The following is a 137,188-nucleotide window of genomic DNA, read 5'->3' as shown; positions in this document are numbered from 1 at the left end:
TAAATATGTATTGCCTGGGTTATGTTTTAATGAAAAATGTCTTTGAGAACGTGCCAATTACCAGGTTATAGGGTATCTTCATAAATGAAATTAAAATAAATGTTTTCGAATATAACAGGAAACATTAAAAAGAAAGAAATACACAAATGCGCAAGTCATAATGATACAATTAAGTTTTATATCGTAGGGCATTATTTTTATTTATAAACGAAAGAATAATTAATTTAATAATAGTTTAAACATAATATGCCATATTAGTATAAATGGAATAGGCAATGAAATCATTAACGGATTTTTATTGTTATTAATGCTATCGGTGGGCGAACACACTAGGAAAAAATTAAAATATTTTATTGATCATAAATGAGTTTTAATAAAGTCGCCAAAAATTGTATGAGATACGTTTTTAAAATTTCTCTAGATTTGCCAAAAATTTTACGAAAATATCTCATTTTTCCTTTAGCAATTAAAATATTCTAGATCTAGAGACAAATTCCTAAACCTGGAACTCTGCCCTGTAACACAAGTGTCTACAGAACCGAACGGCTCGTGACGGGATGCGAAGTTTCTTTTTTTATACAACCAATATAAGTAAAAGCATCGTCAGTTCGCGCTGCGATTCGGTAAAAAGAAAGCTGATACCATTGAAACGTTTACAATTTTTTAAATATGAGTTTTATAAAAAAATTTTATATACTGTATATACAGTGAAAACTGCTTAGGAAACCACCTGCATTCAACGGGCACCTATCAAAACGGGCAAAAATTTCTGGCACGGAATAGTTTATACATAGAGTCTTTGTATAAGTTACCTGTATTAAACGACCACCTGTGTAACTCGACCGCGGGCATCGATTTTTGGTCCGAAACAACATACAACAACTATAATAAGCGACCACTTCCGCGAATATATCCGGCCTAAACTATTGTTCGAACCCATCTCAACAACGTTTTCCCCTCCTAATATAATGAATTAGTCTAAACTCTGGTTCGAAACCACCTCGGGCACTTCTCCCACCCTTGAAATTAGGTGCAAGTGTTAATGAATTAAGTCTAGCAACAAAAGAAATTCATTTCAGTTTGTTCGAAATTGTCCGAAAACGAAAGAAATTGTCCGAAAACGAAATGCAAAGTGCTGACGTTAGAAGTTCGTGTTAAAGTTATCAAAGTGAAAATGATTTATCACAACCGCAATTAGTGGCAAAGTTTAACTGTGGGAAAACGAAATTTATTTTACCGTAGACCTGAGTATTTTGCTTAGGGGTATAAAATATTTAACACGATCCAATTAATCAGCTGATCTCATCGTTTGATAAAATTTATTTTATTTATTTTTTTACGCTCATACACAGTACATGTGCGATAAACAGTTTCTGTTATCAACCTACCTTATTTCCACGATATTTTTAGAAAAATATTAACCAAGTAATCTTCGCACACAAAATATTCAAAAAAAAAAAAAACAATCAACACATTAATGCAAAAATCAGTTTTACATACAACCTTCCTTTTTTGATTCCGCCGTTGTCATTGGACAATCGCGGAATGTAATGAAATCGTATTATGAGAAAAAATAATAAAATTGTTTTATTATTAATTAATAATTTTTCTTATTGTACTTAAAAAATATTAAATATTTAAAAAATACAGTATTTTTAAAGTTAAAATAAGATTAAACTAACGAAAGCCAAGCTGATGGAGAGATGCCACGCGCTTGTATATTGATGACGTAATACACGTAACTGAGGAGCGAACGAAAAGAACAGAGTTGAATTAATTAAGTCGGGAAAAAGAAAGTGTGCATTATAATCAAGAAATGCGAGTATTGTATTAATCGTTAAAATATTGGTATTCAGTGGCGTGCAGTGAAATTTGATGCTAGGGAAGCGGTGTTTCTGTGAGAAGCCGACTTCCAGGGTCAATCAGTTAATTGCGCGTCAGTGATGATCTTGGTTCCATTCGCATTGTTGTTCGATAAGCCAGTAAAAACCGTAGACTTCTCTAAATGTATTTTTAATATTACAATTACATTCTGAATCGCTAGCCACGATATAAAGGCCAAAATTATAAATAAAATAATAAAAACTTACTTGGTGAAATAAAATGTGTGGTGGATGTACAATACAATACATACTCGTACCTGGTACAAAATATTCTTCAATTGTATGAATATACTTTTAAAGAAAATTATAATTAAATATAGCTTTGTAAAGAAACGTAATAAAAATAACATAAAATCTTTACTTTTTAAATCTTAAAACAATCCACTTTTGTCAAATAGCTCCCTACGAGTGACTAATGGATGGAATCAAAGACGGTCCCGGTAGGTGCATGCACGCGAGCTGCCAAATTCCGAGGGTGCCGATACCGGTCAATGTCAAATGCCTCTTTTGTATACATCAAAGGAGGCGACAAGGTTGTTGTACATTTTAAACGTTTCTCGCCATAACTATAAAAATCTAAATATGTTAAACTTAATAGATTGTCCGTCATTTGTTTTCTAATCAATTCGTTTTAGGACCAGGGTCCTCGGAAATTTTCAAAATTTACAACTTTTCGGTCACTCTCATTGAACTGGAAAAATTTCTGTTTTTATTATCTAATATTACGAAGAAATCAGTCCCCACTGTACTCTGCTAGAGATTGGTTGGGTTAAGCTTTTGTTTAAAATTCCGACTCTTTCAGCAGGGTTATATTTATGTCCCCAATTCCCTAATCTCTTAATTATTTAATTACTTCTTAAGTAGAAATAAGTCGAAACCGGTTACTTTGTACTTGAATATTTGTAGTCTTGAAAAAAGTGGAAAGACAAATTTTTATGACAACGGATACATAAATCGTAAATTTAAGAAAAATAAATTCTAGAGCTTTTTTGTACCTCATGCATCTTTCATTAAATTTAGTTGCAAATGATGCTGCCAAAGTAATAGTTAATTTTTTTTAACATTACAAGATTTGTACACGTTTTTTTCTACATTTTCTTATAGATGGGACATACGAAATCGTAATATCACTGGTATAACATTGAAATCCGTAAGTAATATAAGATGTGAGAGCAGAATAAAAATATCAAATATTTTAATGGATTTTTTAAAACTCCTGTCAACTATACAGAACTATCATAAAAACATCATACCAGTAAATTCTTATTGGTTGGGTTAAGTTATAAATCTACTCATGATTCACGTAATCGGACGATGGCGGCCAAATATCTAATAGGCAAGCGGCTAACAGCCTAGGACCGGTCCTAGATAGAATTGGAAAGCGTTATATGCGTGTAGCTTCCACCAGCTAAACCGGGTGAGGTTGATGCTCTGTAAAGCGCATGCGCGAATGAGTATAATCTGGCTGTTTGGAATTGGAAGCTGACAATATAGCGCTTCCATTCCGCCACTAATATTCGAATATACCACACATGGGCAAATGCGGCTCTTGCTAAAAGTGTTAATTTCTGTTTTTTTTTAATTATTTTTACAATTTTATTTTTATAATTTTCTGAAAATATGTTTATTTAAAAAATTTAATATTTGTTTTATATTATATATAATAAAAATCGCGCGCCTTACCATACTATCCGCCACGACAGTGCAGAACTGCGGCTCCCATGCATTTTGTAAAACCTACATTTTGGCTCCCACTGAACTCTTGTTTGCCCACCCCTGGAATACACAATAGCAATCTTATCGTTTTTTCACATGTAGTATAGAAATTTGTAATAAGATACATAACGCAGTTATAATAAAATATTAATTTTAATTATATGAAAATAATCGCACAATATGTATTTATTGTTTAAAAAATACAAGGGAAGCTGCGCTTCCAATGACGGCACGCCACTGCTACATAGAGACTAATAGGGCTTAAGCCCTGGGCCCCAAAAATCGAATTATAATTTTTAATATTCTATTTCTGATTTTTTTTATATAAGATATAAAGTTTGTCATTCAACACCATTTCATAAATAAATATATGTCAACTCTGATTTTGATGTTATTAAAAATGAATTTAAACCCCGATTTAGGTTCTTAATCTAACAAAAAATGGGGCCCTATAGGACTTCAATAAGCCCTAGGCCCCGAAAAACCTAATCCGCTCCTGCCCACATGCACTAACATACGTACTGAACATACAGAAATTACCCCAATTTTTTGCATTTCTCGTCATTTCAAGGTGTCTACTTCAAAAATGTAAAAATATGGAAGGGGAATCATTTTTCTCCTGATCGCCATACTTTTCTTCTGTATAACAGCCGAAAAAGTAATAGTCCATAACATCAAGGTTTTGCACACTAACAACGTCAGCTGCCTGATCAAATCTTTAGTGCAGAAACTTTTGATAATACGGACAATTTTGGATTTATTAAAGCACAGATCTGTAGTCAACTAAAATTTATATAAAAATAATCAGCTTACTGTATTTATTGTAAGAATGATCAAATGTAGAATTTGAATGTAAACAAACTTTAAATGTAGAATATTAAATTTAAAATATTACAATACTAGTGCAATATTTGCATATTTCATAAATACTGTATATTTCTTTGGCAGATACATTGTGCCTAATGGATAAGACACCGCTGTAAGCACTGTGCCTAATGGACCTACGAAATTAAAAATTGAGAAAATAAAGTTTATTTTCTCAATTTAAATGAGAATTTAAATAAATTATTAAAGTTTTGCTAGTCAGTTTATCAGTGGCGTGCCGTGACATTTGATGATAGGGAAGTTGTGTTTCTGTAAGAAGCCGACTTTCAGGGGCAATCAATTAATTGCGCGTCAGGGCCCGTTCGTATTCGTTTGTTCGATAAGCCAGTAAAAACCGTATACTTCTTTAAATGTATTTTTAATAGATTATCTGACGTACTTAATAAATAAGAAAGTTCAATATAATTACCTCCGTTATTAGATTCAATAAATTCCCTATGCCCTCTAAATGCCAATTCTCGCTTTGAGAAAAAACATATAACATCTATTAATTTAGATATATCTATTAATTGTAATTATCTTGTTATAATTTTCAATATTTATTTTATATTGTCTACCAATGTTAAATTCTATTTCTTTGATTTTCAAATTGCTTCAATTTTACGAAAGAATCGTCATTCGTCATAAATTTTATCGTCAAAATGTCGAAACTTTTTGTTGACGTATTTATATTTAATTTAGGCATTGGTCTTTCTCTTTTAATAATGTTTTCTTTTTCATTATACGGTCTTGAGCCAAAACTTTTTTAAAATAAATTTTTGAATCACTAGCCACGATATAAGGGCTAAAATTAAAATTATAAAAAAAAAACTTACTTGGTAAAACAAAATGTGTGACGAATATACATACCTAGTACAAAAAATTCTTCAATTGTATGAATATACTTTTAAAGAAACTTATAATTAAATATAACTTTGTGAAGAAACGTACATAAAAATAACAAAATATTCTTTACTTTTTAAATCTTAAAACAATCCACTTAGTGAAATACTGTAGCTCCCTACGAGTGGCTAATGAATGGAATCAGAGACGGTCCAGGTAGGTGTGTCCGTGCCAAATCCCGAGGGTGCCGATACCGGTCAATGTCAAATGCCTCTTTTGTCGCGTCACTAGTATATATCAAAGAACGCGACGGGGTTGTTGTAGATTTTAAACGTTTCTCACCATAGCTGTAAAAATCTAAATATGTTAAACTTAACAGATTGTCCGTCGTTCGTTTTCTAACTAATTCGTTTTAGGATCGAGTGTTCACGGAAATTTCCAAAATTTACAACTTTTCGGTCACTCTCATTGAACTGGAGAAATTTCTGTCTTTATTACATCTAATATTACGAAGAGATCAGACCCCACTGTACTCGGCAAGAGATTGGTTCGGTTAAGCTTCTGTTTAAGTAAAATTTCGGCTCTTTCATCGGGGTTTTATTTATGTTTCTAATTCCCTAATCGCTTAATTATTTAACTACTTAAATAGAAATAAGTCGAAACCGGTTACTTTGTACTCGAATATCTGTAGTCTTGGGAAAGAAGTGGAAAGAAATTTTTATGACAACGGATACATAAATCGTAAATTTAAGGAAAATAAATTCTAGAGCTTTTTTTGTACCATTGTACGTCTCATTCATTAAATTTTGTTGTAAATGACGCAGCCAAAGTAACAGTTAATTTTTTAACACTGTACTAGAATTGTACACATTTTTTCTGCATTCCCTTACAGATGGGACATACTAAATCGTAAAATCACGGTTTAACATTGAAATCCGTAAGTAATATAAAATGGGAGAGCGGAATAAACGTATCAAATATTTTAATGGATTTTTTTAAAACTCCTGTCAACTATACAGAACTATCATAAAAACATGCCAGTAAACTTCTATTGGTTGGGTTAAGTTATAAATCTAGTCTAGGGTGGGCAACCTTTTTTATAACATGGGCCAGAATAAATTTTACGTTTTTTTCAGCGGGCCGTAGTAGTTAATTGACGCCTTCTTGTGACTTGTAATTTTTTTAGTCTGCAAATATGAAATAAAGAAATAAAAAGTTAATTACTACATTTATTTCTCTTATCGTTTTCGAAAATTACAAAGAATTGGAAAAATAACTATTAATTAGTTATTTTTCCAATTTAATAATCTGTTAAAGATCTCGCAGGCCGGATAGAAACTTTTCGCCAGCCGTAGCTGGCCCGCGGGCCGGGGGTTGTCCGCCGTTGATCTAGTCTGCTCATGATTCACATAATCAGGCGAGGGTGGCCGAATATCTAGCAGGTGGCTAACAGCCCATAACCGCTCCGGGATATAAAGTAGGACTCTTTACGCGTGTGTCGCTTCTACCAGCTAAACCGGGTGAGGTTGGTGCTCTGTAAACCGCATGTGACAATGCCTATATAATCTGGCTGATTGGAAACTGACCCGGTTTCGACACTCCTTCCGCCACCGAATCATTCGAATATACAATAGCAATCTTATCGTTTTTTTCACATGTAGTATAGAAATTTGTAAAAGATACATAATGCAGTTATAATAAAATATTAATTTTAATTAATGCAAAGTACGTTAAAATATGAAAATTTATATTTTATAAAATACAAGGGAAGGTCATTGGAAGGTGGAATCGGCGCTTCCATCGCTTCCAATGACGGCACGCCACTGCAGTTTATATTATGTACACTTTTCTTCACGTTTTGCTTGCCAAATCTTTAATAATTTCAACTGGCAACTGTTTTAATATTTCATTTTCTATGGAAAATACAGAAAAAATGTGATAATTTTGTTTGAGACAAATTAGATCTTAAATGATTTTTAATGCGATTTAATGTTGAAAAAGATCGTTTACCTTCATAATTTGATCCCAAAATTAACATGTACAGTACGCCGTTCAGAGGGATCCTACCTTTCTCTACTGTATCTCCTCTCCCTCCTTCTTCCCCTTACCCTCTTTTCTGCCGACTAAACACTTCGTGTACGGCCGATGTCTTTCTTGTATGTATGTATGTACTACTAAAGCCCCTTTACCATATCTCTTGGTCAGAGGCGATGTAGAGATATAAATTTTTATTTTATTCTACTGATTACCTCTACACAACCTTACATTCAAAAACAAAATAATAACGAGCAATTATTTATTATGACATCGTCACAATGCCGGGCTGAAATTTTTAATCATATTTTAAAATATACGCTCTCCACCTCAAATTAGTAGTGTCTTGCCTCTGTACATCATACTTTTCCTTTACCAATAGTCGTACCGGTCATCTAAGTCCAATCTTGTCGACCAATAGTCGTACACCTTTCGGGGGAAAATTTCTGAATTACAACATGAGTTCCGGTTTGCATCAGAAATTCGTATATAATTGATCGGGGCCTCCTGTCCCTAAGGTTTCCATATCTGGTCTCGTCTTTCCTCTAACTGCGTTCTCGAGATTAAGGAAAGACAGTCGGACGAGTAGGAATTTATAGGTCTACAAATTTTTTGAAATTGCAGCACAAAAAGTCGAAAACAAAGTGTCGTACGCCTAGCGAATAGCTAGCTCGGCGTACGATACTGTTGTGACGAATACAGACGGTTCACAAACGTCTAGATCCTGAGCGAGCATTAATGTCAATTTCTTCCGCATCGTGGCGCATATGCAACGTCAGCCTTTTCGTCCGATTCGGAAAAACTAGCGCGTTTATCATTGATTATCATACTGTCAACATCGAGGAACTCGTTAAACGTTAAGTAAACTGGAATGTAGTGTGGGTTAAAATATTGTCGTAGACAAAGATTAAACAGGTGTAATAAGGCAAGCAAGCCCATAAAGGATGACAACCGCAGAGAAAAATATTGAAATATTTAATTTGTAGAAAATAATACAAAACGAGTTCCGGCTATTTGCGCTGTTTTTCGCAGCGGCAAAATTTAGAACTAATGCTCACTCAGGGTGTAGAACAGTGATTTTCATCAGGTGTGCCGCGAAAAATTTTGAAGGTTATTAAATAAATTATTTTAGAAAGACCAAAGAACAATGAGTGTACAATACATGCAAAAATTAAAACGCCTTTAAACTGATTACAGTTTTTTACTGTTATAAACGTATAGTAAAATATATATATTATTCATAAGAAAATTATACGTGCATAACATCGGATTATTTCATTTAAAATGAAATTTTCTTTAAATCAAAAATGTATAATTGCCCATATTTAGTTCAGAATTTTAATTTAGAAATAACAGGACATACAGCAAGTTTCTAAAAGCAATTATCGTGTCACTTTTAAAGGCAATTAAGACAATGTTAATTGCTTTTATTGTGGAAATAAAAATTATTAATTTAAATAACTATTGTTGTAACCTGCTGCTATTTTAAGGAACAATATTGTTTTATTTAATTCACAAAAAATATAGACAAAAAGAATTAGGTTAAGTGGCAAGTAATATGACGATGGAATGCTTACAAACAACTTTGACACACACACCTTACTCTTCTGAGAACCAATATTTATTTTCTTACAAACGTTTTCAACCTGATCTACAGGTCATCGTCAGGTACTTTGAATTTTTCTGGAACGTTTTTTTGTATTGGTTTCAGGTTCGAACGATTATGTGAAAAGAAATTCAAATTTTCATATCCGTTCGAACAATTCGTTTAAATAACAAATATATATATATATGTTAAATTGAATTAATTAAAATACATGTATTCAATTAAAGTAAAATAAAATAAATAAAATACAAATATATCAACACAATATACTTAATTATATTGACCGAGTGCGTGCTATATACAGTCCGTATAGAAATTATAAACTCGAGTGAAAATTTTCTGTGTTTTAATTTCTTTTCATCCACAGTCAATTGTTGCTATATGAGATGATTTTAATTAGTCTTAAGAATATATAATGAAATAAACAAGTCTTTGTATTGTATCATTTTAATAAACAATCAAAAATATGAATTGTTATAATTTTTTGTTGTAAACAATTTATAAACTCAAGGGTGATTTAGTAAGTTTTTAATACTTTGTGGACCCTCCCTTGTTTTCAATTACCTCCACAGCTCGTATTGAATCAAGCAGGTTTTGAATGTCATGTAGTTTAATTTTGTCCCAGGCATTATACAATGCAACTGTAAGCTCATCGAATGCGTTGTATTGTTTTCCATGGCCATAAACTAATGCCACAAGTTGACTCCAAAGGTTTTCAATGGGATTAAGGTCTAGACTATGTGCTGGCCAAACCATCACTTCAATTTTTTCACTTGAAAACCACTTTGTAGTACTGGCTGACTTGTGAACAGATGCATTGTCCTGTTGATAGATCCAGTCTTGACCACCAATGAGAGAACCAAATGGGATTAAATGTTCATATAACATAGCTTGGTCTCAGAATACATTCGCCCATTAATAAATGCCAAATCTGTTTTCCCTTCATATCCGATTGCTGCCCAGATCATTACTGAACCTCCACCTTGTTGTCTACCGGATTTGACCCTGGGATTCTTTCTTGTATCATGCCAATAATATGCTTGGCCATCTGGGCCATCCAGGTTAAACTTTTTCTCATCTGAGAAAACTATTTTTCTCCATTCAGTTGTCCAGGTAACATGATCTTTTGCCCATTGCAGCCTTGTTGACTGATGTAACTCTGTTAGCTTTGGTTTGGACTTCACTTTCATAAAGTTTATTGTTTTTTCTTTCTCAAGCTTTTCCACACAGTTTGGTGGGACACTGGAGTTGTTAAAACTGCACCTATCTCACGAGTAGACAATGATTCATTTGTTGCAAGACTAGCAATGCAGCGATGATCACGAGGCTGCAGACTTGGTTTTTGTCCTGTACATTTAATTTTGCTATAATTATCACCCTTTTCAGTACGTTTTGTACTGCAGTTTGAGATCTTCCAAGTTTTGAAGCAATTTTACGAGTTGGCCATCTTTTTCCCTTAAAGAAATAGATTTTTCGTATTTCACTCTCAGTTAAGGTTACTCCCCTTGGCATTTTTGTCACTTTTTTAATTTGAATTCTTAGACTCACCCAAAATGTTACACATACTAATTTACATAAATACATGCATAGTGGATTGTTTCATTCAACAGTAATAATCAGTTTTCACCCTTGAGTTTATAAATTGTTTACAACAAAAAATATACAAGTCAAACCTGTTTTTATGCGCTCTTTTTATGTGCGATTTTTATTTGTGCGATTTTTTTAATGCGAATTTTTAATTTATGCGGTTTTTTTTGTGCGAATTTTTTATTTGTGCGGTATAGTTGGCGACTAGTCTCGTGCGATTCGTCATGTCTCACGTTGACTTATTATAGCTAAATAAACTTATTATAGCATAAATGCACTTATTATAGTAATATTATTGCATGAATATGCGAAAAATGAAATAATTTACTTTTTAAGTCAACAAAACACCACCTGGACAAAAATATGTAAAACAGACGATAGACCAGACGATGCAGTCAAGTGCTGACATCTGTTGTCAATAAATTCTATTTCGTACGGTTTTGAGTTATTTTCTATGTGAGACTTTTTTTATGCGGTCCCTGTTGACCGCATAAAAAAAATATTTTTAAAATTGTGTTGCGAAAACTATTTTTTACAGTCATTCGTGAAGTTTCGTTCGATTTTTTTTAATGCGTCTTTTTTAATGCGGTCCCTATCCCCCGCATAAAAACAGGTTTGACTGTAATAACAATTCAAATTTTTGATTGTTTATTAAAATGATACAATACTAAGACTTGTTTATTTCATTATATATTCTTAAGACTAATTAAAATCATCTCATATAGTAACAATTGACTGTAGATGAAAAGAAATTAAAACACAGAAAATTTTCACTTGAGTTTATAATTTCTTTACGGACTGTATTATGAATATATTATACTGTGTTATTATTGATCATATATTTCCATGCTGATAGTAAACTTGTGGCATCTTTGTGGTTCAAACATTTGACAGTAAGCTGGATCTATATATTTCAAATTTTTCTACAGTCATTGTTAAAGACGGTGAGCGCACCTGTCTAACAATCCTACCCTCATTCCATTCAAACAACCGAACCTTCTGTTTGTGCTACTCTGGATAGTGCCCTTTATTTATATCGTATACATGCTCTTCAAGCCTTTTGCTCAAATTCCTGGTGGTGACACCTATATATTCTTTGTTTATGTCTAGTTGATCATTATTATATGGTATCTTGTACACACCATATTGTTCCTCCTTGATCTTATCCTTGTTGTTTCTTAGACTATAAACAGTGGGAGCCCGTTTTTATATTATTCTTGTCTTCTTGTAGTTGGCAATTTCTTTCATGATATTGGACATTCCTCTGTTGTACGTGAATTTAGTAAGTTCTTTGTTCATGTTCTCCTTTGTCTTCTATTTGTTAGGATCCGAGTATGATCTTATTAACTCCTAAATGATTTTTGTTCTAAATCCCAAGAATCTAGCAACGGTTCTGACCCTATTTAATTCTTGCCACCTGCCGTACAAGTTGGAGCAATAATTAGATGCCCTTTTAATAAGAGCTCTACATGCCGACAGCTTATATGTGTGAAAATCAAATTGGATGAGGTAGGAATGTATAGTGGGTCGTGGGTGGGCTTGATATATACTTTTGTGCTTAAGGAACTGTTTTCAAATGTAATGTCTAAAAAAATGCACTTCTGTTGCACTAAGTTGCTCTAATTTTAGTTCTAAACCATCTTTGTTAAAATTTATCTCATTCAAAAAATGTACTTCTGTCATTCCTCCATAAAATGAATACATCATCCACATATCTTTTGTATAAGATAATATCGTCTCTAAAACTCCTAATAGTACTTTGTTCTAATTTATGTAGAACCAACTCACAGAGTAAGCCTAACATTGGGCTGCCCATAGGCATGGCACTCCTTTCCTTTGTTTATATATCTTGCCTTCAAAGCTGGAGAATGATTGGAAACATATCAAGTCTGCAAGCAGCTCCATATCCTCAGGGAAGGCTGTCACTTCTGGGTTTAATATGCGTAAGGTGTCAATTAACGCATGATAACATGAATTCCAGTTTTAAGGACGAATATAGATTTTCAAAGTCCATGATTGAACCAATCTCTTCATCCATTAAAGGTATGGTTTGGAGTTCATTTACTAAGTTTAGCGGGTTCCTCGTAATAAAATGGTTATTCTCCATCTGCTCAATAAATATCTACACAGGCGCTTCTCTAGTTTATCCTTTACACTTTTCAATTACCGGTCTGATCTCCTTGTTATTTTTATATGTTTTTGCGAAGCCGAATAGTCTGGGTACACCTGGGCCTGTGATATGGGATCCTTTGAGGAAAGGTAAGTGCGCTGTAATGGGTGATCTCTCTAACTTCTTGACTGTCCAATTTATCAACTATGTTGTGATTTGTTTTCCATCTGAAGTAATCTTTGTTTACTTCTTCCAGACCTCAGAGGCCTCTTTCTTTTTCTGCTTTGGTGTTCTGCCAGTCTGCAGTGTTATCCAGAGCAGGCCTGGCCAACCCAAATTGTTTCGCAGGCCACTTTTAAAAGCACAAACATGCTTTTAAAAAAGTAAAACAAATACCGTACAAAATGAATAAGATTTTATTGTTATACCAAGAGTTCGTACTCGCACTTGCGCATTATAACATAGACACACGCAAATTTTCATTTATTTAATTGTTTTGGTATACACATAATGGGAAACAAAAGTTTTAATAGATATATAATATCGCTTAGCGGACCACACAATTTAACATGACGGGCCGCGGATTGGCCAGGCCTGATCCAGAGGATAATTAGAGCCTTTTTCTAGGATTCTTTCAATAGCTGGTAAAAGATGGATCTGGTCCCAAACTATATACGGGACTGGCTTTACGTTTCTAATTTTATTTATTTGCTTGGTATATACTCTAGCTTCCTCTTGTACTTCTTCTTTAAATTCAGTTTCATATTCATAGATTCATATTCAAAGATTCTGAGCGTATAGTCAACTTTAAGTAATTTTTTCCGCGGAAATTTAATTATACGTTCAAGTGTGCCATGAGATAAAAAAGGTTGAAAAACACTGGTCTAGGCGTTTGTGGACGCTTCAGATTCGTGTACAAATATACATTTAAAATCATGGGTTGCTGCAAGCAAGCGTAGTTTACAGTCTGGTGGACGGATTTAAAGTGATATTAAACATCAAAATGTTCCTAAAAATAGTTAAAAAGCGAGTGTTTTTCGCCTTTCATAAGACATTTTTTCGTTAACAGATTCGAACATAAATTCAAAATAATTAATTAAAATATGAAAATTAATTTCAACATAACACAAGTTAAAAGAAAGATTTTTATAGTAAGCATAGCAAAAACCAATGAACCCAAGATATCAATCAAATAAAAAGTGGGCTGCTTTACTGGATTCAATGTTAAAATAGCAACAGTAAATCGGCCTACATGTCATTTGACCGTTTTGAGTTCATTGGTGGTTATTTTTTTTAAATAAAGCTATTATGAAAATTCAAATTTTTAAATGTTATTGTTTTTTAAACAAATTACAAAAAAAGGATTAACACATTTACAAAGGCTTTTAAATTATAGTAATATGTATAAATTTATTGCATTAAGTAAAAAAAAAAGTGGTCATAGAAAAACTGATACTGATTATAGCATTTGACCTACATATTGTAACTATCTTAAATAAAACAATAATGTAAATAAAAAATAAGTTGTTATCTGTTAAATCATCAATATAGGATATATATATATATATACATATATATAATAGTGTGTGCATTATAGTCATATATTTAGTTAACAATTATTCTATTCTAAAATACTCATAATTTTCTGTGGAATCTGTTATAACCTGAACGTATTTTCACACTTTAAATAAAAGCAAAAGAACTAGCGTTTCTTTATAAATTTTTGTATCTAACATAATTTTAATGTAATTTCCATTTTATCATTTTTTATATTTCTCTTCTCACTGCAACTGAAATATAAAAACAAATTACATCTCAATCTAGAACATAAAATTGTGTTTCTTAAATAAAATGCAAAATAGGTATTAAAAAACTTTTCATATTGTGCACAAGGATTAAATGTGCAATTCATAAAACAATATTCTGATCATAACAAATACATTTTTGTTCATAACAAATTTTTACACAAATATTTGATAATGTTGATAGTTAACAAACTCACTTTTATGAAGACTCAAACTAAAAATGTGAAAGCAATAAACAAACAGAAGTGAAAACTTTTTATTTTTTATTCATTTAATTATACAAGGTTTTAACATTATAACAATATTCATAGGTGTATAGTTCAATTTAACCAGAATAAAAAAATAATATAAAATTAATAATACAGTAAACCCTCTATATTTGCAAAGTTAGTTTATGAATTTGGTTATAGAATTTCTAATAATTTATTCAAAATTCATGAATTGAAATTCACTTATTTACTATACATGGCTTTTTTAAAATCTTTTCCTCTTTTGATGTCATAATGAATTACCATTTCATCTTGATGTCACTAAATGACATCAAGATGAAATGGTAATTCATTATGGCCTCAATGTGTTATTAAAGTTTGTGTGTTAATTTTTTAAAAATTGATATCTACAAGATTATTTTTCCAAATATTTTAAAATGTGATAAAAAGACAAAAATCAAAAACAAATTATATTTCATCAATTTCTGTAGGAAATTCTGAAAAAGTAACAATAAATTCAATTATCATTTGATTTTCAGTAACTAGCAAATGTTTTAAATTCTAATAAACCAATATATACTACTGTAATACTATTCAAATAGTTAAATTTTTAGCTCATTTTAAAACATTTTTTTTGAATCAACTTCAATGCTAACTTCAGCAATAAAACATTTTTATTATGAAATTCCAATTTTTAGTTTAATATGGTTACTAGATTGACATAAAAATGTTTTCATAATTAGTTAGAATGTTAACTTCTTAAATGAAATTTATGTACTGTTAGAAGACATTACAATATATTATGTTAAATTAAAATTTTTATGGCAGTTTTATTCAAGACAATCATTTTTGTAATATCTCAATTTGTGGAAAGTTATATTGATTTTGTATTAAAACAGATATTGTTGTATTTTAAAACAAGTGCAGTTGAAGTGCTGATAGTGTTCAAATTTTAAATTCCATCAGATGAGAAAATTAAGCTAAGAGATAATTAAAGACATATTTGAGTACTGCATATTCTTAGTTGTGATTTATTGTTTAGTTAATCAAATTTGAATTATAAATGTGAATTTATCAAGAATTTTGAAACAAAGGCAATGAGAAGAAAGGAAAAGTATTGTTTATCATACAGAAATGAGTTATTAGCGAGGTTGAGGCCAAAGTTTAAAACGTGAAAATGTATATGTCGGACGTTCAGTGCCACTTTCCTGTTTGAAGTTTGACAATGGTGTTTGGAGCGTCGAGCATGATTCCACTGTCTTTCCAAACACCATTGTCAAACTTCTAGGCTTACAGGAAAGCGGCGCTGAACGTCCGTTGTACATGTTTTCACATTTAAAACTTCGGTCCCAACCTTGCTATTAAATAAAGTTAACAGGAAAAAAGACAAATTTAATATAGATGAGGAAACAATTAACTGTTTAATATTAAAGATAAAATAGCAATACTTACCAAATATAATCACTTATAACCACTGAAGAGGAGTTTTGGATAAATATAACAAATTTGTTTTATTCACCCAAATGGTCATCATTTTGATAACCCTTTCAGTGATTATCAAATTAGAAACTTAAAGTTTAGATTTAAATTGAATAGCTTCATTTCTTTTAAGTTTAGATTTATGATCAAAAAGTCAGTATATACTCCCTTTACTGTATATTATTTGTAATGTAGGTGCACAATGAGTTTTTGATCTCCCTGCAGTTGTTGTTAGTTAAAGGCTAGTCCATAATGACCCAGTAACAATAATTTTGACTCACAATACTGATTTAAAAGAAAAATTTCAGTATGTTTTAACAGATGTTTTGTTTGAAATCCTTCTAGATGTAGAGAGAAATGTTTGAAGGCTTGTAACTTTAAAATTTTTTTACTCTAATAAAGCATTGGACACTTTTTGTATGCTGATTTATTAATCTGCATTACAAAACAGTATGTAATACAAATTAATAATTTTTATATTTCAATTCAAACATTAGAAAGTAATACTTTTGATGTTTAAGAACCTATTTTTCCTATAAGTGATTAAGTTCAATATTTACAAATTCAGCATTCAAAATGTTTTTAAAAATTACAATATCACAAACATAGAAGGGATTACTGTATTTAAATTTTTATGCAAATGACTGAAATAATCATTTTAAATGCTTGATAATTACAATTACAATTGCTGTACAATTTTAAAAGGAAACTGAAAAAATCTCTAACGTATATTTTTACTAAAGTGCATCATTATAGATAAATTACTTGCATTTTCAAAAATTACACAAGCTGCAATATGACAAACATAACAATATGTAGCTAATTATAAATATGTAAATTTCACTATGTTTTAAATATATCAAAAGTGGCTCAACATCTTGAAGAACTACTTTGAAAATACTTTTCATATTATTTTTTTAAATATAACCAATATTTTATTTTAGTTTAAGATAAAACATTATAAAAAGAAATCATACATCATAATCATTCATTAAAAATTGTCTTACTCAAAATAATACATATTTTAAAAGTGACAGCAACATACTATAATTAGTTTAATCTCTGGACAAATAAATCATATAAAACAAAAACATTTGAAATATAGCTATTAATTAGTGAAGGGTACTATCTAATGAAATGAGCTATCGAATAAGTTTATTCATTACTAAAAGCTGAAGAAAGCAATATAAACTATTGTGTTTATTAATTAAAACTCATTCACATTGTATACAAATGCATAATTTTGTTTTTTGCACTGAGAATTAATGATTTGGCTATTAATTACTTATATTTGTTTTCCACTCACTGACCCAATATTTAGTACCAACAATTGTAAGACATTTTAAATCTATAAAAACAATTGTGATTAAACTTTGAAGTTAAAAGCATTCCCATTTCAAACATTTTACATACAAGAATTTTATAAACTATTCTTTTTTATAAAACATACATATAATTTAAATTGCACTAATATATGACATACAGACAGACATGAAACAAATGCAACTGTTTCATTTTTTCATATCTATCATATATTTGTGCAATTTAAACTACTATCTTCCAAATATTAATGGAAAGTATGTGTCTATCCACATACAATACATTTCATATAAAATTATTTCAAGCATATATGAACCTAAATATAACCAGAATTTTTGAATAACTCTTCTATATAATTAAAATAATAATAATAAATAATAAAAATAAAATAATCAAAAACATTAAGGATTGAAATTGGAATAGGAATAGCATTCTTTAACTCCCATATGGATATGCAACTTGTTGAATCCCAAATATTATATAGTATATAATTTTGTTTCCTCAATTATTTTGATTATTAAATTACTATTTTCAACAGTGTTCTTTCTGTTTAATTCATAAATCAATAATTTGATATAAATGGTAAAAGTAATATTGTAAAATTTATTTAGCTATAAATAAACAATAATATCAAAAAATACAGAAATTTATTAATTTAGCATAAACATGTTTCAAGTTAATATTTCAATTATATGATTGTTGAAAAATTAATCATCAATTATTAAATAATTCGATAGTTTTTATTTGATAGTGCCCATCACTAATATTAAAAATTGTTGCTGCAGGTTAACATATAGACTGTAAGACAAATAAGTTAGAAATAAATCTGATAGGAAATGAACATATTTAATAAAAATATTTATTAAACAATGCCTTAGGCATTTTAGATTTTCAAAAGAAAATCATTGCATAAAATCTTGAATGCTAATACAACCTTCATTTTGTGAAGAGATGTATTTCTATACAATTTAATCACATTTATTCTTAAGTACATTAGCCAAATATTACACATGCATAAGCCACATATTACGTCAAAAACATTTAAATAGTCAATCATCATTACATACTAGCCATAAAAAATTCTTTTGAATTAAATTTACATCTTTTCTCATGCACTAGTTAAGCCATACATCTAATGCTACTTGTAAAATATTTTTGTTTCCAACAAATTGTCCATACCCAAACAAAGTTTATTTTTTATTTTATTTTATTTTTGAATTTATGTTTACTATGCTTGACATCTAATTATATATATATGAATTTCAATCAGTGATTATCAATTGGTATCTGTAATTGATTTTATGAAATAAATATGTTTATGTATTGGTCACTGAGAAATTAAGTTCTGCATATAAAAAGTAAATATTTCTCTAATGTAAAAAAGAGTAGTGAATATGCCACAAAAATGTCTAAATGGCATAGCTGTTCTAACACTGTTGTTATCATACAAGGGAGAAATGAAAAATCTTGTTCTTCCATTAGAAAAATTATGAATTCAGAACCCAATTTCTTGGCACCAAGCCAATTGCAGAAAAACCAAACTGAAAAAACAAAACAACATATCAGAAATACACATCTCTTGAACACAATAAATGATTAAATACATGAAACATTAACTTTACAACTTCGGTACAACTTTACATGAAACATTAACTTTACAACTTCATTTGTCCGACATCAAGCACTTATAAAAGTTAAAAATCTATAAGGCTTGCAGGAATGATTTGGCTATTAATTACAAAGATAACAACGTGTCGTCATGAGCCTGGAGAGCTTTATATGCGATCGAATAAAAACAGCTGTTAGTTTTTGTGACATCACCACCACCACCACCACCACCACAGTCCAATCATAGGCAGACATTTGTAACTTAAAATATTCTATTCGATTGTGCCTTCAACTTTCGAATGTTCCATTTAACCTGATGATGGTTGTTTAATACTGCTGAATACGTTCACTTTAAAGTTACTTTTTACGTTTTTTCCTGGCTTTTTTGGTTTTTTTGTTTTTGTTGGGTATCTATACATGAAACATTATTAACAGAAATAAGTTTTGTTTCTTTTTCCTTTATTAGAAAAGCTAATTTAAAAGCATATTATAGTATTATCAAATATATATAAAAAGACTAATTTGTTGTTATTATAAGCCTGTATTTGTTTGAAGTTTTAATTTAAAACTCTCAAAAATTATAGAAAAATAAGTATGTTTATTTACTTTTCTCAATTAATTAATTCATATATATACACATACACAGTCAAATCTACTTAACAAAGCATCAGATAAGGGAGTAGTTTGCTTAAGAGAGCACTCTTCCATGCTCCTGATTTTTCTCCCATTTTATTTATATTAGCAGGACTTCCATTAACAGAGTATCAGACAGTAAAATAGTTGGTTTAAATGAGTATAGTGTCAGCAGCATTCCTTGTAAGAAAGCATTATTCAAAAAAATATTTTACCAGAGTCTATTTTACTCTTACAGTGCATAACTGGCTAGGATGCAGAGACAGGACTTCCTATACTAATATTTTTTTAAGATTTGTTGAAATTTTCCATTGGTCAGTTTTCTAATAAACAATCAAAAGATTTCTCACAGAATCATAATGAACACACACATGAGAAGCAATTACATACTAAAAAAAGTATCATGAAATATAAAATATATGAACAAACAGTGCAGATCACACGTATGTCCTCATCTTGAAGGGGTAGGGAATGAAGTGATTAGTGACCAGATTTCGGAGGTCACGACTTTACTTTAAGCTAGTACTTACTTGTTTTATACTGGATGTCCCATTAGAGAACAACAGTAATTTTGCAGCAAGGATGTTCACATCTTTTTAGCTAGGCTACCTACCACATCTCTTGGAAGTGAAAGTAATATGACTAGTAAATATACTATATTTACCAATTATTTGATAAAATGACAATTAATATAAGAATGGAATCTAATATGTAAATTATGGTAAAATTATGTGATAATAAATTTTAATATTTTCAAGTGTGTTATAAGTTAGAGCTCCTAAGACAAAAAAGTGGAGAGAATTGAATACCAATGGGCAATCCTTTGGATGCTCTCTTAAGCAGACTCAACTGTATAAACTATATGTATTTAACTATAATAAAGTATTTAATTAAGATATAATTAAATATATCTCTAATAATAATAATACATCTTAATTAATAATGATAGTTAATTTGTAATAAGAAATCACTACTAAAAGGGTCAACCTATGCACTTTTCCAGCAGTGGAAAAGTGAATAACTAAGCATTGATTTAATTTCCAGCTTTCAAAATTTGTAAGAAATCACTATTTTTGCCAAATACTGTTTAGTTTAAATTACCATTCACTTACTGCACTAGTAATACAAATGTTTTTAAATTTTGTAATCTATGTTTTCAATATATCTATAGTATTTCCAATTATGTAAATGAAACTGTTTAAAATATGAATCAGGTAATCAATGAGTAAAAATTTCTTCTGTAATAGATTTTTACAAAATTTATTATTTTCTTTCTCATTATGTCAAAATCTATTATGTATTTTTTGAATTGTGTATTTTTTTTAAAATGATGAATTTGTCAATTCTAATCTGAGCTTTAACAACTGTTACTTTATTCTTAGATGCATAAAGATTTTATCAAGGAACAGTTAGAAAAGGATTCACAAAAGTTATTTTTAATCCCAAATTAGTAAATGTTGGCAATGTCAAGATTGATGCTACTACTACTTCTGTATTGTAAAAGTTTATCAGCTGACTATATTTGTCTATTTAGGGTGCACAACAATATTTGACTTTAAATGTAATTTTCAGACCATACAATACATATTACCAGGTAAGTAAAATTCTTGTTAATTCACACTATGCTCTTTCTCAATTAATCTTAATTATTGGGATTCTATTGTATTTCAAAAAACTGGTATAAATATCAAATCACAGAAATCACCTAAGAAACTAGTAAAAAAAAACAAAAATATTTTATGTTATGAATGTTTTCTTTCTTTCATGTACAATGATAATCAGGTATTCTCAAATATAAACTGACAGACATCCATTGCTGGGTCTTATTAAGTCTTTGGTGTAACAACAAAATACTCCCAAGGACGTGTAATTTGCACGAAAGTAACTTTGTGGTGCTTTGCTATCTAACATATATAGAAAAGTTGCTAGAAGGATCCAAGGTTAGGATTGTTTATAGAACCTCCTAATATCTTTTCAGTCATAAGAAATGATAGAAATGGTTGATAAGTTCCAGCCAGTGTTTACTCTATCCCGTCATTTGGCCAAAGGGTAGACAGATCACTTGTTTATATTGGCACCATGACCAGTAGGCTAGCCATGACAATTAAAGAACACCAATATAACATCAAAAAAGAAAATGGCCAACACAGGCCCAGTTGCATATGTGGGGGAGGGAGGAATGTTATCTTTTGGGACGATAATATATTACATCACACGATGGACTGGGTACAATTGAAACATAGAAGCCTTTGAGATTTATAAGGCAATTAAGAAAGGCAAAGCAATTAATTTTAAAGAGAATGACTCGCTCTCTATAGCATGGCATGCATTGGTTGAACTTATGTAGAACTTCCATGATTTTGCATATAAGGTGAAATGTTAGTATAACAAGCACCAGTTTAATGGAATTTTTGGTATAACAAATATATCTTGAATCCCCCTGCCAATTTCCTATTTGGCTCAATGCAAAAATGTTTCAGTTTAACAAATACCATTATAATGAAAATTTCAAAATTTAATGTAATAAAAATTCTGTCCATTATGAAGAATAGTTTCATTATAATGAAATCTATAAATGAATAAATTCTGCATAAAATTTCATTCATTCATTATTAGTAAATTATGAATATTATGTCAGTCTGGCAACATTAATTTTAATATCTAGTTCTAATGACCTAAGTAATAGACTGGCAAAGATACCGATTACAGCATCACCATTTGAAGCCAATAGCCTCCATTCTGTGAAAGACAAAAAGTGCATTCTTATCATTAGAGTCATGTGTTTTTGTTAAGCAGATTGTGTATTTGTCAGCATTTACCTTAGAAATTACTCTCATATTTTATAGGGGAGTTTCACTAGACACTATAGAAACAGTTTTAAGACATCAAATAATTCACTAAACTGCACTGGAGAACACCGGAATGTGTAAAATACTGCACTCTTAGAACCTACAACCGGTGTGATATAAAAAAAATAAAATTAAAGGATGCTAATCACCACAAACGTTTTCGAACTGCTGGGAGTTCTTCTTCAGGTGTGAGACTGAATTACTAATGGAACGGAGCGAACCATTAAAGGAAAAAGAGAAACAATAAACAATTAACGGTTCGCTCTGTCCCATTAGTAATTCAGTCTCATACCTGAAGAAGAACTCCCAGCAGTTTGAAAATATTTGTGGTGATTAGCATCCTTTAATTTAATTTCTTTTTTGGTATCACACTGGTTATAGGTTCTAAGAGTGCAGTATCAAATATTTCATTTGCTTTGTTTTGCTGTGTTATATTGGTTTCCATTTACAATGGAGAGTTGACAAAGAATTGGGTTATTGCAATGAGAAAAGATGTATGAATGCATGTAGCTAGAAGCTACATTTGTTCAGTTCATTTTCAAGAAACTGACTTTAAATATATAAATAGAGGTTTATTTATTTACTGTTACTGAATTTCATGCATAAGGATATAAGCATATTTTTTTTTTTTTTTTTTTTTTTTTTTTTTTTTTTTTTTTTTTTTTTTTTTTTTTTTGTAACTCTTTCCGCCCAGTGGGCACTAAGAGGGCCTCTCAAAGCAAGCCCATTATGGGTTCGGCCAGACCCACAATGGGGCGGCCGGGTGGTGAGGGACGAGGACATATCCGGACGAACCACCCCTGAAAAATTCCTGGGGATTTTTCGACCTGTCCGGATTCGATCCCGGGTCCCCCAGGGCGGCAGGCTGCTAACCTTGACCGCTCGGCCATCCGGCCGCTTGCATAAGCATATTATTCTTTATTAGGTAAGTTCATTTTACAGTAAATTTCTTAGCACAAATAAATGATGTATGTCACTTATACTCTTCACAGCATAGAGGTAATGCTGTAAGACAGATTCATACAAAACAGATTTAACTTAAAAGCCAAAGAAAATTAAATTCTTATATTATTTTCTTATATTGTGCAGAGATTGCTACTGTATTTAACTACATGTATTTGTGTTTCAATGTATTGTTGCCATTATGATTTATATTACTGAAAGCTGTTTATGTCAAATTGTCAGAATGGTTTGTTAATGTCTGTCACAAGGATTTTTCTTCCTTTTTTAAATCCCTGTTTTCTGCTAAAAGAAATAATAATTCAAATTGTTTGCTGTAATGTATTTCTTACAATGATTACATTGCATGAAACTTTCAAGGTCTTTTATTTACACTCTCTTATTTAATAGTGTTTAATTTTATTTTGTTTATTTAGTTCATTACCAGAGACTGTTTATCATTTTATAATTCATTTAGCAATAAACTACTAAATTAAGAAAGAACAACACAACAGAGTGTATTAAAGCACAGCTATAGCTTTATCAAAACTGTGCTTTAATATATATTATATATTATTTCTTAGTTGCAGCTTATTTCTTTAAAGTCTTTCAACTAAAAAAGTATCACAGATTATGTTGTCTCAAAAACACTTGAAAATCTTCTTTATTAATCAATATTGATATTAATCTAATCTATGTTTGTGTGTTTAGTGGAAAGATTTTAAAGAAATAAATTCTTCTCATGGTAATGATGTGTTGTTCTATACTTTTTAAAGTATTTTTAACTGTTTAAATTATAATATTAAGTATTCATGCAGTTTTGGAACAAAAAAAAAAACAAATAAATTGGTCAGTTGATATAAATGAAACATGCAGCTTTTTGCCTGTCATAGTAATAGTTGCCAAGGATAGTGGTAACTTCAGGAAACTACAGAATTTTGCCAGTCTATTACTTATAAGTTGTTGTCTAGTTCAACTGGCAACACTAATTTTAATCCATAGTTAAGGTTTCGTTTTGATGTTATTACTCTACAGTTTATTTCTTTTTTAGTTTACAAGAAAAAATGGAGAAAAACAAAAAATGAAAGCAGTTTTCTTTAGAAGAAAATAATAAAAATATTAGATAGCATGCAAAAAAGAATTAAACAGAAAGATGTACTGTACCTGATGGCCTACTGGAATACTGTGTCACAGTACTGGAGTTTATTGAAAAAACTTTGATTAAAGAAACAACATACACAAAAATTAGACTTTTTTCACCAGAAAATAACAGTTTCAAGCAGAAATAACAATTAAAGAGGCAGGATCAAACTAATCAGTGCTACTATATCATTATTTTAATTATTCGCTCATATTTTTTGATAATTTTTTTTATTACAGATCAACTTTTATTCTAATTGGACTTCAATTTGAAAAAATTGTAGACCTATAACTTCCTACTGTCATCCATCCATCTCCTTAATCTCAAGAACAGAGTTAGATAGATGAAAAACAAGACCAGTTATGGAAATCTTAGGGGTAGGAAGCCCTTATTAACTATACAAATATCTGATGCAAACTGGAAGTCACATTATTTTGATTCAAAACTTCCCCCTGAAAGCAGTTAATAGATGACTGGCACAACTCTATTGGTAAAGAAAAAGTATGATGTATAGAGGCAAGACACTAATTTGCAGTGGAGAGCATATATTTCAAATTAAATAAATTAAAAATATGATTAAAAATTGCAGCTCAGCATTGTGACCATATAACAATAAATAATTGCTTGTTTAATATAAATTACATTCTGAAAATGTGAAATTTGGTTCCATATAAATACTAATAGACAAATTGCATTTTTAAAAACTTACTTCAAAATGTATGCAATATTTTTAACCTTAATAAATTTCTTTTATCCTTGCATTTTTTGACAGTATTTCAATATAATAAAATTTCAGTATAATGAAAATATTCTGATGGTCTCCTCAATTTTATATTGACCTTTCACTGAATCTACTTTTAATTTTGGATGTATTTTATTCATTTAAAAAAATATGTTCTGTCAGTTTATATTTGAGAATACCTGATGATGTTCATTGTAAACAAAATATGTTTGTTTTTTACTGGTTTCTTAAATGATTGTGTTATTTGTTGCATATACAACCAGTTTGAGTTATGGTTAATACTTTAAATATCAAATCAATGGTAGCTTCTGTTTTGGTTCCAATAAATGAAAATTTTGATCCAAATTCAAATCAAATGAGCAACTAAAATAAGAATTAATATACAATTCCTGACTTATTATTATAAAAATTTAACAATGTGAAAAGCCAAAAACAAATAAATACACATAATTACAAGAAAATTAAGTTTTACTGTTTAATACAATTTAAAAAATAATCTGTCATATTTTTGCTGAAGAATTTCTTCTTGAATTATTTTTTTTCTTGTATTTATCTGATTCTACAAGAGCCTTTATATCAGCACAGGTTTATTTTTAATAGTAATATTGCAAGACTGGAACACTTGTTTATAACACTACTTTCTATTTATCACAATCATGTAAGGAATATGGAAATTTTATCCTCAATTTTTCATTGATTTATATTCCTTTTTAACATCACTTTTTCTCTTTTGTCACATGTAAGATACTTATTAATAATATGAGTGAAATAACAGAGCTGAATAATCAAAAGTTTCTGATAAAATGTAAAAGCAGTCATCAATAAAATATAAAATTGATTCGTACTAACAATAGACTAAATTATCTATGATGACATTTCTTTAAAATACTTGTTGAAATTTTTTTAAACTACATTTTTCCAAATATTTTTAACTAAATCAATCACTTAAAACAAGAAAGGCTAAGTGATTAACACACACTAAAATTTCTTTTGAATCAATAACTGCATGACAGATTTTTTATTAATAAATTTAAAAACTCTTTAAAGGAACAATAATACAAAAATAATTAAAATTATGCATATTTATCTATTGTAATATAAAATCATCATCAAAAGAGAAAGTGTAGGATATATTAACAAGTTTCGGAATAATTTAAAGCCAAAGAAAAGAAAAAAACAAGGAGAGAACAATAGTCTGAAAAATATCATCTTTGTTGGTATTAATTTCCAAAATGATTTAAGTTATTTAATTATCATTAAAAAGTGCAGAAGTCTTTCTATGAAAACAGTAAACAAAAATTTCTCAAAATATAATACAGTTTTGGAACAATTCTGGCCAATCTCACATTCAATTAAGCATGGTTTTAAATTTATTTTAATTATTATATACAATATAATCTGAGATTGGAATATATTTACAGACCATTAAAAGTTAAAATGGCAGATTCTTACTAATTTGGCCATTTCTTGCAAACACAGGTGCAGATTAGCAAGAGTGATGGATTACTTAGCACTTTCAATAATCCAGTACTTTGCCTGAAGACAATGAATAATGTGATCTATTGCCCTTTTGTACTTTCTTTTTGGAGACAGACAGTCAAATTATATGGCATGCTGAAATGCAATACTAAAACAGCAACAAATTCTAAGTAAACAGGAAAACATGATGTGTGATATAACTAACATTTTCATGGAAACTGAAGTGCATAGGCACTGAAAGATCATAGGGTACTGGAGGATATGCCAAATAAGTGAGAACAGCATTAATGGGAGTCTGCTGTAGTTTCTTTTCTGACTACAGTAAAAACCATTTAAGAAGTTTCCACATAAGTCATCCAAATTTTCCATTCCCAGCAATTACACCATAAGAAAATTTAATGTTTATGAAGAGAGAATGAAAATTTAAAATTTAATGTTAAAATTTCCTGCATAACAAGTTTTCCTGTGTAATAAATTCCAAAATATTGGTCCCATCAATATCATCTTACCCACTCAAGAAGTTTCCATCAGAGACAAATTGTAATATTTTTCCCCACCATAGCTTTATCACTTATAAAAACAGTAAAGTTTTAATAAAGTAACTTCAGATATTCACCATATTGTATATTATACACCTGCACATCTGAAGAGGTTCCTAATTTTGCTAGGAGTCTTATTGTTTTGACCATACTCCCTCTCTGGTGTTGTCCATCTACTGTTGACTTGTCATATCGACACCAAACGATCACCTGCTATAGTCAGGGCATCTTACTACTCTACTATGTTACACTATGCTACGTTATATTATCTTGATATTAAAATAAAATTGAATATATAAATAAAAAAATTATTCTTTTACAATTCCCGCATAAGAAGTTTTCCCACCTAAGAAGATTTTTTACAATGGCCTCCTTCAAAAACTTCTTAACAGGGTTCTACTGTACCAGGATTTTTTCTAAATTTTTGACATTTTAGAACTTTAATATATACATATCATTAATTTATAAGACTTGTGAAGAAGTTATCTAATACAGTGATTAAAATGCATATTGAAAATTCTACAAAAAGATTCAATTAATTTGCACTAATCTTGTTCTCAGAATTTTGATAATTGTTATTATAAAAATTTGCTATTAGTCTATTCTATATAAATTCATATAATTATTTAAAGATTACCCCATTTAAAACACTAAACTGATCATCAAGTTCTTGAATCACAATTTATGTATTTCCTATTGTCATTAGAAAAATATTTTTCCAAATAAATCTGTGTTATTTCAACAGTTCAAAATTACTGAGATCTACAATGTATCAAAACTCAAACATATTTGCAGACCTCTACATTTATACATACTATATATTCGTAGATTTGTATATGGAGTCTATATATGAGGTCAGTCTGAAAAGTTTGCAAACTTTTACACACAATTTACACTAATTTACATACATTTACACCAATTATACATCATTCAATAATTGAATCTGAATGCAGCTTACACAGCTCTCTAACAGCAAGTTTTGTGTACTATCTGCTGATAGCAGTTTGTTCTATTTTTGTTTGTTGTTGTGTTACATCCACTTGCATAAACATATGTTGATTGTCTTTTGTGAATTTTTTTCAGTGAGCGAAGAGATTCTGGGACAGGCTAGATCTGATGAAAATTTCATGAAAAATGGTGATGAGACATGGGTCTATGAGTACAATGTGGAAACAAAAAGTCAGTCATCACAGCGGGTGGAACCCAAAAAGGTGTGACAAGTTTGGTCAAATGTGAAGATCTTGTTCAGTTTTTTGTTTGATTTTAAAGGTGTCATTCACCACAAATATCATCTGGAAGTGATGAAATGTCTGCATGAATCACTGAGTAGAAAAGACAAGACTACTTGGAGAGAACAGCATCGTGATAATGCATCCATCCACACATTACTGCTGATAATAGAATTTTTGAACAAGAACTCAACACTAATTGTTCTTAAACTTCCATATTCACCAGACTAATCCCCAGCAGATTTCTTTTTGTTTTCCAAATTAAAATTTTCTCTAAAAAGTTGCAGTTTTGAATCCATTGATGCCATTAAGGAAAATTTGCTAGAGGAGATGCACATCATCCCAAAAGAAGTGTTTCAGGAAGCATTCCATTCATGGAAGAAATGCTGGATTCAGTGCATAGACTCAGGAGAGAACTACTTTGAAGGTAACAAAACTGATTAGCTTCTAGGTAAATGCAAACAACTATTTGCAGAGTTCACAAACTTTCTGAACAGACCTTGTAGAGTATGTATGAACACCAGGTTTTCATGCACATATATTTATATGAATAGAGTTTCATGAGAGAGAAAAATTTGAATACTATCTAAATAACTTTTCAATGTAATAAATAACAATGACTTTTATATCTTGATTACTTTTGGAACTTCAAATTTATAATGAGAAGTATAACTTACTTTGTACAATCAACAAAACCTTTAACAGTCATAATGAAATTTAATGTAAAACTTGATGGACATTTTCTATTTTAAAACAAGATCTGCATCAGGTCAACATTATATTCCAAATTGGAATGCTCAGAACACAATTTTCAAAAATTTTTTAAACATTATCAAGTTTTACATTAAATTTTGTTACTGGTTGTTAAAGCTTTTGTTGATTGTGCTTAGTAATTTATTCCAGTTATTGAGAAGATAATTTGTTAGTCCCTGTTTAAATTTTAACAATTGGTTATGAGATACAATAGCGAGGTTGAGGCCGAAGTTTTCAATGTGAAAACATGTACGACAGACATTCAGCGCTGCTTTCCTGTAAGCCTAGAAGTTTGACAATGGTCTTTGGAAAGTCAGTGGAATCATGCTCAACATTCCAAATGCCATTGTCAAACTTCTAGGCTTACAGGAAAGTGGCGCTGAACGTCCGACATACATGTTTTCACACTGAAAACTTCGGCCTCAATCTCACTAATAAGTATTAAGAGACACTTGAAAGATTGCATTAAATAATGAATGTACAGAGTCATAGAAGGTCAGCACTTACCTATGTTCTGCATAAAGTTTATCTGTAAACTGCTTTCCATTGTTTGAGGGCATAATTACTAACATGATGCATAATTGTTAACATGAGTTAGTTAGTTAATTTATTTAAGCTATTTAAATACAGATTTTGTTTTATCATTAGAATGATAGAATACTACAGTTTATTCTGTAAGCATAATTTCAATTTAAAGTATCAATTTTGATGCTTTACAGAAACATCAAATTTGTTTATCAGGTAAAAATTTCCTACTGATAACTTTGATAATACGTATCCTTCTCATTAATTAATATATTATAATATACTAATTTTCTTTTCATTCAGAAACTTATTTTCAATACAATTTACTTTTACACACTGTAAATATTTTATAATTAGTTTTATAGTCTAACTTTTGATGATATATCAAACGAAATTAGACTGTTTTCACATTATTGTTTTTAAATTTCTTCATTGAATCTGAACTAAAGTCCTATTCCACTTTTCTAATTATGTGTTTTACAAGCAACATGACTAGTTTTATCAGACATACATTGTTAATATATTTTTTTTTCCTATTAAGAACATATTGAAATCAAGGTGCTATCACAACACTTGTAATATAATTAGAGATTAGCAATTGATTTTAAATTTCAGTTATAATTTATTTAATATTTTAACAAACTAATAAGTTCTTCCAATTATATATAAATTTTAATACAACTCTGTTACTATTTGTAATTTTAAACTAAATTAATAAATGAAGACATACTTTGGAAATTCTAAAAATTATCAAGACAAAAAACTTTTTTTAGATAGGTATACTATATAAAAAAGTTTTTTGATAAAGTGTAAATTTCCTCTCCAATTATACCACAATTTTACAAAAATATATTTACCATATAAATATAGATCATCCCATTTTTTATTTTCAAAATATTTTTCATTTATGTTCTTTCATTAATGAATATATATTACTGAATATAAATGTTTGTTTATAAAACTTTAAATTTATCCTTCAGTAAACAAAATAATAAAAAATATAATTTTCAAATTAGAGACTGAACATTTATCAAGATTTAAATGCAAATTATTGAATTCTTTTTATAATGATAAACAATTTTAAATCAGACTGAGAGCAGAATATATACAGAATCAGATAAAAAAAAAACAATTGTAAGCTTTGAAATAAATAATTTTGCAAAAATATATTTCTATAATAATATGAAATGAAGTTTATTCCAGTTTTGCTGAATGCTTTAAGAGGGTTAACATTTTTTTCATATTTTAGTAAGTTATTAGCGAAGTTGTGGCTGAAGTTTTCATCTCAAACGTGAACATCAAGTGCCACTATCTAGTAAGCGGTAATCAACGTTCACATTTGAAATGAACACTTCAGCCACAACATCGCTATTAGTTGTTTTAAGAATATTTATTTTTAAAATTTCTGTATTTTCTTTTGACAAATAATTAGATCTAATGCACAGAATATAAAATTCCAGAATTAATTTAATAGTTACAAATAACTCAGGAAAAGTAAGTAATGCAAATGGATGGAAAAAAATACTCTTAGAAGTAAGTAAATAATGAAGAATATGAAATACTGTATATGGTATTCAAATGATCAACAGAAATAAAAAACTCATACTGTTAAATTGAATCCAAAAAGAATAATAAAATCTCAATACTTAGAATAAAATTTTTGTACTTTATTTAATTTATATAAATTAAATTTTTATTTTTTACTACTTTATTATAGACAGACAAAAAATATTTTAATACAAAACTTGGATCCTAAAAACAAAATGAAAGTTTTGAACCACAATTCTCTGGATTCAATTTATTATAATTTTTATTTCTGATGATTAAGAATTTGCAATTAAGTAACCCATCTTTCCTCTTTTCCTATCAGTTTATAAAATAAAAGCATTTTAAAGTTAGTTTGATATCTTTATTATACTTTATTTTAAACAGAGTTAGGAATTATTAATCTTGTTTAAAATATAGCATAATAAAAATATCGTTTTTTGAATGAAAAAAAAACTACTTACTGATTTAAAATAATAATTCTAATTAAAAAAAAATTCTTCACTATGAATTTGAAATTTTGGGAAAAGATATAAATATATATCACAAAAAAAATATAATAAAACTTATGTATAAATTTACATATATATTATAGTACTATTACACAATAAAATATCTCTATATATTTAATGTATTTAATCATATATACTCACATAGGTTTGCATTTCTGATATGCTGGGTTGGCACATATTTACTGTTTCTGTATCAGCACAGTGCCTTGCTAGTGGATTCTGGTTTAGCTGTGCCATCCTGTATAATAAACATTTGTACTGATATCGATGATTTTTTTTATTTGAATATTTAATGATGCATATTATTTTACATTATGCAGCAATATATTATGTAGTTAATTAAATAAAAATTAAATTATTACTGCATTTGGAAATTAACACTTTGGATCCTGAATGCATCAATTGAAATTATTCCTATAAATTCAGTGATCAAAATTTCAACAGAAAATTTTTTTCTTAATTCCAATTCATTTTTTAAATGGTTTCTGTGATATATTTTCTAAACATACATTCAATAGCTTTTGGCTTAATTTGCAGATGAAATTTCGAATATTTTTTTGTTATTCTGGCATACAGCTGATGTTATACCAGGATGTCTTTCAATTTCAGAAAGTATTTGATCATGTAAACAGTATTATAGTATTTTTTGTTAGAGCAAGGATTTTAATATTTAATACCTCTCATTTTAATAATCCTTTTGCAGAAACAAAGATGATTATTATTGTGGTACTAGGCCAAAACAATATCAGACATATTAAACTGTTCAATAGAATATACTCAGTTTTTCTGTAGTATGCCATCAAATTAAGATTACAAAAGAAATATAACTTCATACTAAATCAAGGAAAGTATATAAACTAGTGAATATACTTTACAGACAGAGTAATTTTCAAGTGCTATTAGGTATTAGTCCCTATTATCGAGAGATTTAACAGGTTTTAACTCTACTACAATAAAAATATATTTATAACATAAAAAATTACAAATTACAACAAATCTTGTTAATCAAACTTGCTAGTAAAATGATGTTATGACAAAATTAACAATCTTTAGAAATATATTCTCATTTTCTACACATTTTATCACAAATGAAAATTTTACTTCATTTTTATACTTTATTGAATTGAATTAACTTTCAAACAAATATGAAACTTTTTAGCAATGAATCTTTTTCTGACTTTCATAAAACAAAAGAATTTATTAAACAATCAAAACACTAGGATCCAAAGTATTAATGAATCAAAACACACATTTTTCTGCAAATATTTGTCTGTCTGAATTATACTTATTCAAAATGCAACAAAGTTTTGAGGATAACTGATAACAGTTTTCAACTCAATTGCAAACTTTTATTGAGATCAAATGAAACTTCTCTATCATTTCAAATAAACAATTCAAACTAGCATCTGAACTGAATTTAATATATAATGGAAAAATTTTATGATAAAATCTATCAATTAACTAAAAGCTATTCTGTAACTTTAAAAAAATGATATGGATTAGAGCTTGGATATTGAAATAATACATGCCCAAATATGGGATATAAAAGATGGCTATAAATTATATAAAACATCAAAATATTTTGCTCCGAAATAAAATCATTAGACTGTGCTCATGTTTAAATTCTTACAAATTCACTGAATTACCTTAAGCTGAATAGGCTATAGCAGTAATAATTTCTAAAATTCTGTGAGTTGTACTGTACATAATGTATTTTACTAAATGACACATTCAAAATTCAGTAATTAGCATTATACATTTTCTTATTCATTCTGAATGATCAAGAATTTATCGTTTTCTTATTAATTCCTTAAATCAGTTGAAAAATAAATGTTACTGTATTGATTTAATCAATTTCATTTACATTTAATATCATTTAATTTTGGAATTTTTAATAATTATTTATTAAAATGCATTAAGATATAATTATTTTAGATATAATTGTGTTCACATAATACCATTTCATTAATTGTATAAGTTCTATATTATAGGTATTATTAAGATTCTTATTAAAATGAATATATCATTTTAATAAGTATCTTAATAATACCTGTAATATAGAACTTATACCATTAATGAAACAGTATTATTTGCCTTGGCTTTAGCAATGCCTTGGCACATAACCTTGGCTTTTTTCTTTAAATGATGGTTTTTAATCTAGCTGATTTATTTTCTAATTACCATATATTTCTGCAGATAAGACAATAGTTGAATCATAAAAAAAGGCCCCCAAAATCTGGGGTCATCTTATGGGACAGATACAAAAAAAATTAGATTGAAATTTATATAAATTAAAACCATTATAAAAAAAATGGACAAACCATAATTATTTAATAGTAGAGAGTAGGGTATGTCCATAAAATAGAATAGCCCATAGGATGTTTTTGTGAATAGTCCCAAATGCCTGAATCAGTGCAAATGTTTCCAACAATTGCAAGACAGTGCTGACAGATGCAAGAAAATAAAATTTGCTCATTTGAAAAATTACAAATAGGACATAATTCCTAATAATACTGTATATGCTATACAGTATTATTATCCAGATGACAATTGCTGATCTAAACTAAATTTATAGTTTGGGGGTCGTTTTATAGAATAGATATATACTAAAACTATAAAACTTTGATGAAAATTTTTATTTGTCTTATCTGCAAAAATATACGGTAATAGTCATCTTGAAAATAATACTAAGTTAATGTGAATTTAACAAATTTTTATCATCATATTTTTCAATCAGTATTTAAAATTATCATTTTATTCCAATATCCAATGCTATAAATGAATTAACTTCACAGAGATCACATGCAAAAATAATGACAACAGTTTATCATTGATGATTAACTATCCCAGACTGTATGGAAGCAAAACATCATGTCAAAACTTTTTAATACAGTTTTATTTAATGTTCTTATTAAAACTGATAAAAAATAAAAGAGAGATAATTTTAATGCTATTTATATATAAATAATTACATCAAAAATTTGATTAATTCGAAAAATATCAGAAGAATTACAATGATATTTCTAAAATATTTTCATTGAACATTTCATAAATGCAGGTTGAAACATTCAGGTAACATGTCTAAGATGTAATTTCTAAATATACTGATTTTAATATTTTTCAAAATGTTCAATGCTATTTTTTAGAAAAATATAGAAGATTGTCTAAATAGGCTTTTCGTTAATTCTACTTTTACGGTTTACTAAAAAGTTTTAATAATGATATTAACACTTACAGATTTGATATAGTATCATATTACAAATTTAACATATTAAGCAATTTTAAGATATTATTTGCTATGTTGATGATAAAGACTATTGCTAAAGGTTGATTTTAAATCATAAATTATTTTTTTATAATATATTTTATATTATTAAAGTAACTATTAAAACAATTGTTAATAAATAAACAGGTCTTATTCACAGCTGAATGTGATTATCCTTTTTTCCATCTTTTGTTATGACTTTTAAAAAATAATTGTAAACTGAGCTCTCAGGATTAAAAGTTTTAAAAATTTAATTTCCATTACCAGAATGAAACCTAAAGATTAATCTAAAGATTTTGTGTTCATAATTAATATATTATTATCTTCAGTAATGCATTATACAAATTCTGTAAGCTACAATCGTGTTTACAACTAAGTCTTTACTGATTTTTTTATTATTGAAAATTAATTTAATGTTTTGGTGTTTTTGGTTATGTATCAACTTATCAAAGTGGGAATGTTTTTTTGAAGGAAACAGAAACAAATAACAAGCAATAGTAGATTGGCAGTATTTCTAGTGAATCAGAGATCAGATCAAATAGAAAATTTGATATCATATAATTATACTTAGGGTAAAAAATGATAATCATATAAACATTTTGCTTCCTTGATTTTTTGTATAAAATTTTATAAAATAAATTGTATAACTAAAAAGAATATGCATAAACTCTTATTAAAAATATGTTGGAAGCAATATAAAACATGTACATTATTATTTAGCCACCTGAAAGAAAGAATATAACGTAAAATGTCAAGTATGAAAATTGAAGAATGAATATACTCAATATCTTTAAATTTTAGGTATTAAACTATTTTTTCACAGTGCTGGATAAGAGATATTGTATTTTCTAAATACACATTGCATGTTTCCAAACAAGCTTTATGTTTTATATATACATATTTTTTGCATTTCCATTTAAATAGATGCAAAAAATTGTAAATTGAAAACCAACACAAATGAAAATGCATGCATTTTATCAGCTTTAAAAAAATTAACAGGAAATACAAATAAAATTAATAAATCAAAACAATTTTCCTGTTAGAGGAACATTCCTGTCAGTGCAATGGTCATGATATGGAAAATGAAAAATTCCTTTAACCAGGAAAACTGTTTTATCATCTTTCTTGTATATCCACATCAGTTATCATCGATTATTTTTTTATTATAATTCGCAACTCGTTAATTTCAAACAATCGATATTTACCCAGTCGGTCCTGTGTTATATCTGTCAGTAGGTTGTTGTGTTTGTATGATTTGTGGCGAATCGTCGACACGTTTAGTTCTGGTTCTTTGTCTATTTCTCAGTTTCTCGAGCCTTTGCCTACGTTCTGGTGTCGATTCATTCTGACGTTTCATGGCTGCTCTTTCTCGCATATTTTTTAGTCTTTGCTGTCGTTGCGATAAAGTCTCATTTTGACGTCTAATTGCTGCACGTATTCTCAGATCTTCTAGTCTCTGAAGACGTTGAGCCGCAGATTCGTTCCGACGCTTAGCTGCTATTTTTTGTCTCATGTAAGCCAGTCTCTGCTGTCTTTCAGGGGTCGATTCCTTCTTTAGCCTAGCTGCTTGATACTCTCTTAGCTTTTTGAGTCTTTTTTCTCGTTCTTCTGCTGTTTCCATTGCTCTTTTTCCACTTTCACAATTTCTTGGCCTGTAAGGCCTCCTCCTTTTCTTATAAGGCATATCCATTTATACATACTAAACATAACATCACTTCACGTATCTGAAACACACCGATAATACTATAAAACCGCCGTCTATTCGAAACGGAACATACCAAATTGTTATGTATTTATAAATTTAATTGGCTATATTTGGGCTAAAACTATGTTCATGATAAGGAAAAATAGGATAAAAATAGTTTTTTCCCGTTTCTTTTAAATAATAGTTGACTGGTTTCACGACTTTCATTTACGAAAGCTTAATCTTGTTTCGTCGCTATTTTATTGGGCCGCAATAATACTTCGAGTGAGAGTGAAATGTGCTGTTTTATTATTAATATATTTACGGTCTTAATAATGAAATATTTTAAATTTTACTATACAACTTTTCACTAATGACAATCTCCGGATATAGTTGGATGAAAAAATATGAATATGTCGCGTTTAGAGTTCGGGTATTCATTTCACAAATAAATAGTACGGCTCGTTTCGCGGATCTCGACCTGGCTGTAAAAATGCGCAGTTGTAGGGACCAGTCTATTTACTTAATTAAGACGTGAAGGGAACGGATTGTTGACAAATCTTTGACAAGATTACCAAGTTGAACTTTATAAAACTTTCAGAGTACCCAACCGAGTATCGCGCATCACCCGGCCAAGATATGTGAAACAATGTACAGTATAAAACGACATAAATATGCAAGACAAAATAATGATAATTAAAGAAAAGTTTCCAACGTCAAGCATTCTTATAAAGTACATTTTTAGTTAAACCTGAATAAATTCATGGATAAATATTAAATTTTTATGAAGTGACTGGGATCAAAACTCACCATAAGCAAAATCCCGCTTTTTGGGAAAACGACAAAAACTTCTCGCCCTTTTCCATTTAATATTTCGTAATCTGACTTGTTATAGGTGCATTCGGGATGTTTATATATACAGAATCATCCAAAATTTTGAAATCGCGCGTACCTGGATATACATGAAATTTGAGGGGCTAGGCAGTGGCGTAGCGTGGAAATCAGCCGCCCGGGGCGGAGGAAAATTTTGCCGCCCCCTTATTTAGGTATCTCAATTTAAAAGACTAAAATATACAGTAATTCTAAAGAACATTACGGCAAGAACAATCATCATTATTGTGTATTGTACAGGTTACAAATAAAAAAGTCATGTATATATGTTTTGCAATATGATAATCACACATTTTTATTACAAAAATTTTTACAAGATATTATTATTTATTGTGAAATTTTGCCGCCCCCTAAAAGTGCCGCCCGGGGCGGGCCGCCCCTGCAGCCCCCACTACGCTACGCCACTGGGGCTAGGTTGCATATGGTACATTTTGTCTTAACAAAACGTATCATATGCAACCTTAAAAATAAAATAAAATAAAAGAATAAAACTAGATCCACTAAGGGACAAAAGGGACTGCTCTATCTCCGGAATCACCCATGCTTTCAACGGGTCTTAAATATAATGTTGGATCAAGTTGTATGTTAGTCTGACAACTGTATAGTTTTCAAATCATAATTAATATCGTAAGTATTGAACCATATGCAGATAAACGTGAAACCGCAATTTTCAGAGAAAGGATTTAAAAATAGGACCAACTAAAAATTGCTATTTTATGTAATCGTTTGAAATTTTACTTTTACTATATAATAGAAATACTATATCAGGCATGGGCAAATGCGGCTCTTGCTGAAAGTGTTAATTTCTGTTTATTATAGTTATTTTTATAATTTTATTTTTATAATTTTGTGAAATATGTTTATTAGAAAAAAAATCAATATTTTGTTTTATATTCTATTTATATTATATAATAAAATCGCACGACTTACCATACTATCTGCTACGACAGTACAGAACTGCGGCTCCCGTGCATGCTGCAAAACCAACATTTCGGCTCCCACTGAACTCTTGCTTGCCTACCTCTGTACTATATCATTGAAAAACTTCAAAAGTTAGAGTTAGCCGCTTAAAGTTCTATACCTACGATACGAGGGTTCAGACCTGCTCCGTATCATTTTTGTCACGCGTTGTCCATCTTCACTGCAATTTATGCTTTGGACATACGTTTGCAAAGGTATTTCGAACGAAGATATTCATCCCACTTATCTCTGAAAAACTTCTCTAATAACTTCACGTCAAGTGCATTCTTTATATTAATCGATAATTATGGTAAATGAAGTTGCCGTTCCAAAATTATTGTAACACTAGCCTTTCAGGTTAGAGAAAAACTACGACATTGTGGCACATCTACGAAAAATAGTGCTTTGGCAAGCACTGAAATTGCGCCTCTGTCCAAATATCTGATATCTAGCTTTCAGATCTTTTTACCATAAAATCAGCTCAAAATCACCAGTCAAGTACTTAATGTTTTAATTGAGAAATGACGACACTACATGAAAATTACAACTGCACCTTCCTCCGCTCTCACTGATGGAAATTGGCCTACGATGTGGTCAAAATCAGTTTTTTTTTTGTTATTTAGTTTCTTCTCTTTCTACATTCAGCAAACAAGATCACAGAGTCTGCTCTGACCATGGAGGCTCTCAAATAAGAAAATATATTAGTTTTATCTTGCTAAATGATCTCTCACAGTTGGCAATGGAAACTATGATAGCACTATCTGAATAACAACGCGAAGATTAGGGAAGGCGCTGTCATTTCCATACTGAACAATAAATTAGAGCAGCCCTTTGGATTACGCATTTAAAAAAAAAAAAAAAATAGAAGTAATATATATGTAAAGCATACGTGAAGTATTTGTAAAAATGATATTATTTTTAAAGGGAGAGGTTTATGTATTACACAGATCTTCGCCGATTATTATTAAATTAATTTATTTGTTTAAAGCAACTCGACGTTTGAGCGATTTGCCTCTGGGGAGGATTTTCTATGGGAAACTGGCCCTTACTTAGGTTATTACAAACGTGAAGAAACTCCACTTGGTCGCCCGTTGGACGAGACGCGACAAACTTCTAGCTTTCAGTGGTTTTATACCACTGATGGTCATGTATTTCTCAGCACTATTTTCACTCAATAATTTATATAAATTTTATAATATAATCGAGATGGGTTGATAATAATAATAATAATAATAGCGAGGTTGAGGCCGACGTTTTCAATGCGAAAACGTGTACGTCGGACGTTCAGCGCTGCCTTCCTGTAAGCCTAGAAGTTTGACAATGGCGTTTGGAACGTCAGTGGAATCATGCTCGACGTTCCGAATGCCATCGTTAAACTTTTACACTAACAGAAAGGCGACGCTGAACGTCCGAAGTACAAGTTTTCGCGTTGAGAAAACGTCGGCCTCAACCTCGCTAATAAGCGCAGAGCCCAAACGGTTAGGAATTAAAAGTTAAAATTTGGTACACAATTAGGGTACGTCATGAGAATGTACACTAACTTGTAAGAAGGGATTTTTCGAAATCCCCCCCGCGGGGAAAGGGAGAGGGTTAACTGTTACCCTGAAGAACTTGACTTCTATTTTAAATGCGGTTTGTTGCGTTTTTGCGGGAAATCGAATATATTTTTAGACCCATCTAAAAATTCTCGGTTAATGTTACCTATGGTAGCGAACATGGCGGCTCGTCTATGAAACAGTGGAGACGCACGTTCTAACCTAACCTAACCTATTCTAATAAATTACCCCTATTCTAATAATATGGTTAAAAATAATTATGGTAATTTATTAGAATAGGTTAGGTTAGAACGTGCGTCCCCACTGTTTCATAGACGAGCCGCCATGTTCGCTACCATAGGTAACATTAACCAAATTCTCTAATTAGTCTCGGAAGAGGGCAGTGGTGATATTCAGCGGGTTTGCACGGGTTCGGCCGAACCCGTTGGTAAAATTTTCAGTTTCCCGAACCTGTTAAACATACGTAACATTTCTCAGTGTTTTGTTTCTTTTAAAAGATATATTAAAATATACGTATTATACTCTGTAACACTACTAAACTAGACCCTTATACCCCGTTCGCACCGAGCATTTCAATCTAGATTGTGAGCAAGGTCGGGGACTATGCCTTGGTGCGATCTCTCTCGACCGTTTCAATCGAGATTGAAACGAGGTTTAATCGCGATCGATTCAAGAGAGTTCTTGAAACTAGATCCAGTCATATGAGAGATCCCACAATCTCACGCGCGCGAGATAATACAAGATGGCTGTGGAATACGTGTCGGGCTATGGACAGCGAAATAAAAAGGATATTGTAATTCGAGAGACGATGACATCTGTCTATTATCAGCAGTGCCATTCGGAGTGAAAAATTTCTCTGCAAAAAAAAAAAAAAAAAAAAGGTCGACAGCACTAATATACTATTGTTACCTGGTCTTCGCCCAGGGCAACTGATTATTAGATACATCGCAAGAAAAAGGTATTGTATTTATTTCTAGCCAAAACTGCCATTTTGTTTGTCGGTGATTGTTAGAGAAAAATTTTCTGCTGGCGAACCCTTTGTTAAATATTTCGAATATCACCACTGGAAGAGGGTGAACCTAATTCTTGCACACGGTTAAAACGGGTAAGATCGGCTATAATCTAATAATTTTAATCTTTGCTATCATTACTTTTTTGCCCCAGCAATGCCGGGCTCATCTGCTACTGGTTTAATAATCCACCAATCATACTTCTTGTTACCCATGATAATCAAAAACAGATAAAGCAGATATTATACAGTTGAATAAATCTTAATTCACTATCTGAGGGTAGCTTATCTGACTTGAGTAGAAAGTGCTCAGGATACCCATAGGACGAGCTATTTTAAATGTGCTACTGCTCCGATAACTTACGTTGGTTAATGTTAACTCTAACAAAAATAAAACAGTCTTCTTTCCAATAAATTACCTTCGACTTAAAAAAACCCGAATTTTTTTTGCAATTCTCGAAGTTTCAAAATGCCGAGTCCAAAAACGTTAAAATCTTGGAGGAATCATTTTTTGACCGATCGCCATACTTTTCCTCTGCTATGTATAACAGAGCCGGAAAAGTATAAACTAATTTGCAACTTAATATGTTTCTTGTTTTACTATAGCATTGGCTACAGTAAAACAAGAAATAAATCTATAAATAGTTAAACGAAGAAAAAATGTAAAAAGTAACTTGCTGTTCGAAATCCCTCATTTTCACCATTTCAACTACTTCCCCTCCTCCTCAATCGTGTCATCCCCGAAGGAAAAAAAGTAATTTGCATAAGACTCCGGATTAATGCCACACAGCGTTTATTGTCTAAACTACTTGTAATTTTAAAAGTTCTTGAACAGCCAAAAAATAAAAATAAAAAATATCATGAAAAACGTATCACTTCAAAAGGGATTTTAAAATTCTAAATTGCAAATTTTTAAACTAAAGTCTAAATTGAAGTTCATAATTGCATAATTTAGCTTGAAAATATATGGGATAATAAAACCGACTTAATAGCGTCTATTTAGTCACGTTTTTTAATTTTAAGGATAGAGATAGTTTTATAAAAAAAAAAACAGAAGAAAGAAATTGTAAGTGCTAATAACAAGTAAAATCTCCATTAAGTCCGTTTGTACTCGAGATACGACACATGAATTCTCTCTATCTTCCATCTCCTTGATCTTTAACCTCCAAAATTTAATAGTATCCACGACCCTTATACGAAAGCTGCCAAATTTCGTTTTTTAACCAATGCCAGGAGTTCGTCGCCTGCCAGAAGATAATTCAGACTACATCAGTTAAAATGAAATATTAAAACAACAAATAGGTTTAAAGTTGTAAATTTCATCAAAAAAAAACAAAAATAATAATTATTAATAAAAATTTCATCAATAATAATAATAATTAAATAATAATAATAATATTATTATATTATTATTATTATATAATATATTATTAGAAAACTTTTTTCATCAATAATAATAATAATTATTATTATTATTGATGAAAAAAGTTTCCTACCTTGAAGTTTCCTAGAGAGAAAAACAATTTCCTACCATTACACATTTTATGTCCGGTTGCACGTTAGAATATATTCTGTCTTTTAAGATATTAATTTTACAAAGGATTGTGACTTTTATTTATTTGCAAAGCAAGCAAATGTTTTACTTTAAATTCAAATTATATATATTAAAAATTGCGCGTTTTGCATTGTTCTTATTAATGCAATTTCTAATATAAATCAAATGTGTTTAATTTCATTTCATTTTTAACTATTAACTATGCATTTTAAACTGAATGAATAGTCAGAATATCACGAGTATTTGGGATGTTCACCTAGATTCGGTCTCGGGACTCAAAACGGCTCTCATAATACACAATATTGTAGGGTAATGTCATTTCGCCTAATAGTTGTGTTAAAAAATGTTTCTCGTGAATTGCAATAACATATTAGATCAGTGGTTCTCAACCTTTTTTTTATGCTGAAGCACACTTGATTATAATAATCTTTGGTAAAATATAAAACAAAATATGTATAGTACTTTACATAAGATGACACATCATTACGTTCATATTTATTAATATTATGATTAATTAATAATATAAAAGTTATTTTTTAAATAAAATTTTTTAATAGCCGGGAAAGTGACTTAACTTGTTGCTGGATGTTTTTACATTTGTTATGTTGTTTTTTAATTTCTATTTTAAACATATCACTTTTATTTAAAATGTATTTTTTATATTTGTATTTTTATTTTGTAATAACAATCTTGACCAAAATTAATTGAATTATTATTAACATTATTTATAAAATATCTTAGAAAGTGGTGTAATGTAAGAAAGAAAGTATGCCTTTCTCCAAAGACCTCAATGGCCTCCTTAGATCTTAGTGACAATACCACAATGTGAATTATGACTGCATCACATTTCGGTTAATTTATTTAATCTAAAATAATGAAAAAGGAAATTTAAAAAAGCTATTCAATATGTTGACATTCTAATGTCGAAGCCGACCTTTATACGCCTAAGTATTAAGAAGACGAATCAAGGACATTTCAATAAATTGCCCTTCTGGAAAGGTTTTTCTGTGAATTTGTGCATTCTCATTCTTAACAAGCATGTTGGTGTAATAACCGGTTGATTTACTGCTTCGTTTAATATATTGTATGTTTAATATTGCAATTATAAAGGTCATAATCGATAGCGGATACATAAATCTTTAAAAGGAATGCAAAAAGAAAACAGTGTGCGGAATAGACAAAATACGTCGTTCATAACGATTTCCTACAGAAGTGAGCGGGTAATCGTAGATTTCGGTTAATTTTTGAATGCGATGCGGGTAATTTTTCTCGGTCACAATGGGAACATTGGGTTTTGCATACTTAGGCAGACGAGAAGCATACAAAGATTCCGCCGTGAAAATGTTATTTCCTGAATTGCTGAAGCCTGTACAGAAGAAGAAACAAGAACATTTTAATATATTGCGTTTTTTTGAAAATATTTTTTGTTACTTTTTATAAAATGTACAGATGAAATCTTTAAATAAGAAATTATTACAGCTTGAATTGAATTTTGCTTCTAAGGTACTAGTGTATTTTGAAATATTTAACTGACGCTACAATTAATAGGAAACGAAGTTTGTAACTCAGCGGTATTTAGTATCTCAGTCTCAGAATTCTGACTTACAGTATACTGAATTAAGATTTTACATTTAATAATTCTAAAAATTATATTTTCTCTGCGTTAAATTTCTCGAAGTCGGATAGAAGAAAGTAATTTTTAACTCGTTTATTTCTGAAAATATAATTTTTAGAATTATTAATTTAATTTATTCAATAACCGATCCCATTGTTTTGAATATTTAATTTTATGTTAAGATTTTAAATTAATTACGATTAATGTTGGTTTTGGCTTCGTTCAAAATAAAAACTGTTTTAGGGTGTTACAAAGCGTAAAATCGAACGACAGAATCGAAAACGGAAAATAAGTTCATTGTTCATTATTTACCCTTTTTGCCCGAGAGCAATTTATCCACGACCATCAAGAGTTCAGGCAGATCCACAATGAGTGTAGCTGGATACAATATATAAATTGCATAATTTGTGTTTTGAATCTTATTCTCAGCCATACGCAATATTTATAATCTAACTGGAGAGAAATTTAAAAAGAAAATTTGATAGTTTCTGTTCTTGTTTGTACTATTTAATAATACACGGAAAAATTAATTTCCCAATCTTTCCTGACGTATGGAGGCTGAAAACTCACAGCCTCCACACGTCAGAAAAGATTGGGAAATTAATTTTTCCGTGTATTATTAAATAGTACAAACAAGAAAAGACTTTGATTATCTGACTCCATCGGTTTTAAGATAAGAGTTTTTTACGAAATAATTTTTATCTTTTAAAGTATTTTTATTAATGATAGTTTTTGGTTTAGCCGTTTGGTGGCTACGTCATCGGTTTGTTTTGATCGAGTTGATAGGTTAACTTTGTGAAAGTTGACTTGTAAAGTTACTCTGTAGTGAATATGTTACAGTTGGAAAAGAAATTTTACATGACAGTATCTCAAGAAAGCGCTCAAAGAGCCGAAGAAACAAGCGAGGATCGAGAGCAAAGACTTGCCCATCAGAGAGAAATTAAAGCTGCTAAACGTAGGAGGGAATCGACGCCAGAGCGAATGCGAAGACTCGCTCGTCAAAGACAGTTTATGGCTGCTAAACGACGGAACGAGTCGATATCGCAGCGTCTGCAAAGACTGGAAAAACAAAGGTTACGAGAGGCGGCCAGACGTCGAAATGAATCTTTATCACAGCGTCAGCAAAGACTTGAAAAGCAGAGACGACGAGCGGCCATTAGACGTCAGAATGAATCGATGGCGGAACGAATGCGAAGACTCGAAAAGCAAAGATGGCAAATGAGAGTTAAACGTGCTAACGAATCGCCGTTGGAACGCTTGCAGAGAATTGCAATTCAGAGACAACGACAAGCAGAAAAGCGTGCGAGAGCATTGAATGGGTAAATATTGATTATTAATATGAAAATGCAGTTCATAAATTAAAATTGATCAGTTGCAAAATAATTCTTCTTCTTCTATTGCTTAAAACATGTTTCAGATTTATTATTTAATTGCTGATTAGTTGCAAATGATACGGAGATTGACTTCTTGCCGTCAGGCAGTTTGTACAATACTTGATGCAATATTGGCTGTTGTATTGAATTTCAAAAGATGGTAACATTACTCATTTTGCCACTTTATTCGTGCAATTGATCTCTTTTAGTATAACTTGATCTTATTGAGGCACATAACTCAACTCAAACTACAACAGTTAATTGTTTATATATATATGCATGTATATATGATCGATAATTTTGAATTTTGTACAGTTAGCTGACACAGTTGTTCTGTTTTTACTAATTAGTACATTTTTTAACAATATTTTTGTTTGTATTATGTCTGTCGTAGTTTTGGCAAAGTATATTTAATGAATATTTATTTTATGAAACTGTCAGTTTATGGTAACTTTCAAAAAAGCTATTGGAACAAGTATTTTTTAGCTTTCTTGAACTTTTTTATATGATTTATTATAATGTTTATTGAATATATATTTAACCAAATAATTTAATGTATGCTGACAGTTTGGATTATGTGCATTTTAAAATACAAATTGTTTTTTATTTATTGACGTCTATTATATTTTTTAACAAAAAATCTAACTTTATACATAATGTAAGAACAAAATTTCATTGTTTTAAGTTATAATTCGTCTTTAATTATCTGAAATTGCTATTTTTGATTAATATATTGACTATAAAAGAAACTTAAATTTCTCATTTTATTTTTTTATAGTTAACTTTTATAATTTTGAAATACAGTGGACCCCGATATAATGCGCATTTCAGGCGGGAAACAACACCCACATTATAAGGTGAATTGCATTATACCAAGTGGTGCAGTGGCGACACAATAAATTTACTCAGAACGATTTGAGCTATATACTGAAACATCCCATAAACTACATACATATTATGTATTTTAATAAAAAAACCAATTTATTTATTAAGTGTTTTATTAAAATTCACATAACATAGTTATACATCTTAATAAGTACATACTGTATATGTATTATTTTATTTACGTACATAAGGTATGCTTGAAAATACAGTACTGTATGTAAAAACAAACACTATCTATAACTTGACTAAAATCTATGTATTCAACATCATTTCAATTACAAAACATCACTTAAAAAAGTGAGTAACTTTTGTTTGTTTGCTTTTTGATAACTTCTGTATCATTTCCCTTTTGAAAGGTGCTAATTGCAACAACCTGACACTGTTAATATTTTCTTGTGATTCAGCCCATTTTATAACAGTTTCCATGGCTGTTATTGCTTGTTTGGTTGTTGGTGGTATATCAGCTATCCCACTGGCACTTTCTTCATCATCTTCTGTTTCTTCTTGACAATCTTCGTCATCGCAAATGGATTCGATAATCATTTCATCAGTCATATTCTGACAAATATCTTCTCTAGCATCCACATCTAACCAATCAGTCAAAGAATCATTAGTTATTTCTGGCTCATTCAATATTTCCCAGATATGAGAAATTTCAGCCTCAGTGAAGATATTATCTGATGCTGAATCTGAATGTGTTGTGGGTTGGTCAAGATCAACTTGATTATTAGATTCATTTAATTTTTTCCAACAGTTTCTAATTGTCTCTGATGTGATTGCCTGCCAGGCAAGTCCAATACTGTAGGACATGTCTTTGAGATCCATTTTTTTTAAAAATATGTTGACATCAATGTCTGATGCTAATAATGACTTCATCATTTCTCTTTGGTAATTTGTTTTGAAAGCACTAATAATGCCTTGATCTAAGGGTTGTATAAGAGCAGTAATATTTTTTGGAAGATATATTACTTTTATTTTACCATCGTCAGACATAAGGTTATCAGCCGGTGGATGAGCTGGGCAATTATCTAAGAGAAGCAAAGCATTTGGATCTAGACTCAATCCTTTCAGAAATTTTTGCACAGAGGGAACAAAGGAATTGTGAAGCCAGTCATGAAATATTTTAGAAGTCATCCAATTGTTTATGCTGTTTTTATAAACAACTGGCAGAGATTTTATATTGATTGACTTGAAACATCGTGGGTTTTGACTTTTACCTATAATGAGTGGCGTCAACTTGTGATTACCAGCTTTATTTATACAAAATAAAGCTGTTATCCTTTCCTTGCTTAGTTTTATCCTGCCTTTTGTGGGTTACTTTTTAGATCTAAGGTTTTACTTGGCAACATTCTGTAATATAATGCAGTCTCATCACAGTTATAAACTTGTGCATCAGTATACTCTTATTTCTTAATGGAAATTGTGAACTGTTTGGAAAATTCTGCAGCACCTTCAATATCACTAGACTTTGCTTCACCAGAAATGGAAATTTGGAAGATGCCATGTTGTTTTTGCCATTGCCACAACCAACCGTCAGAAGCCTTAAAATCTCCTTATGCTTTTACGCTTACATGGAATTTTTCAGCCTGCAATTTTAAAACAGTTCCAGATACGGGAATGCCTTCACTTCTTTTTTGCACAAACCATGCATAGAGGTAATCATCAACATTTTGATTTTTTCCAAGTCTTGTCTTTTTTTGATTAAGCCCAGCATCTTGGTCAAGCTTATCAACAAATGATTTCAGTTTTGTCTCTTCTGCTATCCAATCCCTTACAGTTCCTTCAGGTATGCCGTATTCTTATGTTTGCTTTCAAAACTCCACTCTTTACTTTAGCAATAATGTCAAGCTTTTCTTTCACACTGTAAGCTTTTCTTTTATTCATCATGCATACAATAATTAAACACTATTCAAAATACATGCAGGAACTCAATACATACACAATTACTCAATATGCAGTAACAGTAAAATGCGCTACTCACTAATGCCGCATGGACCTGTATAAATGTGTTTGAGCTTATTGCATTGCAAACATCACCTGCGCTATAACCGAGTGCACAGTATAGCGAGCAGAGCTATAACAAAGGTCCACTGTATTTGTAATTAAGAAATAATTTAAATTTAATAAATTTATTGCTATGATTGTTTGATACTATTTTCATTATGTAGTTGACCATTGTTAATCTGATTGATCTATTATTATTAAGTTATTTTTCTTCAAAGATTTGTTAGATAGGAAAAAACTTTCAAAAAATTATATCTTGTCCTTTGATTCTAATATTATCTATTTTGATTTTAGTACATTATCTGTGGTATTTAGTAAATTAAAGGTCAAAAATAGTTTAAGTAAATTTATAGGAGCTAGAAAAACTTTCAATGTAATAAATGCTTTCTGAAGCTGGGATTAATATTTCCTGATAACTAAAATAATATGTTAATGAACCAAATGCTTTTCTTATCATCTTAAAACAACAAATGCATGAATTGAATGTATTAGATTTAAATTAAAAGAACAAATTACAACAATCCTTGTTTTCTATTGGTTATTGAGTTATGATTTATGCTTACAACAGAAGTTAAAATAGGTTTTAATTCAGTTTTGTAGATCCTTTCTAAGCTACGAAGATGAAAAATATTTATAATTTTTGTTTCCACATTATTTTTTCACAGATGGGAATGGAGTTTTACAATTTATAAGAATCAATATCTTGACAAGTAAATTCACTAGATTAACTAGCAAGATTTTAATTTAGAATACTGAAGCAATGTTATCCTTTAGTTGAGCTAAACCAAAGGATAACATTGCTTCAGTATTCTAAATTAAAATCTTGATTAGTGCAACACTTGCTTGAAACAACAAATAAAAAGTTATGTAAAATTGCATGAAATTATTCTTTTTTGATTAAGAAGAAAAATTATAGAAATTTTACTTACCAAATAGAAGAACAAAAAAAATTAAAGGATTCTTATTGCCTTATTCTGATTAAACAATTTTCAAGACAATGCACATCTCATCATCAGATTAACAGCTTAAAAGTAACAAAATGTAACAATTTAATATATGTTTTCAAATATAAAAATTGTTATTAAATTTAATTATTCCATTCTATTTTGTAACATATTGTTGTCTTGTTACATAAATTTAGCATTTTGAGAGTGGGACATTGACTTGAAAAATATTTAATCAGAATTAAATACTAAAGCTTCTTTTTATATTCTTTAACATTGTTCAATATTCCTTTTAATATGCTTTCTGTTAATTGAGATGAAGTGTTAGCAAAGCCTCTTCAGATGATGTGATTTCTTTTTTCCAAAATTATTACTACAAGAATGTTAAATATAAATAATAAATGTAAAATTTCATTGAAAATTTATATATGTAGTTTCTATTGAATTGCCATTGCAATTTTTCAACAAAAAATGTTTTAAAAAATGATATTTCTAGCTATTTCAGATATTAATAATAATTTGAAGCAATTGACTTTTGGAGATATTAACTTATTTTATATTATTTTGCTTGTCAAAGACAAGGAAAATAATTTAAAATATCCAGTGTTTACTTATGTTGGTTGTAAAATGTTGGTCACTTGAAGATGTTTTTCCTGATTTCAACTTGCATGAAATATTAGGATAAATCTGATTATCATCATCAGAATAAAGAATTATGGTAAAGAATGTGCTTTTAAATTTATTGAATTAAAATTATAATTAGTTTATTAGTCAGTTATCATAACTTTCATCTCTCTGCAATCATTAAGAAAAAATATTTCAGTATTCACTTGTTAGGAATTTATTGCTTCTATATCAAAACTGTCTGATTTTATCCATATAAAGTAAGTTCTTTCAAAATTTAATTGATGATGGATTATATACAATAATATGATTCTTTTCTTATTATCAATATAATAGGTTATGCATATAATAATTATAAGCAAACGTGATATGTATTTAAAAAAAATCATGTTTACACTGTTCTACAGAAAAATTATATTAGCATCTTTATTAATATACTTTCTCCTGTTAAATCTTTTAACTTTAATATATTCATCAGCACTTAAATCCTTTACTAAATAGTGATTTATTTCTTTTATGAAGATACTTTGCATAAAGAGTAGCAGCTACATTTCAAGTAAATTAGTTTCCACTTTTGAAGATAACTAGACCTACAATTTATTTAAATTGTATTTGTCTTAATACAGAAATTCTACTATAATAATTAAGGGTAGGATTTATATGCATTTAAAATCACAGTATGTGTGCATATATATGCATGTAAAACTGCCAAATATATGCACTTTAAAATACCTGAAATATATTTATGCAGTAGGGTCAGTAAAATACACCTAAATTGGTAAGTTGAAATGCATGCATACTTCTGTCTGCAGGTGAATCTTACTAATGTTATATTATACTTTTTAAGTGAGAAGGATGAATGTGTGATAATAGATGACAAAAGAGATTTCAAAAATTGACATTACAAAACACATATATGAATAATGTTTTGTGTTGGAGAGTGCAATTGAATCAATTAAAAATAAAAATACATGTTCAAAAAAATTTTATAACTTTCTATATACTCTAATCAATAATTTATTGAATTTATTTCTATGTACACAATTGTTTAAAAGATGTTTGAGGATGATCAGGTTAGCCTAGTTTCCCTCATCCTATACTTTTGTCACTAGTCTATAGTGATAGTATATTTTTGCTTATATTGCAGTATAAATGATGTAATAAGTAAATACACTTATAAACTATGATAATTATAGATTTAATATGAAAGTTGATATTAATGTTTCTTTCCAACTGATATAATGAACCTCTACTAAAGTAGTTTTCAGTGTAAATAGAAGAATTTTTTGAAAGATTTAAATGCAACATTTACAATAATTATAATCCAATTAATTCAAAGGATTTTGAGCATTTGAAAAATGATAATTTCCATGGAAACACAAAGCTTGGTTATTTATGGAACTTTAAAAGAATGTGAAATTTAAAACATATGAATTTTGCATGCTCATCTGTTATTGAATGACAGAGTAATATTTTGTAGAAACCAACTTTAAATTACTGGAAATTAGAATAAATATGAAAATTTGCACCTTTAATCATCCAGCAACAAATGTTTAATAAATTAAAAACGTTTTCGATCGTTTTTAACGATCTTCTTCAGTTACAACTCAAATTAATAAAAGAATGATAAAATGGAACTAAATACGAAAATTAATAAATGCGCATGCGCAACTATAAATATATCGCGCACTACGCCTAATATACATATATTACAGAATAAAAGAATAAAATTATATAACAAAAATACGTGGCCACATCCCTTGTACGTTGTTATTGTTTATCTTTATAAAACGATTTCCATGCGGTTGATAAAGAGTCCGCGTCTCTATGATTGATACATCCCGTTTTTTCTTGGGCTTTATATATTTCTAGCTTTTCTAGATGTTTGATTGTATGTTTATTGCTCGTCGGCTTGATGATGGAAGCATGGTCCCACAATACCTCAATATCTCGCTGCCTGGCATATGATGCTAGAACCGTGGTGTCTAGATTCTTATTAATCGAGTACTGGTGTTCTTTGATCTTTTGTTCTAAGTGCCGTAAAGTAGTTCCCACATAAACAATATCCGAATCAAATCGTTGGTCCTTTATTGGTATGGAGTAAACCCCCGTTAACAAGTTCCGATCTTCTCTTTTCTTGTCATTCCTTAACATTTTGTAAACTTTCTCGGTGGAATTTGCCGTTTCTATGACGAAAATTTATAATTTAGGTATTCTTGAAACTTACTTTCTTGAAATTAATTTAGGTATTCTTAGGTGTTTTCTTATATGTTGAGCATCAAACACAAGATCGTGTTATTGATTAAACACTTGGCACTTTTCCACTTCTATTAGTTGATTTGAGTATTTCGAATTTTTGCGATGGACTTAGGAAGGGAAAGTGTTTTAAGTGTTCTCTTTTCCCTTAGATGTGTCTTTAAGTAGTTTATATCGATAATTATTTTATTAATCTCACCTTGCGTCCTGTCGATGTATGTAGTATCCATTTTGTTAAGCTGCATGTGTGAATTTTCTCTTTCTTGATGGAATTTGCCGTTTCTATGACGAAAATTTATAATTTAGGTATTCTTGAAACCGTGTTTTCTTATATGTTGAGCATCAAACACAAGATCGTGTTATTGATTAAACACTTGGCACTTTTCCACTTCTATTAGTTGATTTGAGTATTTCGAATTTTTGCCGACAAGGGATAGGAAACTATTTTAATTTGAAAATACTAAGATCGGCCATAAAGTATAAATATATAAAGCTTAGAAGATTAAAGCGCAATTTCAAAAATTCGAAATACTCAAATCAACTAATAGAAGTGGAAAAGTGCCAAGTGTTTAATAAATAACACAATCTTGTGTTTGATGCTCAACATATAAGAAAACACGGTTTCAAGAATTTTGTAAACTGTCGGATTACGTCGGTAAATGATACGTATATTATTGGCTTTAGCAACTTCGTTTATTATTTTGTTCAAGAAGGGATAATAATTGATTATCACTTTTTGTTTATCGTTATCCGCAGGAGAGTGATTAACCCGATTCTGGAACGTTGTGATAAGTTTTTCTACTATATTTCTCTGGTAACCTTGTTGTGTTGCTGTCTCGAGTATGTAATCCAAATTATCGTATTTAGTTCCATTTTATCGTTCTTTTATTAATTTGAGTTGTAACTGAAGAAGATCGTTAAAAACGATCGAAAACGTTTTTAATTTATTAAACATTTGTTGCTGGATGATTAAAGGTGCAAATTTTCATACAGAGTAATATTTTTCATGTGAACTATACATACACAGAAAAGATTCACTACACAAATAGCAGAAATGGATTAGAAATAATTTGAAAAACATAGTACTTATAATCAAGCAAACAAGCTATAAATTTTATAAAGCACTTATTTCAGTTTATTGTCCAAAAATGGACAAATTGCAAAATATGCAGTTGATCCACTTGGATCCAAATTGTGTTTTATTGTGGTTTTAACATTATAGCATTTAAAGAAAAATATGCATGTGCATATAAATCTGACCCTTAATAATAATGTTATTTGACTTGTCAAATTATGATAAATGGCATTCTGGTTGTTTTAATTTTAATCAGCCTTTTTCAGGCTCTAATGGAATGTCTGTAAAAGAAGAATCTCTTCTTAGTAAATGTCTGAGTGCTGGCAAATCATACTAATATATTATTCAAAATATTAAAATTTTTCTAATTTAGTTTATACAAAGTTTTCATCTGAATACTGAAATTAAAGAAGAACATATATCAAACTTTAGATTTCATCAAGAAAATACATGTAAAAATGAAATGACAATAGATAGCAACATTATCAAGAAGGATACAGGTTCAAATTATGTTGGAAATGCTCATCAGTGTGAAGAATATATTACTTTGGATCATACTAATACAAGATTTTGTATTCCGTTGCTTTCAAAGTATGAAACAAATTTTTCAAAGGTATGAAATTTTCTATTCCATATATAAAAATTTAAATTATATACAGGCGGTACTTGACTTCTGGATTTTCATCTTTCAGACAACTTGCTCTTTTGTATACAGTACTTTGATACCGTTATGCCCCTTTTCATATTTCAAATTTGGACTTTCATACATTTCAATTGACAAAAATTTTGAGCTATTGTGCAATGGTGCTTTCTGCCAATTTTAGTTCTATCAAAGCCATTTCTGAAAATTAATATTTATGGTCTATTTTCTGTTTAATTTATGGTTTTAGCATTTCAAAATGTTTTATGTATTGGAACATGTTAACTGTAAAAAAAGTAGAACTTTTCTATATAAACAAAACTTTCATTTGCTGCAGAGGAAAGAGAAAACTTCCCTTTACATCATACAATTCTTGTTCAACTTTCGGACAATAGAGTTGTCCAAAAGTTGACAACTTTTGATTTTCATATATATTTTAGGAATGCATTACATCCAAAAGTCAAAGATTGCTTATTTAATAAGTTTATGCAATATAATTTTTCATTATTATTGATATTCATTAATATTCTATAAAATCCTAAACATTAATAAATACAATAATTTTAAAATTATTTTTTATTTCAGCAAATAAAAATATCATATTTGTGACTAATAAATGACTGCAGTTACATTCTTTAAATTAAAAAAATATATAAATTTTCAATAAAAATTACAGCTATTTAGAGCTAGTTGCTTATGTTAAAAATTCATGTATTCAAATTAGTGTATTGTTGTTCAAAATATATAAGATTCATATAAATATAAACACAAACACTTCAATGATGATTTTCCATTACATTGTATATATTTATTATGTTCTATTGAATATACTCTATATATAAGTACAATCAAACCTCATTAATACATTATTAGTTAATGCAAAGTAGATTTGTGGTCCCATGGACAAAGATAGGTATTTCAATGTTAATGAGTTCAGTTCATGCAAACTATCAGTTAAAAAGTAATATAAAGCTTGTTGTAGCCCCATGAATTAACTATTATATATATCATTTAATACAAAGCACACTGCTTCCAACTTCCCTGAAGTCATGTGAGTCAAAGTGGAAAAACACAATACACATCAGGACCAGGAGTGTGTTTTTTACCTTTAAAATGTTGGTCACAATGCTTATGATGCTGTCATTGGACATATGCCGCATTACAATGTTCACTCCAACTTGCAAAATTAGTCAACAAATTGTGTGCTAAGACAATGCCGAACAATTAAGACATTAAGACAAATGTTAAGACAGTTGACATGCATGTTGAAAACCAGAAATTCTTTTGTTTACTCTTTCTGCTCTGTAGGTACTAAGAGGGCCTTTTTTCCCATTGTGGGTTTAGCCAGACTTACAATGGAGCTGATGAACCCCATAAATTTTTTTTAACACATCAAACAAGATAAGACATAGTGAAATAGCTGGAGAAAATTTGGCTTCTGCTGTTTGATGGTATGACCTTTAATTTGTTTTTGTAAAGTTTGCTTAATACAAACCTTATTAATACAAAGTGCTCATTTTTAAGTCCTTTCAACTTTCTATTAATGGGGTTTGACTATATATATATATATATATATATATATATATATATATATATATAATTTTAATTGATATAAACATTAATTTTGATAGCATAGTAATATTTTATCACTTTAAACAAATTTCAAACAAAATTATATTTATAATAATCTTCATATTTTATTTTTTTTGAATAAAGATGATAAAATATATGTTGTCTGTAAGTCAATTTTAAAAACTGTGATATTTTAGAACTTATTGTCATTTAAAATAATTTTAGTTTTATTCTTGTTAACTTTTTAAATTGTGTTTAAAAATACATGTTAGTAATGAAGATATTGCTAACATATTAAAATTTATTGTTGAAATATATCACTTATATTTCCTTAAATAATATATTGCTTAAAATATAATAATTCTGCATAAGAAAAGCACATAATGAAAAACTTCTGTTAAATATTAATAAGCTCCTCTTGCACATACAATCACGTGGAAGAGGAGCGTTAAAATTAAGCAACATAAATAAGTCAATCACCAGAACTAGTCATGGATACTTACTATGCTTAATGCAAAATTTTTTCATAATTATGAGTGCTTATTTATTTAGAAATTTAGTAGAATCAAAGATTTTGTTCTCCAAATAATAAAAAGATAAATATTTTTACAAAAATTTTAGCAATGCTAATTAAAATTATTTCATTAAATATACAGAATATATACAAATGGAATTTTTTAAAATTGAAATACACTTAACAAAGTTTCTATGTAACCTGCAAGAAAAAATGTTAGTATTTTGTAATTCTGACTGATTGATAACTCAAAAAAGTTTTTGAGAGTTTAAAAGTGCCATTTAAATATAGATGGACAGCAACAATAATCTGAGCAAAGATGGTGATCAAAGAGAAGGAATCTTAGTGTATTACATAACTGATTGATTGAAATGAAATTAGTTATTCAATGTAAGAGTTTAAGAATAACTTACAGGAAGAATTTTACTTTCAGATAATTTGTAAATGGCATTTCAAATTTTTTTGTAATTGGATAATACAGTAGAGAACCGAAAATCGGAATCAATTGGGGACTGGGGTTGTTCAGATTAGTGATTTGTTCCGATTACCGATTATATACAAATAAATATATTAACCTGTTCGATGTTCAAATTTTTCTCCGTTGTGTGTCGCTTCGTGTTGAATTTTCGTCGATTTTAAGCCTAACGAAAATTTTTATAATAATAATCGAGGCTATCGTATCGTTAAAAATTATTTCTGCATTTTGTACAAACAAAATAAATATATTGAAGAATATAAAAACATGAAAATTATACTTTAGAAGTAAATTTAGTATCAAAAACGTTCGATTCGGCACAACACAGTCCAACTGAAAATCGTTCCGATTACCAGAGATTCCGATTACCGGGATTCCAATTAACGAGTCTCTACTGTAGATGTTTTAGATTACTGTAGATGTTCTATACCAGGGATGTCCAACCAATTGAGTTACCAATCAGTTGGACATCTGTGGCCTATAGGCCACACTGCAGCCCACTGCACCTTAAATTTTTTAGGTACATTTTCATTTTTTTGGTAATGTCTTAAACTGGATACACTTTGATGTTGGAATGATGTAATTGGTGCTAGAAACTTTTATGTAGAAAACTGTACTACCCAACATTCATAACATACTGTTGCAAACAATTCTTTTCATGCATGAAAAACATCAAAACTGCTGAAAAAAATAGGTTGAATGGTTCCCATTTAACTAACATTCTTAGAACTAAGACTAATACCATAAAAGCAGATATTGATAGTATTATAAAAGGAAGGCAATGTCAAAAATTGAATTTATTTTTATTTTGTGTGAGTATAATTTCTTTTTTTACTGCCAATAATATGGTAATTTTTTGTAATTATATATAGTTGTTGTTAAAATTTAATATTCACATTTTGAACTTTTTAAAACCATATATTTATATAAAGTACCTTTGTGGCCTGCCAAATATACCTAAATTTCTAATTTAGCCCATTAGAAAAAAAGGTTGGACAACTTGCTCTATACAATCAAAGAAACAAACAAATTTGTGGTGAAATTTCAACATTTAGCTAAGACATTAATTACGCAAGCATTTCAGCAGTTGTAGGTAGTCAAGCCAACAATCCGATAAGCTCTTCATAAACACCTTCCTCTATTACCATATGAGCTGCTGCTACATGCAATAAAGGCAGATGAAATATATGGACATAGCACATCAACAAAATATTCAAGTTGTATGCAACTAATGATACACCTGTTGAAATTTATTGAACAGGCAGTGAAAACTTTGAGTTATAGAATTAAATAGCATAAACATTATTCATGACAATTTAATTATTATGCCTTTGTGTTCTTTTTTAACTTAATTTAAAATTTATTTTGTATACTAGTACTTTCTATATATTAAGTGTAATGGATCGTAAGTTTAATTGGAAATGTAAAGAAGTTTGGAAATACAGAATTTGTAAGAATTTTTAATTTATTGTCGGGAAATGTTTTGTGTTTTTAACTGATTTTAGTTATAATTGTACCAAGAAATGTTTTTTTATTGTTAATTGTAGAAAGTGTCGTTTATAGGCCTGCTGAGGAGGGACGAACAAGTCCGAAACACAAGTTTAAAGTGTATGTGTTCAGGTGAACTAAATAAAGAACATTATTTTTTATCTGTAAGACTAAATATCTGCATCCATATTTTCCAGTATAATAAGTCCTGTTAATATATAGAAAGTACTAGTATACAAAATAAATTTTAAATTAAATTATTCATGACACTTTACTGAACTTGCTAAATAAATTAGTGAAATTTTAAAATACCCTGTAGTCATCCTAAGTGTACAGTTAGGTGTGTGTGCATATGTTTGTACGGGGTGTCTGGATCCAAATAGTCATATTTCCATTATTTATTATCTGATTATGGTCTTTTAAATGTAATTTTGTTTCAAATGTCAACCAATGGCAAAGACTGTTATGGCATAAGCAAAGAATCCACCTAAATCTGGCTTCTTAAAAAGTTAAAAATTTTATCTTGAAAAATATTTAATTAACCACAATATCAGTAGAAAAGTTGTTTGTGGAAAAAAAATAAACCCAAAATATCAAACATTAACTAAAATTTAGATGATAACACCAATTTTATGTTCTAAAAGAAAGCACCCTGTTAACTGGCTTGTACAGTACTTCAAATGCACACTGCTGCAGAGATATTTAGCAAGTAACTTCAGTCTGATTATATACAGGAAGACTGCAATGTCAGATATGGCATGATACTGTGAAAGTGGAAGAACATTAAGCCAATTTTATGCTTGATCTATTACTGCAGAAATCATGAGCTAACAGTATTGTGGCATTAATGTTAATACCTGCTTGATGTTACCAGTCAGTTATCATCATTCATATAGGTAAGTTACAAAGTGATTACAATAAGCAAGTTCTACTGTATTACAAAGAATGTTCAAAAGAGAAAAAGTATTTATTGAATTTTTTTTCTTGAATTATTTCTCTGTTTCAATTTAATATTTCAGTTTAAAACTTAAGAAAGACACTAATACAGAATAATATCCAGAATTTTATTATTAAGTTTAATAAAATTCTAGGTATCATTTTTCTATTTATATTAAATGTTTTATTAAAGTTGTTGAGATATTTATAATTTTTAGTACAGTATAATAAGAATTTATTTTATATTACAGGAAGAAAAAATCAATCCAGTATAAATAAATTGTTATAACAAAAAATATAACATAAAAGACTATATCTCAAAGGTAATCTGTCTTTGAGAAGATGAAAGCTATGTAAGATGAAAAAGTTTTTAATGGTGCATTGCAGAAAACTGGTGAGAAAGTATGTATTTATAACATTTGTGGTAAGATTTCATGCATTATGTAATCTTAAAATATATCTGAGGATTGATATAGAAAAGACTGTATGCATGTGGATATTCAAAGTGGTGCATTCAAAATGCATAAGAAACTGCACCGAGAGAAACCATTGTTATATAGTATTTGTGACAAAGCATTTATACTATCATCATCTCTTAAAATGCATAAGAGAGCACACTAGAGAGAAATTATACAAGTGTGGGCAATGTAATGAAGTTTTACTAGATAAGTGTGATCTTACACATTGGAAGATATACAAAAGATTTACATGACATTTTTAAAAATCACTCATTCTGGTATTCTTATGAAAACTAACTTAAGGAAACCTGTTTCAATATAACAACTATGATAAGATTATATTAGTTCACAAATCTCTGAAAAATTCATGAATAAAAAATATCTGAATGTGATATTAATAAATAGATGTTTTTAACTTTAATTCTGTGTTTATAAAAAGACTTGTATTTGTATAATATAAGATTTATTCAGTTGACATCATAGTAATAAAGCAATGCATTAAAAAGTTTATATATTGTACTTTCTTGATTAAATCCGGGAGAGTATTTTTTGTAAAAAGATGGTGATTTGGAATCACAGTTTTCTCAATTTCCTTTTGGCTTATAAAAGGTTTTGACTTATGAATTCAATTGTGACTTTTTATGTTCAATATTTGTCAATATTTATAACTTTATTACAAAAAATGTTTCCAGGAACCTTGGAATAGAAAGTGATGTCAAACTCTAGATATTTTAAAGAGGTAGAATTTCAATTAAAGTCCTTACCTGTTACTCTAAACTGCATTACCTTATACAGTGCAATACTTTGTTTCCAAAGCTTTTTAACCCATGATTTATTTTTGTCGGCATCTTTATTCCTGATTTCCGGTGGTATTCACTGTTTCTATAACAATGGTTATTGTTGATTTGTTGTGAAACCGTGTTGTATTGTTCTTAGAAGTGTTGAACACAAAATCGTGTTAATAACAATCACATGGCTTTTTCCACCTTTATTTAGTTGATACGGTACACGTTTCGGGCCTTGTGCCCCTCATCAGTCAACTAACTAATATAAGAAATAGTGTATACAGCGTTTTAACATTTACAGACAAATTGTATAAACATTTTAAAATGTATCTAACATACCAGTCTTACCCCAGTATGACACTTGCACAGGGTAAGTTTGCACATTACAAACCCGAGAATTAAAAGGTTATAAAATTCTTGTACCTTTTTAATTTAAATAGATGTACATCTATTTAATATAATAAAGTAATAAAATTACATCAACTATTGGGTAATAGTGGGACAAGTTCTTACTATTAGTTATCTTCTTTCTCCTATTAGAGACGATTAATGTACAGCAAGTTTTCCAAGTTCGTATCTTTATTCCTCAGAGTTTATTTGAATCTCAGGGTTTAATTAAGAAAGTATGATATATAAAATTAGAGTACATTTATTTAAAAGTAGGAAAGGTTTATTTTACATATGCATATTAAAAGTGACATATTGAAGTAGAATGATTACAGAAGCAGAACAATGAAGAATACATGCACACATTTACACAAATTTGTACTATTTTATAGATTGTATAGTCTGTTTATTAAATTTTTTTTTTCAAACAAAATAAAATTATAGAAACTAAATTGAATGTTTAAAATTTAAACTTTGATTAAATTCAGTTACTGAATGAAAAAATGTTCTGAGAGAAATAAAAATACTTAAAGTATGTACTTCATGCTTTTTTGTATGATTAAGAAATTTAATTATATCTGAAAATCTATAGCAAAGTTTAAAACTTATATATTTTTAATTCTAATATTTTAAATAATTACATTATTTATGTATTTAAAAACATTTGTGTTATTTATATCAGAAAATAAATATTACTTTATATAGAAGACAAATATTTTTTCAATAGATTATCACTTGCAGCTATACACCTATATGGCTATTTACCATTGAAGAAGTAAGCATATTTTTATTTCTTAAGAGTGTAACTTTAAAAATGTTTATCTTGTAATACTAAATTATCTTTTGGGAATTCATATATTTTTTTTAATTTTAACTAGATAAAGACAGATTATTTTGTATTCTGTAATCAAAATATTTAAAGTGATAAATTGTATAGTTTTAATGAAAATATAAATTTGTGTGTCTGTTTAAAAAAATATATATGAACTCTAAAAAATATATGAAACTCGATTCATTAATAGAACCTCCAGGATTGTTTCCATACATTTATTCAGTTTAAAAACACAAAATACTAATAACTGTATTTGTGAAGCATATGTGGTGTTTAAAATAATGAAAAAAAATTAAAGAAAATAATAATTAACAACATTTATTAAATATTGGTTTAAATGATTGAAGTTGACAAATTGGCATAAATGGAAAGAATATGATGTTATTTATAAAGAGAAACATATTTTGTTTAATGGGAAAACACTTGTTTATTTGATAATTTTCTATTTGAGATTTAAAATCAGTGGCTTTTAATACTTCATGACAACATTAGGACCTTGCTTTCACACTACATATACAAAGTTTTGAAATCAAGTATTTTTTCTTAATTTATAAAAACCTAATACTTTCTAAACATTCAATGTAGATAACTTGAAATTTGCATGGATCATTGGTTCACCATCTACTAGACATAATGTGTCAATGGTTTTAGTCTTTCCAGTCCAAAAGAATTTAAGCAATATGTACTGTATATATAATTTTATTTATTATTGATACTATTTCTGGATACTAAGAGAGCCTTTTAAATATATCAGTTTCAATTAGTACAATTAATGGTAGCCATTTTAAAAATATTCGTTTCTTTTGTAAGTTTATTCATATATGCACGTATGTATATGAATAAACTTACGTGTATATATGTACATTCTAAAATTTATAGAAATATTGAATTCAGTTTCATTACTATGTCATCAGTGTCCTGACTCACATTATAGTAAGTCAGGACACATAACATAGTAGAATAGAAAGCAGCATCTTGCAGAAGTAACAAACATTTACAAATTTTTATAATAGCGAGGTTGAGGCCGAAGTTTTAAACGCGAAAACGTGTACGTCGGACGTTCAGCGCCGCTTTCCTGTAAGCCTAGAAGTTTGACAATGGCGTTTGGAATGTCGAGCATGGTGGCGTCATGCTATATTTTATTTAAACAATTTATATATTAATATAAAATGGCAAAAAGCTTAATTTTTAGCGTAGGGGTGGGTTTTATAAAAAAAATTGTAAATGCTAATAAGGAGTAAAATCTTCATTAAGTCCGACCCTACTGGAGATATACACAACCTCCATTATCTCTCTACCCCCTCGACCTTTAACCAACAAAATTTAATATCACCAATCCCCTAAAAAACAAACCTCCCTGAAAAATTTTAGAAATTTTTGACAAAAAGCACAGGAGTTATTAAGCTTCAAACAGGGTGAACAAAATCGTGCTCCACACACACTAACGTCCATACATACAAAAAAATCAGTAGCGTGCGGTGACATTTGATGATAAGGAAGCTGTGCTGGCCTTGGCCAGAATCATTGGAAGCGTTATACGATATTTTGGTGTGTAGCATCCATGAGCTAAATCGCGTGAGGTTGGTGCTTTGTAAAGCGCATACGCAAATGCGTATAATCTGGCTGCTTTACACAATTCAAATATTTTCTCCGTGGAAGCTATCCCGTATTCGACAATACAGCGCTTCCATTGGGATTATGCATATACGAATTTATATTCGAATATACAATAGAATCTTATCATTTTTTTCACATGTTGTATAGAATTTTGTAGTAAGATACATAATGCGGTTATAGTAAAATATTAATTTTAATTAATTCAAAGTACGTTAAAATATGAAAATAATCGCACAATATGTATTTATATTTTAGAAAATACAACAGAAGAGGCGCTTCCACACCTTCCATGGACTGCACACCACAGAAAAAAAATCCCAGTGGTTTTGTATTTCGCGACGTTTCAAGATCCGAGTCCGAATATGTAAAAATATTGGGAGGAGTCATCTTTTGACCGATCGCCATACTTTCCATCTGTTATATAAAACAACCGGGAAAGTAAAAACAAGCTTAATTATACGACTGACTTGTTAGATGTAACGAATAGAGTAAGGTTTGAAAGAAATGGTGAGAGAATTATGTGCACGATAATTATTTTTGAATAATTTGGCTATGTAAAATGAAATAATAGACATATTTATGCCGAATGGGAAATTTAATTCGGTTTTTTATTGTCGTTAAGCAATTGTTGTTATTGTTAGGGAATACATTGTCGTTTGCATTGTTAAAGATTAAATGACGAATTTTACAACAAAAATGGGAATTTTACGGGGGTTGGAAAGGGATTACATTGTTGTGGAACAAAAAAAATTTATTGAAAAGTGCAGGAAGTGTGTGATTATAAAAATAAATGAATGGACGCGCCTGCGACAGACTGAAACACGGTCCAGTGCATCGTTCATATTTATTTTATTTCTATTTTTAGTTTTTTTGGTGATTCTTCCAATGGGACAGTGGGCCGCAAGGCCGCCGATAAAGCGAAAATTCCAAAGGGGGTCCGGAGGGCGGCTCAAGAACGGGATAAGCCCGGAGAGCGGCCCAGCTACAAAAGAAGCCTGCAGGGCGAAACCTGAATTCGTATCTTAATTAGGATGTAATCGACCAACCGCGGGTTCGCAGTTGGTCGATTACATCCTAATTAAGATACGAATTCAGGGCTAACAGCGCAGGGCGCCGGATCCGCCCAACAAGCAAGCAGTTGTCCCGGGGAACCCCCCGGCCGAGCTTCTTTGCTCGGATGCCTGTTTGTTTATTTTTTCTTTTTAAAGGAGCGTCGGTGAATCGAACCCAGGCCTACAAGCTCAATACGACTCAAACGGCGGAGCGTAGCGTAGCGCACTGACTCGACCAACACAGCTCTGTTGCATTACAGATTGTAAGCAACTGGCAATAATAAATCTATTGTTGATGCGCGGATTGTAATTTAATAGCAATTCTGCGCGTTTATTGCTGGTGTTTCACAAGACTAAACATTCATTTACAAAACGGCTTCTCAAATTTTAAAGTTTTATTTGAAATTCCATCTGAAACGTCTTCCTCGTACGAATTTCTTAAAAGTGTATCGTTTCTTCCATAAATCGTCTTAAGTTCCCTTCCGAAGTTGCATTTAGAGGGCATAGGCTCTTCGTTATCTCGCCATTCAGTAACGAGTGTTAGCATTCAAATTTTTATTAATATTTAAAACAGCCGTGGAAGACAGCCGTTTGTCCGTCTGCAATGGAAGACAGATGTCTGTCCGGCTGACTTCCATTAATCTCCGGAAAGGAGTTAGATAAAGAAGAGTCGAGACCAGATGTGGAAACTCTAGGGCCAGGAGGCCCCGATTAAATGTATACGAACTTCGGATACAAACCGGAAGTCATGTTATTTCAATTCAAAACGTTTTCACTCAAAGGTGTTAGATAGATGTTAAAGGAAAAATATGATGTAGGCCTACTGTACAGGGACAAGTCACTGGTAATTTCTGGCAGAGAGCACATATTTTAAATTAATTTAAAATATAATTAAAAATTGCAGTTTACAATTTTCGCCGATCCCTCTTCAGTCTATAAACAATAAAATTGTTAAAAACAATAATCTTTAAAAAATTGTAAATTTTTTAAAAATTATTGTTTTAACAATGTTTAACAAATTTTTTAACGTATACAATAACCGATCCCATTGCTTGATATTTGTTTATTATTTAATAAAATTGTTTTCTAGCATACAGTTAATAATTTTGTGTTTTTAAACGAAGATGCAAAATATGAAAATAACTTACAAAGGTACTGTACAGCAGTGGCGTGCCGTGACATTTGATGATAGGGAAGCTGTGTTTCTGTAAGAAGCCGACTTTCAGGGGCAATCAATTAATTGTGCGTCAGGGCCCGTTTGTATTCGTTTGTTCGATAAGCCAGTAAAAACCGTATACTTCTTTAAATGTATTTTTAATAGATTATCTGACGTACTTAATAAATAAGAAAGTTCAATATAATTACCTCCGTTATTAGATTCAATAAATTCCCTATGCCCTCTAAATGCCAATTCTCGCTTTGAGAAAAAACATATAACATCTATTAATTTAGATATATCTATTAATTGTAATTATCTTGTTATAATTTTCAATATTTATTTTATATTGTCTACCAATGTTAAATTCTGTTCTATTTTGATTTCCAAATTGCTTCAATTTTACGAAAGAATCGTCATTCGTCATAAATTTTATCGTCAAAATGTCGAAATTTTATTGTTGACGTATTTATATTTAATTTAGGCATTGGTCTTTCTCTTTTAATAACGTTTTCTTTTTCATTATATGGTCTTGAGCCAAAACTTTTTTAAAATAAATTTTTGAATCACTAACCACGATATAAGGGCTAAAATTAAAATTATCAGAAAAACTTACTTGGTAAAACAAAATGTGTGACGAATATACATACCTAGTACAAAAAATTCTTCAATTGTATGAATATACTTTTAATGAAACTTATAATTAAATATAACTTTGTGAAGAAACGTACATAAAAATAACAAAATATTCTTTACTTTTTAAATCTTAAAACAATCCACTTAGTGAAATAGCTCCCTACGAGTGGCTAATGAATGGAATCAGAGACGGTCCAGGTAGGTGTGTACGTGCCAAATCCCGAGGGTGCCGATACCGGTCAATGTCAAATGCCTCTTTTGTCGCATCACTAGTATATCTCAAAGGATGCGACAGGATTGTAGGTTTCAAACGTTTCTCACCATAGCTGTAAAAATCTAAATATGTTAAACTTAACAGATTGTCCGTCAAAGGCGACGCCAGCCAATGGGTAAGGGGGGATCAAGATGATGTAAATTGATAGAGGATATGAATTGTATGTAAGTACAATAGAAACGATTCATAAAGTTTTAATCATTTACTATGTACCGGAAAAGAAATATCTCAAATAAAACATTTTCTTTAACTTACAAGAAGCCTAAGAAGATTATTTTAATTAAAACTTAGCATTTAAATAACTTTTTCGAATTTATAGGGGAGGGCAACTTCCCCTCTGCCCCTCCCCCTGGCGACGCCCTTGTTGTCCGTCGTTCGTTTTTTAACAAACTGGTTTTAGGACCAAGTGTCCACGGAAATTTCCAAAATTTACAACTTTTCGGTCACTCTCATTGAACTGGAAAAATTTCTGTCTTTATTACATGTAATATTATGAAGAGATCAGACCCCACTGTACTCGGCAAGAGATTGGTTCGGTTAAGCTTCTGTTTAAGTAAAATTTCGGCTCTTTCATCGGGGTTTTATTTATGTTTCTAATTCCCTAATCGCTTAATTATTTAACTACTACTTAAGTAGAAATAAGTCGAAACTAGTTACTTTGTACTCGGATATCTGTAGTCTTGGGAAAGAAGTGGAAAGAAATTTTTATGACAACCGAAACAATCGTAAATTTAAGGAAAATAAATTCTAGAGCTTTTTTTGTACCATTGTACGTCTCATTCATTAAATTTGGTTGTAAATGATGCTGCCAAAGTAACAGTTAATTTTTTAACACTACTATAATTGTACACGTTTTTTCTGCATCCCCTTACAGATGGGACATACTAAATCGTAATATCACCGGTTTAACATTGAAATCCGTAAGTAATATAAGATGGGAGAGCAGAATAAACGCAGAATAAATATATTAAATATTTTAATGGATTTTTAACTCCTGTCAACTATACAGAACTATCATAAAAACATGCCAGTAAACTTCTATTGGTTGGGTTAAGTTATAAATCTAGTCTAGGGTGGCCAACCTTTTTTATAACATGGGCCAGAATAAATTTTACGTTTTTTCCGCGGGCCGTAGTAGTTTATTGACGCCTTCTTGTGACTTGTAATTTTTTTAGTCTGCAAATATGAAATAAAGAAATAAAAAGTTAATTACTACATTTATTTCTCTTATCGTTTTCGAAAATTACAAAGAATTGGAAAAATAACTATTAATTAGTTATTTTTCCAATTTAATAATCTATTAAAGATCTCGCGGGCCGGATAGAAACTTTTCGCGAGCCGTGGCTGGCCCGCGGGCCGGGGGTTGCCCGCCGTTGATCTAGTCTACTCGTGATTCACATAATCGGGCGAGGGCGGCCGAACATCTAGCAGACAGGCGGCTAACAGCCCACAACCGGTCCGGGAAATAAAATTGGACGCTTTACGTGTGTGTTGCTTCTACCAGCTAAACCGTGACGTTGGTGCTCTGTAAAGCGCATGCGCCAATGCCTATAATCTGGCTGCTTGGAAGCTGACCCGGTTTCGACATTCCTTCTGCCACTGATATTCAAATATACAATAGCAATCTTATCGTTTTTTTTCACATGTATAGAAATTTGTAAAAGATACATAATGCAGTTATAATAAAATATTAATTTTAATTAATTTAAAATACGTTAAAATATGAAAATTTATATTTTACAAAATACAAGAAGGTGTATTTTATAAAATATAAATTTTTATAAAATATAAAAATATAAATTAAAAAAATAATAATGTATTTATAAAATACATTGGAAGGTGGAATCGGCGCTTCCGTCGCTTCCAATGACGGCACGCCACTGCTGTACAGTACAATCTGCAACAGAGTTTACACCAATATTTTGGGCCTGTCACGATCGCGTAACATTGTTCTTTTTATATATGACGTCATCTATTAACATTTTGTTATTCAAATTAATTAAGATATAATTATTTTTAATCGCTACATGTTCTGCAAATTTCTGTAGCTATACATGGTGCTGTAGAAGTAAAATTTTAATAATATTTTTTACTGCAATGCGATTCGGTATTTTTTAATTTAAACTCGAACGGATCACCGGTGTTCCCTCCGCACTTAATATTCCGTTAATAATAACTCATCTGCCCGTGCTTTTCTGTAATCCGTGTAATTTCTTTTCAAGATATTCTTACTAAATTGCGAAAATCTACTAACGGTCTACATTTATGTAATTTTTAAAATAGGCGTTCTACTCTTTGATACATCCAATATAGATCGTTTTTCTTTCGTTAGTTAATTTACATATAAGCACAGCTAGTCACTTAAAGCTGTGTTGTGCTTTTTTGTTATATTTTTAAAAAAGTGTTCTAGAAAAACACATCGGTGTATTAAGAGTCTTCTCCATGTTTAAAATTCATCAGGTTTTTTCGCTGGACCGCATAAGAGCGCTCCGACACTCCAAGTTTTCGTCATATCTGGTGTTTTGTGGTCGTGTCCGGTTTGAGTCTACACTGCTATATAAAGGAATTTATATTATATAAGACTTTAGTACTTACTTGTGAGTGATGAAAGGAGATTAATTGATGATGAATACAGATGTATTTTTTAAACACTGAAGTTTTCTGTATACTTAATAAAGGTTCATACGATAAGAGCCTAGAAGAAAAGTCGACCGTTGTATGACTGTTTGTTCGTAAGGAGTGAAAAGAACTTGGATAAATGAAGATGAAGAGACCCTATGTTTTCTTGTTAACTTCTTGTGGTTTGGTCGATTTTATTCGATTACCGAAACGCGATCTGCCGAGGGAAATGCTTCCAAGGAGGTCTTTTAAGGGAAACTGGCTCCTATTTACATATTAATTAAAAGGGGTGAACAAACCGAAAAAGGTTGGGAACCCTTGTATTAATTGGCTTAATCTTATATTTTTATTGGTCTGTAAGAAACTGGAACCAATTTTCCATTTTACTTTCCTGGCTTCTTATGTATGTAACACGGTAAAGTAATTGGAATCGTATCAAATTTGACTCTCCGAGATTTTTGCCATTTTCGACGTTTTGAATCTCTCCAAAAACTGCGATGAGTTGCGTAATTTACCTGTGTTATGCGATATTATTTTAAAAGTAACATTTAAATTGTGTCTGACGCCATCTATTATGAGATTTTGTTATAAAAAAAGTTTTATATTATTAATCATTATAAGATGACAAAAACCTTAATTTTGAGGGCAGTGGGTTTTATAAAAAGATAACGTAAGTGATAATAACGAGTAATCTTCGTTAAGTCCGATCTCTCTCGAGATATGATACGTGATTACCCACTATTTCCCCACCCCTCTTTTAACTACCAAACTTTACTATCATCAAGTAATTATATACAAGTTATCGTGCCAAATTTCGTTTCTTAATCTTTACCCCATCTTCAGATATTAAATGAAATAGACGCAAACATATGCCTGCGCATCCACATGCATCCGCAGAATTTTTTTCCTTTTTTTGGGTTCAGCAGTCTGAAAAGGTGATTTGCTAAAATCTCATAGAGTCAAATTTGATACAGTTTCGACACTTTTCCTTGTTATGTATCTACTGGACATAACAGCCAGGAAAGTAAAACGGAAAAAAATTTGGGAATGTATACAGTATGTATGTGCGTGTCTGTGTAATTTTGACGGTTAAAGATCGATACGGTAGGGAGATAGAGGGGTCATGTGTCACTTCTCGAGAGGAGTCGAAGTAAATGAAGATTTTACTCGTTATTAACATTTGCGATTTTTTTTTAATGAAACTCATTTTTATTTTTGAAATTAAGCTTTTTGCAATTTTATAATAATTAATAATAGAATCATGTAACAGATGATGCCACACACAACTGTATTTATTAAGATTAATAATATAAAAGGTTATTTTTTAAAATAAAATCCCATAACAGCCGGGAGAGTTACAAAACTCTTAGCTGGATTTATTTATTTATAAGTGAAACAATGGATTGTTGCCTGGTAAAGCGGCTTTAATACAGATGGATCAGCAAACCAGTGAAATGAAACGGGCTACGTCATTGGTTTGTTTGCTATTATTAATAATGTTGCCAGACGTCCTTTGTTTTAGCTAAACTGCCCTTGTCATTTATTAAAACGAGAAACCAAACAATTTTCCTTTATTTTCATTTTTCAATGCCCGTGTTTGGTAATGGTAGTGACGGCTTATCACACCTGCATATGCCTATCCTTCCACGTATATCAATCTGTATACAGTGGTTCTTCAACGGAAAGATGTGGCTTATCATTAAGGAAAATTTTAAATTCTAAATTCTAAAATAAAATTCTCGAATATTTATAGTCAACACGAAAACTATAATTAAATGCTTCTATTTGACTTGACTTGTATCAGGTCCTCAAATCTTGCAACTCAAATTTCACTTTTAATTAAAATAGAAGAGTGAAACTTTGAAGACACAAATCTGATAAAAGGGCATTTTAATGATGTCTTGGGTGGCCCCAGACCAAAACTCGATAAACATAAACCAAATGTATGTAGAATTTAGTCAATAATATTAATTGGACATGGATAATTTTAGACGTATATATGTAAATGTTTTGTAGTGTTGTATATGGCAAAGATGACTCAACTTCCAACATACACTGTGTCCACTAGTGACCTAATAAATAAAACCGTTGAACACTGGTAATTGGTTGTGGGTTCGCGTCTAGTCAACCGGCTGGCTACATAGAGTTTTTCGGATTATTTTTTTTTTTACATATCTCATCTTCCATCCAGTTGTAGAAACCTGACAACCCTAGGTAATGACGGATCCAGAAATCTTTAGAAGGCGGTGCAAAGATGACTTACAAAATTTTTATTACCTGAGGTACCCGACTTTAATCGAGAAAAACACTCAAAAGTGGGATGCAGCTGCCTCCGAAAATCCGCCCCTGATCCTAGGTATTAGTAGCATACAAATTTGTTCTTACTAGTCGTATGAAGAACTTTTTTGTCATTTCTTTAATATCAGGAGACTTTTGAACTACCATATACGTGATTAAAGGGAGTTGCCAAAAGTACAATACTGTACACAACGAGAAGAGAGGGGATCAAATGTGGCTAAAAAACTATACATACAATTAATGGACTAAGGCTGCGTGAGTTTAATAAACAAATTTTTTCTGACTATCTACGACATTTTTACTTTTCCGGCTGTTATATAGAGGGAAAGTATGGCAATCTGATAAAATATGACCCATCATATTTTCACATTTTTGGACTTAGGACACCTTGAAACGTCGAGAAATGAAAAAAATCGATTTTTTTTTGTATGTATGTATGTTTGTGTTTATGGGGTATGATTTTGTTCATCCATTCACTATAAAGTTTAATAACTCCAGTGCTTTTTGTCGGAAAATTCTAAAATTTTGCAGAAAGATTTGTACGTTGCTTTTAAATTTTGGTGGTTAAAGGTCGAAAGATGGGGAGATAGAGGGGGGTCGTGTATCGAATGGGATCGGACTTAGTGAAGATTTTATTCGTTATTAGCATTTATAATCTTTAGGTAACTCATCTCTACCTTCAAAATTAAGCTTTAAAACTCGCGTTTGAAAATTTTGCTATTGAAACTCGTCATTAACGTTAGTACTGCTACTCTGATCATGAAAAATATATTTATATATTAATACTACTCAACTGACTATTTTGTATTTACTTAAGCGTTTAATTTGCACTAATTCCTTTATGAATTGTTTTTACACAAAATTATATTTTTATTACTTATTTTTGAATTCATAATTATTTTGAATTTTTGCTCTCTTAGGTTCGGGCCTAATGAGTCTAATGTGAAATCCACCACTTCATTCGGCCACCTTATAAGAACAAATTCACATATGTCACTAATACCACTAAAAATGTCCACGAAGACAATTTCTTGACACCCTTCGTTTCCTTCGTATGTAATGATATACTTTTCGCGATTCCCATCTCTCCTTTAAATTTCACACATAATAGATGGTACCACTGGTAATTTGTGGACGTTCTCATTCGCTTTTTAAATATAAGTTAGGTAATTATTGATAAATAGATCATTTTCACGTGATAATATAGTGTAACAGATTAATATATTTATTATTTGAAAATTCAAGTGATAAAAAGTTGAAAATTAATCAGTTGTATCAATATTATTTTAGTCAATTATATTTTAATATTTTTTCCAATTCTTAAATCTGTTTATTAAAAATCTAAAATTACATTACATTACTCAAAATTACATTTATTATGTCTTTCAAATTTAAAATCAATAAATCCTCGATTATTTAATTAACTGATGTCACATCTTATTTATATTCAACTAAATGTTAAACGTTCTTAAACGTTCTAGATTTGTTACTGCCATAGACGAAAGTGAAAAAAACACAATAGTAATTTATTGAAAAGTTTTATACATATGTAAAATATTAAATTTAATACGGAATACATATTGAATTGTTTATACAGAAACAGTTATCTCCGATTAGCTTAGATTATCATTATCATATATTATACATTAGATTATCATTATCATATATATAATATTAGATGATCATTATCATTTCAAAAACGCTCTTGAGATAATTTGCGTTTGTGAATTTTCAAAGTAAAAGAGAATTGTAGGTATGAATTTTTTTTCTTTAATTAAACTAATGAAATATGTAGTTTGGTTTATTTGGTTAAGGCAAAGCGACACATGGACGATGCCTCTCGGGAGGACTTATGTGGAAAACTGACCTTTATTTAGGTGTTAGTAACGTGGAAAAAAAAACGGAAAACTTCACGTGGCCACGTAGAGTTTTCCGGGTAATCAGTTTTTTTATCCACTCGGTTACTGGTGGGTCATGAATTATGTGAATAAAAAGACTACAACTTGAACACAAACTATATGGTGTATTTTCTCGGACACATGGCAAATTTCATCACTAATTTTTCTTCAGTTGATACGTGTATTAAGTTTTGTACACGTTTCGGGCTGTTGACGCCCCTCTTCAGCCAACTTTAAATCACAGATTTTTGCAAACATAAAATTGTTTTAAAACCTCTCTGTACATTAATTAATTTTTTATCATCTAGTCGATCTTTTTTCATCGAAGCCAGAGGTTCTATTGTACAAACGAATTCTTATTGGTTTTGTTGCGTATGACTGTATTCATTTACATAGTGATGTGGTAGATGGGCCACTTCGTGGCAATCTTCTGTTTATAGGCATTAATTTTTATTTTATTATTTTACATAAAAATAATTTACTTTTTAGTTTATATAGAAATAATTTACTTAGTTCCAATTTATAATATGCTGAGCCAATTTTCGTTTATTTTTATACTAAAGTTTTTATTTATACATTTCTTACTTTTTATAATTTCTATGCTTTCTTTAAACTTTCTTTTATATGTTTCTTTTTCTTTATGAAGGAATTCCACATTATCTTTATCTATTTTGCAATCGTTTAGAGTACAGTGGTCATGAAAAACGGAATTTATTCTATGATGTTTTAAGTCAGCTACATGTTCTTTTAATCTGACTCCCAATTTTCTTTTTGTTTCTCCTATATAGTGTTTATTATTGTTACAAGTACAAGGGATCTTATATACTACGTTTTTAGTTTCAGTTATTGCTTGTTGTTTTTCAATGGGTTGAGGTGTTTTAATCTGTTAGACAGTTTTTGGTATGACGGTGCAAGTTTAAAGTCTAGTTTTTTGATTTCTTTGTTAATTTCTTCGTATAGGCCTTTGATATATGGGAAAGCAGTATACTTCATATTATTTGCTTGTTCATTGTTATGTGGTATTTTTGGAGTATTTAATTTAATTTCCCATTTATTTAATAGTCGTTGCGGGTAGCCCGCTAAAAGAAATTTCTTTTTTAATTCAGCTATGTCCTTATGTATATATATCTTTTGACTTGTTCTATGTTTAATCTTAGAATATTCCATTTTAAATGTATTATATTTGATATGCAGTGGTATATTAGATTGATATCTTATTGTTATGTTTCCCGAACTTGGCTTCTTGAATGCTCGAAATTCTAAATTCTCGAAAAGAAAGCATAGAAATTATAAAAAGTAAGAAATGTATAAATAAAAACTTTAGTATAAAAATAAACGAAAATTGGCTCAGCATATTATAAATTGGAACTAAGTAAATTATTTCTATATAAACTAAAAAGTAAATTATTTTTATGTAAAATAATAAAATAAAAATTAATGCCTATAAACAGAAGATTGCCACGAAGTGGCCCATCTACCACATCACTATGTAAATGAATACAGTCATACGCAACAAAACCAATAAGAATTCGTTTGTACAATAGAACCTCTGGCTTCGATGAAAAAAGATCGACTAGATGATAAAAAATTAATTAATGTACAGAGAGGTTTTAAAACAATTTTATGTTTGCAAAATCTGTGATTTAAAGTTGGCTGAAGAGGGGCGTCAACAGCCCGAAACGTGTACAAAACTTAATACACGTATCAACTGAAGAAAAATTAGTGATGAAATTTGCCATGTGTCCGAGAAAATACACCATATAGTTTGTGTTCAAGTTGCAGAATAAGCACCGGCACGGTTTCATAAATACTACTGAATAAAAAGAAGCAAATGATCACATCAAATTAAAATATAAATTTGAATGTTTTATATAGAAATATTTTTATACGTTTTATATAGAAGATACATTATACTGAAATAATATGTAACAATAGATGAAATATTCATATTTTATGTGTAGGTAAGAATCAATGGAAAAATTATATGTGGAAAGAAGAAACAAGCTGAGTCTGAATAACGTTGACGGATTCCTTTTTACAGATAAATGTTCTGTTAAAAATTTTCGGCAGGCTCTTTCTTTTAAACCGAGAGCCAATGACATTATAATTGCGGGATATCCAAAATCTGGCACTACGTGGCTGCAATATATAATTTGGGAGATCATCAGTCGAAAAAAGACTTTTCCAAACGTGAATGAAATGAGATGGAAGGAGGTGCCACAATTAGAAATGGCCGGTACTGAAGAGTTAGAGAAAGTAAAAAGTTCTCGCTTGCTTAAAGTGAATCTTCCTTTTAATCTCACTCCATATCATCCATCTGTAAAATACATTTACGTAATTCGTAATCCATGGGATTGTTGCATTTCGGCTTTTAACTATTACAAACAAATAGACGAATGTTTTTCGGATGGTACGTTTGAAGATTACTTCGGATATTTTATAAAAGGCGAGACGACGCACGGAGATTATTTCGAGCATTTGTTGTCTTGGTATAGTCGTTGGAAGGATCCCAATGTACTTTTTTTGACATACGAAGAAATGAAACGAGACATTCGTAATGTGGTTTTAAAGATAGCAGCATTCGTAGGGAAAGAATATCAACAAGCGTTAAATAAGGATAACGAATTGTTAGAAGATATTCTTTGCCGATTGCATTTTCGATATATGAAGGAAAACTGTCCGTTTTATCTCTCCACGGATTCCGAAACGAAAATTAATTTCTTTCATACAGGCCGCGTAGGCCAATGGAAAGAATATTTTACGGAAGATCAGAATGCGATTTTGAAAAACAAATTTATTGAAAAATTAAAGAATACAGAAATAATCCGTATGTGGCAAAATTCAGATATTCCTTAATTATTTGATATGATCGTTACTTAACTTTTTTCCCCGAATATATGTATATCAACTATAAGTTGAAAAATAAATGAATGACAATAACAGTTAAAATATAAAGTTTATTTAATTTCATTAATTTTTACGAGTTTTGATTAGAATAATTTTTTAGTTATGTATATGCTTTTAGTTAACTTTATATTTTAAAAAATGAAATTTAGAAATTTGATTATTTGAGATAATTTATTGTCGTAACTAGTTACGATACTAGTTAATCGTGATAGAAAGCAGAAATATAGACTACTTATCATTCTGAAAATTTGAGCTTTATCTAGTGTACTAGTCTAATTCACTGATTTATTATTTTTACTAATTATATAGAAAATCGCGTCGTTTTATCTAATGAGCGGGTGAGTTTAAACAATATTTCAAATTCAATTTATCGAAATAATGAAAATTCTTTGAATAATTATAATTAATATGTGAGGCCCGGAAATAGCCCCCCAAAAGGGATATGTACAAGTTTGTTAAGTCAAACCCTAAGATTATAACTTATAAGTGTCGAGTCGGCGACACCGGACTTTGATGTCGACGCTCATAAAGAGTAACGGGAAAAACAAAATTTTAGGCAAAGAAAATTTAGAAAGAAAAATATTAAAAATTTAAGACGCAGTTTAGAAAGCAAAACGAAACTAGAAAGAAAAAAATATCAAAATGAGCGTAGGTGTCATAGTCAACAATTAAACGCGATCATAGTCTAAAAGACGGTGTCGGGTAAACCTTCTCTTGTCGACCTTTCCTGCGACCTAACGAAGCTCCATTTACACCTGGAGACAGGTGGGATACCAATTGGGAAGCGAGGAGGAGAAGAGTTAGCCAATTAGCGATGATTCGATCCCGAGAAAATTTTAAAGCCTCCGATGTCAAGGACAGAAGGGCTTCCTCTAGACTACCTGTTGTGTTCTTTACCTCCAATAGTGGTGTTTCCGTTCATCTTTTGTGCACTGTCTCTTCAGAATTTCGAACTTTTAACAACGACGTTGCTACGAGGCCCCTCCAACGTAGGACCAGACCGAAACTGAAAACAACCTAAAGCTCTGAACTCAAGGACCATTGCTAAATTTATGTAAGCATTTTCGACTAAAATAAACGGTTTCTATGTGAAACGCTTGTTTTTCTGCCTCTTCAAGACCGCCACCCACATGCGTATAGCCCTTAGCCATCCCGACGGTTGGGAATAAAAACTCCCCCCATTTCGGCGAACTTACAATAATTATAAATTAATTTGTAAATGTCGACCGTAAAAATGTGTCTTTAGGCCTTTATATACAGGGGTGAATCCTGACCAAAATTTTTTGGTATGCTGAAAATTATAATAAGAGTAATAGGCATATCTCTAGCACTAAACAATAGGCAGAAACGTTATTTGGTGTGAATAAAAATGTGTGGACTATCATAAAGCCCATCATATCTACACATAAGATATATTATAATGAAAAAGTATTAAAAATTTATGATAATAATTCAAATTTTGTGGGCCCTTGACACTGGAGATTCAGGGCTTAAGCCCTATTAATCTCTTGTAGATCCGCTCCTGTACGTCATGCGCGCGCACTTGTTTGCTGTGGGAAACCTCCACACGAGCAAGCGATGGAGTTCCCGCAAGCATGGCACTGACTTACAACGGCTAATCGCTAGCTGTCAATATTTTGGCAGCTTATTCTTCTGCTTGTTGTACAGGTTTAACGTTTATTCTCATATAAAAAGTATAATAATTCGCCTCTGCTTATATATATATATATACACATACAGTAAGATCCCGCTTAACGCTGCCTCGATTAACGCTGATTCGATATAACGCAGTCTGCTCGAAGCCTTAAAAAAAGCTCAAAATTTACGCTGTCAATATTTAGCCGTTCACGTTTTGGCTGAATACGGCCGTCGTATTCAGCCAAAACGTGAACGGCGGACCTTCGAGCGCCGCCATCTGGCAATTCTATAGGTTGATAATGGCGTTCGCTACGTCTAGCATGGCGAGTAGAAGATCGGTTTAAACTTCTTTATTTTTTTGTGTTTGTGGTTAAAATTATGACGTATTTTATTAAAATAATGAATATTTAAGCATTTACGAATAATATTGAAAAGAAACAGACGATTTTAATCCAGAAATTATTTAATTATTCAACTTTTTAGCGAGTGATGCGAAGTGCGTATAGAATTTACATATATTTGTCTTCATAATAACTTATCTTAAGGTAGGTTTGTTCTTCCACGGCATATTCTACCATCAACAGCGTAATACGTTTGTAAATTTTCCAAAAATTAATTTTCCGAGCTACATTCGAATTTACATAAGCCACTGCTTTCCTCGACAAAAGTATGAGGTAGTGCTATCGTCCGATCGTACGGTAGGAGACACAACGCTAATTAAAAATAATTATTTAGTATTATTAAACATCCTATAAATATTTTAAAACAGTTTAATTCGTTTATTTACCTTCGCTGGTAACCCTCTATGCTAAATGTATCCGCCATTTTTTAAACAAATTTCTCGTGAGTCAATGCTCGATGTTCACTGAGTCACGTGATACTGTGAACGAGTGCCGCAAGGTCTTTTACTTGGACTTAAAATGTCAAACGTGTACTTCTGCTTGTTGTACAGGTTTAACGTTTATTCTCATATAAAAAGTATAATAATTCGCCTCTGCTTATATATATATATAAGCAGAGGCGAATTATTATACTTTTTATCTATGTTATTTATTTTATTTATTCTTATCGGGATCTTACTGTAAGATCCCGCTTAACGCTGCCTCGATTAACGCTGATTCGATATAACGCAGTCTGCTCGAAGCCTAAAAAAAGCTCAAAATTTACGCTGATTTAAATTATATATGAATCAATGAAATACCGCGATAATATGATTATTTACGAACACGAACCAATCGGCAAAAGGTGGCAAAAAGGTGCACTTTCTTTAAATCTATGTTTGTTTGGTGCAATTTTGGAAAAAAAATATAACATCATGGATGCCATAGTCATTATCGACTTCGCTTGGCAAGAATTAACTGATAAATACACGAACGAAGTGTGAAAGAAGTTATGGCTGAAGGAGGCCAAGAATTCTCAACGAGAAGAGGCTATCGCTGTATTGTTAGGTTGACAATTTGGTCAACCTAATCGATATAGCAGGACTAGGAGACGTGCAGGATATTGAGGAGTTACTGCAGGTTTCTGGTGAGAACCTTACCAACGACGACCTTCAAAAACTGGCAGAACAAGGAATTCGTGTAGAACTGGAAAATAGTGATTCTGAAAACGAAGAGCCCAAAGAATTTCTCTACAGATTTCCTTAGTAAAAGTTTGGTAACGATAACAGAAATCGTTGATCAAATGGTAGCGAATGATCTAGATTTTGAAAGGAGTGCAAAAGCGAGAGGAGGCGTTTTTGGATGCGATCTCCCAATACCGACATTTGCTTAAGGAAAGAAAGAGAAAGCGACAAATGAAACTACACAAAAAACAAGAATTTCAGAAGAGCCAGAACCTTCGTCACAAAAAATGAACTTTACATTTCTGTGTGTGTATATGTTTATGTGTTTTTAACATATATTATTATGCAAATTAATATAAAAATAAAAAATTTAATATAACTTAAAAAAAATAACTTAAAATTAAAGTAAAATCTGTTTATTTTTGGTTGGTGTCCCCCTTTTCCTATTTACTCTGTGTTAAAATGACCTCGTTTAACGCTGTTTCGTTTAGCGCTTTGTCGTCTAGGAACGTATCTCCCGCGTTAAGCGAGGTCTTGCTGTAACATTGAAGTTTAAAAATTGTAGACCTTGATTCTATAAACAAAATATACAAATAAGCTATAATCGGTATAGGGTCTGAATGAAAGTAATCAATTTATGAAGTATATCTTACTGAGATTTTTCAAGAAATTAATTTATTTCTAATTTCGGTACATCAACAACAATTTATATAATTTATTTTTTGTAGAGTATATTAAGGAAACGGAAATGCAACATTATACAATATATTTTAAATGTTGAAATTGTGTTCGAATCTCTCAATGGTCCCAATCCCATTATAAAGTGCAACTTAAAATTATTTACTTTTCAAACTATGAATAAATACAAAAATGAACATACGAGCCGTTTATTTTGAAAGTGATAAGTCCATTTTTTTTTTTTTTTTTTTTTTTTTTTTTTGGGAGATATTTAAGAGCCTGCGTTTCAATGGATTTAAAAATATTGGTATTTAATAGACAAATTTACGTATTTTGTGTTGCTAGATAGTGTAAATTTGTCATCCAATAGTGTTTATCTATTGTTGGCTGAAGAAATTGAAGATTTTGTGATATTCAAATAAAGTTACCTCACTCAAAATTAATGAATTATTGTAAACGTTAACGGATAATATTTCAATTCAATCAGCTTTATTTTTTAATAGCCTTTTCAGTTTTATTTAGGGTTTACATGATAAACAGGACGCATATATGTTAATAAACCTATCATGTCCTTATATTTTTCTGATATAATTGGCCTAGTTTTTTTATACAAAGAATATAACTTCTATTATATCCATAAATTTCTCTATCTTCTTCGTTGTGACGATAAATCGAGAATTTTGAATGACTTTTACACTCCTATAACTTATGTACACTATTTGAATCGAATGGGAAATACCCGAATATTACGTAATTCTTGCATTTTTACATGTTGCCAGTATTGCTAAATTTTAACGTAGCTAAATTATACAGTAAAATATTTGGCTATCGTAATAATTTCGATCCAAGATGAACTTGTACCACTTTCAAAATAAACATGTTTGTAATATCGTTAGTCATCAGAATTTCTATTGTCAAAATATTAAGGATTTTGAATTATTTCGACTGTAGATTGTTTACAGATAAAAAGATCGTATTAAATTTTATCTATTGTTATTGTAACCTTGATTTTTTTCAAAAATGGACTTTCCCACTTTCAAAATAAACGTCTCCTACATTGAAGAAAATCAGCAAATTCGAAGAAATCGTGTAACAGAAGAAGAAGAAATCTTGGATAAATATGAATGTATTGTAGCATTATTATTATTTAAATTTTTTTTATCTTAATATAAATTTAATTTTTAAAAAATGTTACACAAAAATAAAATAATTATAAAAATAAAATTTTGAATTATAACTGCTTGATTGAAATTCGAGGAAATTTTCTTATTTTTTACTTAGTATTATAAAATGAAGATAATAAAATAAAACTTTTTATAGTTCATCCATTATATCTACATCGATAATACATTAAAGTAAATTTATATATTTAATTTTATTTAGTCACAAGCTATTAGATACACTAATCTACGTTATCTAAATTTATCTCTGTGTCTTTGGATAATGATGTCGTAATGTAAGTATAAGCTATTGTTCGATAAAAACAAAATCTTCTTGGATATTAACAATTTGACATCAGTTGTAAGTAATTAAAATACATTTCATTTTAATATATTAAATAATAAATTATATTGACATAATGAAATAAATGATATAATAATTTAGTTCAACAAAACTTCAATTTTCTTGTATAGTTATTTCAATGGATATCTCTAGAATAAAGGAGAAAAATTTGAAAGAAAAAGAAAGAAAGTTAAAATTACAGAATGCGAACGGTTTACTATTAACAACTGTATTATCGATTAAAAATTTTCAGCAGACTATTTCTTTCGAATTGCAACCGAATGACGTTATCATCGGAGGTTATCCAAAATCTGGAACGACATGGACACAGTATATCGTATGGGAGATCATTAATGAAGGAGCTCCACTTCCCAGTGTAAACGAAATGTGGTATAAAGAAGTTCCTAATTTGGAAATGGTTGGTACTGATTGCCTTGAGAATATAAAATATCCTCGTTTATTTAAAGTTAGTTTACCATTTAACTTTACTCCATATTGTTCTTCTGCTAAATATATTTATGTGTCTCGCAATCCTTGGGACTGTTGCATTTCGGCTTACAACCATTTCTCGCAAGTAGACGCAGGTTTTATGAACCTTACATTCGACGAATATTTTGAATGTTTCATTAACGGTGAGGTGTCTCATGGAGATTACTTCGATCATCTATTGTCTTGGCATGTTCATTGGGACGATCCCAATTTTTTATTTCTTACTTACGAAGATATAAACAGAGATACCAAAAACGCAGTTTTAAAAATTGCTAAATTTTTAGGAGAAAAGTATTATAAAACTTTAACTGGTAATAAAGAAATGTTTGAAAATATACTCAGACAACTCGAATTTGAACATATGAAGCAGAGTTGTATCCTAGAAAGATCAAATTATTCCGATAATGTCGATTCAAAGAATGAAATTAAATTTTTCAGATCAGGAACGATTGGTCAATGGAAACAATATTTAACAGAAAATCAAAAAGAAAAATTAAAACAGAAATTTATTAAAAAACTAAACGGAACCAACATGTTTTCTATGTGGAAAAATTCTGACATATTTCTTAATGAATGAAATAAGATCTGGACTATCATTAGGATCATTTTAATTTATAATTAATAGTTTACCTTGACAATAAGGAGAAAAACAATATCGACCTTAAACATTCTTTTTCAAATGTCATTTCTGTATTTTCTATTAAAATGACCGGTTCAACTAAATTTATATGAAACGTAATTTTGTTGTAGACACTACTGTAGTATCTTGTTGTTTGCAAGCCTGTTAAAGTTAAAAAATAATTTTATATTAAATTGCCAAATAAAATTGTATTCATACACATAAAATACACAAATTTTTTTAAATCACATACACTAGTATTACGTGTAGAATTTATCTCGCAATCGAAGCAGTAAAAAAAAAATTAATTTGAAATTTTACGATTAATTTGTCTGTATGATTGCGTTTATTCCGGTTTCTTTTAATAGGGAATAGCTATTGTTTGCCAATTGGTGTGAAAAGCTATAGGTATTTTGGTGTTTAGCCTAATTGAAAAATCGAATAAAAAACAAAATTTGTGCAAATAATAAATTTATTAATTTTTTCTTATAATAAATCAGAGGAGGGACAATTGTAATTCATTTAACTAGCATTGAAATACTTTGTTTAAACATATCCTATTATATAAATTGGTTTTTATCGCATTACTTTTACTGTATTATATCTTGATGATGGCAGCATGAACAGTTGAAAACGTTGATTTTCTTAATAAAAATTGTTGCCGGTAAATTCTTTCACAGTTTGTCATCATTACGAGTTAAAATATTTGTTATATAAACTGTAGTATTCTATTTTTGTACTCATCTCTCCTTTATGACTAGCAGAAAACTTTCGCAAATTTTTTTCATTGATTTAAATGGGACATAAAACTATTTTATGACCACTTCCAATTGTGACCATATGTTTTGGTGTCTTCCATATAGGCTAAATCAACTTCTGATATGTGACCATTTGCACAAGTCTAGGTATACAGTTACTTCTGTTTTAAGTAGTGGCGGATTAAGACCCTCTGGGGCTTCTAGGCACTGAAAATGAAAGCCTGCCTACAGCATAAACTAATGAGAATTATTAGAATATAATTATTTATAAATTATGATATATAATTGCAATGATAAATCTGTTTTATTTTTTTCCAATTTTGGAACTTCGAGGCCCGGGTCTAAGCAAGTGAAATAATTCGGAAACAGTACCGTATTGCCTCGCATGTCAAGTGGGCAATCCAGCACTGTTTCCGAGAATGCTATTATGATTATCTATAACCAGTGAAATTTAAGGCTTACAACCAATCCTCTTATTACTGTAGACTCTACAGTGTAAAGAATACAGTAATAAGAGGATTAAGATGGCTGGTTACTGTTTTGGCGAATTATATTCGTTAATACAACTGTAAAAAACCATAAATTCCAGCACAAATTCGTTAATAACTAGCGTTTGACCTTGTTCAAAAGCCTTTATCAGGCTACATTACTTCGAATATCAAAGACGCTGACAGAACGTCTACATAGACGTTCTGTATTGATTGAATTGATTGATTGAAAGCTATTAATGACATTAAAAAGTGTTTGACAAAACAGTAACTTTATCATTCACAAAAAATAGTACTATTAAAACTTAGTCTTTAATTTACTTGCTTAAATTATCTTAAATTTTGAACAAACATCCTTCTGGTCTTTATAATTTGTTACAAATTCTGTAATATTCTAGATTGAAATAAGGTTAAAAATGGGATTAAAAAAGTAACACCCCCTCTGTTTTATGCCCGTTTTCTATACGATTTTCTTCGAATTTGGTCAAAAATAGATTTACTAAATAAGTTATATTTAGTTGCTTACGCTATTTACTTTTTATTTCTATTGCCATAAATTTTTTGAGGATGATTTGTCAAATATATATTCGATCATCTCAACACTTCACATCTTAGGTACTGTACAAACATAATTAAAGAGAGATGTTTCACGCTCCATGTACCACGCTCATCTATGTAATCCGGATGGCGGCGATCGTAATCTCATTGTAAGTGAATATTTGCCATAGAGTGAGCCTTATTTTATTATGGAGACATAAAGTAATTTGATTGTATGTCGAATTAATCGTAAATCGAAGGTCCACTGAACTCACATTTCAAATTTTTTATAATTATGATAACTTATAAAGAACCTATTTCGTATAGCCAAAAAGTTATCTCTTGAATTTATCTTTCTGCTATTGAAAGATCAAATTTTTCGAGAAAAGTATGATAAACTTAATTTTTTTAGAAAAATTGGAGAATTTAGCCTTTCATATTAACAAAAACCTAAATAATAATGTCGAAAAACCTCTCATATAAATTTCTTAAATTCTTTGATGATAAATTTAGGTGAAGAATATAAAAAATAAAATAAATGAAAATGATAAAATGGACACTAAAAAAATACATTAAGGATCACCATGAATTTAAAACATAATAATAATAATAAATAAAATAAAATAAATAGAAAAATTTTAACAAGCAATTTTTGTTTAAATAATTATTAATAATTTGCTTTCAACAGTTATTAACAATTACACATTAACACAAAATTAAATTAAGATTTTTAAGTGTATAAATTAATTTTAGAGTGATTATTTCTTATTAAAACTTTATAATACACGTTAAAAACGTAATTCTCAATATATATTGTAAAATAAATATAATTTTTTTTATTTAATATATAAAACTAATCGTATCTTTTTAACTTTCGACTTATTCAATTAAATGTACTGTACAGTACGAGATAATGCATTTACGAACTTGGGTTAATTTCTAGTGAAATTATAATGACTAATATATATTATTCATTATAAATACTATTCATTATAATACTAATAAATAATATATATAAATATACAGATTCAAATATCACAAAGTATAGTGACTCCGTAAATAACGTGAGTTCATTATCGATCAGTAATCTCATAAAACCGTTTATTCCAATTAGGTTGCTAAGATGCGAATTGGATTTTATACCAAAATTTCGGCTACTATGCAGAAAACAAATATATGATTATTTTAAATGACTAATTGTTTTAATAACAGCATTGTAGAAAAATTGTATAAGCTGTATGTTTTTCATGAAAAATAATATTTTTACCTAAAAATAATATATAAATGATAACATTTTAATATTTTGAGTTAAACTTGATCATTATAATGAATATTTCATCATAAATAAGAATTTAAATTTTATTTTTATTATTTCAAAATTTTATAGATACCGATTATAACTTATTACATAAATATGAGATAAAAAAATTAATAATAGTTATAAATTTAATGGAAAATAATGTCGAAATGAAATAGTAAATTATTAAAATTATTTTAATATGTATTTATATATAAATTTTCATGTAATGTTTATTTTAGAATATTCTTTTCATTTTAAACTTAAAATATATCTGAAAAAGAGTTTCAAAATTCGATTATACCATGTTAATTGTAATAAATATTAATTTTTGGGTGGGGAAATAATTTCGTAAGCATGGACTACATAATTCAATTGAAAGTTATCGTATGTAGTAAAAACATATTACCTCATAATCATATATTAACTTATTAATTTATCATTAATTGTAATTGGATACATTAAACTATGATATAAATATCTTGCTTGAGGATTCCTTGTCTTTGTATAATTTCATAAATTATTTCATATGTTAATCAATTGGTCAAAAAATATACCTATGATTTATAGGCTATCATTATAACTTATAAATTATTTTAAATTATGCTATATGAATGCTTAGATCATTTTAAATCCGTGTTAAAGCTAACCTGAAATTATTGTACTATTTTTATGGATCTCCAATTTAAATCTTCACAAGTCGTTTTCAGCTTCTCTAAGTTTTGTTTTGAATAATCCTATGAAACCAGCTTTTAGTAATTTGCTTTTGATAATTTCACATTGTAAAAGTTTGTATTAAACAAGTTATATTTTACAATATAATTTCAAATTTAATTACAGAGATATCAACTCTGGAACAATCAATTTAACATCTAAGATATACAAAAATGGTTTATCCTTCTAATTTATTACATATTAACATGAATATAGGTTTTAATAATTTTATATGTCTTAATAAAATAATCTTTTCTATATGTGTTTGTGTGTGAACAAGCTGTCAGTAAGTCTATACAGTATATTCATCTTTTGAGAAAATGTCAACATCCTTGTAAAATAAAATTAAGGGAAAAAATAATTTTACATAATTATAATAATTATAATAATTGGTAAATATAAGAATTATTAACGTTTATAAATAATAGAAGTTTTTTTTTTTTCATTATTTATGTCGGATCTCAACTAATTAGTTATGTTAATTTGTACTTTTATATTGTTATAAATGATATCAAAATTTACCAGTCTTTTGTAACAAAGTTTTTCTCAAATATAATTAACTTATCATTAATATTTCAAAAACTTATATCTCAATTATCTTAAAACATCTTATATTAAGACAGCCTGAAAATATTCTATATTCTTAGTAATTAACAATATTTTTTCAGTATTACCTTATACCTTAGTAAACTATTTTAATTGCAACTTGTTTAAAATTAAATTTTTCTGAAGTTTTCAAAATATCTATTTCTTATTCCCTTAAAATATTTTAAATCGCTTCTTAATAAGTATAGGTATAGCCTATATTATTCTAAATAACTCAATGTTAAAAAGATGATTTATATCATAACAGATTATCCTAACTATTGTATATATTAAATCAATTTTCTAAATTAAATTAACTATAAACTATTTATAATCAGAATATAAAACTTTTGGTATATTATAATAATTTAAAAATTTGTTGAGAAAATTTATAAATAAGTTTGTTAGTTTAGAAAGAGTTTTTTAACCAACAAATTGCACGATTCGGGGATAAAAGCTATCCCTTCTTTAAGTTGATCTAACTAAGATTTGAAGAGAGTTTCGATATCAGTTTGTAAGGTCACAATAGAACCACTATCGTTCGCACTTAAAGGCGTAGACATAATTCTAAGAGAATATCCTGTGACGTAGTATAAGCATGCGCACGACTTTTATACCTTCTAGATATAATACGAAAGTGAAGTAAATAAATGTATTGGAACGGTCGATCTACAGCAAACTACAGTCATGTATTTCACTCTTATAACGTTCTTCTTCATGACAGCATTAAAAATGTCTACAGGTGGGTTTTTCTTTTCTTAAAAAAGTTTCGTTCGAAAAGTAAAAACAATTTAAACGCGTTTTATTTTTTTCAAAATAAAAAAAAATGAATTTTAATTTGATTTTTTTCGTTCCGTTTCTTCGTCTAAAACGTTAAAATTCTTCATTTTAGACGAATTTATTTAAAATATATGCATTATAAACATACATTGTTTTCTTTGTAAATTTATAATAGTTAATATTATAAAAAAATTTTTTTTGGAAAAATAAAAATCTTAGCGAAAAATTACAAACAAAAAATTCTAGCCCAAAAAGTACTATCCTATTTAAAATAACTTGAAACTTTGCTATAAAATAATCATTTTTTCTGTAAATAACGCAAATTTTATTTTTTCCCATAAAATATTTTTTGTAGGAAAAAAGTTTATTCTTTACAAATTGTTATTTTACTAAAAAGTATAAATTTTTCTTTCTTTTCTTTATAACTTTTAAAAAATTAAGTGTGTTTTTATTGTTCTTTCGTAAAATTGTCGCATTCATCTCTGAAAAAATACGTACATGAAACATAAAAGTTTACATAAGTTTTTTGGCGTAAAATAAGCGCGCACAATTTAAAAATATATATTTTTGCAAAATGTCAGTTTTCTTATATCCGAATTAAATATTATTATATATTATAATTTCGATAATGAATATTTCTTATAATCGGTAATTTCCATTAGAAACGTATAAAAAGTAATAAATACTTTTACAACCGAATTTATTTTACTTTTAATTTTTGATTAAAAGAAATAAATTCCGATTTAATAAAAATAAAATTAATCAAAAATAATATTTTATTCTTTTTATTTACATCATCAGATAAATAATTTAAAAAAAAACCTTCAGAATAAAATATTTTAAGAGATATTTAAGGTATTTTATTATTATTATTTATATTAACACTTTAAATTATTAAGTTAAATGAAGACTTTCATTTCTTCTATCAATAATCTAGAACTCAACGATTTTTCTATAGTTTTAACTCTTTCCATCCAAGATGCATATCACAGGTTTCCCGTATAGAAATTATTTTAAAATCTAGTAAAATTAACCTGCTTTTAATATTAATAATTCTCAAATGGCTTGAAATATGATTAGAAATTTGTTTGTTTATATTGAAACGCATTCGCACTCACTCGCTGAAGTCAATATATGAAAAAAAAAAAAAAAAAAAAATATAGATTAATAAAAGTAAAATAGTCAAAGTATAATAATGAATATTTTATGGATACATTCGTAGAGATAAAGGTTATAAATTTATATTCCTTGCAGATAACTTCGCAATTGGTTTTCGAAGTTATATATATCGTTATTTTGCGAGATTTTTGTTCAAAGAATAATATTATTTTAAAAAGAATTTGGATTTAGATATAGAAATCATCGAAACCAATGTAAAGAATAAGAAAAAAGCCGTTCTAAATCCTTTTATCTTGGACTAAAATAGATGTATCAAAATCGCGACATTTGTTTCGCTACATACTTACTGTTTTCTACGAAACTTACAGTCTTAAACCATAACGAGAAGATTTTTTTCATAAGAAAACAATTTTTTTTTTGTAGTTTTACCGATTTCGATATACGTTTAACATATATACTTACTTAAAATTTCATAAATTCGATTCCCGAAATGGAAAACTGAGGAAAAAAGCGGAAAAATTTGGAATTAAATCGACAAATACATTAGTTATTTAAATAATAATAAATCTTAATTTTAAGGTATTTATAATTATATGATGTGCATAACTTTTAGTAAAAATTGTTTTATTTTCTATTATAAAATTATTTTCAAACATTAAAATGAGACCATAAGTATTATTATTTAAAGAAAAAAAAATTAATGGTGTAAATATCTGTTATTACTCACAAAATACTTTAAAGTTAATTATAATATTGTTATTTGTAAATATTGAAATAGTAAATCAAGATTAATAATAGTGTTTTTTGACTTTATAGAAAAAAATTAATAATAAATTTTTTCCTCTACAAAATATTAATTATTGGGCTTAAAAATTGCTTAATTTTAAGCAAATTTTAAAATCTAAGTTTGTAATTTGCGTTAATTCTGAATGCAGTTCATACTCTGAAGTTTTAGTTGGAATTAAAGCATCAACAAGTCTATTTAAATTTAAATTTCTCCATTAATTTTCGAAAATTTCGTATATAAATATCTAACCTTATTTATAAAACTTTTAATTGTTTTTCTTGATTTAACCAGAAAATATAAATTCCGTTTTTTATAATAAATTATTTAACGAGAATTTATTTAAGTCAAAGATATAAACAAAAGTTAAATTAGTAATTTATAAATCGAATTCCTGTTTATTAATTTGCGAATTAAATGCAAAATTTTAAACATTAGAAATGATTAAAATGCGATAGAGACGGTTTCGACATTTCTCAAGATGCTAAATTACATTAGACTTATATAAATTTTATCAATTTTGTTATATATTTTTCTTATGACTCGTGTTAAGGATTAATATTTAAGGTTGTTTTATTGATTTTTTATAAATTTAATTTGTAATAAGATGAGACCTATAATAAATGAATTCAGATTTATTTAGATATATTTAAGTCCTAAAACGATAAAATACAAAATTGAATACGTTTAATTATTATATTATTGATTATGTAAATCTATAAAAACTTATCAATAAATATATTAGTATATATATATATATATACATTTAAAAATACGATTCGTCTAACAACCATTTATTTATTTTTTATCTTTATCAAAATTCTATGATTAACTTTCTATAAATTTTCGATTTTTATACTTGCTGTTAATAAATGAACCAATCAATAATTAAGTTTCTGTGATTTAAAGACAAAGTGAATTTTTACGTTGAAAATAATATATAAATTAGTTATAATATATTAAAACTATATTAATCAGTTATAGAAATATATTTTAAAATGTTTACAGAAATTGATTTGAAATAGTAGACTGAAATGCAACTTAAAAAATTGCAAAAAAAGTTATTTTAATATCTCAGTGATATATTATTCAAATACCAATAAGTTTTAAACAAAGCTACAGATCTATTGTTCGATTCATAAAAAAAAAGGAGGGGATGGAAGAAAAAAGTCGGCAGTTTAAAGTCGCATAAACCCGACGTGAAGTCAACTTTTCTAAGAAGAAACAAGATATTTCACCGAAATCATTTTCCAATTTTTTTCGCTTTTGTAAGCAGATCCCTCGTAATGACACTGACGTACTTAAATGCACTTCAAACCAAAATCTGCTTTTTAATAATCAAACAATTGTTAACCAACAAAAGACTCTTATCTTATACTAAGTGCATAATGTTTATGCCAACTGCATAGGTGTTACTGTGCTTCCACTTCTCGTACCCGTTTCACAGAAAAACGTAATTATAAACTACGGCGTGACGTAACGCGACGTCATCCAAACGTCGAATATCATTTACAGAAAATGATAACATTTTAATTTCTACACGCGTACTAATTAAGGGATTTGTTTTTTCTTTATCTCTCTGTCTCTCTCACTCTCTCTCCCTAATGTGCCACAATACTTTAATTGATTAGGGAAATTAAATGTCAAAAAATGAGTTTAGGGAGGATATTTTTATTTATTTTATACCGGCTGTTATATATTATTATTACTTCCATTAATAAAAACATTAGATCATTTGGTTATGGTTATATAACTTATGTTTATTTTAAAAGAAAGTTTTGCTTCTTGTGTATTAAGTGCATTTTGTATGTTTAGATTTTATATTTCTAAACAGATAGATCATTATTTATATTTTTGAGTGTTTCATTATTATCAATTTTGGTATAAATTCTATAATAATATATTTTAAAATATATTATTATAGAATTTATACCAAAATTGACGGATATTTTTTTTAAAAAATTAAGAAATTTATGAATTACTTTTAGAATAAATTTAACGTTTTCATTTACAAATATGGATAATCTTTAAAAAGTGTAATTGAGTAAATATTTCTTAAAACCATCGAAATTTCTGTGATATTTGCTGTAAATATGCACGAAAGATTATTGAATTTTCATAAGTAGAAATCTAAAGCAATCCAAATTTAGTACAATCCACACAGTGGCGTAGCGAACATAACTGGCGCCCGGGGCACGACACTTTATTCGCGCCCCCTCCCCCTCCAGAAACACATATAGTTTGTCTTGGAGACCATTTGGGCGCCCCTTTGCGAGTGGCGCCCGGTGCTTAATACACCCCCTTGCCCTCCTCTCGGTACGCCACTAAATCCATATATTGAAATCAGTTTGGAACTTATTTATATTGATAACAATAACCAGCTGATAACATTAAATTAGGTAAGTAAATATGACTAAAACTAATGAAAATTCTGGTTTAATTGATCCTGATTATTAAAAATTGTATAAATCAAATATTTATTAATTATAATAATTATTATGAATAATAACAGGTCATCAAATGTATAATTGAAGTAATAAGTGCAGCAATTTAAACTGTTGTACTGCAGCAAATAACGATTTAGAAGTTTAAAGCACAAGTTAAGCCGATAACAATAGCTGATAACGATTTCACTTTTCAGCCACAAAATGATGCTAATGAAAAAAGACAGCTCAAAATTGCCTGTTTATTTGAAAATAAAGATAACTGCGGTATAACGAAAATTCTGATTACAATATGCGAAATTATATAATTATTTTTAACGAGCGATATCAATATCTGTGATTACAATAAGTGGATTTTACTGTATATAATTATATGTATAATTAATATATATTTTAAAAAAGTCTACGTAAAATTCTTAAAAAGTTATTACTATTAAAGTATTTTATTAATTGTAACGTTTAAATCAGCATTATTGCAATGAGTCGTTTCTACACAATATGCAAAATTACGTTCCTAATTAATGGTTATTTCGTTATGGGTGTCGAATTATAGGTATCAAATTTAAAATGCCGAAAAAATAAATAAACTATTAATTCTAGTAAATTATCAACACTTCTTTCAACGTTAAGCAACCATGTGTGAATTTAATACAAATTTCTGTAACAAGATATGTCATAAATTGCCGAAGCATGGACAAACATCACGTAAAAGTCTGACCTTGGTGATGAATACAATGGCAGTTAGAAAGGCGGTTTAGATAAAGTTCATAAAATCTTATTCCCCTTAGTAGATCAGTTTTTAAAGCTAGTAAACAATGGTAAATTTCTATATTGGAAAAATAAAATTGCCATTTTGGTTGAAAGGTGGAGTTTCTATAGATCTTTTGTTGTAGATAAGATTAAAGACCGATATAGAAAGATGTCATTCTAGATTAATTCTGTGGCTTTTTTTTTTAAATCTATCTTTTAAATTGCGATTTCGATTCTTAATGATAATGTCGTGGGTGTAATTGCTAGATATTTTATTTCAGTTTAGGTTTCAAGTACTTTCTGAAATCGCTATTGGTTTGTTAACGGGTTTTTCTCTATGAAAGATAACTTCGACTTTAAAACTTTATGTAGCCTATATATCTATAAAAATGTCAATGTTAAACTTTATATCTATATACAGGTATCCCTTGATTAACGCGGTTAATTAATCCCTCGATACTACCACGTAGGATATAACAAATTAGCGTTAATCAAAATATAGTATCGATGTTAAATAAAGACAACTGGTAAAGCCGAGTAAAATAAAACTTCTACCGCGTACATAAAGGGATTGCAATAATTAATTTCGTGCATTAATCAAATCTCTCGTTAAGCAAGGGATATTTGTATTCTTTTTCTTATCATTACGTTTCTGAATAGTAACGAATTTCATTTAATTTTTCCATCTTATAAATTTTACTAAATATTTTCGAAGATTTTAATAGGTTCATATATAGGATGTATGTATCTTGTTCTATATACTTTTTACATTTTAGTAAAAGAATTTCTTATATACTTTAATTTTCGTAAGATTATAAGAATTAACCTAAAAACGTAATCAAATTTGGATATTATTTTAGTATAAAACATTATCTATTTATTTCAATTCATTGGCCTTTTCTGTAATTTTTGCTATCATTGGTTTAAAAACTTTTAAAATTCTGTTTTCCCCCTCCAGTAGTATGCGATCTCCAATATTACACCTGAAATAATTCTAAAAATTATTCATGATACAATATAAAAAATATAATAATAATATTATACCAAAAATATTTACATAATACCGTACAAAATTTACATGGCACTAATAAATAAACAAAGAATTAACATTTAAAATATTTGTTTTATTTTTAATAATATTATTTATTAAATAATGTAACATCATTTTACATGATAATTATTGTATACTCTTTCACAATTCAATAAATAATTAACATTTAAAATATTTGTTTTATTTTTATTTCAAAAAAGAATATTTAATTTACAGATATTAGTAATTTTGAGATATAAACATTTTATTTATATTTTATTGTATTGAAAGCAGTTTTATCAAATAAAATGAAAACGTTTATCACTTTTAAATCTTTATCCAAGACGAGTTGTTAATTAAATCAAAGTTTCCATTCCTGCAGTTCCCAATTTATAAATAGCTATTCTAACTTACGATAAACAATTATCAGTGTTATATTAGATTTAGATGTCAGTTCCATCTTTCCCTTATTTGATAGAACGATTACGAATTTCTTAACCGTATTTACAATTTCTATTTGGTTCATATTTCACCGTTTTTAAAAAGTCACTAAATGTTCAATACTTTTCTTTTTATTATTTACGAAAACTATTGATAATAATTCTATAAATTCATATTTATCTCTAATTAAATATTATTCGAAGTAGCATTTTGTGAAATAAAATATTGTTTGTATTATTAAAAGTAAATAAATAGAATTTACCTTAGAATAAATTCAGACAATTTGATAAAAATAAGTATGCAATAAATAGTCAATTAAGAGTTCAATTTAATCAATTTATTGATTATTCATATTTATTTTAAAAAATGTTTCAAAATTTGTTTTTATTGAAGTATAAATATAATAGAAGAAATGAAAGAACGTACTGTACATCATTTTAATGAGAATTTACTTTGTTGTTTCAAAAAAAATGTTAACACACTTATATGGAGAATGTGTTCAGTCACTGCAGCATTAGTATAGGACCATACTTTTTGAGAACTTCGCAAATGAGTCCTGACTTCTTGCACATGACGGAGAACTGCTCAGAGAACACTACAAATCCGGCACAAGTTATTTCCATACTAGTATTGGCATTTTAAATATGTATATTTATAAATTCTGATAATTTATACGAAATTTATCATTTCAGATTAAAATTTAAACAATAAATAAGTGTATATTTTCCGATTTCTTAAATGGATTTTCAAAAGTTTATTATAGATCTAAACGATTTATCGAGATTTAATTATGTAAAATGATCTGTTTTATTCGTTTTAATTTAAAGCAGAATCTAATTTGTTTACCGATCATTTCATTAAATTTGTATTTAAATTATTACAAATGTTACAAATAATAACTTTGTCATTTTTGTCTTATATTACTTTATTTGTAATTGTTTAAAAGTACCCCATTACATTGATAAGTGTGATTTTATTATTGCAAAAACAAATTATTTTAAAAAGTATAATCCATTAAATTAGAAAGGAAAGTAAAGGAAATTATCTAAATTATTTATAATAATGTCATGTTTGTTGTTTTAACCCAGAGCTTCTCAAAGTTTGTATTCACGGACCAGGTTTTGTTTTTCATTCCAATCCCTCGACGAACAATATTTTTGTGAAATAAAATTAGTTATAAAACAGTGAGAACGGAGTTCAAATTTTTTTCTTTTTATTTTAATTTTTGGACTCAGTAAGAAAAATGCAATAACAAAATTTTGTTTTAATCATTTTGAAAAAATGGGTTTCTGAACCGTTCTCCAGTAATTTTCCAGCTGATTTCGATTGCCAGTCCACACCTGGCACTGAGTGTTTAAATAAAAAAGATAAACGAAAGTAATAAAATAATATATTTTAAATTGCTTTATTAGTGAAATATATAAAGTTAAGAAATTTTAAGTGAAATCTTGCCGTGAAACTGTTTCCGGACTACAGTTTGAGTAGCATTGATTTAATTAATATCCAGCGGTTGAATTTCAATATGAAATAAATGGAAAAGAATACATAAACAAAGTATTTTGTGTCGAAAATAATTTTGTGTATTCGTTTAACATGTAAATTATGCGGTAGAAGGATATTCATAGCAATATTCAAATATTTTGAACTTGAAACAAGTTAAAAAATGTTTTTTACTTAATTTCAAAGTTTTTTTATTGTTTAATTTTTATATTTATAAATGAGTTTTTCCTAAAAATATTTTTGCGAAGTACGTACGTACCTGAAAGATGTTATTAATTTATAAATATTATTTTCGAGTATTAGTAGCTATTTATTTTCACATTGAATGTAATTTTATCAAATTAAAATTATTCTTTATTGTTAACATAAATACAGATTTTTAAATAACAAAGTTCTTTTTTAAGAAAGAGTAATATTTGAAAAAAGAAGTGTTTGGGGAAATATATAGGAAATGTAATTCTATATTTGTTCTCATTAGAACCTATTTGTAGAATTACGTGTTAAATTGTACTAAATCGACGTTTCGCTTAGTGCGTGACGTCATGGAAAAAGGACCCCTCCCGTTTTCAACATTCACGCTTTGTTAAGAACCTGGTGATTAATATCAACCGATTTTAGTCCATTGCTCAATTAATTATGATTTCAGACCATGTCCGTCTATTTCTCCCTCTCTCGAGTATTTGTTTCCGGTCAGAAAAAAATGTATTCATATACGTATATATATTTAGGAATTTATAAATATTCATTTATTCTGAAAAACTATTTCGAATGTATAAACGAATTACCCTGAACCGAATTTTTTATCGTTAAATTCAGAATCTTGTTGTTTTAATCCTAAAATGTTAATGAATAACTCATTTAATAACCTATTTAATCAAGCTTAAGAGGACTTCTCTTATCTGTAAAATTAAGAAATATGATATACCATAGGAAAGGCTTTAATTAATCGCATAAATCTTAAATGTTTTTTTTGGAAAAAATATTTCGAGTATACTTCTTAATGTTTTTTACAGCTCTTCATTTCATAGAAATTTAGAACTATTAATTTTTACTTGAAATAATCTGCTACCGAATATCTGAAATATAGTTATAAGATTGTATAGCCCCTTGAGTTTCACACTTTAAGACTATTTAGTGAAAAATTTTATTATTAATGCTGGTTATATTCTAAATAGTTTGCAATAAGAAATGAATAAAGATTTATGATGTAATTATAATTAAGTAATTACTTCAGTTCTTAATCTGACAAGAAGTTTATTTTAAAAAGAATATATGTATATAAGGCTATACAGAACCGAGTTGAAATTGTTAAAGAGCCGCCATTTTGTTTCAGTGTAGTAAATCATAAAGAAATGTACTTGATATTTGAATAAGATAAACCTATAAATCCATTCAAAACTTAGTTTTGTATTAAAATATGAAGATGTCCTCATTATGAAAGAAATCGCTTATCAGAAAAAAAATATTCATTGATAAAATTCTTAGGCTACGCGTTTTAAGATTTAATTCATCTATCGGAAAAGTTTGCCATTAAAAGTTATAATAGAAGCTGTATTGAAATCAAATAGAATAGAAATTCTAAACAATTTTTATTCTTTATAATTGAAATAGATCTTAAAAACGGATGTTTCTTGTTCTGAGAAATAAGCAAAGAAACAAAATGTAAACGTCTGAGAATATTTTTTTTTTATTTAGAAAACGCTTAAGAAAGATATATTACTATACCGAAATTAGAAATAATTAATGTTCCATGTCACTCGCAATTTCTAAAAAACGTGCTTTACAGAGGAAAAAAATATAACAAATTAAAAGTATGGGAGTTATTTCGTGCGAAATGAAGAATATTTAATCAGAGTAACTTCCTTCAAACACGTGATTACTAATTATCTTCCACACGCTAAAGTAGGAAACGGTTATTTTCAATTCGAGATGCAAATATTTCCTTTATTAATGAAAATTTATTTTGTTTTCAGCTACTCACGAACTGAATAATCGAAAATCAGAATCACCTACCTACATACAGAGTGGCGTAGTTAAATTAATTATTGAAGGTAAGTGCTAGGAATTTTATAGGTCAAATTAATGCCTAGTTTTCCTTACTTTCAGAAGAATCTTAATGATTCACTTACTAATTAATATAGAATTTGTACAAGCTCACAAATTTTAGATCAAACCTTAAATTACTCTTTACCACTGTATTGGCTTTTAGCATTAAAGCAACCAGTTGCTGACCTCATAAGTTAAAATACCATTTTTTAATAATGATTTTTCTACTAACAAATTAATGTTTTAGAAGAATTGGGCGCATATATATATATCATTCATAGTTACAATATTGTTTTTATTGACAAAAGGTAGGCTTACATAAAAATAATCAAAAGAAAAAAATGAAATAAATGTAGACGATGAATATTCTTTTTTGAACGATAAAAGACAATTGTGTTAAAACATTATATTTCGTCTGTATTATTAAAATAAATTTATTAATATAATCTTAAGACTTATAATTTTTTAGATTATATCAATAAATTTATTAATTTGTAATAATTATTATAAAATTATAAAATGTATATTTGTAAATTTTATGAGTAAATTTTACTTTAGATAGCCTATTTGAAGAAGTAAAAATAAGTGTTAATCCTTGCTTACATTATTATTTATTTCAAAGTAAAAGTTTGATATTTGCTCATATATATATATCTATATATACATATACATATACGTGCATTATATAGCATTAAGAATATAATTTCATATGATGAAATGTATTTTTATCAATTTATGGAAATATGAAATCAAAATATCTGAAAATATTAAAATAATGTTAACTCTATGCTGTTTATTTTTCTGTCACAAATTTCATGATTTTTGTCAATTATTTATAAGTATTAAAAATACTTTTAGGTAAAATTCTTATTAAACACTGTTCTTTCTGATAGCCAATTTTCTAATTATTCATCCATAGGACTGTATTTACATTTTCAGATGTTTAAGTTGCAAACTAATCTAGATAATTACCCGTTGCTTATATGTATTAATTAAAATAATATTTTTAAATGTAAAATCACAATTATAATATATACTATATATAATACAATACCAATATTTAATTAAAAGTGTATTATAAAGAAAATAACATGGTAGACCGAGCCGAGACAAGTAAAAAAATTTTACAAGCGAGATGTTTAGGTGAAAATAACAGATTTCTTCCAAATTTTCCTCACAACAATTTTATACTTAGAAATGAATAAGTGAAACTTGGACAAACTTGGGCAAAGATATTTCGTTTGTAAGTTACAAATGTTTGTAGATTGCAAAATTGAGTTTTATTTGGATTGCACATGACGGTAGCCTATCTGCTCATCATAAAATGGTTACAGCAAAGCCATTTACCGCAATGTTTTATTGAGCCATAACAATTCGGATTGGCTGTAGTCATCCCGAAATATTGAAGTTATTTTCTAGTACATTTCAAAAATTTGCAATCTGTTGATCAATCTTGTACTCACACTTTTATCAAGTGGCCATATTTTCTATAATTCTTCAATATGACGAAGCATTTGATTAATTTAGTCATTGCACTATGTATCTCTGCTTTGATTACTTTGTAATTAGTAAACACCGACAAAGGTAAACCTAATAAAATTCAGACATGCCATCTACAAACATTTATAACTTACGAACGGATCGCACAGAAGTCGATTTTACTTTTTCATTTCTTAGAAAGAGTAATCTTAAGAAAAAATTCGAAAGGGAATTTCTATCTGAAGCGCTTCTTTCATTACATTTGCAGAATTTTTAAGTGAATTGTTATACTTATTTGTATATTAAAATATTGTATGCCACAAAATACTTTGATACCTTATCTACACAATGAAATATAAAAATTTGGTTAGTTTCGAAAATAGTGAAAGATATTTTAGATTTAAATGACAGAATATATTGTTTTTATATCGACTTGTTCTAGAATTTGAGATAAATCTATATTACTACAAAATAAGAAATCATTATTGAACATTTTTAAAGGTTTTTATATATAAATTCTCCTATTTTTTTTACATGTACATGCATAAAACTATTCCAAAAAGATATCCCATTTGAAGTTTTTTCTTATCACTATAATTCGAAGAAAATGAATATAATTCTAGTTTTTATTCAATATCCAGTCAATAATTAATAGTTAATGTGAGTAAAAATTGATCGTATGGTAGATAGTATACATTTTACTGAGTTAAAATAAATCTTAGCAAACATAAGTTAAAAATCGACGAGGGAAGCGCTCAAGAAATTAATTAACCGTAACACTATATTCGAAAGATTACTACCTACCTTGAAATCAGTGCCGGTTTTCTGATCTCAGGTGCACTAAATTTTGAGTTTTAAGGATTGGGTACATATATTGTTCAAATGTTCAATCAAAAATGGCTGACTCATAGGCTAAGAATGTTACGGTGCATATACTTGGTGCATACAATTATAGAACTCTCATCCTATATTTTTGATAAAATCTGCATTATGGCCAAAAAGCCTGAATTTGTCCCAAAAACTGACCGCCAACATTGTTATCGAAATGTAGTGGTTTTGTCAAGATGAAATTGTCTAATTTCTTCAAAAAAATAAATTAAATTAAATACATAAATAAATTGAAAAGATTTTTAGTATTAAAATAAAGTAATAAACGAAATCATGTTTTTCTTCTTTCTCATCAGTCCAAGGACTAGTTGAGTCTCTCATGGATTGCTCTTTTCCATTGGGATCGCTTTTGTACATTTGTCAACATTTGATAGAATCCAGAGAAAGGTTATTCAATGCTTTTAAAGATTGATAATTTGAAAGCATCTGTTAAAACATAAAAATGGACAAATGATGAACACGCGGACTGTATTCTGAAAAAAGTAATTGTCCGCGCAAAAAGTGGTTGATAGCGTTGCAATTATATTATACAGCCGTGAATAATTTATTTATTTGTAGCACTGTGCTATATTATACTGTATAATCATGGAGAAAAGGTAGAACTCTTTATGGGCCACTCACATATACATATTTCCCAATCCTAAAACTTAAAATTTAGTGCCCTTCAGGACGGAAAATCGATACCGATATTCAAGATAGGAAGTAATTTTTTAAATAAGTGCCTTAACTTTCATATTTAGAAGTTTGATTAAGTTCTTGAGTATCATTCCATGTGAGGTATTAACAATTATGTAGATTGGTATTATGACAAATCTGTTGGCTTCTACATGTCACATGTGAAGTGAAAAGAGAGGCTAATCTTACCAAATCCTTTCTTCAATATTTACAGTTGTTCCACATGTCCTCCTATTTCATGCGTGCTTGGCATCTTCTTAGCATTGAAGCATCTTCTTGGCATCTTCTTTGTCACGATTTCTTTAAAATGTTCCAAGGCTTTCGTGGATTATCTATCTCAGAAATGTTGAGTGTTCGACAGGGGCGCCCGTATATTGGAGCACTCGAGAGCATGTACTTCCATTTTTCGTCTGGGTCCCTTTATCTTATCCCCAGGGGACCCAAAATTGCATGATCAACAAACAAAAGTAAATTCGTGACTGCTAGCTTACTCTGCAAAAAAAAGAAAAAAAAAACCTAATCAACGATATTTGTCCATTTTCCCATGCAATTATTTTTATAGTTATTTATTCGTGGTATGTTAACAAAACATTCCTTGTTTTCGAGGCCAAGTTAGTCTCAAGTACAACCAGCGCCATTTTATGCGCTGATTCGACGTTGAATCATAAAGTTTGAAGTTTCTTGCATAATGTACAGTACAAAGTTTTTTTTGTAGTTTGTGATCACCGCTGGTGTTCGACCTCTGTTTAGTAAGGTTGCTAAATGCTTTTTTAAAACACTTCGTATATATTTTTTAACGTTCTCTCAAAAAATTACTTTAAAAGCGATCACAGGAATTATGGATCGTTTTTACTACATAATGACAGTAAATTACCATATCCTATCTTAAGGACATGAGCTATTAGAAAGTTAAATAAGACCATCGTGCACTAGTCCAGATCTTTACACATAAATTATATTGATGGTAAAAAGTATCCTTAATTCAGTAATTTTCCGAATCTCTTTTAAAGTGACTTCTTGGGAGAACATTTAACTGATGCTTCATGAGAAGTTACCATGCATGTTCTCCATGCTTGTTCTCCATGCATGGTGACTTCAGCGCACATTCCATTCTCGTTTTTTCAAGATATAAAAAGACTCATCAGAACATTTCTTGAACAGGTATCATCACTTGAAATAAAAACAATTTCATATGATGAGGTTTATAGTGCGTGAAACAAAACGTGTTGAAACACGTCCTGTTTTAAACAAGTTGATTCATATATAAACTGATAATATAGACTTATTATAATATGTAGTCTAAATTAATTTATGGTTTAATACAATATTCTATCAGTCCATAATTTTTGTTTCATAAAAAATAAAAATTTAATATGCTGCATATTAAATTTGTATAAAAGTTTAATATAACTTACTATATTTAGCCTTTTGGAATATATTTGGAATAAAAATAAGAAAATTTTTATTCCAAATATAAAATTATTTTATCATTAAACAACTCTTTTTTAAGTTTCCATTTCATATTAATTGATGCTGCAATCTGCAATAGCATTTTTATCACAAAACGTCAATTTTTTTCCACTTTCTTTATATTTATGTAGCATAAATAAATTATTTAATAAAATTATAGTGGCTACATAACTAGAAAATAACTAGCCATAATTTTAAATGTTCATAAAAATACTTAAACTATAGCCTAATTAAAAATATTTCTTTCTGGCCGTAATTTCAGCCAAGATATCAATAAAACAGAGATTAGTCTTCGAGTTAACGTTTGATAAAATAAATCAGACAGGATTTTATTTTAAATTCAATTATTTAATAGATATTTTTATTGTAAAAGAGTAAAAAATTAATTTTTTTTATAAAAACGGAAATAAATTAAGTTAGTTATATCTATTAAAACTTTATAAGACCAATAACTATAAATAATGTTAATTATTTCATTTACGAAATAAAAATTCAGATTTAAAGAATTGATTTATTCTGGATTTATTTTAATGCAGGAAAAGAATTAAAATATATAAATGTACCACAGTTTGATTTAACGAATTGATTTTATCTGAATTACAGTAAAACCACGATTATCTGAGGTAATGTGGACCCATGACTGATAACCGAAAACTAAGATAAAACGAATTGCCACAGCCATTTCAGATTAAAAATACGAATATAAAAGATTTATGTGATTTGGATGGAGTAGCGCTATTAAAGATACGAATGACATATCTTCACCCAGAAAATTTTGTAATGTGTACTAATTATTGATCTGATACTTTTATTAATATTAACTGTCCGTGGATTTGTTGTAAATTCTGACAGATAATAATTTTGTTGACTCTAATGAGTAACTTGTCACTTGGCTACGTATTTTAAAAGTATCCCCATTACCTAAATTTCCATTAATGTCGAATGGATAAAATCATTGAACCTAGTCATGGGTTCGCACCTCACCAACGGGTTGGACGCATGGAGTTTCCGGGTCTAACACCCAAATAGGAGCCAGAAAGTCCTCTCGAAAGGAATCTTTTATTTTGCAGATCGTCCATAGGGTGCGTTGTCTTATACCGTCAAACCAAACTAAACCGTTACCTAAAAATGGGATAGTCTAAGCAGCCTCAAATCGCAAATGTGACAGTGAAACTAGTTACTAGTAGTCCTAAAATTCCCGGCGACTGAATGATAAATGATCTGTTCAGTCTCCGAATTGCCATTTTGGGTCATGTCGTCACGATTTGACTTAAAATGTGAGCATAGTATGTATAAATAAATAATTCTGCAGTTATCTATGCATTTTATCCAGTACTATTTGCCTTTAAAAATTTTTACTAAATATTTTTAAATTTAAAATGTTTTCCTGGGGCTAATGCTTGGACTCCCGTTTACCTGGGAGGAGCAAGCACTCCTCTAACATAACCTGTTACAGATTCCCCTCAATTTACAGTTAAGAAAATTCGTTCCCCTCGTTCTTACGTAGGCGGTTTTTTCAACATCCGATGGACCATAAAACAAAGACAAGCGTGAATCACAAAATGAATTTAATACCAAAAGTTAGGTACAAACATGGTTACTTTTCGACATAATGACCGTGAAGATTGAAGCATTTGTCTATCTATGGACGAGCTTTGAAATCCCCTCTTCATAGAATGTTGCAGCCAATGATTGAGATGGGCTTTAACGTTGTTTTGAAGATCGTCAATAGTAAATATAAAATATAATTACGACATACAAAGATTTAAAAAAAAAACTTTGCTTTTGTCTTTCCTTATCGCCGTTCACTCCATCGGCAGTACTTAGGCGATTCACATAATCTCGGAGACGACCTTTCCTTTGAGGCTACAGTCTCCGCAGAACAAATGTAAAATCAGGTAACAGCGTCATCTGGTGTTATCGCCACATTCATAATATTACACTTTTATGAATGTGATAAATTTATGAATGAAATGAAAGTATAACTTTTATTAATTCTTTACTTTAATCGTCAATAGTGTCAAACTTCTGTCCTGGTAGCCAAGTTTTCAGTTCAGAAAAGAGGTGGAAGTCTTCATACATTAAAGGTGTGAAGACTTTCACCTTTCAGACTTCCACTTAGCTTGGAACTTTTTAAACACCCAGTGTACAGTACATTTCCGATTTAGCGCCGAGCGACTTTCACCTCTTTCCTGAACTAAAAACGTGGCTAAGAGGGTAGAGGTTCGAGATTAATGATGATTTTCAAAACAATGTTAAGGCCTATCTCAAGTCACTGGCGGCAACATTCTATGAAGAGGATATTTCAAAGCTCGTCCACAGATAGACAAATGCCTCAATCTTAACGGCATAGACCAGGAAATATCTACAATAATACAATGAGCATATCGATTGAAAAACTTAATTCATATAAAGTTATGAATGAAATGAAAGTATAACTTTTAATATTTATATATTCTTAGATTTATTAATTCCATTCATTCAAGAAGACATCACAATTAATTGAAGATTTATTTCGTTTGCCTTACATCATTACATGTTTTATCCATTATAAGATTATCCTTCTCAGATAATAACAGAGTAACGAAATATAAATAATAGTATATAGTACTCTTCAAAAGAAAAGTAATATACCTTAAAACCGACTTACTGTATATTGCTGACATCACTAAATTAAAATCAATTTACAATATATTTTTAAAAATTTACAGACAAATGTCACATAATACTAACATTTTGATGTTTAAGCCATATTTATTTTTTCCATTCAAAGTCTTTTTGTTAGTTGTTTTACCGCAATATATGATCCTAAGGCGAAAGGCGATTTATATGAAATATATATGTTACAGTCAAAACCCATTTTTAGTTAGAACGCGTTTTAACTAGTTGAAACTAGTTTATACTGGATGTCTTTGTTAAAACTAGTTTTAACTCAAATTCGTTTTTGACTAGCAGTAAATTCTAGTTTTAACTAGACAAAACGGGTTTTTAACAAAGACATCCAGTATAAACTAGTTTCAACTAGTTAAAACGCATCCTAATTAAAAACTGGTTTTGACTGCAACATATAGAATGATTCGGGGTAAGATGATAAGCGGGGAAGATGCTTACTTTTTGATATTTTCAAACGGTGACGTCAGATATTGTCATGTGTTTGTATGATGAATCGTTGGGCCAATATTAAGTGCGGAAAGCTGTAGTTAGCTACCATTACCCCATTTTCTACATCTGAGAAGAATAAAAGCAAGATAAGAACGAAGTTTTTGTTGAGAAATGTTTCTAGAATCATTTTAAAACTGAAAGTTAAAATAGAATTTATTAAACATTGCGAAAAACAATTAATGTGTGTTGCAGTTAAAGTTTTAAAGTTTCCATTATGAGCTACCGCCGATCCCGATCGGACATGCTGGAACACATGACTCCACTAGGCAGCTTACCCCGTCTAATGGGAAAGATGTCACATTTTTCTTGGGGTAACATGCCTATTTTTTGTTAATTGAATTTCAATATGCCTATTTTTAATAAATTTTTGTTTTCTCGTTTTATTGCAGGATATGCATAGAAATTATATAAGGACTTCTCAAAAATGTTTATGCACTGAAAAAGCTTTCAGCTAGCTATAGAGCACGTTAGAACGGGCGGAAACTTAACAATACTTATACTGTGCTGTTATACTTACTATGAAGTACTTTGTACTACATATGCAATAAATTAAATTTGGTTAAGATATTCGAAAATTGATTTCATGCAATTATATTTGGTATCTTACCCTAATGGCATTTGGCATCTCACCCGGATACTTGGGGTGAGATGCCTAAAATGCCAGACAGTGAAAAAGTAGTCATTGCAAACACAATATACAATTATTTTTCATATATTCCAAAGTTTTATTTAAAAAACATACTCAAGAATATGATATTTTCGTTAGAGGCCTCCAAAACCCAAATTATCGCTATAATTTCCTTCATAAGCAAAATATTAGACATCTTTCCCGAATCACTATACATAACTTTATTTATTTCCTCCAAACATATTTATGTAGCTAAAATTAGTTTTAACTAATGTTAAAAGTTAAAATTAGTTTTATCTAAAATCAAAACATGTACGGCAGTAAATTAACTAGACAAAACCCATTTTGTGTAGTTAAAACTAGAATTTACTGCTAGTCAAAAATGAATTTGAGTTAAAACTAGTTTCAACTAGTTAAAACGCATTTTAACTAAAAACGGGTTTTGACTGTAACATTTATATTAAATTAATTTTTAAAGATATTTTTCCACAGTTAAAACAGTTAATATTTGTTTTATTAAGTGTATTTTTTCTAAGTATTTTTTTAAAAATATTTTTTATTTTGTAATAATTTTTAGTTTTAATCTATGATTCAATTATGGCTTTTTATGTGTAAATACACAATCGAAGTATTATTTTTTAACCGAATTGATGCTAAATGCTCTTTAATTGTACTGCTAACGATTGGCCAGTTTCGCTTACGTAATAATATTTATTAGAATTTGTACAGTTAAATTTATAAATGACATTTATCTATAAAAAACATAGATCATTAGCTCTTTTATTTATTAATATTTATTATACTAAAATTCTCGAAATTGCAAGATTTGAATAACCGATTTATTATTTAAATTAAGTGATCGATAAACTTTATGAAAATTGTCACGTGGTTGTATAGCGGAAATTTAAGATCAAAATGACTCGATACTATTCGTCATTAATAAAAACAAAATTATATTATGTATTGACCTATATAAGTTGTTGTATCTCAATTAATATAAATATAAATCATATAAATTTAAAATAATGAGATGCATCAAACGAAAGATTATCTGAAACGAATTTTTAGTTGATTTAATGATAAGTATAAAGGAATTCAAAGTTTATTTTTTCGAATTTATTTGAACAAATAAACTTCATTAATGCCCAGCAATTAATGTTAATACACTAATAATAAACTATAATAAGCAAGACATCTTATATAAAATAACTTATATCTTCGGATATTTTATTTGTTTACTATTCATACGATTATAGTTTTTTCCCACATAATTAAATTTTACAATCGGTACGAGATACAAAATTGCATTCTTACATTTTTTTAGCTTATTTAAAATAGTGAAAAGAAGGAATAAAAATTCGGGATTGATTTGATTTGACGTTTTCTTAACCCCATAGCAACTGGGGATAAAGAAACGTAATTATTTATATACAAATTTTTCTTTTACTTTTGGGCACCCTGAGAAAAATTCTTCAATTGATGTCTATTATAGTTTTGTTTTCATATCCTTTATTTTTATGTTTTAAGCAAGGATAAATTATGTTATAAATAATAAATAAATAAAAATTGTTACAGTTATTTTCTTTTTTTATTATTTAATATTTATTTTCTTACTAAGGAAGATGTGACCCAAAATAAATAGAAACAGAATTTTCTACTTGTATTTATTTAATAAAAGTTGTTTAATATAACTTCACTATTGATTTACCTTATCCTACAGCCTTAAAATATTTATTATTATGAATCGATTTTTGTAATATTTATTTTATAATTATAGAATAAGTTCTATCTAATTGTTATTAATTCTATTTTAATCATAAATAGTTAAAGGATATTTATTTACTTCTAATGTAATGTACTAGAATTCGATATAATTAAAGGATTATTAAACAGAAATCTGTGAAATTTATTATTAATAAGTGCAATGAGAATTAATGATATTTTGATGCAATTGAAAAACTATTAATGCTTTATAAAAGAAAATAAAAATTATATTTTGAAATTAAATTTCCTAATAATATATACAGTATAACTTACATATTCCTACTACAAAGTAGTGATATAGGCGTAATGTATAATCTCAGTTGTGCGTAATAAAGAATTTAACATATTTTATTTTTTAGCCAAATTTATACTCGAATTATACCAAATTTAACAGATTATTTTATTTTATTATTATATAATTTAATATTAGAAAAATCTTTTATCCGACTATATGATGAATAATGCGAGTACAATGCATAAAAATTCGTATTTCTCGTATTGGATGAATTACCCACGAGTCGCTATTCAGAACTTGGTTAAATATTTTTATCCATAAAATACAATTAATACTAGTCAATAAAAAAATGTGTTTTGCATTATTTTTCACAAATCACAAATGTTTGCATAAAATTTATAAAGATACATATTCTACAACATTTTGAATGTATATTCACATTAATTTGATTTTATTATGAAATATTTATTTACTAAAGTGTTCTAACGAATAAAATTCAATTTAAACGATCACCTAAAAACCAGCTTGCTCTGTTGTGGAGGGGAAAAAATAGTGACCAGAACAGTCTTTTCATGCTAATATTGAGAAATTTAAATTTCCGTATCAGTTTATTTTAGATATTTTATATTTTATCGGGATCTAGATCTAAAATTTCAAAATGCACGTAATTTTTAATGTATCCACTATGTGGATCCTGTCCAATTTAGAGAACCACCCAAGGAATTGTACTGTTTTGCGCACTAGGAAATTCCAGATATTGAAATTGCTTACTTTACTTAAGAAATTGCTTACCTATCTTATTTATAGATCAGGAAGTAAACCTATGAATGAGTAGAAATATTCTCTTCTGAGTTCCAGACTCTAGAAATATACTACAATTGTACAAGTTACAAAAGTAAACTTGTAATTGTAGCATTATGAGTCTCTCCTAACAGCGCAGAATTTGAGAGAAGTTTCTCATATTTTAAGTTGATTCTTCGATCTCAAACGCGTTCCCTGACAGGAAATCTAGAAGTGCGTTTACGATCGAATTTCAATACATCTGGTAGTGCTGATGTGGTAAAGGAAGAATGCCCTGTGTCCGAGGAAAGTGTCCAGGATGGATAAATTTTTAATATAACTATTTTTCAGAAAAATAAAATTATAATATCGATCATTTTTGGTCAAATTATTTGTATAAATTGAAAAGAAAGGAAATCAATAACAGTGAGTTCTATATTGTTACATTGCTCATTTTACACAATACTGTAAAAATTTATGTAAATATAATCAAAAATGCATATTCGTATTTTTCGTTATATTTTCGCATATCTTCACAGTATCACTGCATAATATGTGAATAAAATTGACATAATTCTGGTCGCCTTAATAACGAATAATAGTTGTTTATATACTTTTTTGAAAATGCTGTACAATTTTAATTCAAATTGTTCATAGTTGAGATTATAAAACTGAAAAATATGATCTAAAATGAAAAAAAAATAATTCTAGTGAAGAATAAATAATAATTTCAAAACCCCGAAGAACTTTATTTTGACTTTTCTGTCAACCAGTGGCGTAGCGTAGTGGTGGCGGCAGGGGCGGCACTTATAGGAGGCGGCAGATTTCACAATAAATAATATCTTGTAAAAATACCTAAATAAAGGGTCGGCTGACACCCACGCTACGCCACTGCTGTCAACCAAATACTGTACTCCAAATATAATTTTTTACATGAAATTAATTGTTTTATCAAAGGTAATGCATCTAGCTTTCAATAGAATAATTGAATTTTTACTTATAACAGTATAAGAATACTTTAAACGTATAACCTAATTGCCTGAAAACTAAGTTTTGTTAAGTAGAGAAGACATGAAAGCTAATAGTCTCTAACGTTTTCAACACATTTTATTTTTTTGATTAAAATTAATTCGCTTTTTATATTATCTTTATATTTATTTTATTCTACTTTTAAAGTAGAAATCAACAACAAAATAAGATAAAGTGACATATTTTCCGAAAAAATGCTATATTTTATAGAAATTATAGTTTACTTAGGAAGTTGATCAAATAATCCTCAACCATCTTTTCACTGCACTGAAAGTCAACCGCTCTTGAATTTAGCCCCCAAATGTTTTTGAATTTTATAAGAAAGGCCGCGTTTCTTTATGCAGCGAGAGTGTAGCGAAATGACGTCACGAGTAATGTTGGCCAATTAGAAACCAGTATCAGTGTGTTCGTTGTAAAGCGCTTCTCGAGCGCTGCATAAAGAAACGCGGGAAAAACTACTGAAATACAAACAAAAATTTTACGAACGATCTAGTACAAAGGAAGAGCAATAGAATGGCAAGTTTTTAGTTGTTTAAGCACTTGTGGGGCTAACTTCTTGGGTATGAAAGTCAATTCTTATTTTATCTTTTTATTTAAATTAATTTTAAAGAGAAGCTTTACAATGAGCATTTTATCTTATAGAATATACACACAAATCGTAAACAATAAAGTGATTATCATTTATATTCCTTAATCGATTTGTACATATATTCTATAAAGACTAAAGAGAAAATATTTGTAGCAATAAACAAGCAATAATAAACTTGTGTGATAAATAATTAAGTTTGTAGCAATAAATAATATACTATTTTCATAGAAAATGTTTAACTCCTATGCTTAATAACTCCTGTGCTTTTTGTCGAAAATTTCTGAAATTTTGCAGGAGGTTTGTTTATTGGGGGGTGTTGATGCTAATAAATTTAGGTCGATGAAGTGGGGAGATAAAGGGGGTTGTGTGTAACGATTTTACTCGTTATTGGCATTTACAATTTTTTTATAAAACCCATTTCTACCCTCAAAATTAAGCTTTTTGCCATTTATAATACATATTTTAAAATATAAAAAGTGCTTTTTAATCACAGCTGATAGCAGATGGCGTCATTAAATGCTTCCGGGATAGATAAGCAACTCGTTGCTGGATTTTTTTGTTTTTTTAGTTTTTACTCTTCACTCTTTAAATTAAGTTTGATTGTTAAAGCTTCTAAAATACAATCATTTTATCTTTTAAAAAACCGAAGAACTTACTGTAATTATTCTTAATAAAAACTAGATATATTCTATTCTCAATAGAGAACTTCATAATTTTTCAATGTCATTTTTTAAAATAATTGGCGAGTAACACCAGGAATTTTTGATAGAAGTATCTTAGTGCCCACAAGAGTCGAAAGTGAAAAAAAAGTGAAAAAAGTAGAAGGATCTTGTTCTACGTTCAGAAAACATTTAAGTATCAAAGTGCTGATTGGGCTTAATCTATTTAATTTCATAACTTGTTAATAGGAATACCATTATTAGTTTAGCTATATTGTAGTTCGTTCAAGATCACAAAGTCTCAGTTACTGGTGTCCAGTGATAATTGAAATGTTTACTATGATAATATATCAAAAATTAAATTATCTTAATATTTAAATCTTCATAAGAAATTTGTTTCTGTCTGAAATGTGATTTTTTTTTTCGTGTTCGAATATAGCTTACACGGATAATTTATTGAGGGAGTTAGAAGCACACTCTCATACGAAACTGTCCGCCAGTCAAAGTACTGTTATTCGACAAAAGCTGAATCAGCTACACGATCATATAGTGCAGCATCCTTCGTTACGTCAATCTAGATTATGGGTGGGAGATGAAGAACCAACAAAAACGGTAAGATATTTTACTAACATAAAATTCTAAAATATGTTTTTATATAAAAAATTGTATATTTATAGGATAATGATGACGAGGACGGTGATAATGGTCTATCTTATTATTCTGTGGGTAAAAGAAGACCAAGATATCCACCACAGGAAGTTTGTAGGACCAATCCGCAATGGGAGATCATTAACATAACTCACGATTTCTATAATAAGCCGGTGCAGATTGTCCAGGATAGTATAAGACAATATGTTTTCACCTATCGTTGCGTGCAACCCGCTCATCCGTGTACGGGAGTTTCTTACAGGTGAGTTTCTTTTATTTTTGTTTATACGATAGTTATTCTGTACTTTTAATAACAAAAAATGACAAATATTTCATTTCGCAAATAAATTTATTATTCGTAATCGATTTCTTTAAAATGAAATTAAGTTTTATAAATGAGAAAAAATTTTAATATAATAATCAATTTAACCCCTCCTTGTGGTGTGCAATCTTATACAGTAAGTTACTTTTGGCGAAACCCCTTCTCTTTAATCACGTGCACAATAGTTCGTGAACCCGACATTGAAGAAATGATTTTAAAAAGTTCTGTAAATATTTTCTAACTGATAATTTATATATACATGACTATTAAGTAGGGTTATAAAAATAAATTCGTATGTCACTAAAAAAGTCTACGTAGACGATGCCTCGACTTCCTTCCTCCCGATCGTGTACAATGCTGTGCTTTTGGCAGTCCTCTCCCTCTCAAACTACACACGTAATTAATGGATTACCCCTATGAATATGTATGTTATGAAACGAAATAACTCAATGTAATTGTAATTTATACACGCTTTACTTGAATGCATGTAATAAAAATTCCGATTTCTGATAATAAGTTTAGAAATAAAAAGATTTTCATTTTAAATTTTGGATTTTTCAGGTTTCGCAGCGAATGTACAGAAAGATACGGCTGGGTATATGTTTATTATCGAAAATTAGATCCACCGAACAGTGCACCAGAATGGGGATATGTCGCAGTACCTCACCATTGCGCTTGTAAGATAACACGTTAAAATGTAACAAGAAAGACAAAAAAATAGTAAAAACAGTTTAAAAAAATTAGAAAAATAATAATTTAAAAATTATAATTTTTATTTTATTTTTTAATTTGTAAACAATATAATTTGAAGAAACAAAATTTATCCCCTTATTATTATTTTTTATTACTTTTTATGATAGAGTTTTGAGATTGAACTATGCATGTAGCTTTAACAGACTAAATTAAATAATTATGATTTTTTCTTATGTAAATAAAGCTTCTTTGAAAATATATGGTTCGTCTTATTTAAGAAAAACAATTATATGATTTTTATCTGTAAGTGATAAACTAAGTGAATAAAAGTGAATAGAATAAATTTTAGTAGTTTTTACATAATTACACGGTACTAAATTGCTACTGAATGTAAGATAAAAATGGATTTTTATAATTCATTCAGTTCATTTCTTCAAACATCTTACATCTTTAAAATATTAAAACTCATAAAATCTGAATTGTATGAAGACTAGAGATGGGCGAATATCACTTTTCTCAAATTCGACTATTAGCCAGATCTCGAATACTTAGCCAACTTAATTACCTTATATAATATATTTAAGTAATAATTTTATTTAATATTTATTATTTAACTTGTTTTATTTATTTTTGTATATTAATAAACTAATAAAGTAAAACAAAAAAGAAAAAGAAAACAACTTATTAAATTCTAAGAAATGAAACTTTGAACTTTTCATTTTGACTTTTAAGTTTTACAGTGTCACTTTTAACCTCTGGGTCCTGTTTCTTACCTAGGTACTGTTTTAGTACTATTAACTACATCAGATTAATCAAAGATTGTTCTCATTTTTACTTACTGCAGAGCTTTATATTAAACGAAACTGCATTCGAATATGTTCGTGATCTTTTCTTGTCGGAAATTAAACCACAGGTGCTGAAAACAGGTTCCAAGACAGATTTTTTCCCAAAAAAGGGTACTTTTTAAGTCAACTGGGAAAACTTGGGGTAAGAGGCATTAAAATTTTGTGGAAATTTTATATTCTCGAAGAGAAAGTTGAGGAATATATAATTTTTTATTTGACGATAATTTAATTTATTATTATTAAAAGGTAATTGTTTTTAAACTCTTCTTATTGCATCCCACATATTATTAGATTGCCTAGATGGAGAATATTCCAATCAAGTTCGTTCAAATATCTATTGTTTTTAATTTCGCTCATATATTACATTTATTTAAGAGAAAATAAAAGTTTTTGTTTTATTGTAATAAAAAAATTTTTAACCAAAAGACTATTATTGAAATGTTCAGATATGATCAGTATTTGAAAAACATTAGTAATTGCTTTGTATTAAGTATTAGCGATTATTACAAATGTTTAAATAAGAACTAATTTGTAAATTATAATTCTCTTATTAAACTAAATCAATTAGAATTGTTTCTTTGGTTATTTAACGTGAATGAGCAAAACTTTTCTATAAGTTTTAAATATGATTTTTCAAGTTAAATGTTACTTAATGTAAATATATTACACTTTAAGTAATATTTAACTTCGAAAAAGATGGGTGATAAATCGTATGATCCGTTACGTGCCAATTGATTTTTCCAACGTGTCACAGGTTCGCGTGTCCACCCGTGTTAGGCGAAAAAACAAAGGAACTATAATGTGCCTCTCTGGAAGTGCTAAATATATTCGTTCTTTACTCGAGTACATAGGGTATTCGGGTATATGCAATTATTACATAATCAAGTAATAATTGTATACCCTCTTATAAATTTATGATTTTTCTTACGTAATAATGCCTAAGCATTACAGGCATTCCGGCAAAACAATTGGTTTTCAGGAACAGATTAATGACGTTAAGCGTAGCATGCCTGTACAGTACATACAATATAATATGAAAAAATCATAACAGAGCAAAGTTATTAATAATATTTAATACACGTTTGTAGTAATTTAATTTATCTGCTGTTTTTAAACAGAAAAGATATTATGCAATTAAATGTGCTTTATAAATATCTTATTTTCTGATTTTAAAAAATTAATTATACACAAAAAGTTTTTAAACTGAAATCTTTCATTAAATAGATAATTTTTTAAAATCTAATTTCATCTAAGCCATCTTATATTCAGAATGATCCATTTCCAATTGCAAATATCTCCTGAAATACACGTTAAATTAAAAAAGTCTTATATAAAAGTTTGTTTTTGAGGAACATTTTGAACTCTATAGAAATTAAGCCACCTTTCCTATTGTAAATGGGCGGGGATAGCTTTAAATCTTCATATGGAACCTCTATTTTTTGCATTCTTTATTGAAAAATAACAATGTTTTATTCCTAGCAATTTTTATTAATGTTAATTTTAAAAAATTGTTAGCATTATTAATATTTTTGAAAAATAAGGCTTTCATGCAAAGCTGGGTTGATATAAATAAAAACTTTTACTGAAAGAGATTTTAAAAAATTAACATTTATCATTTTCTGTCATTTGTTAGAGAATGAAAAATGCTAATCTCTTCACCAATGATTGAATTTTGATTTTCAACATGACAATTGATCAGTTTACATCATTCACTTCAACGTCAGATTTTCAATAATGATTTTCCTAGCATGTGGATAGGATGTGGAAGATCAGTCTCTTGGCTGACTCATTCGCCAGATCTGACATCTTCAGGTTTTTGTCTGTAGGGAATGCTAAAAGAAACATGCTATCACGAGGTACAAACGACACACGAAAATATGCAACAACGTATTATTGATAATTGCGCTTCGACCCATAAATTTTACAGAGCACTGTGTAGTTTCCAGAAACGTGTTGAGAAATAAATTTCATAAAACCGTATGGAGTACCTCGTCAGGGATAGTTTACATTGTGGTTAATACTTATTTACGTTCTGTTAGGCCAAACAAAATTTCACACTAGTATTAAAATTTCTCGCTTATCACTTTCTGAATGTGAACATTCAATAAACGTTGTAATTTCACAAAATTATAAAATAATTTGATCATTGTTATTGGAATTTCGTTTGAGAATATTCATAAGTTGTGATAACAAAACTAAGAATAATTAATTCGCGAATAAATAATATAAACCTTAAATAATTGAATTAAAAAGTTTATCATCACAAAATGAGTTTTTCCCGAAAGATATTGGGACGCTTAAATTCCAGGACATGCAGGATGGTTATTTCACTCTGCCAGTGACAGAAATACATTTAAAATGTGTGTGGGGGAATACTTCATTGTAGGAACAATTTTAAGAATAGTCTTCTAGCGCTAGATGCCAGTTGGAAAAAATCCGGAAACCGGGACATCTGGCAATTGTATTCTTATCAATCCGCCAAGATAACAGATAGTTACCTCGGCCAGAGTTAAAATTTTTCCTGTTTTACATAACATAATTATGATTTCAACAAATATGGTTCTGTATACGATGAAACAATCTTGAAACATTTTAGATTAACTTAATCTCGATATCCAACTATAAAAATTTCAACTTGTCGTCATCCGATCAATTCAAATTATACAAATAACGCAATAAATAAAATTTTGCATCTTGCATTTAAAAATATTGTAAAATTTTCAATTTTAAACGATTTTATTTAATTTGCTTTGCATGTCTTCAAATTTCATTCACTTCTAATTAACATAGAAAGCCGAGAAAACATTGACGACATACCCAAGTCACATAACAATGCATTTTAATGTTTTAGAAAGGTCCTCAGTATCTCACAATCCAAAACGAACCCGATAAACATAATCGAATGTAGAATTTAATCACGAGCGCAAATGCATTATGCTGATGTATATGGTGGAGTCGCCCTCATCCTTAACCTCGAAAAACGATTTAAAATTTAAGCTGTGATTTACGGATTTATGATATTAACTGCAAACATCTTTTGTGTGAAATCATAGTAATAGGAAATTCAAATTTTATGGTAAAAGAATGACGAGATTATTTTGTAAATGATCTCAGTTTACCTATAACTTGGGGACTTTTTCCTAACTGAATAAATTTTAGACAAGGTTATATTTATTTAGTTGGGAAAATTCGACAAATTGTAGATAACTTATTAATAAACATTAGGTCATTTAAAAATATTAATTTATTTTTAACTTAATAATAAATATATAACATTTTAAGGCTTTCATTGTTTTTCATTCGAAATTTTATAGCAACTATCTTTAGCCTGTCTCTTATTTCCTGATAATCTCTTTGAATGACAATTTTTGTATAGTCTACATACTCTATTTGCTATTCATCATCTATTTTAAACCATCCTTTTAATATCAATATAACATTCTTACTAATTTTATCTTTATTGATACTTATTTGTCTGCCATATTTTTCACTGTATACAAATTCATTTAATACATTAAGACTTTTTAATTAAATGAATTAAGATTTATCAATATCTAAACTTTCATATTTGAAACAATAAATTCATAGTTTCAGTAATTTCATTGTAATTTCTTTATCTTGACGGCAATTAAATTTTGATACATTTATAATAAAAAAAAATACTGTCAGTTTAATATAACTTGCATTTAGTTATCATAATCCATGTAAAAAAATCTTCTATGTTTTTGTTATACACAACTTATATACATTTCCAATACAGTATTACATTATGTAGAAGTAAAAATGTTCCAATATGTAAATGTACCCATTATGTTACTTATGTGGGAAATAATAAACTGGAATTTGATAACAAATATAATTTAAAACATTTATTTAAACAACTCTGGTATTAATTACTAATTAACTACTAAATAATAACATTAATTTCATTTAAAAATAGTGCAACAACAGATTTTATCTGCTTTATATGAATATATAACAATTTTTTATGATTGCAATTAAGATATCTAATTTTATGAATGATTGTTTCATATCATAAAAAAATATATTAATATACAACTCTTGGTCAAAAATATGCAATATTGTTATAAATTCCTGCATCTTAACATTTCAATGGTAAATTTTAAAAATATTTCATGTCTACTGGTTGATTGCTTATGGCAGTTTGACAAGATTTATTTACATAAGCATGTGCTGAAATGAAATCAATTTTATGCATTACAAAAAAAGTATGATTCATTTTACCAATCAATATTAGAGACAAAAATATGGAATATTAGCATAGCTGAGACAAAAGTCTAGAATAAAGTATAAAGGGAAAAACACCGGAGTGAAACTAAATTAGATTGAACGACTGAAGTGCATTTGACCGGTGTGCTTCTTCTCTCTCTCTCTGTAAATCGCAAACATTTTCGAACCTTGTTGAGTTCTTTCTCAGGCGTAATGGAATTCTGTTCTACAAATTTAAATATCCCGTCAAAGTTGACCGTTGATTTAGAAAAAACTGCATTCTGGAACGCTGTCGCGTGTAGCTGATGTCGTCATATTAGACTTGCATGATGAGAGTATAGTGGTACTTCAGGGATCTATTAGGAAAGGCTTCCCAAGCTGATGATAAGTTGACTTCCTTTTTAAAATTGATACAGTGTGTATTGCTGCAGGTGTTGAGTAAGATGTATACAGCTTCAAGCCATTTGAGGTGATCTGTCATTTGAACAGATCCCTGAAGTAGCACTATACTCTCATCACACAAGTCTAATATGACAACATTGGCTACATGCGACAGCGTTCCAGAATGAAGTTTTTTCTAAATCAACGGTCGACTTCGACAGGATATTTAAATTTGTAGCACAGAATTCCGTTACGCCTGAAGAAGAACCCAAGGAGGTTCGAAAACATTTGCAATTTACAAGAGAGAGAGAGAAGCATACCAGTCAAAGGCACTTCAGTTGTTCAATCTAATTTAAAAGTCTAGAATATAATGGACATGTTCCATATTAAAATTAATTCAATGACATTGTCTGTTGTATATCACATTTTGCAATTGACTCTGCAGAACTTTAAGTGTGCTTAATGTTTGCATGCCTGTAGCTATGCCAAAAACACTAGAATTGAGTGATGCAAAGAAACAATTGATAATTTCATATTACAAGCATGGTGAAAATCAGCAATCAGTGCAAAACATGTACAATGTTCACAAAGTGCAATGTCTAAAATTATACTATAGCTAAATACAAATCACAAGGAACTGTCTCCAATCAATGTAGATATGGATGTTCCTGCATAACTATAGCACAGATAAATCTGATCAAAATCATTAAAAGAGAACAATTTAAATCATCCAGAAAGATGAGTGATGAATGTAAAAGCAGTTGATATGGATGTATCTGAAAAAAACAACTCACAGAAAGTTAAATGAACATGATTAAATATAAAAAACTGACTGAAAAACAAAAAGAAAAAGTATGTCTACACTAGGCAAAATCCTACCAGAGTTGGGATATGATGCATTAGAAACAAGTTGTTCTCCGACAAATCACATATTTGTGTGGAATATGGATATAACAATAGCAGCAAAGTTGAAGAAAAACACCCAATGAAAAGTTTGTCAGAATGCTTTGTTTCAAAAACAAAATTTCCAAACGAAATTACAGTTTCTGGTGCCACAACAGCAGAAGGACTTGCTCATATGAAATTTATCAAGATTATAGTGAATGCACAGGTTTACTTGAAAATTTTAGACAATTTTGTGCTAAAACAGCAGAGGAACACTTTGATGACTCCAACTTCATTTATCAACATGACTATGTATTGAGCTGAAACAGTAGACAAGTGGTTTCTAGATAAAAACATTTTGCATTTAGATCAGCCACCAAACAGTTTTTTTTAAAAATCAAATGGAGAATTTGTGGAATGTTTGAAGAAACTGGTTCGAGAAAGAAACTGGCCTCATTGTCTGAATTGAAGAGTGCTATTTGAATCAACTGGACAGAAATACCTGCAGACTAACATGAAACATTAGTTGCTTCAATACCAAGATGTATTAAAGCCATAATAAAGGACAACAATGGTTCCATGCAATATTAATTTATTTTATTCCATACTTACGAGGTCTGTCTCAAAAGTAAGTGTAGTGATTTTTTATGTCAAAGTATACAAGAGTTACATCAAACTACAAATGATTTCCTTCAAAGTATGACTCTTGTGAGGTCACACAGTGGTTCCAAAGTTTTTTCCGCTGGTTGTAGCAGTACTTTAAGTCATTTTTCTTAAGGGTGTTTAGTTCATCAGTTGCAACTTTTTTGATGTTTTCCATTGTCCCAAAATGATGACCTTTTAACTTGGACTTTATTTTAGGGAATAGGTAGAAGTCGCACAGAACTAGGTCTGGGCTGTAGGGAGGTTATGGGAGTGTGAGGATTTTTTCTTGGCCAAAAACTCTCAAATTGATAGCACTGTGTGAGCAGGTGCATTATTGTGGTTCAGCACCCAATCTTCTGCAATGTCCCTGCAGACTTGCTTGACCAATTTTCAGAATCATTCCAAGACATCTTTATAGAAGGCCTGATTATTTGTCTGTCCTGAAGGTAAAATTCTTTGTGCACAATTCCACAGTTATCAAAAAAAACAATAAGCATCATCTTTACCCTGGATCTATCTTTGTGCCATCTGACACCATGTTTCTCAATAAAGTGGCATCTTCATAAGCTTCGGTTAAATCTGCAAATGTCTTGGTTGCAATTTCTTGAGTTTCACACAAAACGTGATAGCATAATGTTGTTCAAGATTTTTCTCCATTTCAAACATAACAAAGTGTTAAAACACTGTCTTACACAAACAGGGAGATTGCACATTTGACTTAACCAATCAACTTGAAACAGGACTAGATATGCTGCTAAGATATCTAGCAACGTGAAAATACCAATTAATGATGTGTTAAGCTGCACAGTCATTAAATAAAAAATCAGTACACTTACTTTTGGGACATACCTTGTATATCTCTGCAATTACTATATTCCATATTTTTACCTGACATTACTCAAGTGTTCAACATGCTGTTTCTTAAATTTTTAATATAATTGCTTTCATCTGTTTTCTGTTATTACCTGCACAAGACTGCAAATAAATTTTGTTAAAAAGAATTAAAAATCTAATGTCTGATTTTTTAAACTTTAAGTTGAATTGTATGACATACTGCAAAGTATGTCATACAATTCATTCCGCAAAACATTTTTCCATACTTTTGACCAGAGGTTGTAAAATTATAACACAGTAGAGCTTTGATTATCCAAAACAATTTGGGACTGGGGTTGTTTAGATAACTGATTTTTTGGATAACTGATCACTTACAAAAAATATATTGACCTATCCCATGTTGAAATTTTTCTCCGTTGCATGTCGCTTTGCGTTGAATTTTCGTCAATGTTAAGCCTAACGAAAATTTTTAAAAATAATAATCATGGCTATTGTATGGTTAAAAATTATTTCTTTATTTTGCAAAAACAAAATAAATATATTGAAAAATATAAAAACAAAAAAAATTATATTTTGGTAGTTAATCTAGTATCAAAAACGTTCCGATTCAGCAGGACACACATCCCAACACACAGTCCTCAGAAAAGCACCACACAAAACAAGCAAAGCTCACCACTCACAATGGGAAAAAAGCCTCATTCAAATACTGGCACATCCTTAAGCACCTTCTCACGGTTGTGCCAGTATTGTCAGCTAAAACACACACACCAACAAAAATAATATTGGAGTAGCCCAAGACAGCCGAATATTGCAGCACCATAGCACTAGTGGAAATTTGAATTTGCCGACTGGAATGCTTTCAGTTAACCGATGTTTCGGTTGATCAGTATTCGGATAATTGATGCTCTACTGTAATTTTATTTACATAGTAATTTGACAAATGTCTTTGAGATTGCTATCTTGTTGATTTCACAGACAATATACAATACAGTTTAAAATTTTAATATAAAATTCAATATTTTGTTGCATATTTTAATAAATTTTAATAAACTTTAAATTTAATTAAAAATTAAATTTAAAATTTAAATAAATTTAATAAAGTTTTTAACTATGTACCGTATTGCTTATTCCAAGTTCATTATATGTATAGTTGTAATTAACTGTTTTTAATAATTGTCAGACAAATAAGTCACTCAAACTTTTTTGAAAACTTTTGAAAAATCTTTTTCTGATCAATAGGATATACTGTTCGAAAGGTCAAGTTTATTCTTGTACTTTTATCATGATATTCTTTTGGTACTCTATGCTAAAATAAAATAAGATTTAGTTATTACATATTTCATAAAATACACACATTAAAATTGAATCAAGAAATTACCAGCCAATCCTGCTGCATAACACCATCCATTAAAAGCAAACTTCCAGATTCTAAATATATTACATAATCTGCAGAATCCTTGTTAGGTTCTTCAGAACTTAACTGAATAAATATATTAAAACATATATGATTAATAAAAATTTTTAAAATAATGTACTAACTCTAACTTGTACAATTAAAAAAGATTTAAATATATATAATAATGTGAGATCGAGGGAGGTAGGAGGAAGTTGTATCTCCCCTTTCCGGCAACAGGTCGTTGACCTTTCACTTGTCAAGATGGCTAAGTTTACGATTTTGGTCCCGAGCGTCGGGACTCTTCTTGTCGGGCGAGTGGATGGGAGGTGAGATGGGGTCGACGATAAGGTGAAAGCAATATTCAAGTCAAAGAGGACACCATTTAACCATTAAAACAAGATTTATTAGAATTAAACAAAGGACACAATTACAAAAGTTGACTAATTTCCCTAATTTGCATAGGGTTCAGAGAGAGCTTACAGGTTCAGTTCATACCTCTTTATACGTTCCTTATCGAGTTAGCACTTAATATCCAAGAAGTGTATATAGGTATCCGGGAATGGCACACTTTTATAAAGTCACTACTGAGCGCGGTGATGCTAGGACTATAGGTCCAGAGTGGTGACGACCTGCAATGGCGTTCGTCTGGCAGATGATAAGAGACTCCCCCGTAGGGGGGGGAAGAAGTGGCTTTTATAGCTTTAGGCTGGAAAAATTGGTCACGTGATTGATGGTTGATGGCGATTTGGGTCATAGGTGTTCCCGGGACCAAAAATATATAACAAATTCAGACGTTAACTATAAACTGAAGTTGCAAGATGATCTGTATACAGCTTAAGAACAATGGATAGTTGACAGTTATACAGCCAGGGACGCATATTTTCTTGGCTAGGAATTTTTTCTATCAAGGATGTTTACAGTAGGGAAAATTATTACAATTTTGAGTCTGATGGAATTCCAGATCTCACAATAACATCCATAACTTGATTTTTTAGAACAACCAAATGATCTGTGAGTTTTTATCTGGCTACTTTAAGTCTAATTAATAATCCAAAACAGAGTAATTTGACTAGCAGTTAGATTGCCATCTCATAATAAATTTAATAATTATAAATAAATTAAATTAAAAATTTATTTATTTATTTATAATTATTAAATTTATTATGAGACAGCAATGTAACTGCCTATCTCTAGTCAAATTACTTTGTTTCAGATTATTAATTAGACTTAAAATAGTTAAGATAAAAATCCAGCAGATCATTTGGTTTTTGGTTTTAAAAAAAAATTTAGTAAAAAAAAATATCATCATAGTTACCCACATCATTTGCATACTAATATTAATTCTTATTTTTATTTGAATTAAAGAATTTTGAAATAAATTTGTAGATTTGAATGTACCATAAAAAACATTTAAAAATTTTTAAATTTTGATATTGACAAAATTCCTAGCATTTTGAACATGAGTAAGCTTAACTTGTTCTTCTCACCTATACTTTTATTGAAAATATACATAATGTTGGTGCATATTAAAAAATACTTTTGCAAAATTTTGCATTAGAAACTAAAAACATTTTTTAAATTAAAATATATTTATTTATTGAAAATATGAAACTTCCCTGTTATGATTAATTATACATATTTTTTTGAAAGATTCTAAGGTCTAATACATAAGGTCTAATAAAGTTTATGCAAATGCAATATAATATGAATGATAAACTGGTAATTCAAATCAACAAATCAAATCAAAATTTTTGCTAAAACAAACTGTATTTGTTAACACTTTTAATTTTTTTGATACATAAGTATGTAAATACATGCTAATTAGATCTAATCAATGGTTTCATAATATTGCTGTGTCTACTTTTCACACTAATGATTTTATGTTATTGAGCTGCAATTTGAAATTTGCAGACCTATACATTTCCACTGTTGTCCATCTGTTGTCTTTCATTAATCTCAAGAACAGAGTTAGATAGATGAAAATTGAGACCAGATACAAAACTTAGGAGATGGAGGCCCCAATTAACTATACACAAACTTCTGATTTGGACAAGAAGTCTCATGATTTCAATTCAAAATTTTCTCAAAAACAGAGTTAGATAGATGACCAGCACAACCTGATTGTTATCAGGAGAAGTATGATGTACAGGAACAAGATGCCAGAATTCAGATCAGATAAGATATGGAGAGGTCTCTGACCTCTCCATATCTATCTGATTCCAGTCTATAAGGGATGTCAAATGATTTTTTTTAATTAAAAGATAATTAAAAATTGCAGCCTAGTATTGTGAAAATTTCACAATAAATAACTGCTTATTCAAAATTTCATAATAATTTTGAAAAAACTTAAAAAAATATGGAAATAAATGCAAAAGTAACATCATTAATTTATAATATCATAATTAAATGAGTATGCAATTTTTATTAATGATCAACAAATGGATAATGATGTCAAATTTCTGTACAATCAATACAAAAATTTATAATGTAAAAATTACCTGCTTTTTTTTCATTTCAAATTTCCTTGTTTCACCAAGAGATACAGAAGCAATTAATGGATCAACTCCCATAGAAAGTTCATTGTCACTGTGCCATGCCACTCCATCCTTTCCATCACGATATTTGTTCAGAAGAACAGAATTAAATGTGACAGTTCTTCCTTGCAACTTCAACAAATCCTCTATCTGGTTCTTAATTTCTAACACAATTTCTGGAAACTAAAACAATACTTACTTTTATTAATATTGCTCTATAAAAATTAACATTAGCTTTATCTATGTTAAAATTAGTATCACTTAATTATGTATGAGTTATAAGTTTCAAATTAGTTCAGTTAGGCCTAAATTTATTTAAATTATTTAATTAAAATTCTAATTATTAAAAATTAGCAAGAGATTGCGCCTAACGCCTAACTCTAGTAGCAAATTAACTTTAATTATTAATATTACTATAGCCATTTGCTAGCCCGATAATTCGGCAGTTGTTGATCTTTATAATCAAATATGAGACAGTTTTTTCAGTTTTAGCATCTATGAAAATAGATACTGTACATTTTTGATGTAATACCTCATAATTAGCTTCTCTGGTGCAATGGATCTTATTTCTCTGTCACTAATTCCATTACATCGTTTTAATACAGTGGAACCTTGCTTAACAAGCACTTCACACAACAAGTATTTCACATAATGAGCAAAACAAATTGTAAAAATTTGCCTCACTTAACGAGTGATGTTTCGCATAATGAGTGACAATTTTGTTTTGAATAAACATTATACATAAAACATCTGAGCATTTTTTTTTGGCATGGAACGCATTATCATATTTTACATTAATTTCTATGGGAAAAATTGTTTCGCTTAATGGGTGTTTTGCATTACGAGTAAGACTCTGGAACGAATTATGCTCATTACGCGAGGTTCCACTGTAATTTTATTAGACCAATAATCATAATAGCAAATGTTTAAGAAGTTAACTTAGCTCAATCTTGTTAGTTTACTACAATAATGTCATAAATACTTGGATGAGAATCCCAGAAAAAGTCATACAGTACTCTATCAAGAAATATTAATTTCCAATGCTTTAAATGGCATGGAAGATGATTACATGTGAAAACATGAGCATCAAATTTAGTGTTGATTCAGAAGTGCCTAACATGAAAAGTGGAGGTTTCCAACTTTGATAGCACAGAAGATAGCAATTTATAACTTACTTTACTGTGCAATAAATACTGAACAAATTTGCAAAGTTCTGTTGACAAATTTATCTCAAGTTGCCTATTTTCAAAAAAAAAAAAAAAAAAAAAAAAAAAAAAAAAAAAATATGACTTATCAATGTTTTAAAAATTTACTATTGAATATTAGTTAAACAATAATAAAATTAATTATAGACAAAAATTATTAATAAGGTCTAAAAAAGTATCTTGTTTCATTACATCAGAGATCATTCCTGAAACTCAATGCAACATAGTCATATCTTCTCTTTTTAATATATTTCAATTATATACATATAATTATCTATAATTAATACAAATCAAATATTAAGAACAATTCTCAGAAAATAATTTTATTTACCAAAATAACAACTAACAAAGTTGATATTATTATAATAAAGAAAAAGTTGAAATCTTTTTAAAATAAATTTATTAAAACCATATAAAACTACCAAAAGTCTTAGCAAAAACTACCTACAAAACTACCCACTACTGGTTTTTTTTTTAAATAAGCAAACCTAAAGCTACATGATTACAGTGAAATTTCAAATTGCCAGTATTCATAATGTGAATTAACAAATTCAGGGATACTATAGATTACCACCTATGGAATTTCGGGTCTTTGAGTATATATCTGAACTCAGGAGACCGAGACAAGTTCAATGATACCCTACTTTTGGACCGGAGACGAAAAATAATAAAGTTATCATACTTTTTTTCCAGCAATCGCGCGATGATAGGGAGTCGCGTCGCTCTCTCCTCTAAGTCGGCCTCGCTATTGCAATCAGGAGTCGCGTCGCTTGCCGTTAAAATTGCCTTTAATAGACGTTTCCTCCCTTTTTTTTACTTTGTTCGAGAACTACCGTGAATCAATAACTAGTGACGTTTAGCACATGGCGGCCTGCCGGTGGCTCCCCTCCAGGAGGTCAGTCGGGAGCACGAACAGTGGGAACGGCCGCCATGTTCGCTGCCATAAGTAACATTAACCGAAATGGCAATCGCGCGATGATCGGAAGTCGCATCGCTCTCTCCGCTCACGTATCGCGTGTTTAACCCTACTGGAGATGACCGTAGTCCGACGTCATGGTTTTCAGACTTTACCGCAAGATGGCAGTACTAGCAACTACGGTGCCGTCTGCATGAGAGCATTAAAAAAGTATGGTAACTTTTTCATTTTTCGTCTCCGGTCCAAAAATAGGGTACCATTGAATTCGTCTCGGTCCTCTGAGTTCAAATACATATTCAAAGTCCTGAAATTCCATAGGTGGTAATCTATAGTACACCCACAAATTCATTATCATTTGCCAACATGTTAGCAAGAGACTAAAAGAAACAATATAATTCATTTTAAACCATGCTATACAAATGCAGTCTAATAACTGATATCAGTACTGATAAATTTCATTATCTAAATTATTACTTACAAATAGAAATTTTAATTATATTTTATATCATAAACAGTTAACATTATTTCAAAATATGATATCCAACCTTCTTATTTGTTTTTAATAACACTCCAGAATAACCATAAGGAAAAGGGCCAAACCAAGCCACCATTCTTGGTTGAGGATATTTTGTTCCATATGAATTAACTTCTTTAAGTTCCCATTTGATGTATTTGTTCAGATGATCGAAATAGGCTTTCTGATGAACCTCATTAATAAAATCATGCTTAAAATAAACTCTAATTATAAATATAAAATCAATTATTAAAACCAATGGGATCGGTGGTAATATTAACACACTAAAAATAAAAAATTTTTAGTTAAATAACAAGTAAAAATTATACTCTTTCCATTTCCGACTTCGAGGATTCTATGAGCCAAAACAAGACGAACAAATAGCAAGGAACAACAATTATTTTATTAATTTATCCATATGCATTTCGCCATCTAGGCCTCATCAGTGGATACATCAGGATGTTATTCGTTGATTACGTTTTATACCCAACAGCCGTTCCCAGCATGCATCAACAATCAATCCAGCATTCAAATTAAGTAAATTTACATGTTCGGCGATACAGAAATGTTCTACAATTTTTCTTTCTAAGTTATTTTCTATTCTATACAAAATTTTAGTATTTTTTATATTTATATTACAATTAAATTTTTGGCAATGTAAAAACCATGCTGATTCCGTTCTTCTCAGTCTAATGGCTGCCTCATGTTCCCTTACTCTCAACTCCAATCTTCTTCCGGTTTCTCCAATGTAATAGTTTGGATTTCTACATGTACATGACATCCTATATACGACACCGGCGATTTTAAATTGGTCTCTGGGCGAATTTTCACTGTTCATTATACTAATGATGTTAGACATCTTATTCTTTTGACTCGCAACTATGCATACAGAGAATTTTTTAAAAATTGGTTTATATTTTTCAAAAACTTTAGCAACATAAGGAACCTTTACATAAGAAATATCTTCTATGCTATTTTTAACATTAAATCTACGTTTTAAATATAAATTGTACCACTTACAGAGGATATGTTTCGGATAATCATTTAACTGAAATTTTTTAAACAATTGTTTTACTTCGATGTCTATGTTTTCTTGCTGAGTTGTTCGATTTAGTATCTTTCTCAATTCCATAATAAAGACATTCTTTTTATTTTCTAAAGGACAGTAAGATTTAAAGTTAATGGTTTTACCATTATTACATAGTTTTTCATACTTACTAAATGATACACTTGTTTCTTCTCTTTTTATAGTGACATCTAAAAAATTCATTTTATTTTGTTGTTCATCTTCACTTGTAAACTTTAAATTTTTATGTAATCCATTTGCATATTCTTCAATGTGTTTGGATGAAACTGTTTGAGAATCATAAACTATTATTATATCATCTACATATCTTGCATAATATGTCTTTATTATGGAATTGAGAAAGATACTAAATCGAACAACTCAGCAAGAAAACATAGACATCGAAGTAAAACAATTGTTTAAAAAATTTCAGTTAAATGATTATCCGAAACATATCCTCTGTAAGTGGTACAATTTATATTTAAAACGTAGATTTAATGTTAAAAATAGCATAGAAGATATTTCTTATGTAAAGGTTCCTTATGTTGCTAAAGTTTTTGAAAAATATAAACCAATTTTTAAAAAATTCTCTGTATGCATAGTTGCGAGTCAAAAGAATAAGATGTCTAACATCATTAGTATAATGAACAGTGAAAATTCGCCCAGAGACCAATTTAAAATCGCCGGTGTCGTATATAGGATGTCATGTACATGTAGAAATCCAAACTATTACATTGGAGAAACCGGAAGAAGATTGGAGTTGAGAGTAAGGGAACATGAGGCAGCCATTAGACTGAGAAGAACGGAATCAGCATGGTTTTTACATTGCCAAAAATTTAATTGTAATATAAATATAAAAAATACTAAAATTTTGTATAGAATAGAAAATAACTTAGAAAGAAAAATTGTAGAACATTTCTGTATCGCCGAACATGTAAATTTACTTAATTTGAATGCTGGATTGATTGTTGATGCATGCTGGGAACGGCTGTTGGGTATAAAACGTAATCAACGAATAACATCCTGATGTATCCACTGATGAGGCCTAGATGGCGAAATGCATATGGATAAATTAATAAAATAATTGTTGTTCCTTGCTATTTGTTCGTCTTGTTTTGGCTCATAGAATCCTCGAAGTCGGAAATGGAAAGAGTATAATTTTTACTTGTTATTTAACTAAAAATTTTTTATTTTTAGTGTGTCTAATTATAAAGAAAAAATATCAAAATTATCAAATTATTTAAAAATGAATATTAGTTATTTAAACATTTTCATACTCTGATCTTCCAGAAGGTTCAGTACTTAATGTATGCCATCCTGGGTCACTAAAGAAAAATAATAAATTTAGATTATGAATATTCATTTATTTATATCTAGAATTCATTAAATTTATAATTTCATTGTATAGTTAAAAAGAAAGCAAACTGTATCTTTGTTATGCAAAATTAAAGTCAATAATAGCTAGTAAGAAGAAAGAATATTGTTCATTATATGCTCTTCGTAAAGAATAGACCTAACACTGTTATTGGTCACATCTAAGTGGCAAGCAGCTAAGCAGATAAGCCAATGACAGTTTGTTTTACACATACAGATTCTGTCACGGGCTAACTTAACTCGCTCGTCATCTAGATACATCTGTCAACTTTAATTCTGCAAGACAACGCATATTGTTTACTTTCTCTTTGATTGTCAGCATTTGAAGTTATTAAAGAGAGTATGAAAATAAAATAAATTAGTACTACGTTTATAAAATTATGTAAAAAAGCTTTGAAAGTTAGCCTCTTATTCCACTGTTTTCACATTTATACATCTTTAGTTATAGAAGTATAAAACTGCATGTGGACTTTAAGAGCACCCCGTATTTAATCAATTATTAACAAAATTTAACAGTTCAGTTTTTTAGGTTCATTTATTCATTTAACAGTTTAGATTCATTTATTAAGAAAGCAATGATGATACATAGAAACTTGTTTATAACCATAAATTTGTACAGTCAGCAGTTGATTCTAAAATAAATTTTTTAATCAAAACTAGTATTTTAAAAAAAAAAAGAAATTGGGTTAAAATTACCTAATCCTTTTAGTTTTCTTTTCTTTAACTGCTTCTTCTAATTTTGTTGGTTCGTACGTAAATAAATTTTTTGTAAACATTGCACTTTCCATCGCTTCTTCTGAATTATCTGCCAGAGTTACTTCCTTCATATTATAACTCAGATCATTTCCATATTCTAAACTTTTGTCCCTCTTCTCAAGATTTTCTTGGTGCATTTTTCCATGGTCCAAACAAGAATTATCACTTAAAGATTTCTGATCAGTTGTCCAGTTTTTTGTTTGGAAATCCAATAGACCTAGCTCTTTAGGAAACTGATATACTTGTTCTGATAAATTTTTGCATCTAACTTTTTGTACATTGTTTACAAAAGTGCAGCTGTTTGTCGACTGCACATTTTCATAACTGCTTTGAGCTTCATTATTATGTAATCGTGAGTCGAAATGACCAGAAGGTCGTTTACTCTTTTCTTTATTTCTCGAAACATCATCCCGAGGATCGCTAAACCTCCCTTGAGTTCTCGCTCTACGTCTCTTATCCGAGCTCATTTTCTGTCGTCGCAGAAATCACACCGAAACGAAACGAAAACAAAGACGAAAGTGTTGCCACCTTCGGAGAAGTCACAAATTATAAATTATAATCTGTGACCTTAGCCTCGTTCAGTATCTCAAATTCTTAACAAATCTAGTTGTGCTGCGATGTTAAACTCGTTTGTAATGACTTCTAATGATTTGTAGCGAGCAAAATCGCAAAAATAAAATTTCCTTCAATCGAGAAGACTTGAATCACTCGCTTACGAAGGGAGTATTCTGCTCGTCGTGGCGTCATCTCTACATGGAATTCGAATTAAAATCCTCAGTGAATTTTTTCAACATTATTTCACTTTCAACGATCAACTTAGACGATTCACTCAGCCTTGCAGCATTTTCGCGTTACCCGAAATACACAAGCGATCAGTCACAGAGTTCAATTTGTTTTCGTTGCTATTAATATTTAAAAAAAAAAGGGTAAAGTAGTTGATAATTTGAAACGCAGACTATTATACGCTTCCATTTGACAAGCTGAATAATACAGTAGAGCGTCGAAAATTGGAACGTCGGTAATTGAAATGGCCGGAAATTGGAACGATTTTCAGTCGGACTGTGTCGTGCTGAATCGAACGTTTTTGATACTAAATTTACTTCTAAAGTATAATTTTCATGTTTTTTATATTCTTCAATATATTTATTTTGTTTGTACAAAATAAAGAAATAATTTTTAACGATACGATAGCCTCGATTATTATTATAAAAATTTTCGTTAGGCTTAAAATCGACGAAAATTCAACGCGAAGCGACACGCAACGGAGAAAAATTCAACAGGAAGCGATACGCAACGGAGAAAAATTTGAACATCGGACCGGTTAATATATTTTTTCGTACAAAGTCGGAAATTGGAACAAATGACTAATTGGAACAACCCCAGTCCCCAATTGACGCCAATTTTCGACGCTCTACTGTATCTTGCAATAAATGTGTCTTAGTCGTTCGATAGGAATTAAGCAACCGTTCGCATGTTGCGTTGAGTTAATTGATTCGAAGTAAGACAATCACAGTGACTCATCAATAGCCAACGGATATTTCTTCGTGGAATTTCTATGAAAAGATGATGAATGTCATCGAGGTCGTTTTAGAAGTAATAGTCAACTGAACCCAGTAGGTATCGGGGTTCGATGGTAGAATACTCATTTGCTGTGCAGGTGATTCGGGTTCGATTTTCAGCTGACAAGAATCGCCGAGGTTTCATTTTATCAAATATATTTTTACCGCTCGGTGTTTACATTGTCGAAGAACTTTTTCTGCAAGTTTTGTGCACGCCTGTTCTAAACATAGAATTAAATTGATAAATAAGAATTATTATTGCCTTACTGTCCTTATTCAGTTGTCCTGTTAATAATTAATGTCCATATTCAAATATATAATAAATAAAATGATAAATAAGAAACTCGAAAGCATCGTATTCAACACTGAACTTCGAATATTATTTTTGCAAAAATGGAATTTGAAAGCAACTGTGCACGAATCTCCGACGATTTTAAACATTAAGCTGCCAAATAATAATTAAAAAATTCATCTAGTTCGTCACCGGCTGGGTTCGAACCATATTTATTTTCTGTTAAAACTGTACAAAATAACAAAATAAAAGTACCATGCATACAAATAATTAGTATACAGACAGCATGTGTAATTTGTCCAGAGGATGGTGCCTCAGGGACATAACAAGGTAGGTAGGATAACAAAACCAGATTAAGCATAATTGGGTTACATTTTGTTACAATAAAGGAGAAGTGTACAAAAGTAGCATACTAAAAAAAAAAGAAAAAATAAATAAACCGGCGGACTAGCGGGACATAACAAGTGACTATACACAAAACCGAAAGATGTGGATGCTATGATATACAAAAGTTGTTAAAAATATACAAATATAAATAGCCCCAGCATACATTATCAATTAACGGACGCCGAAAACCATAGGGGAAAGTTACCTGATGACAGAGGTAAGCCGAGGGCCACATCTGTCCTCAATTTTATGCGCGAATTTCAGGATGTCAGTAATTATAAATTTGTGCATTTTGGATAAGTATTTGACAGGAGAGCCACAGAGTTTAAAAAGCTTTGTGTTCCGGGTATCGGTCTCCCCATGGAGCCAAAAACTATAGCGTCGATGACTACCCGGTATCCTCTCGCAATAAAATGGTCCCCAATATGACGGTATTTCTCAATTTTATTCCGACGGGAGGCGTTGAGGCATTCTTTCCCATAATGACTCGTGATGGCCAGATCGATGATAGTGATCTTTTTCTCCGTGTCGTCACGAATGACGATGTCGGGCGTAGGTTGTCATCACCCAGCTCGTCAATCGACTTGTCAATAGAAACCGTAACGCCAGGGCCATTGTTGTTGTAGTGTATTGTTTTGCTTATACGAGTCAGAATTTTGTTGTGCAGCTCGCGTCTGAACGGCATATATTGGTAGCACTTTGAAAGAATATGGTGAATTGACTCGCGGTCACTACAGTCGGAGCAGAGGCTTGTGGGTGATTTCCTCCACCGAAATAGATTAGATTTGGTAGGAAGGAGGTCCAGCCGGGCTTATAAGGCGAAAGCGTAGGAGTCTTTCGAAAGGGAGGGAAAGTTTATCCAGGTGTTTGAAATGCTGTTTCTACACGTAGCCATAGCTTTCCCTTGGTCCTTCTCACTGCTACACCAACCATCTGTCATGCGCGATTTTAATAGGTTTTAAGTTGTTCGCAAATGGTGTTACGGTAGCGATTACGTAAGCCCGTGCCATCCGACTGTGTGATGTAAAAGTGTCCTTCCTGAATATTAATCCCAACGTTAGCATCACGGATGTATCTCGGAATCATGGCAGTCGGATCGGAGCAATCAATGAAAGTTGCTCTCTTCCTATGTTCCGTGCGACTATTTAGATAATCAAGTATCGTGCTGTCTTCATCGGTGTAGGCATCAGGGGAAGGGCGGTATCTAGTTTTTATTAGTAGCAGAATTCCGTTACGAATGGCGTTGCGGACTAGCGCATCATCGCAGTTCAGTAGATCAATGATGTGGAGATCTGCGTAGCAAAGCACCATGTCCAGGGGTCAGGGATGTTGAGTCCACCATCTTTTGGGAAGAAGTGGAGGCAGCACGTGCGGTCTGCTTGGGAAGACCGACGTATTTCCGGACGAATCTCTATGTGGCCGTCGGCCATATTATTCGCGTATTTTATATGTTTTTAATATGTAATATAAGTTAGTGTTAGCAATTCCTTTGTTTCTTTTGTCTTATCTATCCTCCTTTACTTTCCCCACCACTCCTTTTTACCCTTTGGGTGGAATTATCGTTTCTAAGAAAGTGACAACGAATAGAACAATAGAAGGGACGACGCCGAGGGTCTCGACGAGAGAAAGTGAATCATTTTTGGACTGGACTGCAGAGAGAGAAGGTGTGAAAAGGAAGCGATCTCGACTGGGGTGTATAAGTCAGCAGCAGAGGAAAAGAAAAGAATACGACGGGAGAGTGAGAGATTCACCAAGGACCCGGGAAGCCTATAAAAATCAAACAGGACTCAGGAGCGGTATCCCACCAAAGTATTTCAATCTTCGTCTATTTCTATCTCTACATGTATACCTTTGTTCTTCCCCTTAGTTATAAGTAGGATAAGTTTTAGTTTTAAGATCTGCACGCGTATAATTTGTTGGGTTCCGTTTTGAGCGCGCTCTTTCGTTAGGCTTAAGGACTGAACGACTGTAAAAGGATTTTTTGTTTGTAAAGTTGGGATCCATAAAGAACCTGTTTCTGTTCTTTCGGGCGAGAATAAAATTGTACCTTTGTTAAAAGTAACGTGTTTCGATTATTATTTTGTGTCGGTCTGTTCGCGGAAACCATTACACCTCGTCACGAATCTTCACATCTAAGTGCTTCTCCGAGTATTTTGGCCTAAGAGGTGCCTAGTCCGTTCAACCGGATGTAATATTCCCAGCGAGGACAGATGAAAGTGCGGAGAATATGGTGCTTTTAGTGGATCAGCAGAGGGCTGAAAGCCGTTTTGTTCAGTAGTGACATGATATCGTTAAGTAATTCCCAAAAGGAGGACCAGATACCGTTCCTTAGTTTACCCAGTTTATTGCCGAGATACCGAAAAGAGTCTTTGGAGGGGATAGGATTGATGGAGTAATTGCCGACTTTCAGAGAAATGTCCAAATCACGACTGGAGAGGATACCATTATTTGAGCTTTTTGTGCCTTTACAGGTGAGAAGTTTGCACTTATTAACATTAAGAGAGAGACTAGAAATGGTGCTGAAGTTAAAAACCGATTCGTGCAGCTGTGTAGTGTGTTGAGGTGTTTCCGAGATGATAGTGAGGTCGTCGGCATACAGAAGGTAACCACACCTTCTGTATGCCGACCCTGGCTTGTCTTCGGTAGCTTGTTTAGAGCTTTCGACATGTTCTCCAACACCAGATTAAAAACGAGAAGAGATCTCCCAGTTTAACTCCACGATGCTGAGGAATGAGCTGAGTTTTACCTGAGGGGTTTCCACCCAAAAGTTAATGTTACCAAGGAGACTCATAATGGTCGACGCTTCGATTGCTTAACGACTTACGGATCAAGGAGTGATCGATGGAGCCAAACGCATCTTGGAAGTCGTACGACCATATGAAGACAGATGATTTATATCTCTTCGTTTTACGGATAATGCAGCCGGTAGACTTTGAAATGCTGTTTCTACACGTAAAAATAAAATAAATTATTATAACTGCACTAGATGGCGCCACAGGAAAAGTGGAGGAGATAAATTAAAAAAAACAACCTAAATGACTAATACAATAAAAATTATGAGATTTTACTAAAGAATAATTTGAAGAAATAAGTCAAAAATCGAACGATTTTAATCTTTGAACGAATTGTTTAAATGTAAAGAGAAGAAGTGGTCATAAATCGACCAACACCAAAACATCAGACGACGCAGTTGGAATAAGACTGTGAGAGAGCGAGCAGACTTTTGCAAGTGTGGCGTCTCTTGGCAAAATAGAACTTTCTATTAACCAGAAAAAATTCTCGCGATCCTTTGTCGCAAAGGAATTTTTCGGAAGCAATCCAAAATTTTATTCCCTTTACGTCACTATTGCAGTTGTGGCATGCACTATATTCTGAAGTTAGAAAGTAAATAGATTTTAAACCTCAGTTACAATAATTGTGATTATTAATAAACTAACAAGAATTCTAGAAACCGACCTGTGGTAGGTCTTTCGCGTCTGGCAGATGTTTCTCCAGCTTCTCTAAAGCCGGATGCACACATGCGGCGCGGCAAGGAAAAGCGGCAGAATGACGTCACTTTTTCTCGCCGCAGAGGTCTATTTCGTGCCGCTTTTCTCATGCCGCGAAAGTTGGTCGAATTCTATCTTTCGCGGCGGCCGCCGCCAAGACGCATTTCTATCAGCCAATAACATTTCGTCTGGCAGTCACGTGAGAAAATACAATCACGTGGTGTTTTAATGGCGGAAAGTTCGACGTGGTTAACCGAGATAACTAACATCAGAATAATGAGGAAAGAATAATAAATTTAACACAAATTCTACACAGATACAGTAATCATATATCATTTAATTTAAAGAACAAAACAACCGAATCTTACTCGAAATAGTATTCTTTATCGAGAGATCTTAATCGAAGAATAAGCCTATTTTGTACATCAGTTCTTTACCGATCCAACAAAATATCTCGGCAAGATTCTTGCCAATACGATATCTCTAATCCAAAACATTCATTCGAATCTTCGACGAAATCTTCCAGCTAAATAAAACGAGCCGTACAAAACAAAATTTGTAAACACGTGGATAGCGGTGCGTCGATATCGTTCGCCATCTTGAATACTGAACGCATACGCCGAAATGTAAACGGATTGCCGCTTGTGTGGTCGTGATGCCGCGCGGCGAAGACGCGTTTGCGTCACCGCTTTTCCTTGCCGCGCCGCATGTGTGCATCCTCCTTAAAGTTCGATTTCCACCCAGAGAGATGCGATCGTTTATAAAACATTTCATATGCCATTGTCCGTTATCATATTTTACACCATCTGTAGTTATTAGTTCGGTGCATCTGGTGCACCGAGTAGAAAACTTCTGCTCGTTGCACGGGGTAGAATATATGTAATTATTTACTGGTATGGTGCTATT

At 29.6% G+C, this 137,188-nt stretch overlaps 6 protein-coding genes and 2 long non-coding RNA genes across 12 annotated transcripts; 5 read left to right on the top strand and 3 right to left on the bottom strand.

Annotated features, from left to right (window-relative positions):
• Positions 1-17,466: 17,466 nt before the first annotated feature.
• Positions 17,467-37,130, bottom strand: LOC136981270 (uncharacterized). 3 transcript variants are annotated; one of them, XM_067277576.1, is made up of 3 exons: positions 36,421-37,129; positions 32,092-32,188; positions 17,467-19,475 (listed from the first exon to the last, which is right to left on the bottom strand). In XM_067277576.1, exons 1-3 carry the CDS (start codon positions 36,903-36,905, stop codon positions 19,422-19,424), a joined length of 636 nt encoding a protein of 211 aa, XP_067133677.1. In that variant the 5' UTR covers positions 36,906-37,129; the 3' UTR covers positions 17,467-19,421. The 3 variants fall into 3 exon arrangements, with proteins under 3 accessions (XP_067133677.1, XP_067133675.1, XP_067133678.1); XM_067277574.1 differs by having other exon boundaries at positions 17,467-18,997; positions 36,421-37,127; XM_067277577.1 differs by lacking the exon at positions 32,092-32,188 and having other exon boundaries at positions 17,467-18,997; positions 36,421-37,130.
• Positions 37,131-45,238: 8,108 nt separating this feature from the next.
• LOC136981251 (uncharacterized) lies at positions 45,239-60,358 on the top strand. Of its 3 annotated transcripts, XR_010881669.1 has the most exons (4): positions 45,239-45,804; positions 54,079-54,259; positions 55,595-55,737; positions 59,523-60,358. XR_010881669.1 is itself a non-coding variant. In XM_067277537.1 (3 exons), exons 1-3 carry the CDS (start codon positions 45,317-45,319, stop codon positions 59,544-59,546), a joined length of 693 nt encoding a protein of 230 aa, XP_067133638.1. In that variant the 5' UTR covers positions 45,239-45,316; the 3' UTR covers positions 59,547-60,358. The 3 variants fall into 3 exon arrangements, 2 of the variants coding, with proteins under 2 accessions (XP_067133638.1, XP_067133637.1); XM_067277537.1 differs by lacking the exon at positions 55,595-55,737; XM_067277536.1 differs by lacking the exon at positions 59,523-60,358 and having other exon boundaries at positions 55,595-55,738.
• Positions 60,359-75,229: 14,871 nt separating this feature from the next.
• LOC136981281 (sulfotransferase ssu-1-like) lies at positions 75,230-76,139 on the top strand. The gene has a single exon (XM_067277584.1). The coding sequence runs from the start codon at positions 75,255-75,257 to the stop codon at positions 76,137-76,139; it is 885 nt and encodes a 294-aa protein (XP_067133685.1). The 5' UTR covers positions 75,230-75,254.
• Positions 76,140-81,510: 5,371 nt separating this feature from the next.
• On the top strand, positions 81,511-82,949 carry LOC136981238 (sulfotransferase 1C2-like). Its single transcript, XM_067277515.1, has 2 exons — positions 81,511-81,591; positions 81,705-82,949. Exon 2 carries the CDS (start codon positions 81,713-81,715, stop codon positions 82,637-82,639), a length of 927 nt encoding a protein of 308 aa, XP_067133616.1. The 5' UTR covers positions 81,511-81,591; positions 81,705-81,712; the 3' UTR covers positions 82,640-82,949.
• Positions 82,950-87,665: 4,716 nt separating this feature from the next.
• Positions 87,666-113,318, top strand: LOC136981269 (uncharacterized). Its single transcript, XM_067277573.1, has 5 exons — positions 87,666-87,802; positions 97,882-97,959; positions 111,752-111,924; positions 111,990-112,222; positions 112,844-113,318. Exons 1-5 carry the CDS (start codon positions 87,748-87,750, stop codon positions 112,974-112,976), a joined length of 672 nt encoding a protein of 223 aa, XP_067133674.1. The 5' UTR covers positions 87,666-87,747; the 3' UTR covers positions 112,977-113,318.
• An 8,548-nt stretch (positions 113,319-121,866) lies between these two features.
• LOC136981266 (alpha-ketoglutarate-dependent dioxygenase alkB homolog 3-like) lies at positions 121,867-131,074 on the bottom strand. Its single transcript, XM_067277569.1, has 6 exons — positions 130,497-131,074; positions 129,704-129,751; positions 127,392-127,584; positions 124,690-124,908; positions 122,174-122,275; positions 121,867-122,101 (listed from the first exon to the last, which is right to left on the bottom strand). Exons 1-6 carry the CDS (start codon positions 131,021-131,023, stop codon positions 121,985-121,987), a joined length of 1,206 nt encoding a protein of 401 aa, XP_067133670.1. The 5' UTR covers positions 131,024-131,074; the 3' UTR covers positions 121,867-121,984.
• On the bottom strand, positions 127,742-128,700 carry LOC136981274 (uncharacterized). Its single transcript, XR_010881670.1, has 2 exons — positions 128,381-128,700; positions 127,742-128,239 (listed from the first exon to the last, which is right to left on the bottom strand). It is a non-coding gene; the product is annotated as an uncharacterized lncRNA (long non-coding RNA).
• Positions 128,816-129,526, top strand: LOC136981236 (uncharacterized). Its single transcript, XR_010881668.1, has 2 exons — positions 128,816-128,887; positions 129,029-129,526. It is a non-coding gene; the product is annotated as an uncharacterized lncRNA (long non-coding RNA).
• Positions 131,075-137,188: the final 6,114 nt, after the last annotated feature.

This window comes from Centruroides vittatus, unplaced genomic scaffold (assembly GCF_030686945.1).
Source record: "Centruroides vittatus isolate TY-2023 unplaced genomic scaffold, ASM3068694v2 contig_749, whole genome shotgun sequence".
Lineage (NCBI taxonomy): Eukaryota > Metazoa > Arthropoda > Arachnida > Scorpiones > Buthidae > Centruroides > Centruroides vittatus.
Note: the sequence above shows the minus strand (reverse complement) of the source record. Positions and strands in the feature narration are given on the sequence as shown.

Coding starts and splice junctions, on each gene's coding strand:
- LOC136981238 (XM_067277515.1), top strand. CDS start 81,713: ATGGATATCTCTAGAATAAAGGAGAAAAATTTGAAAGAAAAAGAAAGA.
- LOC136981270 (XM_067277576.1), bottom strand. CDS start 36,905: ATGGATATGCCTTATAAGAAAAGGAGGAGGCCTTACAGGCCAAGAAAT. Junction 32,189..36,420: donor TATAACACAGGACCGACTGG/GTAAATATCGAT, acceptor TTTATTATACAG/GATGGCACAGCTAAACCAGA. Junction 19,476..32,091: donor TATCAGAAATGCAAACCTAT/GTGAGTATATAT, acceptor TTTCATGTATAG/ATACCCAACAAAAACAAAAA.
- LOC136981269 (XM_067277573.1), top strand. CDS start 87,748: ATGTATTTCACTCTTATAACGTTCTTCTTCATGACAGCATTAAAAATG. Junction 87,803..97,881: donor AGCATTAAAAATGTCTACAG/GTGGGTTTTTCT, acceptor TTTTGTTTTCAG/CTACTCACGAACTGAATAAT. Junction 111,925..111,989: donor ATGAAGAACCAACAAAAACG/GTAAGATATTTT, acceptor GTATATTTATAG/GATAATGATGACGAGGACGG.
- LOC136981281 (XM_067277584.1), top strand. CDS start 75,255: ATGGAAAAATTATATGTGGAAAGAAGAAACAAGCTGAGTCTGAATAAC.
- LOC136981266 (XM_067277569.1), bottom strand. CDS start 131,023: ATGAGCTCGGATAAGAGACGTAGAGCGAGAACTCAAGGGAGGTTTAGC. Junction 127,585..129,703: donor GAACCTTCTGGAAGATCAGA/GTATGAAAATGT, acceptor ATTTATAATTAG/AGTTTATTTTAAGCATGATT. Junction 122,276..124,689: donor TTGAAATGAAAAAAAAGCAG/GTAATTTTTACA, acceptor ATATTTATTCAG/TTAAGTTCTGAAGAACCTAA.
- LOC136981251 (XM_067277536.1), top strand. CDS start 45,317: ATGTTACAGTTGGAAAAGAAATTTTACATGACAGTATCTCAAGAAAGC. Junction 45,805..54,078: donor CGTGCGAGAGCATTGAATGG/GTAAATATTGAT, acceptor ATCAAACTTTAG/ATTTCATCAAGAAAATACAT. Junction 54,260..55,594: donor ATGAAACAAATTTTTCAAAG/GTATGAAATTTT, acceptor TCTGCTCTGTAG/GTACTAAGAGGGCCTTTTTT.